This window comes from Megachile rotundata, chromosome 6 (genome assembly GCF_050947335.1).
Source record: "Megachile rotundata isolate GNS110a chromosome 6, iyMegRotu1, whole genome shotgun sequence".
Classification (NCBI taxonomy): Eukaryota; Metazoa; Arthropoda; class Insecta; order Hymenoptera; family Megachilidae; genus Megachile; species Megachile rotundata.
The window spans coordinates 4,856,002-4,963,446 of NC_134988.1; the positions used below are offsets into that span (position 1 = coordinate 4,856,002).

General features: G+C 29.9%; 10 protein-coding genes, 2 long non-coding RNA genes and 1 other non-coding gene across 21 annotated transcripts; 6 read left to right on the forward strand and 7 right to left on the reverse strand.

The window, feature by feature from the left end:
* Positions 1-6,927: 6,927 nt before the first annotated feature.
* Positions 6,928-7,000, reverse strand: TRNAF-GAA (transfer RNA phenylalanine (anticodon GAA)). Its single transcript has one exon. It is a non-coding gene; the product is annotated as a tRNA-Phe (tRNA).
* On the forward strand, positions 6,997-8,957 carry sturkopf (lipid droplet associated hydrolase sturkopf). Of its 2 annotated transcripts, none has more exons than XM_012298299.2 (4): positions 6,997-7,147; positions 7,557-7,876; positions 7,957-8,148; positions 8,220-8,957. In XM_012298299.2, the coding sequence occupies exons 2-4, from the start codon at positions 7,568-7,570 to the stop codon at positions 8,646-8,648; spliced, it is 930 nt and encodes a 309-aa protein (XP_012153689.1). In that variant the 5' UTR covers positions 6,997-7,147; positions 7,557-7,567; the 3' UTR covers positions 8,649-8,957. The 2 variants fall into 2 exon arrangements, with proteins under 2 accessions (XP_012153689.1, XP_012153688.1); XM_012298298.2 differs by lacking the exon at positions 6,997-7,147 and adding an exon at positions 7,170-7,335.
* Positions 8,958-9,450: 493 nt separating this feature from the next.
* On the forward strand, positions 9,451-35,293 carry LOC105661747 (uncharacterized). 4 transcript variants are annotated; one of them, XM_012298309.2, is made up of 5 exons: positions 9,451-9,679; positions 19,641-19,800; positions 27,166-27,290; positions 33,129-33,230; positions 34,556-35,293. In XM_012298309.2, the coding sequence occupies exons 1-5, from the start codon at positions 9,622-9,624 to the stop codon at positions 34,642-34,644; spliced, it is 534 nt and encodes a 177-aa protein (XP_012153699.1). In that variant the 5' UTR covers positions 9,451-9,621; the 3' UTR covers positions 34,645-35,293. The 4 variants fall into 4 exon arrangements, with proteins under 4 accessions (XP_012153699.1, XP_012153700.1, XP_012153703.1 ...); XM_012298310.2 differs by having other exon boundaries at positions 33,132-33,230; XM_012298311.2 differs by lacking the exon at positions 9,451-9,679 and adding an exon at positions 14,779-14,914.
* LOC143264632 (uncharacterized) lies at positions 13,104-14,534 on the reverse strand. The gene is made up of 2 exons (XR_013038456.1): positions 14,308-14,534; positions 13,104-13,256 (listed from the first exon to the last, which is right to left on the reverse strand). It is a non-coding gene; the product is annotated as an uncharacterized LOC143264632 (long non-coding RNA).
* Positions 34,465-44,092, reverse strand: Rich (guanine nucleotide exchange factor subunit Rich). 3 transcript variants are annotated; one of them, XM_012298315.2, is made up of 17 exons: positions 43,644-44,092; positions 42,761-42,868; positions 42,529-42,684; positions 42,134-42,448; positions 41,983-42,074; positions 41,633-41,906; positions 41,410-41,559; positions 41,133-41,333; positions 40,433-40,796; positions 40,156-40,361; positions 39,748-40,089; positions 39,175-39,664; positions 38,804-39,098; positions 38,258-38,730; positions 37,791-38,151; positions 37,443-37,702; positions 34,465-35,929 (listed from the first exon to the last, which is right to left on the reverse strand). In XM_012298315.2, the coding sequence occupies exons 1-17, from the start codon at positions 43,776-43,778 to the stop codon at positions 35,907-35,909; spliced, it is 4,245 nt and encodes a 1,414-aa protein (XP_012153705.1). In that variant the 5' UTR covers positions 43,779-44,092; the 3' UTR covers positions 34,465-35,906. The 3 variants fall into 3 exon arrangements, with proteins under 3 accessions (XP_012153705.1, XP_003700325.1, XP_076388891.1); XM_003700277.3 differs by having other exon boundaries at positions 34,465-37,702; positions 43,644-44,091; XM_076532776.1 differs by having other exon boundaries at positions 34,465-37,702; positions 43,944-44,089.
* Positions 44,093-45,307: 1,215 nt separating this feature from the next.
* Achl (La ribonucleoprotein translational regulator Achilles) lies at positions 45,308-50,777 on the reverse strand. The gene is made up of 3 exons (XM_076532777.1): positions 50,031-50,777; positions 49,643-49,967; positions 45,308-47,701 (listed from the first exon to the last, which is right to left on the reverse strand). The coding sequence occupies exons 1-3, from the start codon at positions 50,775-50,777 to the stop codon at positions 47,148-47,150; spliced, it is 1,626 nt and encodes a 541-aa protein (XP_076388892.1). The 3' UTR covers positions 45,308-47,147.
* Positions 50,778-53,374: 2,597 nt separating this feature from the next.
* Positions 53,375-68,629, forward strand: LOC143264573 (uncharacterized). The gene is made up of 2 exons (XR_013038329.1): positions 53,375-55,089; positions 67,792-68,629. It is a non-coding gene; the product is annotated as an uncharacterized LOC143264573 (long non-coding RNA).
* Positions 68,630-69,513: 884 nt separating this feature from the next.
* Positions 69,514-73,061, reverse strand: Not10 (CCR4-NOT transcription complex subunit 10). Of its 2 annotated transcripts, none has more exons than XM_012298321.2 (10): positions 72,293-73,061; positions 71,876-72,198; positions 71,685-71,791; positions 71,128-71,279; positions 70,850-71,049; positions 70,490-70,781; positions 70,066-70,428; positions 69,883-69,992; positions 69,729-69,807; positions 69,514-69,646 (listed from the first exon to the last, which is right to left on the reverse strand). In XM_012298321.2, the coding sequence occupies exons 1-10, from the start codon at positions 72,699-72,701 to the stop codon at positions 69,591-69,593; spliced, it is 2,091 nt and encodes a 696-aa protein (XP_012153711.2). In that variant the 5' UTR covers positions 72,702-73,061; the 3' UTR covers positions 69,514-69,590. The 2 variants fall into 2 exon arrangements, with proteins under 2 accessions (XP_012153711.2, XP_003700327.1); XM_003700279.3 differs by having other exon boundaries at positions 70,066-70,413; positions 72,293-73,060.
* A 990-nt stretch (positions 73,062-74,051) lies between these two features.
* LOC100884095 (peptidyl-prolyl cis-trans isomerase FKBP8) lies at positions 74,052-76,902 on the reverse strand. 2 transcript variants are annotated; one of them, XM_003700280.3, is made up of 5 exons: positions 76,634-76,902; positions 75,873-76,181; positions 75,528-75,727; positions 75,157-75,458; positions 74,052-75,091 (listed from the first exon to the last, which is right to left on the reverse strand). In XM_003700280.3, the coding sequence occupies exons 1-5, from the start codon at positions 76,661-76,663 to the stop codon at positions 74,778-74,780; spliced, it is 1,155 nt and encodes a 384-aa protein (XP_003700328.1). In that variant the 5' UTR covers positions 76,664-76,902; the 3' UTR covers positions 74,052-74,777. The 2 variants fall into 2 exon arrangements, with proteins under 2 accessions (XP_003700328.1, XP_076389119.1); XM_076533004.1 differs by lacking the exon at positions 76,634-76,902 and adding an exon at positions 76,345-76,480.
* A 1,071-nt stretch (positions 76,903-77,973) lies between these two features.
* Ppib (peptidylprolyl isomerase B (cyclophilin B)) lies at positions 77,974-79,364 on the forward strand. The gene is made up of 4 exons (XM_003700281.3): positions 77,974-78,156; positions 78,461-78,668; positions 78,892-79,076; positions 79,149-79,364. The coding sequence occupies exons 1-4, from the start codon at positions 78,064-78,066 to the stop codon at positions 79,281-79,283; spliced, it is 621 nt and encodes a 206-aa protein (XP_003700329.1). The 5' UTR covers positions 77,974-78,063; the 3' UTR covers positions 79,284-79,364.
* A 5,350-nt stretch (positions 79,365-84,714) lies between these two features.
* Positions 84,715-96,096, forward strand: LOC100879473 (uncharacterized). The gene is made up of 13 exons (XM_076532867.1): positions 84,715-85,020; positions 86,558-86,927; positions 87,240-87,577; positions 87,838-88,071; positions 88,524-88,775; positions 88,922-89,086; positions 89,362-89,669; positions 92,316-92,508; positions 93,356-93,725; positions 94,070-94,407; positions 94,671-94,904; positions 95,357-95,608; positions 95,755-96,096. The coding sequence occupies exons 1-13, from the start codon at positions 84,837-84,839 to the stop codon at positions 95,919-95,921; spliced, it is 3,405 nt and encodes a 1,134-aa protein (XP_076388982.1). The 5' UTR covers positions 84,715-84,836; the 3' UTR covers positions 95,922-96,096.
* A 142-nt stretch (positions 96,097-96,238) lies between these two features.
* On the reverse strand, positions 96,239-100,306 carry LOC100879693 (uncharacterized). The gene is made up of 2 exons (XM_003700242.3): positions 100,217-100,306; positions 96,239-97,558 (listed from the first exon to the last, which is right to left on the reverse strand). Exon 2 carries the CDS (start codon positions 97,515-97,517, stop codon positions 96,354-96,356), a length of 1,164 nt encoding a protein of 387 aa, XP_003700290.3. The 5' UTR covers positions 97,518-97,558; positions 100,217-100,306; the 3' UTR covers positions 96,239-96,353.
* Positions 100,307-101,399: 1,093 nt separating this feature from the next.
* On the forward strand, positions 101,400-106,447 carry LOC100879803 (uncharacterized). The gene is made up of 6 exons (XM_012298323.2): positions 101,400-101,557; positions 101,621-101,679; positions 101,735-101,905; positions 103,259-103,462; positions 104,659-104,945; positions 106,323-106,447. The coding sequence occupies exons 1-6, from the start codon at positions 101,530-101,532 to the stop codon at positions 106,336-106,338; spliced, it is 765 nt and encodes a 254-aa protein (XP_012153713.1). The 5' UTR covers positions 101,400-101,529; the 3' UTR covers positions 106,339-106,447.
* The last annotated feature ends 998 nt before the right edge of the window (positions 106,448-107,445 follow it).

Sequence of the window (107,445 nt, forward strand, 5' to 3'; positions counted from 1 at the left end):
ATAGAAGAAAAATCAAGTTTTGCGGAAACTGTTTTAGATCCCACAATTAAAGCATATATACTTTTTCTTAAATATTCTTTACGTTCTTTAATAATTTCAATGCTTTCTTTCAGTCTTGTAGTATTTTAATACATAAATTATTTGAAAATAGCCGAAAATTAGTTCATCAAATAGGGACAAATTTTATCGAAATTGATACGTTAACAAACATGGAATCTTGTAAATGATATTCAAAATTTAGAAATTGTTTATACAGGTCCGAAATGTAGAATTATTTAAAATCATTAGAAGTAGAATCTGCCCGACAAATTCAAATAAATTGTTTAAATTTTTATATTACTGCAGTTCGAGAGATGCTTGTACGTCTACTTTTACAAGATCCTTTTTTCTAACAATTAAATTTTCTAGATCCGAAAATAGCGTTATATGATGAAGGTAGACGAAAAATTAAAGACTTAACTTTTATCACCAAACGCGTAAGTAATTTTATTAATTTAACAGAATTAGCTTTTGAATGGCGAATTTTACCATCTTCTTTTGACGACGATAATAAAAAAGAATTAACTGTTTTAAGTTTAGATAAAATGTGGAAAAATATTTTAGATTTTACAAATTTCGATGGGGAAAAGATGTTTTCCAAGTTTAAAATCATTAGTTGAGATATTTTGCTTATATGTTTACTTTCAGCTTCTTATTTTATTTTATATTATTTGTGCAATATTCTTTTGGTTCCTTTTGTTATTAGTTATTTTATAATGCTAAGAGAAGCATTGTACCAAATACAAATTGTGATATTATAAGTTATTTTATAAATTAGTATATTACGTTATAAATTATTTATTTACACTGTTATATTATTTTATAAATTGCTTTTTAGTGTTATTAATGATATATCTATGAAACATGTTATTAATGTTGAACATTATGAATGTAATTTTTATTTTATAAATACTGATAAGGTTTTGGCAGTTTTCCTTATCCTAGCAACAAATGTTGGTATTCTTTTATTGATTCTGTCAAATAAAATATTTCATTTTTATATTATATTGTATTTTGCTTACAGTTATTTTAATACCCTTCCTTTCCATCTGCTCCTCAAATATGGAAATATGTAAAATCTAATCTTATCCAACCTATACATTCATATTTCACAACCAAATTATAAAAATTTTTTAAAAATAATGGAGGCTGATTAAGGTACCTCATTTTATTGAAATTTGTACTTTACTGAGACTAAAATCGCCGCGTATGCGCCAATATCTCATCACTGCGTACAAGTGTCACTACAGAAATGTTTGAAAGAGTCCATCAGTCCTAATGTGACCTAATCTAACTCATAACTCAAGAGGCACTTTATATTTTGACACTAAATCTACCGTGGTGTAATATTTAATTTGAAATGAAAGATGAAGTTGAAAATTAAATAAACGGAATAAATTAGTACTCACATTAATTCTTTGTCTCTAATCTAATACAGATTTCAAAAAAGCGCCTTAAGAAATTCTGTAACTTATAGTAAGAAATTTGTGGAGCAGTCATTTGTCCGATTTGCTAGTTCTAGTGTTAACATTATCTCTGTAAGTATTAACCGTAAATGTTATCTAAGTACCTTAATTTAGATAAAACTTTTAAAACTTTGTTATGCAAACTTCTTAAATGCTTTATCCAAATATATGTTTCAAATACTTGTAAATGTTCTTTAAATGTTTAAAATGCTCTTTAAATGTTTTTTATCCACAAAGGTGATATTGAACATTGCATTCAGAAGGCTGGATGTTATCTTTATATCACGAGAAAAGAGCAAACTAACATTGCGATCGCAGCACTGTGCCCCTATGAGGTATGCAACTTGTTCAAAAATTGTGTTCTGCAATGAACGAGTTACACATTTGAAATCGTCATGATACTCATTTTATACAGGGTGTCCCGCAATTAGTGTAGCACCCGAAAAGGGGTAGGTGGGGCGATTATGAACAACTTTTTCCTTTGCCAAAATATTGGTTGAGGCTCCACTTTCGAGTTATTAACAAAAAACACTGACCAATGATATATGTACTACATAAAATATACAATATACAGGGTGTTACCTGTAACGCTGTTCACGATTTTTCTCCCGCTTGCAGCCACCTTACGAAAAAAAGTTTAGAGCAATATTTGGAGGGCATGAAGTGTACAATAGATATTAGTAAAGCAAATTTTGAAAACAGTTTATTCTCTTGGCAAAGTCAAGGTCACCTTAGGCATTTTAAATAGGAACATACATTTTTTTATTCATAGCTTTAGAGGACATCAAGACGAATTCAAAACACATTATATGATATTTTTATTAACATGTTACTCGATTTACAGAAGAGAAATTGTGAAGTAAAAGACTGGAATATTACGTGATGGAAGGCGGCATACATTTTGAACATGTAATTAAATAAGGTGTATTTTTCTTACATTCTAGTCGTGTGTTTTGCATTCAGTAATCTCTTCGGAATCAGATATTAGTTACACTACCAAAGTCAAAAGCTGAGTACTTCACATTTCCTCTTCTGTAAATCGAGTAATATGTTAATAAAAATATCATGTAATATGAGTTTTGAATTTGTCTCTGCCCTCTAAAGCTATGAATAAAAAAAATGTATGTTCCTATTTAAAAAATCCAAGGTGACCTTGACTTTGCGAAGAGAACAAACTGTTTTCAAAATTTGCTTTACTAATATCTATTGTGCATTTCATACCCTGCAAATATTGTTCTAAACTTTTTTTCGTAAGGTGACTGTAAGTGGATAAAAAATCGTGAGTAGCGTTACAAGTAACACCCTAATTCTACTATAATATATGTGTATGTCACAATGTACATGTCTATAACAACATTACTGACATCTATACTACACCTATTATAGTCACCTCCACAATATAACGAAATCGTAAATTAAAGCCTTATCTTGCGACATACGATGTCGAAACTTCCAGCATCTCTGGATTCTGTTTTAGGATTTCGTTTCGATACATCGTATAAAATATATTGACAATCTACGAAACCTATCCTCGTATTCTGGTTGAACTTACAGGTCCTTATCTCCCTTAAACTGCTGTTTCGAAGCCCGGATTTCGTGTACTTCGACTTCTGAAAAGATTTACGACTGCACTGTATTGTGGTAGAAACTGTAACACTGAGAAGGGGATTAATCGTTGGTGCCCTAAGTGTCGATGATCAGACACGCAATATCGCGTGAAGGGACTGTTAATATTGACGCTTGAGTACGTGATATCGCGTGAATGGGCATTTAGTATGAATCAAGCACATTTGATCAAGTTTGATCGAGTTCAACAATTATGTGGATTTATGGCATACCAAAATGACGATTAGTGGTCAAACTCTCTGTAGTACTGCAAATTTTCAAGTTTTGATGTATTCAACTATATTAACTGAAGGTTAAATAATACTCTATACATTTATAAACAAATATTTTTATGTAAGAACTGTAAAAAAATATGAGAAACGTTTTTTCCTTAATATCCGATTCGCAATGATTTACAATGATTTATAGTGATTTAAATGGTACGTATCGTGCGAGGTATGCAGTAAAATATGAATACAACAGTACATTATAATTCGCTCTTTCCTTCGTAGTTCTTTTTTAGAAATTTCAATGTTAATCAAATTGAACCTTGAAATTTTAAATCAAATTTTAAAGATCGTTTTTTATAGTTAATGTTTTATATCTGAATCAAAAAGAATCTTTGCTACGGACGTCCCAACAATTCTGCAGGTCGGCGGCCATTAATCAATGTCTTAACGAATGAAATTTCAGAAATAACAAGTAACTCTATCATTTATAAACATTCTAACTTTTCAAAAATAGAAAACTAAAAATTATTTTAGCACCTCCCTATGAAACAGATTTTCAAACTTTACCTATTTCTAAATATTTCGAGGTTGTATTTTCTTAATTATATTAACATCGTCCATGAACGAAAGAAATGGCACTCAGCTTTTTAAATAAAAAGCTGTATATTTAATTTCACATGAGAACTTGTGTCGACAAATTCAGTACATTCGTGCCTAAATTAAAGGTCGCCATTTCTCGAAAAATAATACAAATATAAAAAATTGATACAGGTAATATTGCTATTTAAATGTACTCTTTCCTTTCCAACTTTTGTGAAATTTGTACTGTACAAAAATACTGATCCGTATTACCGCGAACACCCTGTATAGATACGTATTTAAATTACTACCTGCAAAGTACAGTGCTTAACCTTTACATCCCAAAACTCAGCAAATCTACACAAAGTAGATTTTATTGTAAATCTAATTTTCTTCGTGTGTTCAAAATATTTAAATTGGTTTTGAGACAATTGAACATTTTTATTAAGGACTTTCCAATGTTCATACAATTTAAATCGATAAAATTCTCAAATGCAGAGAATTACCGAGTGGTTACTGTAATACAGTGTGCGTCACACAAGATATAATTGCGGAACATGGAAGGTTTATGCTGTTCTAGTCTTTGTAGTTACACAAGTTTATTAGTAGCTGTTTCAGTAAATAACGAGCCATATCTCTGCAATTATGTTAGAGAAAGTTGTTATACAAGCATTGCACTCTTTTATTATACAACCACATTTCTTGAAGACATCTATAAAAAAATAAACATTTCTTCAACTAATTTTGTGTATCGAGCATGTTCTCTTTTGATGGATATAAATATCAGAAGCTATTTGGAGTTACGCTGTTGCTTCAAAGATCTATACTACTGTTACACAAGAGTAACAGAATGTTTCTGTACCATTGGGAAACAAGAAAAGCTCTCATTCATCGCTCCAGCCTCTACAGTCATACTAGTTTATTGCTAGATATGACTGTTTCGACAAACAGAAATACATCAGCCATATTAAGGCCCTAATACAACCAAGTCGTTTGTCCCAAGTGACTTCTTTCTTCACGGTGTTTGGTCCAATGATCATAGCAGTCAAGGCCCTTATAAAATCAATCAATCAATTCTCCACAATGTGCTGGACTTGCTATGTACGCTCTAAAGTGTAAAATAAGTAATATAACATCTAAATTAACTTTTATGCAAATGCAATAATTGTGTTCAATACTTTGCCCTGAAATGTGGAAGAGTTGTTTATAATTCAAATGTGCCGCATTGAAATACATAATAATCATTGATAGTCCTGTTAATTTTAACAATGACATGTACGACATAAGTTGTGTTAACTAATAGAACTAAAAAATACTACTAGTTCGAGTAGAAAACGATACGGAAAGCAGTCATCCGATTATAAATGTGTGCCGCATGTATCTGATTGAAATACATAATAATCATTGATAGTCCTGTTAATTTTAACGATAATGTACGACGTAATTTGTGTTAACTAATAGAACTAAAAAATACTTTGAGTAGAAAACGATATGGAAAGCAGTCATCCGATTATACTTGACGATGCGTGCGCGTCATCGTCAGTATGGCGTTTCCCTTGTGGCTACCTTGAACTTCCGCCCTGCCCCACGAACCACTCAAACCTCCTCTTGCCGCTCGGTATAGCAGAGTGGTACCGTTTTACCGCGGTTTTTGCTGACAGTGATGCGGTACCACCCGGTACAAGCTGCTTCTGGATGTCGCCCCGCCTACCGACACCATCGCAGTCACGCACGCGCGATCTGCGCATGCGCGCCGAACAAGAGGCAACATGACGCGTATCCAAATTACCTTCCGCCATCTTTCCATGAGCCAGAATCAGTGGTACAACTCAACGGCTCTCTCTTTCTCTCGTTCGTTCGCCTGTACCGTGGGAAATGTGCCAGGGCAGCTACCAAAATGGCGGGTCACCAACTTTGACCGGCTATCGAAATTTAAAACGAATTTTTATAACAAAATGACGCTGCTTTGTTTAAGCTTGCACTTCCGCTCGCTATCCGATGATACTTCACGCTGACTGCGTCGAACGAAAAATTGCCAATCAATCGTGACGTTCGTGTGGTTATGCGTGAACTGGAAATGGTACAAAGTAAACAAGAAATTTCAATCTTTTGAAATCGTTTCATTTTCAAAATGATAAATTAGTTTTATGTAAATAACAGAGTACCATGATATTTATCGAAACGCGGGGTCGCTGTTAGTGTCGGGCAAACGGCCACTTGTCACGTATTTACGCTTTCAAATTTTCAAATCTTTTTACTTACAAACTTCTCAGTATGAATTATCAAATTTAGAAATTAATGAATTTTCAACTTGATTAATTCAGAAACTTCTGAATCAAATATTTCCATATTTAGAAACTTTTTTTTTAAGATATAGAAACTTTTATTTTTAAATTGAAAGGTTTATGAGTTCAGAAAATTTAAAATCAGAGAGTTTAGAAATGTAGGAATTTGTATATTAAAGAACGTAGGTCTTTAAAAATTAAATATGCTCAAATGTATAATTTGCAATTTGTCAAAAATTGCATGTTGCTTCTGCGTTGGCAATTGCTACAGTCTTGTAGCAATGAAACTCATCAGTGGACATTACCAATTTACACAGCGCTAGCAGTATTGAAAATGTAGTGAATTTTTGCTTCGAATTTTACAAACTGTAGCGACTCACCATTGACAAACATTCGTCGTATAATCAACTTTTATTCGATTTTAATGATCGGAATATTTAACGTATTTTATGTGGTATTGAAACCGATTTAAATTATTGCATTTGCATACTTTTGTTAAGCAAATAAGAGCTTGTGAAATATTTGGAACAACAATTAAAATTTTATAGAAAATTGTTATCATACAATATAATTATTCTAATAAAAGATAAAAGAACATAATTTGTAAACTGTATATATATTATTGATTATAACATAATAGTTTGATTAATATTAAACAATAAAAAAATATGCAATAAAAAAAGCAAATCAGATTTAATTCTATGCAATATAAAAATGTAAATCTGCCGAAACCCGGGATCGAACCAGGGACCGTTAGATCTTCAGTCTAACGCTCTCCCAACTGAGCTATTTCGGCACATACCGGAAGATTTTCATACAATGGTAATTCCATAATTTAAAGTTATTGCTGTATTAATTAAAATAAAATTAACAATGATATCGCTTAATAAATGCAAATCATGAATATACAGAATTTTATGTTTGTAGTGACGCATATATATATGTAAGTTAATCTTCCGTTAAAATGCATTATACCGTTGAAATAATTTGGATGTAATGCACGTATGAAGTGACCTCAGTAGTAATACAGCTATTGTTTCTCTACGTTTATTATATTTATTTACTGAGTTAATAAGTATTTGTTTGTTCAGTTTTTGTTATTGAAGCTGTAATTGAGATTCATTGTTATAAGTAAGTTCGTTTTAATTATAGTTTGTTATTCAATAAAATTATTAAACATATTGCACAAATTGTACATGTGTGATATCTTTCTGTGTTAAATATGTAGTGGTATAGAACTAAGAAATTTGATAGTATTGAGCAATATTCGAACCTTATTTAATGGTTAGGAAACTATAAAATTATTTGGGAGACATATTATAATATCAGTATGTCATTAAAATTGGTTACAGTAAAGTACAACATGCAGCGTGCTATGCTAAGATGGAATAGTGTACCTACTCAAGTTATTACAGAGGGTCGCTGGGTAGAAGAAGGTATTTCACAAATTGGGAAAAAAGATGTAGTAGTTGTAATTCCGGGAAACCCTGGTATACCAGAATTTTATGAAGGATTTATAAGAAATTTAAAATTAAGACTCCCAACTGAAGTACCAGTTTGGGTAGTTGGACACGCAGGACATGTACATCCACCAGACAATCTAAGCGTTACAATGCCAAGTACATCAGCTTGGCATACGCATTATGGTTTAATGGCACAGATAGAACATAAGGTTTTTCTTATTTCTTAAATATTAATTTTCTTATTATAATTATAATTCTTATTATAACAATTCATATAATTTCATTGCAGAAAGAGTTTATAAAAAAATACGTTCCAAAAGATGCAAAGTTACATCTTGTTGGACACTCAATAGGATGTTGGATAATTTTAAATATGTTGAAAGACGAATTGATAGCTGAGCAGGTAGTGAAGTGTTACATGTTATTTCCAACTATCGAGCACATGGCCAAAACTCGAAATGGACAGTATTATACTAGCTTTGTAAGTTTTATCAACACTAACCCATTATGGTAGCATAAAATATCAATTACAAGAATGTATTTTCTTTTCAGATGATGAAGATTCAATTTATTTTATTATTTCTTGGTTGGTTGTTAATCTGTCTCCCAATTTTTTTACAAGGTTTCATAATTAATCTGATAAGATTATTTTATGGAATTCCAAAAAGACATAACAAAGCCCTTGGCCTCTTTTGTGATTCTCGTAATTTGAGAAATGTATTTAAAATGGCAAACGAAGAAATGGAAATTGTAAAGGAACGAGATGATGATATAATTGCTAAGTACAATGATAAATTATGGTTCTATTATGGTAATCGTGATGGTTGGGCTCCAGTCACATATTATAATGATTTGAAATCTGCGCATCCTAATATCAATGCGACTCTCTGTAAGCATGGTTATCCTCATACTTTTGTTTTAAAATATGAAAAGGAGGTTGGTCAAATTGTTGGAGATATAATTAATGAAAACATATTATAACGATAGATTATGACTAATTTCTAATTTTTCATATTTTATTAACATTCTGTCATTTACTGTAATGCTTATTATTAATCCTTAATAATTAACATTACTTACAACACCTTTATATAAACAACATGAGTGTAAAAAGAAATATGCAATATTATGCTAATAAATTATGGTAGTTGCATAATAGTATTTAAATTATCTCTATTGTGAAATTTGTAATATAGGTATAAAAAATTACATAAGTTGCACGCACTGCAATTATTAATTGTTTATTGTCTTTACTACTGTATTCAATAAATTGTTAAATATTCAACTTAATTTAGAATTTTTTTGTTACATCAAAATTATACTAGCATAGTTTGTTTAAGTAAATCGATAGAAATAAAAATATTAAACATCATCTTTGTAATTTTCGCAATTTAACGCAATTATAAGAAACCCAAAAGTCAAATTATAAAAATTCTTAAATATACAGATATACAAATTTATGAGTTTACCAACTTACCAAACCAATTTACGAATTTGTTAAATATAATCAAACTTTGTTAAATATTTTACGAGTTCATAAATTACAAAATTTGTTAAGAATTTATTGCAGATAAGTGCATGTTATACTTTTATCAAATTATTATATTTAGTATCTTTTACTATTGTACTAAATTTGACCCAAGTCCATGTCCCGAAGATTGAACATTTCCCTCTGTAAACCTGATTAGTTTTAAATTAACCGCCAAAATTAGAATGAAGCATTCGGGCTTCTTCGGTAATAATCGACAACGTAAACGACAAGAATGACATCTTTTGAGTCATACTAATACTTGCCATTTTAGTCTTCAACTTGCAGCTTTCGGGCTCTGTGAAGGTGTTTGAATAACCGAATTGCTTAGAAACTACATAGTTGTTATTTATATGAACATTTGTTTGATATTCTAATACTCAATATTTCTGAGATTTCTGCTTTGTTATTTCAAAGTCTTCCAAAATGTTGCGTGCTACCACCTTGCTGTCGCTTCTTTGCTTGAATGTGGGGTTATCCTACGGTAAGTGACCACTAATTGTAATTCAATAAATCTCACATTATAATAATAATCAGCATCTGACACAAATATTGATCGCTTGGTTGTAGTTGTTAATTACGAATGAATTGCATTTAATTCCACTTTATTCATCGCCGTTGTTCGCATACACAACAATTTTTGCAATTTGCATTATACTTGCGAACAATAAGTAGTTATAAACTAGTAACAATACTCCTGAAATTTCCGGCTGTTTTCGAGCATTCATTACTTACATACGTCATTGGTTTTCACACGTTTATGGTGTATATAAACAAGTTAGGATTATGTTTACTCGATTCCCTCGTGCTTACCTTTCACAGAGATCATTATAAACATCATGCGTCAGCGGTACTTAGATTTTAGTAATTAATCTTTTTGAGTGCAGAATATATAGGGAAGAATAAATTAATTATAAAATTGATTTTTTCGTTTTATTGTCAGTGTCTGATATTTCGAGAACGCTTTTCTTAAGCATATAACGACAATGTGCAAAAACAACAAAGACGCAGACATTTGAAACAAAGTACATTTATAATTCCATTCTAAAACTTCGTTCTCAGAAACAATTGCTTACAACAATTCTCTTCAAATTTAACGTTGTTAAATGATACACCAACACGAAGTTTTAACATGGCGGATTTTTAATCCGGTTCGGAATTTCTTTTTTATTGTACAAAGGATTCGAATTTTATATTCGAAATATATTATTTAATTCAAAGAACTGTTTTCTTTAGAAATTAACTTATTAAAGGTCCCATTAAAAACAGCATTTGTTTATAAATATCCGGTAATTGTTTTATGGTCAGATAAAACCTGTTTCGTCAAAAACGGATACCGTAAATTGCTGCAATAAAAAGCACCTTTGTTGCAAACTTATGCGTAACTAAATTATCTTTCGTGTAATAAAGTGAATCAGTGCAGATAAAGATAAGATTAAAAATAGTACAAAAGTATTATAACAATGCTCATACTATAAACAAAATTTAAAGTTTAAATTTATTTAAAGACTGTTCGTTTTTTAAGTAACACAACATGAAAGCCATATAGTGAGAGTGCACCATCTATGTGGATATTTATAATCTATCTATAATCATTATTTTTGCCGAAAGCGTTAGCTATAAATTCTTCGAACATGAAGAGTATCAGTAACGTCGATTGTTTTCGCCGAACGCATATCTGAATTTATCAACTATAGTGATGATTTACGTATCATTTGAGTGTATACGTATACAGAGTGGTCATAGATTACTAAGCAACGTTTCTCTCATAAATTGAATGCATATACAAAAAGTGAAAGCTATTTTTAGAATCAACATTCAGTTTATTTTTCAGTTTATGTTAATATTTAATTTACTATTCTGCACACATTGTATTGTAATATTATCTGTGCATCAGTGAAATTATAAATAAATTAATTATTAATATTAATAGTACATATAAATTAAATTTGCAATATTTTTTTTAAAAAATGATGGCGACGTTCATTTTTTTAAATTGAATTGTACATTCTTTCTCGTGGATCAATTTTTCGAAATAGTCTAAAAATATAATCACTGTATAAAAAAATGAATCATTCCTCAGATATTTTAAATACGTTCTGATAAAATTCTTTTGTTTTAAATTTAACATGTCTTCAGTTGATTGATTTTTCTTTTAGAATTAATAATACTCTTTCGCATAAAATATTTCTGCGACTCGATTTACATCAAGGAAAATACGTAAATGTCTTTCGAAGGAAATATCGCGATTATAAGAAATGTGCATATGCTATTTCGTTGGTTATAAATAAGAGTAAGAGTTTTCTATCATGCTTTTCCTTGTATTAGGTTGGGGAATAAGGTCGTAGCGTTTTGATATTTTCTTTTTTTTACAGCGACATTTTGCAGTTTGCAAGGGGTTATAATATTCATTCGATAGAGCTCTTTCTACTCTACAAAACTGTCTTAATCGTTTTTTTCAGTAGTTTCATTCGTTATTACTATTGAGGCTCAGAAATAGAATATCAAGAAGGTAAAAAGCAGCATTTTCGACACCTGCTCTTCTTCGCTTTCCATCGCGGCCAAAAAGCTGCTGAAACAGCCCGGGATATTTGCAATGTATACGGAGAAGATGTCATAGCTGAGTCGACAGCACGGAAATGGTTTGCAAAATTCAAAAATGGCGATTTTAACGTCGGAAACCCGCCCCGCAGCGGAAGACCATCTGAGTTTGACGAAGAGCGTCTCCGAGCACTTGTGAAGCAGGATGGTCCTCAAACTAGTCGTGAATTGGTCGAAAGAATGAACTGTGACCACAAAACTATTCTCGATAATCTCCATTCAATGGGATTTGTCGAAAAATTGGGAGCTTGGGTTTCTCACAAAGTGAACGCTACGAACTTATTGCCCAACCTTAGGTTGAATTTTGCAAACCATTTCCGTGCTGTCGACTCACCTATGACACCTTCTGCGTATACATTGCAAATATCCCGGCCTGTTTCAACAACTTTTCACAAATTTTTGGCCGCGATGGAAAGCGAAGAAGAGCAGGTGTCGAAAATGCTGCTTTTTACCTTCTTGATATTCTATTTCTGAGCCTCAATAGTAATGACGAAAGAATCTACTGAAAAAAACGATTAACACAGTTTTGTAAAGCAGAAAAAGCTCTATCGAATGAATATTATAATCCCTTGCAAATTGCAAAATGTCGCTGTAAAAAAAAAGAAAATGTCAAAACGCTACGAACTTATTCCCCAATCTAATATATGTATATGACCTCACCGTTTAGCGAAAAAGCATTGGTTAGTTGTGTAGTAATATTTTAAACACTGTGTATGAATTAGTTATCCGTGAAGGATTAAACATGAAAAGAATATTTTTTGATTTTTCTATACTTAAGTAGTTGTTTAATATCAATTGATGAAGATTATTTAATAGTATTTGATAAAATACATATTTAACACTAAAACTACCAAAACCGGTCAAATGACCGCTCCACAAGTTTCTTATTATAAGGTACACATTTTGTTAAAATATATTCCTTGAAATCAGAATTGATTTTCATCAAGATAAAGAATAAATGTGTGTACTAATTAATGTTTCGTCGTTTGTTTATTTATTTTTTAACTTCATTTTTAATTTCAATTTAAATACACATTATATGTTGGTAGGTTTAATATTAAACAATTAATTGTTGAAATGTATTTTCAGAAATGCTAGATAGTCAAAGGACATTAAAGAGTATTTATTAGAATATCAAGATTTTGATCCACTGCACTCAATTATAGATTTGATATTTTTTCTATTTTATATTTCTCTTATTTTTAACTCTTCTAATAATAAAAAAAGAATACTTTATTTAAATATTTCTTAAAAATCGTATTAATTGATTTGGAATGTATTAGTGGGGAAAACATTTCATAAATAAATTATTTATTTAATCTCATATTTATATAGAATAAAGTACATAAGATTGGAAGATATGAATTATGTGAAAATATGATGTAATGTGTAAATAAAGACGTGCGAGAGAAAGTGGAAGTATAAACATTGGCGTAACTACAGTAGGCACCAAAGAAAACCTGCGAAAAACAGAGGAAAAAAATGTCATATATTTCATATTAGAAGTTTAGAAATTTTTAGTTACAAACTTTTAAGTTTGAAAATTTCTTTAATTTTCAAATTTACAGAAATTAGAATTTTGAATCTCCAAATTTCTGAAGTTATAAATTTAATAATTTTCAAATTTCCATGTTTCTAGTTTCCATATCATTAAATTTCTATATTTTTAATTTTTTAAATCTCCAGCTTCTAAATTATTAAATTTATAAAATCTCAAATTTACAAATAACCAGTTTCCAAATTATCAAATTTACAAATCTCCACTTCCCAAATTATCAAATTTACAAATTTCTAGTGTCCATAATTATCAAATTTATAAATTCTCAAATCCCTAAATTTCCAGTTCTCAAATTACCAACTTTATAAATTTCCAAATCCCCAATTTCTAAATTTCTATTTTTCAAATTTCTAAATTTCCAAATTTTTGAGTTCTAAATTTCCAAATTTTTTAATTTCAAAAAGTCTCCATTGAATACCTACTTTAGAAATTTTACGTTATTAATATACCTAGGCTCTAAATTCTAGAAACTCTAGCACACAGCAAACAAAAATCCTAGTTACGCCAATGAGTTACGAACGAAAACAAAGAATTAATATAAAGTTCTTTTCTCTTCTACTAAGTCTGAAAATATTAATAAACCATTTACTTATTATCAACAGTTTTTATATTCCCCACATTTCTTTTTTAAACTGATCTCGTACGTTCCACTTATTAAATCTACCAGCGTATAAAGCACACATAACCTAACATTACAAATAGTACAAAAAAATCAATAAACAAACGATAAACCTTAATGTACACACTAATTATCTTGATAGAAGTCGGCAGAGGTTTCAGAAAAAGCATTTGAATAAATGTGATTTAACACTAAATAACTGATTTGAGATTTCATATAATTTTATTAATTAATAATAATTTTGTTGTTTTTGTGAAATCAAGGATTTTCTGTCACATTTTGTAGGGATAGAAAATGATTTTACATTTTAGTCGATGCTACAATATTTACTCACTCACTTTTCCACTTCATTTTCAACTTAACCAGTTAACTGTGGCGATCTATTTGCAAAGAACGCACCAGTGTGTCGCGATAATCAAGCGATGACGAGTTAGCTCTCAAGATTTTATGTAACCATCTCAAATCATTTACACTTTTTATTTGTTTATTTGATTTTGTGTTGACCTCTAAACATTTTAAACATATTACAATTTACGAATATAATTTAGTTTTCGCCAAAATTACAATTTAAATATCAAATTGTAAAAAAAATTTACAGCATGACGGATATAGACGTCATGACACAAAATTCTTCCACATTTCTATGACGGGTATAGTCATCAAACACACATAACTGGTTAAGAGTGCGCATTTAATGGCGGTAGTGGAAAACTTGTGAAAAAGGAAAACTTGCGTATAGGTCAAACGACGTTTTGTAGTTTTAGCGTTAAAATTCTTATGTAAATTATATTTCTTTCAACTGTAACGTAACACGAAACTTCCGTTCAGTTTATCTAACAATGACGCTGCGAGTTCAACGTCGTTCAAGTATAGAAGCGGAAACTGACGCCTATCTGGGACCACTGTTGCGTCTGTACAATTACGCTTGAACTGCAAAATAGGCACGTACTTAAGTACTCAATTGAATTTTCTTATCGATTCCATTTCTGAATCGTGATTCAATCGAGTGTATAGATTGCGAGTTCGAAATATTTTACGTCGCTTCAGAATAAAACAAAAAGTGTAAGAATCCTGTCAATTTAAGGAGGTTATGTATGATAACTACTTGTACTATAAAGTAACTGATTTGAAAAACTTCCTATAAATGATATTTTCTGTTAAACAAAATTAACGTTAAAATGTAACAGAAATAATAGATATTTGTATGTTAATGTTTTAGAGAAAATAAATGTTTCTATTGCTGAATATGTAAAAATATGATCTTTTAAAATTAATTATTTTTTATTATACAATTAGTATAATAAAATATACTTATTAATATACAATAATATTTACTAATATACAAAGATGTTTTATTTTTTAAAATTTTGCTCAAAAATTTTCAAATGTAACTGAGTGAATATGAAATAATTATTAATGGAAATTTTATTTGGTTTGATGCCTCTTTTATTGGCCATTAAGATTCGTTAATTGTATAACTAAAAAATGTATGATTTTAATTATTCTAATGTTGGATATATAAAAACATAATTGCATATAAAGAGTTTTGTAAATTCATGTATTTTAAATGGATAAGATAAAATGAATAAAATATAAGATTAGTATGGTTCTTTGCTGTGGTAGCTAAGAACAGACATACGATCGCAAAGGGCTAATATATTCAAAGTATAATTCAATTCACAAAGTATGAAATATCATTTTCAGTATTGCATTAATTTTTTACTGCATTACAGAAGATAATTTAAAATATTTTTTTTTCTGAAAAAAAAAAACTAGAATGTACTTAGGGATATTTTAACGTAACTGTACTATGGAATGTTGTAAATATTAAAGTACAGTTCGGTTACTATAATATTGGTTAAAACAATCAATAATCTCTTAAATTATTTATTAACTTCTGTGTGTTATATTTTGAAATGTGCAAATCTAGGAATGTAGAGAAATAGAGATGTGGCGAATTAGAAGTTTTAAAAATCTAGAAATTTGGAGATCTAGGGATTTTGAAGACCTAAAAATCTGAGAACGTTGAAATTTAGGGAATTCAGGATTTGTAGACTTATGGATATAGGAATATAGTAATTTAACAGCTTAGAAATTTGGAAATTTAGAGATTTTGAGCCCTACAAATTGGAATTTAGGGATTTGTTAACCCATAAATTTTGAAAATTAGAGATCTCAGGATGAAGAAATCCAAGAGTTTAGATATTTAAAAATCTAGGAATTTTGGGATTTTAAAGTTCGGAAAATTTGAAAAATTTGGAATTTTAAAATATGCGGATTAGAATTTTGAAAACTAGAAAATTTGGAAATATAAAAGTTTAGTCATTTAGAAATTTGGAATTTAGAAAATTAGAAATTTAGAAATTGAATGTTTGAAAATTTGAAAGTTTATGAAGTTGCGAAATTGAAAATTTTTAAAGTTAAAAATTAAAAAATTGTAAAATTTATACATCCACAATTATCCAAAAAAATCGCAAGTTGCACATAAATGTCATACAAGACACTTGTGGATATAAAAAAAATTAGTTGAAAATTGTTGACTTTCAAAAATTGTTTAAAAATATACTATATGTACTAGTACAGTTTTAAGATGAGACACTTTCACCTAACTTCGTAATTCTTTCAAATTTTAATTATAATTAGACTGCAGATATTTATGCTTTTATGACACATAAAATTCTGAAGAGCAAACCATGAGTTGTGTTATATGATATAATTGTAGATATATTAGTAAACTCGGACATATCATAAGTGCATAAACATCAGTAATCTAGTCATATTCTTATAAAAATGAAAGAACGCCTTTAGACACAATGCCTCTATCTACTACACAATTCTGCCTCATTTAAACAATACTTCACAAAAGATCTTTTTCCGGATCCTTCACTTTATAAATTTAGCGAAAGCCGTAAAACTGCTGAGACATTGTTCAAGATATTATTTAGCTCACCATTGAATTACTTGAATGGTTATATGGTATATATTTCTGTTCCCAAACCTTGGGTACCTGCACCATAAGCCATAGGATATTAGACTCTGCCTTGGTGATTAAGGGAAAGAATACTTGCTGAAATACAATTTTGGCGAAGTAGATTCTTAGAATTCTCAGGTAATAAATGCAAGGCACCTTTGAGTCCCTATTGCTCGGACTGATGGTGCATCCTTCCAAGAAGGCAGGTCATTTTTCAATCTTCTAACGGTATCGTGATATTCTACAGTACAGAACTTCGGTTTTATACATAAAGTGTTTTAGATCTGGTGGTATAGTACAGCTTCAAAATACGTAAATCTCTAGAACTGTTACATATATCATGTAGTTATAGCATTGATTGTAGCTGTTGAACGCAAAAAAGAACAGCTAGCGACCGAACGGCCGAATGTAAACAAACAGTAACATATCGGTGAAACAATGCAATGCAAGAATATAACTTTCTCAATTATTTCTTTTTATGAAACTTTTATCAACATATTTGTAACATTTTTCTGATTAAAATGAACACGACATAATTCGGAACATATTGTAATTCTAAACGTTTTGATTATATGGAGTATTTTAGCGTAGTAAGATTCGCGGTAAACGAATAAGCAGTGACACATCGGGTAGCTTCGTTTCTCTTCGGTGCTATTCGGATAATCACGTGATCATCTGACAGTCGAAATCTTAAGACTTCTATGGCCGAAATGTTTAAATGCGCTCGAAAAGGATGGAAGAGGATTACAGTAAAATCTCGGTAGAAGCAAATCTTTTGGGACTGAACTATTGCTTATATTGTATAGTTTCTACATTGACCGAAGTTTGTACATAAAGAACATAAAGAGTTGTACATATTTGAACATAAAAAAAGCAAGACAAGAAGACGGACCGAACGTAACAAACAGTAAAACATTGATGAGACAATACTAGTGCAAGAATAAAAATTTCATTTACTATTTTTCTCTTAATTGTGTTCATAATTGATAAAGTTGTGCGGAAAATAGCATACTCTATACGAACACATTGATTCTTATATTCGTTCAAAAAAAAGAAATAAAAATCAATGTCATTTTTAACACAATACTTACATTGAATTCAGCGGTACTCACGGTTTACCTTGACCTACCAATATGTCTGCGAACCTTGACTACCTTTCATACAGCACCTTGTACTGGACCATTCACTGATAATTTATGTCCTAACAGTCTGTACCAACATCTGATTTAGCGATATAAAAATGTCAGTGGAGATCAAGCAGTCTTAACATTATTATTATTGACAGTTCAAGGTCATTTTGTTTGAACGCATTTCATCAATCATCCTACCGTAAAGGTTACTTCGATAAGGAAATATATATATGTATATTTAAATGTGTGTACTTCTTTTAAATATTTACAATTAAAAAACTGCCATTGGAATTGGTGTTTCTCAACTGTTCTTATTGTGGATTATTCGGTTTCTAAATTTTCAGTTTTACATATATCTAAATTTCTAAATCCTGAAATTTACAATTCTTGAGATTTTCTAATTCTCAAACTAAAATTTTCAATGTACAGCTTTCAAACCCACAGGTTCTGAAACTTCCATATTTGGAATTTATAGATTTTTAAATATTTCAATTTTTTAATTTTTTCATTCCCAAGTTCCTAATATCCTGATTGTAACAATTTTAAATTACGGTGCCTCTAATTTTTTAATTATAACATTTATAAATTCTTAAATCTCAAAGTTCCTATTTTTAGATTACCAAATTTTTCAACTCCTTTCCAGAGTTTCAGTTTTTCAAATGTTTAAATTACTAAACTTTTTGATTCTCAAATTTCAAATTTCCGAATTTGTTAATCCGGAAATTCAGTTTTCAAAAATTCCAATTCAATAATTTTTGAATTCTTAAATTCTCAGATTCTCAAATTTTCAAGTTCTCAATCACACGAATTTCCTAATTATAAATTTTTTAAATTTTTAATCCTCAATTTTCTTAAGTTTATAAATTTTTAAATTTCGAACTTTCAATACCTCAAATTTTCTAATTCCAATTTTACTGTAATCTTAAATTTGGAAGACTTGAAATCTATAAAGTGTCCCAGTTTTCTATCCATAAACTTTACCAAAATATTTCACATGTAAAAAATATATATTATATTAACATAATGTGTAAGCACGTTATTAGAAATTTTTAACAATAGTACAAAATGTTCTTGCACTGCATTATTTTCAATAAGTCAATAAACATTGACTGATGAATAATTACAGGAAGATTGTATAGAATATAAGAAATAATAATAGACAATTTTTTCCTTTGATATTACATACCAATAATTGTCGATTTTTATATTTTTTTTAATAATTTTTAATAATGCATTCAAGAGTCTATGCTCACACAAACATTTTCCATATTTTTATTTGTAGGATATGCTAGTTAAGATATATGGACAAAACTGAAACACCTTGTATATTTCATCGAACAATTCATTGTCATATTTGTATTATAACTTTTAAATCAAGCATTTGAAAACTTATGTTGATTTAACGTTCTTTTTTTATTGTTACATATTGAATATTTTAGTAATGTTTGCTAGTGAAAAAACATTTTACGATTTTATCATAAATTGAAAGTAAATCAACGATTTACACACAATGTCATAATTGATTTGTACTTAAACAGTGTTAACGTTTATTAATTCTGCTTCCAGGAATGCAATGTTCGCTCGGACACAAGAATATCATAACGGAAGTGCTCGATTCGTGTCCAGGATTATTAGACTCCTCAGATAAATCTTTTTGCTGCGTGGACATTGAAAATAACCGAATGTACTGTTGCGATCAAACAGAGTTCCTGGTGAAATCAACATGGTAATATATTATTTATTTATGTTAATTAGTCTACGAATTTTCATACGAATATACAGGCGAAACCGTACAATACCTACCACTCTAAATTCTTTTATCGTAATTTAACCCCTTCCTATGCCATTTATTTAACAGATGCGTCAGTTAAGACTATTCAAGGCTATAACATTAAAACGAACAAAGAAAATTAAAAAGTAACTATTTTATATTCAAGGATCCTTGACAATGTAACTTATAGCTGGACCTAAATTTCAAGTTAAAGAGTATTCAAAATTTGAGTAAGGTTTGTCACATTAGAGCTGTAAGTGCGTCACGAGTGAGACTCGACAAAGCACGAGAAGGGGTTAAACTAATCTCGGTAATAATCAAAGTCGTAGAATACCAGCTACTCTAAATTCCGCTATCATTATTAAAACTAATCTCAGTGACAATCAAAGTACATAGTACAATACCGATTACTTTAAATTCTTTTATTATAACTTGAACCAGTCCAGAAAATCAGATTTAAAAAAAGGTAATTTGTTGGTTAAATAAAAGTTGATGAACGAAAGAAAATGGTTCTTTCTTTGACTTTCGTTAACTTTGACCTTCATATATTCTGTAGGAGACATGTTGTTGATATTATTTTTGTACAGGATTGCGACCTTGAATGATCTGTTCTGCGTAACAAGTAGTTGAAGACTGTTTACATTTTAGCGTATTATGTAGAAAATGAAGAAAGTAGTATGGCTTTTAAAAACTTCCACTTAATTGATTTTGATTTGTACTTTTAAGATCAAATTTTGTTCATTATATTCTGTAGCATTCGTTACTAAAATAAACAGTATAATAAATATTACATATTTAGATGATTTTGAAAAATAATGCTACAACCTGGTCACTGATTTGTTTAGAAAATTTAGTTTTTATGAAGTGTACTTGGGACAATTAAATACAAGTAGTGTAATGTTATTAATATTTATTTTATATAAAAAATATAATTATTTTATAAAGTTTGGCAGCACGAGTACAATCTTATTAATAAAGTTCATTAATAAAAGTAAATGTTAACAGAAATATTTCACAATTACATTCAATGAAATTACATGTATGTGAATGTCAAGTTATCATATTTAGATAGAAATTGAAAATTATAATATAGATTATAAATATATAATAAAGCATGATTGTAATAAAATATTGCAATTATAATAATGTAATTATTTTTATGACATTATACAGAATAGTATTTCATATTGATAAAACTATACTACATTTTAATTTACAAATTGCTAAATTAGATTTCAATAGTGAAATATATAATAAATTCATTTTATACTTTTTATACAAATTCTATTGGGAGAAATTCGTAACATTATAAACATTTAAATGCGTCTGAATAATGTTTAAATATGCAGACATCAAACCCCACTTTTACAAAGGGAAATGTTGTTCAGAATCACGTCTTCTATCACTTATTTTAGGAAGTTACAATAGTTGTAACTTATATTTTTTTGAATTGAGAAAATAAAATATGTAGTTCTGCAAGGTCTTCGCCAAAATTCGCTAATGTTGCACTACAATATAAATCGAGTTACTGCTGATAGTACCTTGTGTTTTGCAGTACTATTTTATTTTCTGAATAAAAAATAAAGTATTTTGGAGTTTCCTTTGATAGCTTTCTCAAGAAAACCAGCTCTATCACGCCGGTGTAATTGGATTTCGTCTCGAACTCAATTTGTAAAGAAAACTAAAAATCGTCACGTGACTGGTGACTCGTTCAGTTTAAACGTAATTAGTTGTTGAAATTTCGAAGTGAATCCCACTACTTCCGTTTAATATAATAATTTATTGACTATTTACACGACATGTCTTTACTACTCATCTTTCAAATCTATTTCTTACCGCCACGTGCCAACCGTCACGAGCCGGCAACTGACTCACGCGTCGTAAATTATCGAAGGTTGCCGAATTGTTCCGATTGACTCGGACGCCTATCAGAGACATACTGTTGTCCTTTTCAACGTTTCTTTTTAATAATATTAGGGGTACCGAAAAGTAATCAAAATTTCTTCGATGACTTCAAAGTTTTTCAATGAAAAATTGAAGGACTTTTTTAAAAAGTGAATCGAACAATTGCCTTTACGCTAACAAAAAGCGTTAGAAAATAATGGAAATTATTTTGTTGATTAGCATTTCAGACTTTTTTAATAAATAAATGTTTTTCGAAAGCAAATAAAATTTTGATTACTTTTCGATACCCCTAATAATATTATAAACATATATATCATATTCGCATGAGCCTGTAGAAACATTTTCTGAAAATAAAATTTTTATAGCCTTTATAGTTAAAGCAGGAAAAAATTCTTACAGTTGAAAATTTGATTCTCTTTTCCAAAATTAAATTATACGCATTGTATAGTGTAATTTGATAACCTACGTCACGTATAAAGTATTCGTGCTCCGAAGAAAACGGTATAAAGCTTCTCATCAGTTAATGCATTAAAGTATAATGATTAAACAATGAGCTATGAGATATCTCTGTATAATAACGGCGATCTCGTCTGAGTTATCAGTCAGTTCTCGGATTGCAATCAAGAACGTCGTTCAGCAAGAAATTAACTGTCAGATGTGATGTGTGAAACATGAAAGCAGCTTTGGATTTCAAGTATGAATACTAAATCAAATTTATTTATAAAATATAGTAAGATATTTTGTTTCATTAATTTTCAAATTGATCAGCTGGTTTAATGACAACCAAAATATTCTGAATTCTGGTAAAATAAATATAAATGAGCGCACAAGTATTGTTTTGATTGAACGTTAAGTACCAATTCGAAAGTGAATATATTACTAATAAATATTGAACGCAAAGGGAAAAAGCAGTTAATATTGACACACTGATAAAATAATTTTAAGAAAAAAAAACACGCCGACTTCGAAATGCACTAAAAAGTATAAAATAATTTCCATTTCCTAATGAAGTAATTTCTATTTCATTCAATCATACAATTACGTAACAGATATGAATCAAACCTATTTACTCGTTAGGTAGTATATTAAATACATTTCAACCTTTTCGGAGGCGGCACAAAATTAAAAATACCTCAGTAAACGTTGCTGCCAATAACCAGTTGATTGTGGTATGGCGTATTGGAAATTAATAAATCCTGAGAAAGAATACGAACCATTATAGATATATCTCGTAATGTACGTAAATGTAACGACTGCATCTTCATTTCGCAACGTTTCTGATATAAATGAAATTGAATCGACTTCGTTCGTATGTGGAAGCCATGGATCTAAGAACCTATAAACGGAGCCCACGACGCGGGAATTACCAAATTTGCGGCAGATGGGCTCTATCTTTATAGTATATGCGGCGATCGAGTCTTTCCGTCGCATACTCTATGAATCTAGATAGACCATAGTTACATTTTATACGCACTAACACCTACTTCGTGGCGTGCTGTCGAGTTATATGTATAGAAAAAAAAATAGCTATACAAGCTTTGCCTATGTTCGGCAAGTCCAAAGATTGACATGTTCAAGAAAATCTTTTAATTTTGCGCCGTCTCCGAAAAAGTTGAAATGTATTTAATATACTACCTAACGAGTAAATAGGTTTCATTCATATCTGTTACGTAATTGTATGATTGAATGAAATAGAAATTACTTCATTAGGAAATAAAAATTATTTTATACTTTTTAGTGCATTTCGAAGTCGGCGTGTTCTTTTTCTTAAAATTATTTTATTTCACGCTTTTTAGTGGAATGGGGAGAACTGTATAGGATACTGTGAGACAGCTCTTCCGGGCTTTTTTTTGTCTGCGTAAATGCCATGAACATAATTAAGTAAAAGTTCATAACAATTTTTCGCTAATATCTCGAAAACTAAAGCTTTCCGTCAATTATGCATAAGGAAAATGTTGTCCAGAATCATGCTCCTGACAACATATTAAAAGGACATTAAAATCGTTCAAAGTTGATTTCAAAAGTTAATAACAATTTTTCGCTAATATCTCGAAAACTAAAGCTTTTCGCGAAATTTGTATATGAACAAAATTGTTCAGAATCATGTCCGTGATAAGATATTAAAAGCGCACTAAAATCGAGAAAAGTTTATTTCAAAAATTGCCGGTTGTCTTGCAATAACAATACTTTGCAATTAAAAAATGGAAAGTTTTTGGATAATGGTACCAATGGGGAGTCAGAACCTACCAGATGCAAAAGGTTTCGTTCCGATTGGTCCGCCCAGCTAGGCGTAATCGAAGAACATACATAGAAAAAAAAAAAAAAAAAAATATACTGATCGAATTGAGTAACCTCCTCCTTTTTCGAAGTCGGTTAAAAACAGAAGTATATTGATCGCTCGGAAATTTCTTTACTTGTGGAACTTGGTTCACATAAAACTTTTTTTATTCTTATTAACTCTTTCACTATAGAATATTAAAATATTGGAATTTAGAAATTTTTGAATCTTGTAATTTACTCTCACAATTTTGAAATTATTTGAAAAATTGGCGACGCACAATGCTTGAGTTTTCAATTTTTGTTTCGCTTATTTTCGAAATATTGATCAACTTGATCAATGACAACCATAATATTATTAACATTGTCAAAATGTCGATAATGAATATAATAATTACACAGATACTGTTTTGATTTGCGTTGTCAAATACCACTTAGGAAGTGAATGCATTGTCAACAAATATTGAAAGTAAAAGGTACAAGCAATTTGTCCATAAACATTGGCAACACCGAAAGCATAAGTATGTTCGCTTGGAAAGCCCTTTAGTTACAGAACTTGGTTTACGCAAAACCTTTTTTATTCTTATTAACTCTTTTACTTTAATCTACATCCATAAATGTATTTCTTATTAAGTCATGTACAAACGTAAGAAAATCATTAATTATCCAGTTAACATATAAACATGAATAGAATAATTTCTTTTGTAAAATTATTTATTTCCAATCAGATATCATTCAACTGTAATATTTATTCATTTTTCTTGTTTTTCAATTTGCATTGCATGCCCGCCATTTTGAAATGTACCGACGCACAATTTAATTTAAAAGTTAATTGTTTGATTAATGCAATTTTCATTTGTAAACCTTATTTCATCTGAATCTACTTAAATAACGAATAAAAGTATATCTAATTAATTTTTCTTGGTTATCATTTGAACATGACTGCCTTTGAGGCTCTACGTTGAATATTACAGTACGAGAAATCCGCCTCCGTAGTTAAAGGTTTTAAGCACTTTGCATAGAATAACTATATTCAAATTACAATTGAATTAAGCAACACTGGACACTTGACAGTTTCTGTTAAATTAGAGGGCCTGGTCCACCTTATTTATAGACCTCATGAATTTCGAAATCCCGAAATTATTCAAACTTTGTACAATTATAAAGTATGCTAAAAGTAATAATTTTATAAAATAAAGAAGTAATTTTCTATTTTAGAGTAAATAATTTTATTTGACTTAAATTTGAATTTAATTATAAACTTCATCTAGATTATAGTTATCACCATAAACGAATTACCAAAATGTTCTTAATCTGATAAGATATGCAGGAAGTGTTGAATTATGTTCTTCTGGATTATGATATCGATATTATATTTACAGTATTGTATTACAGAAAGAAACATCATACTCTTATATGATATAAATCGATCGAATGTGACATAGCACATTTTAAACTTATCTTTGATTAAATGATTAGCATCATTTGTGTCAAAATTTGAAGAGACATAACAAGCAACATGACTCTTCATTTACGGTAAATGATGTACTGATTATAAAAGAATTAAACATTTTTTGGTTAGTAGAGTGCTACGTTAAGATAATTATATTTCTGGTGAAAATGACATGTAAATTATTTGAACAAATTTATTTAATATTTCGTAATTGAAGAAATAATTGTCTATAAAACAATTAAATATTTTTTAGCTAGTGGGGTACCAAATACGAAGTTAATATAATTATACTTCTAGAGAAATTGACGTGTAAATTATTTGAAAAAATGTTATTTAATATTTCCTTAATTGAAGAAATAATTGTCTATGAAACAATTAAACATTTTTTAGCTAGTAGGGTACCAAGTACGAAATTAATATAATTATACTTCTACAGAGAATGACTTGTAAATCATTCGAAAAAAATTTATTTAATATTTCCTAATTGAAAAAATAATTGTCTATAAATAATATTAATTTCAATATTTTTATTTAATATTAGAATATTTTATATACTATCTTGCACTATATTGCCATAGTTTATGTTGGAGACTCGCATTATATTGCCACGTTTCAGGCAAATCCCTTTTAATATAATATAAGGCAATGTACAAAATACTTCTTTGGATTATTGAACGTCAATTTGTCGTTATCTGAAAACTTTGTTTGTAAGTTATAATTAATATGATTCTTTCAGAGATAAGTTCTTTATTTGATTGATTAAGCATATCATATCTTTCTGCGCTTCCTGTTTCAATTTTGAACTCGAGTCACGTTTCGATAATTCATATTTTTATCTACATTTTGTTTTAGCAGATTATAGTAAATGATTTAATTTATATGATCTTTTCTACATTCGAACGATGAGTAAGTTTTTCATTAATTTCATTTTTTATTTTGATTATTCAATTAAAATAATAACACATTTAATATTTATTAATAGCTTAACAGAAATATGATTAAATATTTTTCGTTTATTCTTAAGCTAATAAATAATATTGTAATAATAATTTAATAATTTTATATTATAATAAATAATATTATAATTATAATTTACATTGCTTTCATTAGATTACAAGAATATAAATTCTTTCTGTTTAAACTACGTGTTTTGCTATATCTTAAATAAATAAATAAAATAGTCATTTGTATTTGGCGCTTGTTTATAATGCAATCATAACTTCCTAATTGCGCATACCAATATGCGCAATTGTATACTGAACCTACTTCGTATACCTTCACTATTCATTATTCATTCTATGAAGACGATTTTAGATCTTTTATTTCTTTTAATATTTTTTTTTATTTCGCTAAAATGTAGTAGAAATTTTACCATAGAGTATAGGGAAATTTTGAAATGAATATATTAACACTAAAACTATCAACCAGTCAAAACGACTGGTTTCAGATTTCCCATTTTATGTTTTGTTAAGGTAAAAACTAGTTTTATATGTTACCTGATGCTTTAGTATGTGTTTATTTCCCTTTTTATTTTATTTTTCATTTTTCGATAAACGAGCATTTAATGTCGGTAGTTCTAGTGTTACGTTACTGCTACAAAGATTAGAAACAAATTACGATGATAGAACAAAATTTGGAAGACCGGAAACTGTCACTGATTTAAAATACGTATCATTCTGTTGCAGGCTGCTTCTCACAGTGATTGCCGTGGTAGTGATTATAATTTCACTCTTAGTGTGTTGCGTATCATGTTTGTGCTGTAGTTGCTGTCCATGGTATCGTAGACGTCACCGAGGAACAGTTTATGGAAGTAAGAATATTTTTCTATAATTATGTCTCGTTATTTGACAGAATATTTTCGTGGCTGTCATCGATTTATTTTCTTGCGTTCTTGCATATTACATGTTGAATATTGACACATCAAAAGTCTGGCACAAAAGGATATAAAATAACACACTTTATATTAACTTGATGCTTAAGCTTTTCTAAAAATAACTACGTATTTCGTACAAAACTGGTTATAGTTTCCGTAAGCAATAATCGATTTTGGAATCAGAGTTTCGAATAATCAAGTTTAGAATTTAATTGGGCAATTATTAACAATTAACATGTACTGCGTGATTAAATTTCCATTCATTAAGAACTAAATTGTAATTGTTATTGAGTGACCGTCCAGCGGAGAATTAGAATTCGATTTAATTTAATTATTTCATGTATAGGTATAAATTAATTTTAATCTTTAATTGAGATTTCATCAAATTGATAACTACAATTTAGTTTTTAATTAAGAATTCTTAACTACAATATTCTTGTTGAGAATTCAAATTTAATTTCTTAATTTCGATGGTTAAACTAACTACTACTAATTTTGATTTATAACTAAAACAAGATTTTTTGGAATTATACTGAAGCTGTTTGATACTTAATGAAAATATTTACAGATATTTCTATAAAAGTATCAAGACTTAATTCTCTACAAAAAATACCCATTTGATAATTTACGAAAATGTCAAGTTATTTGTTATGTTACAAAATTGTCGATACTCGTATAATACTTTACAAAGTAACATTTATTTACTATTTGAAATATTTCAATAAAAATAATTTCGAATTTCTATACCAAGATATGAGTATCAATAATTTCATTAAGTAACAAACAAGTTATGGATATCTTCATATAGTATCAAACAGGTATTAATTTAAGATATTTATATTAACTTGGTATCACTTCAACATATATCTAACTGCAATTTCGATATTGACATCTTTCATTCAGTACTTTGATATCGAATTTTTTGCATGTTCAATTTTTATATATCAATATCAATCTAATCATTATAGTCATTCATACATTTATACATTCTGAATTCCAAATATTCGATTCCTGAGGCGACTTCGCCCGACTTTTACCGACTCAATCCGAAGCATGAATCTTTCCGTATATCCTCTATTCTATCGTTTATTTCTTTAAGCGGGATATTTTGTTCATTTTAAATTTATGTCCAATTTAGTTGCTTTAGAAATAGTTAAAATGTAAAGTTACTCACGAAAGTCTTTATACACGCTAAACAGAGTTTGGATGAAACATTTTGACTAATATAAATAATAACTTGTTGGAATAACATATTTATTTGTTAACCTATAAGATAGAAATAGCCTGAACTAAGGTATTTAGAATATATCTCATGTCTCAGAACAATAAAAAAGTACATGCATAAAACACAATATAATTAATAAAAAAAACTCTTACACGTCCATATAGAATTCTATTAAACTTCCCAAATTATCCACAGAAATATTTTTATTTATAAGATTCATTATTTCCCTGTCTTTATTTGTTCAGTATTAGTATAGATTAATAGAGTTTATTAGGAAATAGTTAGTGTTACTTATTACAGTTATTATTTATTTTAGTTAAAATACTACGTATAAGGTTTACAAAGACTTTCATGAATGACTGAATATTGAAAAAATTGATTCTAAATAAAAACTTATGTTGTCGAGTAAAAAGCAGTATCTAATTCCAAGATGTAATTTTTTGTAGGACCACCCATGGCCTGAACCCATTTCACCACATCTTCTAACTTCCTGACATAATGAAACTTATAACTGTGTGTCAGGGCACAAATATTTTTTAAAAATATTAATTCTCAATCTGCTTTTTATATATTATTCTATACATATTCTTCTACACATTTTATATACTATTTTTGCATAGTACCTTACTGCTTCCATTGTTATTATGCATTGTATATTATTATAAGGCAATAACAGTAACAATGTTATAAACATTCATAGTATATACAAGCACATAAACGGTACACTGTTCACTTTTTATAAATCATAACAAACTAAAATGTATGATTCTACAAATTCTATTTAGATATTTTATTATTCAGAAGCTTAATGCGGTCAGTAGATTGACAATATTAGAGTATTTACAATAACAGTATTCAAAGAGAAACAATGTTTCTATAACTCACATGCTTGCCTTTGATCCTTTGCATTTTAAATTTAATTACAAAATAAAATTCTTAAGTAAGCAAAGGATAATCAACATTCGATTATTAATTATTTATATTCTTTTTTATGAAAATTTTTTTATATTATTTGTACTGTGTGTAAGAAACATAGATTGATAAGTTAAAACATTCCAAAAGAAAAAATGTCACTTAATATATTTTGCGTTTAATTAAAAATATAAAGATTTTCAGTATAATATATGTATTTAAATATGCATCTAAATATCTAAAGATAAAGAGTAATGATTGCTTCCTAAATACATGTTGAAATTTTATATTTGTAGATTCATAGTCTATTTTATTGGTATAAATACATGACAGTTATTTATTTTTTTATATGTATTAACATATGCACAGAAAGTATTTTGTTAATTTCGTTTGTGATGTGTTCCATATTAATGAATCAACTACTGATATTTAATAAAATGTAACTTTATATATTTAAGATAGTCATTGTTGTTAACATATGGATAAGCGCTTCCCATTGTAACATTATGTAATAAATATTTTTGTGATCTATCTGGTGTGGACAAACACTTTCCTTCCACCAGCGCATTGAAAGCAGTAGAATTTTATATTTTACAATTCCATTATTACTATTACACATTTTAAAATATATGTATTAAAATAAAATACATATTTCTCTTAAGGAATATTAAAGAAAAATGTTATAACTATTGGATGTAGAAAAGCGAATTTGTAATACATTGAGAGTCACAGTAAAATTAGTTACGTATAATAAGATTATAATAATGATTATTTAGTTTAAGGAAGGTCTGAATTCGATCTTGCTCATATGAACTGTGTACATTATGACATTATTCCAAGAAAGATAATATAACGATGCTAAACGAGAGTGAGGTTCTCAATCCGCATGCGCAAATGGCCACACAAAGAAAATGGACCACAGGCGTCCAAGAAAGCTGTTTCCAATATGAATTAGCACGTTATTTATCGCTTATAAATGAAGAAAATCGTTTTACATCTCGTTAATAATGTAATAATGCCCAGCTAGTGGTCGCAGATTCGGAAGTTAATCGCAACTATATACTGTCTGAACAGGTAGGTGTTCCAAAAATTGCTCTAGCTGTGTCAGGAACGAGAATGAGTCATATTCAAAGTAAATGAAATAGAATGAACAACCATTTGTAACTCTGCTAATTGAAAGTTCTTAACATCTAATTGTTATCTTCATAGTATGAATTTCAATTTAATCTTACACTTAAAAAATGTTAATTATTAGTAAGTACTTATGTCATCATTGATAAAAGATATAGATAATGCGAATCTTGAACGCGCTTCGAGTTCCAAGAATTGGTGAGGATGACTGAGCGATTGCTATACATATGAACAAAATCTGCAACCACTAACCGAGCATTTCGGAAAATAAAAATGAAAGAAGCTAACACAGTGCTGCGTTTACTACTTGGCAAAAGAGGCACGTCTAGGGCCCGCTTGGTTGGAGCTATTTGCTATTATTTTAAAAACTTATAAGAATATTAATAAGCTTACAAATATTGAAATTAGAAAACAAAAATTTGTAATTGTTTAAAATAATTTAATAGCTACTAACTTTTCATTTTTATGAAATTTTTTTTATAATTTCAAGTCATAATAATATAAATTCTGGTTTGTATAAGAAGGACCTATTTTCATTTATATGCGTACGAGAAGTTCTAGATGCGGCCTTACTAATGCTTATTAATCTGCTTTTTTTCGCACACATTGGACTTGCAATATTTTTATATATTTTGTTCGAGGGACTTCATACAAAATGCATACGAGGTATATACAAGATAAATGTAATAAATATTAAAAATTTTATATTTTTTAATTACTATATTGATTAATGTACCTAGCAACTTTTGAATTTATTATTCAGTAATTGATGCTTTTTTTTAAAGAAAATATTCCAGTTGTAATGGCGACAATTTTGTGAACTATTAAAGGAATTGAATTCGTTTTTTATAGTTCACTATTGAAAAGTGATATTCAATTTCTAAAATGTCGATAACGTTCGGTTCTCATCATTAAGTATTTTCGTATCCAATTTTTTAAATATTATCAATTGACAAACTTTCAAATACTTCCAAATAATTTCAAATACTACAAACTTTTAGGTTCATAAACTTTCAAAATTACAAATTCTCAAATTTAGAAATTAAAAAGTTTCTATCTTTACAGATCCAGAAACTTTTCAATTCACAACTTTTCAAATATATTAATTTTTAAAACTAAAAATTTAGGAATTCTCAGAATTAAACATTTTCAAAATCTTTCAAATAATATAAAATACTAGAAATTTTTCATAAATTTTCAAAGTTACAAATTCTCAAATTCAGAAATTAAAGTTTTCAACTTTCCAAATTACAAATTTTTCAATTTACAAATTTACAATTTGTAAAATTGAAGAAATTACAAATTCTCAAATTGTTAAAAAGGTCACCAAAGTCTCAAATTTACAAACCTTTAAGTTTGAAATGGGAAAACCTTTTCCTGTATAGCTAAGTACTACAGGATCAGTTATAACAATATAACAGAAATCAACCACAGTCATTAGTACCCATCAGAGTAAAATGGGTGGGAAATCAGTAAGCCACCTTTTTCTCATAAAAGAGCAATAAACTGAACTGAACTCGTACCCATCACTACCATTTTTTAGGCGGGAAATTTGTTACATTCAAATCTTTGACATATTCCATTTAATTTTTCTTTATAAATAAAATTTATAAAGATTTCAATTTAAAAATTTGATTTCACAAAACCACTTGTGTTATAAATAAAATTTATAAAGATTTCAGTTTAAAAACTTGATTTCACAAAAACGCTTATGTTATATTTCCAAGTAATAAGAAATTCATTATCAACTTTATTTGATATCGTTACGGTACCATAACCTGCTAGCTGAACTTGATAATGTCAATTCAGTAACGTTAGAATTATTTTCTATGATCATAAACCATAGTACAAAACTTTTTACTATAAGATATTAACAAAAATTTTTGAAAAATCATTCTCACTTTTTCTCTACTCAACCAATATCTATCATTCATCGATAAATAAATCGACAAGTAATTTTATTTCCTATATTTTTTCATTTAATTGTTATAAGATTTTATCTGCTATAATAGTATATATACTAAGATTTTTACGATGACATTTAATCATAATGTAAATTAAATTAAATTGTGTAAATGAAAGTATAAAAGAGTACATAATTATCGATAATAATTTCATAACCTCAACTGTTTCATCTCATTCTCGTTTCTGACACATTTCAAAACGAACAAGACGGAATCACGTAACATCTTTCTCTTTTACAAGGTCACAGACTAGTCTTGATATTTTCAAGAGAATACTCTATTATTGTTAACCCTAGAAAGACGTTACGTTGTATAACATATTTTTATTACACAAAATCATTTCTTCGATACTAATTTCGAAATATGTTGAAGTGAAAGTAAATGTTTTAAAAGTTTGGAAGAAAATATTTTCTATTTTGTGGAGTAGCTTCTTAGTATTTTTAGGATTAATTCTATAAATATTATTTCAAATTCCTTTTCTTGAAGTAGTAATATAGTTTGTTGCAAAAATTAAGCCTTTTTTGTCGGTACAATTTGTTCCAGAAGTACAGGTACCCAGTGTCGTACATGTAATTCAATCACCCGCGAGTGTCCCACAACCGACTCAACCTTATCCAAGTACTACGAATGCGACAAGTTCAGCAGGTGATTATTATAAATGTTAATGTTTCGTTATTACTTCATACAGTGTTTTTACTCTTGCAAGGAAACTAATACATATTTTACATACATTTCATAATGCACTGCCGTGAGTACAATCAAGATCGTAGGTAGTCTGCATGATAGACTTCGTTGTGGAAAATAGTTGTATAGGGAAATATGACCCTAAGTCGGTAATTGTTTGATGAATTTTTCAATTTAGAAATGAACCAATTTGGGGTTTGGAAATTTGTGAATTTGAGAATTTATAGATTTTAAAGGGAATTGGAAAGTTTAATAATATGGAAATTTCAAAAACTTCGAATTTCAAAAATCTAGAAACTTGAAAATCTAGAGATTTTGGGATTTTTTAATTTAGGAAATTGAGAATTTTTACTTTTGGAAATTTGAGAATTTGGAAAGGTGGTATAGAAATTTCGAAAATTTGAGATTTGGAAATTTTGAAACTTAGAAATCTAGGAATTTCGGGATTAGGGAATGTTAATTTTTGAAAATTTGTTAATTTAGGAATTTGGAAATGTAAAAATTAGTCATTGGGAATTTGGGTTTTGAAAGTTTGGGAATTTGAGAATTTATGTTTTGAAAATTAGGGAATTTGAGAATTTGGGTTTTGAAAATTTAGGAATTTGAGAATTTAAGTTTTGCATATTTGGGAATTCGAGAATTTGGGTTTTGAAAATTTGGAAATTCGAGAATTTGGTTTTGAAAATTTGGGTTTTGCAAATTTGGGAATTTGAGAATTTAAATTTTGAAAATTTAGGAATTTGAGCTTCTGCAAGTTTGGGAATGTGTAAATTCAAGAATTTGACAATTTGGAAATATGGAAATTTCGAATCTTTAAAACTTGGAAATCTAGGAATTTCAGGTTTTGAAAATTCGTAATTTTTAAATTTAAAAATTAGAGAATTTTTACACTTGGATTTGGGAATTTGGACATCTAAAAACTTTAGTTAAAAATTTTGGTAATTTAAAATTAGAGAACTTAGAAAATTGAGGTTAATGAAATTTTAAAATATAATAATTTTAGAATTTACAAATTTAGAAATATTAAAATTTAAAGGTTTAAGTATTAGAATTTTGGATTTTGAAAACTTGGTAATTTAGTGATTAACAAATTTAGGAATACTCAAATGCAAAAATTCAAATTTTTTTATAAATGTAGGAATTTTAATATTTGAGAATTTGGAAATCCAGGAATGTAAACATTAAAACAAAAGCATTGATCAATATAGTTTATTAAATAATTCACATATAATTATGTTTGATTAGTGAAATTAGAACAAATGTATTAACATTATTATCTTTTTCAGGTATGTCGCAACCGCCACCGTATTCGGAAGTTGTTTACGAAAAACAAGCACCGTACAATCCAAGTTACGTTACTTCAAACCAACCGTAACAATGTTAAATGATATTGATCGTTTAAGAAAGTTCCAATACAATTATACTGTTGTTCTCTTTTTCCTAACGGTGCCTGCATTTTTGAGCTTTCAATAGGAAGTGCGCCCATTAAAAATATACGTCTTCCGTTTGATGTATATTGAAGCACGAAAATATATCTCCATACATCATTTCTTACATAGTGACGAAAAAGGCACATTATGCTCAAATTTTAACTTTATTCAAATTAGAAAATCGTTTTCTATGAATATAAATCAAAGATCGTCATTAGTACTGCTAAAGTATACCTAGAGAAGTAGTACGTTTATACACTTTTTCTATTGTGTGAATTCTTTGGATTTATATAAACTTTTTTTTAAACAGATTTTAATAGAGAACTCGGTTCAACTTTTTACTCGAATTATATACTCAGTGTCAAAATAAAATCGTTGCCATATAGTTTTTATAAAATTAAAACTCTTTTTATATTTGAAAATATGTATAGTGTTCAAAAAAAGTAAACCCGAAACAGTCAATTTACAAAAAGAATCACTATAATATCGATGGTTACAGTATATTACTGAATTTATATACACTTATTGAGTTATATATGAAATTATACATGCTTTTGAATTAGTATAAATAAATATAAGAATGTTGTATCTGAACTCTTCTACTTGTAAAAACCCCTGATATTTTTTTATACGTTATTTAAAAATATGCTGCCACGATGCTGTGCCACTTTTAACAGTTAAGTAAATAAATTTTATAAACCACATGACTTATGGGAAAATATATATTTCTGAATATCTATGTTACAGTATGCATGTATGTATGTATATAAACAGTTTGTTATTACTGTTTCACAATTTTTATATAAATTATTTAATGCAGTAGCAAAACTGCATTTTATGATTGATCGGCTACTGGATGAAAGGAGATTGTGTAATTTTATTAACAGAAAATTTTTTAACATATCTTATATAACATGAAACATTTTTCCTCGATTGTAAAAACTGTGAAACAATTAATCTACAATTATTTTTACTTAGATGTGAGATTTTTTTATCAATTATCCGTTGCCAATAACAGGTTTACATTAATTTTACATTAAATACTTACAAATAATTTTGATTATTGTTGTTTTGACTGTTTGTGATGAGTTAAAAGGGTTTTCAATATTTATGTTTTAAAATTATAATACAGTATTAGTGTCTTCTTTACAATGTATGTATCAATTCGAGTTGGAGAGGACTCAGTAAATACAATTATGATTAGTGATTAATTATAAGATATATTATTGCCTACAGAAAACATAAAATAAATATCATTTCCATCTTTTTATAAATAAAATATTGCATACATCTGTATATTGGTCTATTTCTATTCTTTAGTAAAACTTACACAATTAAAAAATATAATATCATTCTAGTATTATTATTTACTCTAATAAAATTTGAATTTATAAATTAAATACTAAAATTGTTTTTTCAATTTTTCCTAATATAAATCCACTATTTTCCTTTCCCAATTTATTTTATGAAATTTAGTGTCTTCCGTCAGAATGATTAGTTCTTAAACAATACAGACAACCACTAAACTGTACTGCATTTATTTACAATTCGCGTTGAATCGAAGTATCGGTTCTTAATTCGTTCGTTAAAAAATGTATATTATACAAATTACAATTCATTAAACGGTATTCATATTTGTATGTATATTATTTGACACACCAGTTCTTTCAATAGAAAATCAACATCTATAATAATATCAATCATAGAGTTAGATAGAGTTACATCAAGTTTATACAGTAGTTTCTTTTTAATTTGATTATAAAAAATTCAGTTCTTTTTCTATGTAAAAGAAACTTGGATTACAGGACGGTCATTTTGTTTAGCGCACTACACTATTCAAACACGCAATTTTATCAGTGTTAATTTCGCATAACTCTTCTGAAGAATATGATTTATATTGGAACAGATGACAGTTAGTGCAGGTTATTTTTTGTAATATAGTCACAATTCAGTCAATATGATACCGTAATACATAAAATATTGGGGTGCGACATTTTTTTTCATTTTCACCACAAGTAAGTTCAGAATCCGCTAACACCAATTGCATATATGTCAATATTTATTATTTAATACATATTGTCTATAAGTATAGGAAGAAGTGGTATCAGTCACGTATTGCAGTATCATCAAACTGTTTCTTGTTCAGAAATTGCTTGCTCGTTATTAGAATGATTCTAAAAATATTTCAACAATGTTCTTTCTACAATTTTAATAACATATTTACAGGCGTAGAAATTAGGGATGTACGGATAACCGACTTATGAGCTACCCGTTCATCTCTAGTAGAAATGTTTAAAAAATGAGAAATATTAATTTTGTAATATTTGTTTCTTATACCTTAAAATTTTCAAAGATATTACTGTGTACATAATTATGGTACAACGATCAACTAATATATTTGATATCACGATTGAAAATATGAAAATTATCAGTTTCCTTTGTCTCGCGTGTATAATTTATCTCTCTAACAGTGGGGTTTGATTCTACTTACACCTATCTGACGTATTACTTTAAGAGACACTTAATATCAAATAGTAATTTGACAAGTTTCATTTTCAGCTAATAGTATTAAAACGAGTTCCATAAAAAGCTGAAAAATCCTAGAAAAATCTTTGTACCTACTCAACAACAGAATAATACAATATGATATATTTAAATCTCATGAAGACAGCATTGTTTTAGGAGATTACACACGTGGACTGTGAAGTAGAATTTTCCACAGTATTGAGATTGCTATAATTACCTCGGAAAGTCTGTTCGGCATTTAAAGATAATTCGTGTGATCGTTCCTCTTCTAAAGGAGTAGTTGCTGAAGTATGACTAATGGACGAATGTCGCGATCGAGATAAATTTCCTCGTTGATTACTATTAGCAGATGGAGCTGGACTGGGAGAAGGACTTTCTGTTATCTGCTCTTGTTCTTGTTGTTGCTTAGTTATAATTAATCTATTCAACAACGAAATTTGACCCTGAATTCCTGACATGAATGGTCTGTATCCCAAACTGAAATCCAGATATAGTTTTGTTCGTTATTTTACACAGCCCTTATTTCATTCACTCTAAAATAATTATTGTATTTTTTAACACGTACCATTCGGAGTGAGACCATTTGGTTAAAGTAAGAAGACCATCTCTTAAATTAATTACGGAATCAAACGTTTGCATGGGGGCATGTGCAGCTCTAATGATTCTAGCCATAGCAGGTGCATCGCATAAAACTGTTGCTAGTACAGCAGCCCATCCTAAGCAACCACCTTCCAAAAACAATTGTAAGAGATATCTAAGTTGCACTTCTGCACGACTTATCGGTGCACAGGGAGAAGCGTTATGGACTTCTGTTTGTTCCACTGGTTCTGGTGAAACCCAACACACTGTTCCTACTCCAGTTCCAACGATGGATTCAGTATCATCTCTCCAAATAGTACTGCTATCGCTGAGAATACTATTGGCATCTGAAAATATAATAACAGAATAAATCCAAAACCCCTAAGTGAGACAGCGAAATGCTTATTTTTACATTTTCAATTAATGTAATCAATAATATTTTTTAATAAATACCATGCAACATGTTGGTAGTTAATTTTGTTTCAACAGCAGGGAACTGTGTTTCTAAACTTGCGACAGGAGAGACCAATGTAGTGTAAGGTGGTCTTCCACTGGGTAAACTAGTATAACCGCTATCTGGTAAATCAATGGCAAAATGAGATTGCACTTGTTCATCTTCTGGGCTTTCTAGACTGATTGATTTTATGGAACGTAGAGACGTAAGGCTAGATCTTCGATACTTTTGTAAAGTTGGTAGAGATAACACAGGATAAGCAAATGCAAAATCTTCGTGCACTGCTTTCAACGCAGCAATATAATCATCTATCTTTGCCGCTCTATCGCGTTCCCTTCCAAACCACGTAACTAAATGAAAATCTAGTCGAGCAGCAAATCTGCCTAAATCAGCAAGTCTTTTTGCCGAGAGTAATCGACGAGCGTGACGTTGTAGTATTACGTCAATGAAAAATTCTTCAGCCGAACCCTCTCTGCAAAAAATATCTCATTTTAATTATAATAATATTATTTTAATAATTCTGGTAAAAGGTAACTTAAACTTACTTGCTGTCGGGTTTTTCGATTTTAGAAGGGTTTGTGGGTACAGACTTTTTTCGTCTCATAACTACATTTCTAGTTTTTTCTAGCATTGAAGAAGGAGCTATATCTTTGGCCACTGAATCAGATTGTACTTTAGGCGTCACTGTAGTACTGTAACTTCGACTTCGTGAAACTTGCATGGTTCCTAACACTAACGACAAGTCATCTTCGTGAGGTGAAAGCGGTGGTGTTTGAGGAGGTCCTCCCAATTTTGACGTTCCACCCCAAGATGTCCTCGGCGATTCCACATCATTTGGATCTTATGAAGGAGAAAATATATTAAAAAACAGACAAGTAAAAGTGACATGTATATTCAATATATTATTTTATGTTACCAATTGCTCTAAGAAAACGGACGAGATCCTTTGATAATTCCCATCTTCCTTGTTCTAGAGCTGCATCTAATAATAAAGTAGCATGCTGCCGACTAACGGAAGAGGGTTCTAAATTCTGCAAAATTATTAAGTAACTAGCAGCAGTATCAAGCTGCTGACGTTGTAAACAATCTTGCAACAACTTCTTCGGCGGTCCAGCAACAGAAAATAAGTAAGGCCAAAGTGCTATTTCAGTCTTTCTAGCGCACTGCACAACTGCTCTAGCCCACACTCCTGGAAATTCGCGGATGAATTCCACCACAGAAGGCAGCTGAGCATCTGGAATTGGTTCTTTGCTAGTTGCTTCTTCTTCTAGTACCTCATGTAATAAAAGTTCTAACGAATGAGGAAAGTATGGCAGTGCAGAGCATGAACGAGCTATTTCCCAAGCATGATACCCTAAATTACGGTGAATTAGTTGCCGTAATATTTGATGAAGATACACTTGACTCTGAAATTGACACAATATAAATTTTAAATAACTCTAGTGTAAGATGTACTTAAATGATACAAAGAAATTATTGATATACTTACTGTGAGTTCTAACAAACTAAATGGCAATGAAAATGGAGAATTAGTATCTGATGTAAAAAGTACGGTATCATTTTCTGCTCCTAACAAAATAGCATCCTCAAACAGTATAGCTAGGGGATAAATGCGTAAATGAAAAGGCAACATCATTCTCTTGCTCATAAATGTATGTGTTTTCTCTTGATGATTTCTTGGAAACAATGGTAACCAAACACGCATTCCATGAGCACCACAAAATAACCACAACGCTTCTGTTAAATGGGGTTTATCTCTTCTCGACCTCCACGGTACCCAAACATTTTCTACGTAGGAGGCTAATACTGTTGGAGCACTACACGTAAACAGCTGTAAAATATAATGAATATTAAAAATAAATTATTTGTATTAGTAATATAAATATTATTGTCATACCACTTCTGGATTATCAGTGCAGTGTTCACGTTGAACCATAAGAAGACGTCCAGATACATTCAACAAAATACTCTCAGGATGTGGATGACTTCCAGCCGTTTCTGCACGTATAGTAGTTAAAGTGGCACTTACAACACAAGCAGGATGAACACAAAGTCCACTAATATCTACAGTTTGCAATCTCGTTAATTCTACATTTCCTGCATCTAAAATAAAAATATTTTAAGTATGATTTTATGCTTTGTAATGTGCAAATTGACTTCCTTCAATTACTCACCATTATTGCTTTCTAATATCATATCATAAATGCTAATTTGTGCATTAGCACAAAATGTTAAGAGCCTGTCTTTTAGTGTATTGAGCAGTAATACCTGCGATGGCATTCTAACAGTTCTAACATAATTATTATCCAGACGGGTATCACGAGGATATATTCTAACTTCATCTTTATCATCTAATATTGAATAGCTACTGGCTATTAAAAAACCTTTATGCCATAATAATCCTCCGGTAACGATAAAATCTCGCTCTTGAGTTTCATTACCAAACAATTTCCATTTACGCGAAGGCAAAGAATAATGAGCTAATCCTGTCCGTCCGGCTACGGCTATACTCATACCTTCATTATCAATAGCAGTATACTGAAAAAATTTTACAATGCATTATGTTCTATAATACAGTAAGTAGATTTTGTCTACCTACATATAGTACATATATCACAGTGTCTGCAAAACATGATCTTGAAAAAAGTAATAAAGCAAAAGATGACTTAGAGCGGCCTACAGGTCAATTACGGCTTGCGAGGTTAGATCATTTGTGATCATGAATTTATAAAGATAAATTATATCTTTACAAAAAATTAAATAAATGTTATATTATAATTAAAAACTGTTTAGTTAAAAAGATACTAAATTTTATATGTAATATATCTAGGCAAAACTTTGGGAACCTCTGATATACTGTATATATTTACATACTCTTATTGGCCAATTGGAACCACTATACACGCTGGGAATAGGAACAACTAGCCATTGTTTGCAACTTGCAAGTGTTTGTGTAATAGAATCATTAGGAATTTCACTACCAAGATGAAAAGTTGGAGCATTTGTAGAAACTCCACCACCAAGATTTAAATATAATCTGTCTTCACCTTGTAAATACAAATGTCCATGATGACCCTACATACAAAGTCATTGTAAATAATAAATGTATTTAAAACAAAATCATTATCTAGATAATTATTTTTATAATTACCATACAAGGGTTGATAGTTAAAGGACTTTTTACAAAATCTAATTGTATCAAAGATCGCCTTAAACTAGTTTTTTCATTTCCATTTTCTTCTATTAAAGGGTCTGGAGATTCTCTTAACATCCAAAGTTGATAACCTTCTGCAGACCATTCCTATATTATATAAAAGGTGAGACCAAATAAGAAAAATAAAATCAATATTAATAATAATAATAAATTTACTTACCATTGTATGGATATGCAAAGGATTATCACGTGTTAAGTCTACTCTTAAACCATAATCCCATTTTAAACTACAAAGTAAAAGAGCACCAAATGTACTCCATACTGCTAGGCCGCCACCTTCCCAAGCCAATGCAATGGCACAACTATCAGGAGTCCATTTTAAACATCTTACACGGCCTGGTCTTCCCGGATAATCTTTTGAAGATAAACTTAACGTATGTGACATTTCCAAGCCGCCTGTTGTTTCGTCGACATAGTATACTACACCTTCAGAACTAATAATGAAACGTATATTATGTACTTTTATAAATTTATGTATAATACAGATTTTTAAAATATACAAAAGCATACTTTTGTCTTCCAATTGCAATAAGGCGATATTTGTGATTCACAGCTGCGCAAGTGGCATCATCAATGTCTTTAGCCCAAATCCCTTGTACTTGCTAAAACATAATATTGCTATAAATAAGTTATTCACATACATGCAATTAAATTAACATACATTAGGATCAAATTTCAGTGACTGAGCTGTGAGAAATGCTGCTTTGCCAGTATTGAGTACAATTGCAAATCCACCAACTAAGGGAGAATATTCTATGTCGGTGACGTACACATTATTTTCAGTTAGTGGTACAGCTACGGTAGATATTTGTTGATCTATACTAAATGGTATTCTCCTTAAATCGAGAGAGTAATCTCTATTCGTTGTACCATCCCATTTTTGACGTATTACATGGCTGGTTTTTGTAGCTACCATAAGCTCATCACGTATACAAACCAAAGAACTAATACCACCATCTATCCAAACTGACTTTTCCTGAAAAACAGAATTGATACAAAATAAGTAATATTTGTTACAGTCATAAGTACCATTTGTCCTCTGCAAAGTTTACTTACAAATGTTAAAACTAAGGAAGGAATAACTTCTTTTATAAACAATTCAGCACTATCTCTTTTTAAGCTGGTAACTGGAGAATCTCTTTGTTCATAAAGACCTCTTTCTTCTGGACTAGTATCTGACAACCGATAAAATAAGAGGTAGCTATCTGATGTCTGCAAATGTCAATATTAATGTATCTAACCTTTATATATTATGTTATGTTATGATTTAATATATCATTTTTTATACCGCAATAACTAGCATACTGGAATCTGGTCTCCATTGTACCAAAATATTGTCACCGTGCTTTCTTAAGGAGTCTGGAGTTCTTCTGATAAATACAATAGGTACACATGGCTAAAAAGAAAATAAATATTTCTTTTTAAATTTATTTATGTAATAGTATTGGAGTAATAAAGATATTTCATAATATTAGGTTTGCCAAAATGTTCTTTTGGTATGGTACACGTGATATACAGATGGCATTATATCCAATTATAGGCATTTGTATTATTTTGTAAAATATAATCATTAACTTTCATCTGTCTTCTTTAATAAAGCTTATTTTCCTAACTTAAATTTCAATAATTAAATTTTAACACTATTGATTCATAACTTCTGATATCAATATCTTCTATATTTGGTTCTATTCTACAAAGTTTGTTTCATAATTAATTAATTATTTTCTTGCATAAACTTCTACAGAACATGCTGAAATAAATAGATCTTGTTAGCTGACCCGTGTGTTTTTATAAAATTTATAACAGAATAATTTATTGAGCATGAAGTTGCTATTTTACGTAACACATACTCTTAATAAATACATAATACAGTAATCATTGTTCACAACCCGCTCATATTTTATCTAAGCGTAAAAAACCTGGATGGTTATAAAAGGACAGAACTTTCTGGTCAACCTAATATCAAATCAAAATGTTAATATAAAAGTACTAGAATAATATGAAATATTTATAACAGCTAATAAATTCATATTACTAACAGAAATTATTGGAAGCTAATTGTATTACAATATTGAACTATAATTGAATTTGAATGACTAATAATTTTATCAAACAGTAGATAACTAAATATGGAGAATTATTTTTATTTTATTTAAGTTCAGAACACATGCCTTGCAATACCAGATGGTAAGAGAATCTGTTGTCAAAATAGCGAAAAGTATTTTATCTCGATTACAAACAACCGCCGTTATGTTTTCCGGTTCGATTGTGTTTAGAACCCGCGGCCATCCAATCGGGAAAAACATGGTTTCTTCTAAGGATTATCCACTTTTTATGTACACATTCCTATTATATTTAAACTATCTTTGCGTTTCATCCTTTGCTTTAAAGTATCTGTCAAGTAAACACGTCCTAACCTCACCATCTTGTGAAATCATAAAAATATTATACAGTTCGTACTGTACACGAACCACAGTGAAGTCTTTTGAAATCCACGCAGTCCAAACTATAGGAGATGTACTACTTGCACTTTTTAAATAATTTACAATCGTTTACGATGTCATTCGTATTTTTAAACATCGTAACTATTCGTTGATATGTTATGTACATATGATTCTCGAAAGAATTGTATACAAAATGTTAACATAACTACGTGGAAGCATACGTAATATAATATGCAGTTATATGCAGTTTTACCAATGTTGTAACTGCACATACTATATTTCGTTCATCACTGGCGATTTTTTAGTTCCAGATTTCATCGACTGATCAAGCCGAGTTTCTGGTTTGTTGCTTTGTGAAGATTACCTTGTGGTCTCTTCACGCAAACAAAATCATACCATCTTGAAGATAAGTCTTACTGGTTTATGTCTACTGATCGTAGATTTAAACAGCTTCGACATTATGTATGTCAATTTACGGGTGAAGATTTTGGAATATAATGTGACAACCCTCCTCGACGAGATCGTCCGCTACAACACAACGGTCATAAACGTGACTCGAAGACTCGAGCGTTTGGAGACAACATCCATTCATATTGGTTGGGTAATCCTAATTGTTTTACTGACCGTGTGTTTGACGGTAGTCACCGGAGCGTATGTGTACCAAGTCATCGACAAACACCGACATCGACAGGGCCGAGTCTCGTGGCTCGCGATGCACCGATCGACTTGCCGCGTCTCAAAGACCTAAGAGACCTTCTCCAGTTGCATTAACTGGTGAAGATTGGGAATACAGGATTGAGGATATTTAATCAGACGTTGAGTTGGAAGATCCATGCTTAACGTTCCTCAAGCGGCGTGAAAAGGCGAAAGCACTCGTTCATCACTGCATAAATATCGATATAAATTTTATAAAATAATAAAAATTATTCGCTGGCTATACTTTTCAAATTTACACATTGCAAAGTTCTCAAATTTTTTAATTTATAACTTTCAACTCTACAAATTTAAACATTTTCAAACTTTCAAACTTCTAAATTTATATATTAACAAATTTTTAAATTTATTATGTTCATATATTTAGAAGTCTTAAAAATTCAAAATTTATGAATTTCCAACTTTCAAACTTTCAAATTTTTGAATGTAAAAACTAAGAGTTTTGAAATCTTCACATTTTCAGCTTTTCGAAATGTATAAATTCTAAAATGTTTTAGTTTAGAAACTTTCAAATCTACATAAGTATTTTAATAAGTTACTGTATAAATAAACTATGTTTTTAGCAATTGTTTAATTTATACAAAAATGCAGCATATCTCGTTTATATTATTTACACAATGTTTATTAGTAAAGAGTGCTTAAATGAAATAGGATGGTTGAAGTTTAACATGGGCTGGTACAATTGGAAAATATCAATATATTTCTTTACAATGTTTACATAATGTATATTAATGTTTGAGTATCGCGAATGACACACCAGGTGTGTTCAACACATCTTTCAGTGTCTGTTCAACACATCTTTCAGTGTCTGTTCAACACGGACATATACTACTTGCGATTTCGAAGTCTGTACAGTATAAATTACTCCGTTCCATATAAGATCATACATACTACTTGAATGATGAGTTTTCGCTCATCTGCGCATGTTGATCCTGATTGGTTATAACAAACTGAATAACTAAGAGCAACGCGCATGCACATTATAAGCATAGTCGTATATACTTGGTGGACACTCTCATCAATTCTAATTTCTGTTAAACACAATATTTTTTTATTATATCTAAAATTCCTCCAACAAGTTATGATGTGAAATTATTCTAAAAATTGAGTTTAATATCTCTTTCATTTTATATTCTTCCTACATTGTCGCCACTCGTATGCTAATTATATATTTTTGTTGACCGTGTACGTGGTCGAATGAATGAAAAACAAGTGGCAGAAGGGTAGCCAAGATGGCGCGAAACGTTCTAAACTTAGTGGAGCTGCGCAAATTAAGTATGATCTTTCGTAGAACGAAGTATAGTTATTATTCGTCGATATCACAGAACTTCACAATCGAAAACTTTTGTACACCCGGGTGCAATGTAGGCTTCTCCTGATTTTTGGGTAATTCCGTTTTGAATCCCTGAATTTCCAATTATACTAATATGACAATTTTTAAATTATGAAATTTCCAAATTCTTAAATTTCTAAATAGCTAAATTTATGAATTCTTAAATCTATAATTTCACAAATTACTAAACGTTCAAATTTATAAAACTCTAGATCTATAAACTTAACACTTGATAACTGTTTACGATCTTTCATCTGCAGCAAATTTTTTTCAATTTTCTCCAGAAGAAGCCAGACTTGCTCGCTAGTGTACATCTATGTATATACATGGATTTAAAATGTCCTTTGTAAAATTGACGCTTATCACAATTACGTAACATTTAAAATATTATTATTTACATCATTTTAAGTAGAAATCTCTTATGATCAAATAATTAACACGTAAACTAGAAAGAAGATAAATACATTCCTGCGACTGTTTCAAAACATTCAAAATCACTTGATAAAATTAAATACAAACGAATGAAAAACATGTATAATATAAAGACAGTATATGTTCATTAAACTGACAAGGTACCAAATTCTTAATAATAACTGATTACATATTTGAACAGTGAAAATAAATACAACTGCAACATTTAAATTTCTGTGAAAACAACTTGTTTATCAAAATATATGATAACTAAACTTGTAAAAACTGGTCATTTAAAAATTGTGAATTATTGCAATATTACTTCAGTTCATATTTACTGCTATTGTCCTCGATATCATTGTCCTAAGTACACCTCAGTGACGTACTTAGAGAGGGTGCCAAGGAGCCCCAAAGAAACAAATGAAATTAGAATATTTTTCAAAAATCTTTTTCTAATTAAAATTAATTTATTTACCTATTTTGTGTATCTGTTATTTCTACATGGAATTCCACATACATATATGAAGTAATTTAAGGTTTGTAAAAAGTATACCATGTATAGTTTACTCTTTACATAAAGTTTGACAATCTAATGATAAACCTTCCAGGTTTAAATTTTGCACCACTGCGTACCATTTTTGTAAAAAGAATTTTTGAAAAATGGTACTTATAGCCTATTTTATTTCCACCGTTCTACTTGTACATTGTCAGTTCCATAATTAGCGAGAATTGTAATAGAATCTGAAAGAAAGTTTGTCGAGAATAAATAATTTCTAACACGTGGGCTCCATGGGTGGTGCCATGGCATTCATTTTTGGCGGTCGGCCAAACCCACGCGTGCCATCTGGGCCAGATGGCATTCTCGTCACGTTCTCAGGCAAATGCGTTAACGCAATACCGCTGTTACTTCTGGGTCGACAATATCCAGCCTGTTCGGAACCGGAGGAACACAAGGACAGCCTTCTCACACCGATGTCGTAGCCAGAATCTCGACTGCAAGCGGATAACCTCCTTATGAATCCGTAATCGGCGGATCCGCGACGACTAGAATGGTAACAGGCACCGTTGCACTCGGAACCGGAACTCGAACAACACGAGTAACGTCGATTTTCCGGATAATAGTAATTCGCCGGGAAAACTGGGTGGTAGTAACCGGTCTCCGAACCGGAGGAACAGGCTGAGTATCGTCTACCGAAGCTTCCGGTTTCCGAACCGGAACCTGAGCCGGAACAGGATGACAAACGACGGAGGATGAAACCATTTTCTGAACCTGACACCGAACAGGAGGATAATCGGCGAGATAACCATGCATCTGGTGATGGGGGTCCTGTAATAATATTTTGTGATAAGTTAAGAGTCGAGTAGAGATTTTCAAATGGGATAACTTGAGCATTCGTTTGGACTTCATGTTTAATTCTTTAGGGTCAAGTGCGTTTAAAGCTAATTCGTCTTCTGTTTCACTTTTGTGTGGTGGAACATATTTCACACCCCTTAAAAAGTTGACGTTGTTTTTATGTCAAATAATTGATGTGAACATTTTTTCCATTTGTTTATATTTAAAAAACTCTGTGCAGTCTTAGTTTTTATTTTATTTAAAATCGTATGCCTCAAAGAGTTAAAGGAGTCCTATCTAGTGGTCTCTTTAGTGGGCTCCCTGTTTAGTGCGTCCTTGAAAGGACCCTTGAATATTATTCAGTGACCGCCATATTGCTTACATGTGAATGACACTTAAATTTTTGTAAGAATACATTGGTTATATTATACAGGATGTTTCATTTTTATGCCACAAAATGGTGTCAGCATATTTTATTTTAGATTTTAGATTTCTTATTTTAAATTAACAAAATTAATAAGCTGCTTTTGTTGAAATAACGTTTTGTTGAGATGAAAAATAATTGTATAAATTAATTTATGTTTCGTCGCTTATTTATTTACTGTTATGTTTTATTTTTAATTTAGAAGTCTCATTACAAAGTCATATTTCTTAAAATTTCTGTTTAAATTGTCATTATCTTTGTAAATTTAAAATTCATGCCGCTGATAAACTGAATCTATGATCATATGAATTTCATCTTGGTTTTTTTTTACTAAACAAAATATCAAATGAGAAAGCAGTCACTTATAATTTTAATATTTTTGTTATAACTTTCTAATAAAGCATTTCCGATTTCGTGTTTATATAACACTCTCTATTGTTTTAATCGTAGAAAATGCTGAATAAAAATGAAACATCCTGTATATTAAGAATTTTACTTATTTAATCAGAAATTTTCATATATTCATCTTATTTTTTGGAACTTGTCAATGTATCTTTAAGGTTTATAAGGAAAAAATAATTATAATGCGTGGTCCATAGTGACCTTGAAAGAAATGAAAATAGAGCTAAACGGACCGGAAAAGGTTTCATAACATGCATTCACTATGAAGTGTTCAGAAAAGGTTTCGTTAAATCGATGAAGGCGTAATATAGTTTCGAATTGTTCTCTAAATTTAAAAATTAGTAAAGTTAAAGATATGCAAATTTACAATTTTCAAATTTTTAGTGTTTGAAAACTTTTAAAATCCTAAATTTGATAATTTGAACATTCAAAAACATCTAAGTTTATAAATTTGTAAATTCAAAAATTTTTAAACTGTATATCTTAAAACTTGACAATTTTTCAATTTTTCAATTTGTGAAGATAAACATTTCTGAATTTTAAAGTTTGCAAATGTTATACTTTCAAAATTCGAGATCTAAATTTTTCAATTTCTAAGTTCCATAGTTTGACGATTTCAACATGTATTAATTTAAAAATTTCTGAATTTCCACATTCAAAACTCAGCAAATTGTTAAATTTGAGAATTTTTTAATTTATAAGCTAATAAATTTGAGAAATTTTCACATTTAAAAATTTCCATCCGATCAAAAATTTAAGAACGCCCTCATCAATCAGAAACAAAATATCAACCCTCAAAAAAGCAGTCACCTGCGATTTCTATTCGTAACAATGAGATAGCGTCTCTAGCATGATGCCTCTCACTATAGTGACTTAGATTTATATATCCCATTAGATATATGGCTTACATTTATACATCCCATTTAGAGAGTTCCACTTCACGTAGAGTCTAAAGTATAAACTTCTTCAAAAGGCCATATAACAAGATTGCGCTACATAAAAGGATTTATATCTGAATCACATTGATTTTTGCTCCCATCCTCATAAACTCTATCGGCATTTCTGGCAAAATCCACAACTAAAACTGTTAATGTTATATAAAATTGTACCTTGATAATGGTTGCCCGGATAAGGATGATACGCTGGGTACGTATGAATGGGTTTCTTATGTCTGGCTCGTCCATCCTCGTTTTCAGATCCACTGGGTCCACTCGATGAGTTGTAAGTTTCCTCTTTGGCCAATCTCGTCAGGGCACTTTTCTTCGCAGGTTGCTGTTTCTTCTTCTTGTCTCCAGATTGCTGCAGCTCGAACACCTTGGCATCGCCCAAGGACATTTGTAAAGCGGCACGAGCGGCCGCTGAATCCGTGAACTCGACCATGGCGCACTCGTCGCTGGCTGCCAACTCTGGCCTCTTAGCGATCGCCTGTCGCACCTGCTAAGCCAAAAACCATTAATGGATCATGATTCCAAAAATTGTACAAATTGACAACATTACCTCGGCTGGCGCGGGATGTCCAGGTCGAAGGACTCTGATGAGAGCGATTTCCCCACATGGCCTGAAAATCTCAGCGACGGTCTCCACCGATAACTTCTCCACCGGAAGTCTCGCAGCCAGAATCGTCCTCGAGGGGGTGGTCTGATCGAAAGGCGGCAGAGGATCGATTCTCCTCAACTTCGTACCCTGAGGATTCACTTGAAGCTTCTTGGATTTTGCCAAAGCGGCACCGACCACTCTCCAGTCCTTGCTAAGGTGTTTCACTCGCTTGAAACTCGAGATGAGCTTCAGAGACACGTAGCCCTCCTTGTTCCTCTTCACGTGTTTTAACAAGAAAGCGTCCTTAACGATATTCTCGTCGGAGAAGTAAAACTCCACTTGGGCACAAATTTTCTCGGTCAACTCGTCGTTCGGCGGGACAAAATCGTCGGCCTGTGTCGCGGTGCTTGCTGCAACCGTCTCCTGCTTTTGGTCGCTGGTTTCCTCCCGGCAGTCCACTCCTGAGTCGGGATCAGAACTCGGTCGCTGTTCCGTTGCATCGTTCAACTTTCGTTCGCTACCGGTGCTTCCACAGTCTGACAGATCAGCTTCCTCTCCTTTGGATCCTCTTCGGTCGAACGACAGGCTCACGTCGCTGTCCACGGAGGAAATGCTATCCCTCGTGTCGGACTTCTTCATCGGCGGAGGAGAGAAAATCAAACTGCCAACTTGGTCCCTTGATTCCTGCTGAACGTCCGCTTCCTCCATGTTCCTGACGAAAGGTAGAGATCGTGGGCCAAATTAATCCATCAGGGAATTACCACATCGTCTTCGAATTGTCACTGACGTGTGCCGATACCAAATCAAATCTGCGGAGGCAAGCGGGTCTATTAAACCGACGTCGCGCCGAGGATCCCTGGAGAGGGAACACGCGGAGGACGAGCGGTCCTAAAGGAGGGGACCAGTAGGGTTAAATGAGCGATGGAGGGAAAAAACGATCAACAGAGACGATCTTCCCGTTCTCGGTGGGAACGCATGCTCGTTCGTCTCGGAAGGGGAGGACGGTGGGGGAATTGCGCGATGCGTGACAGTTCAGGGAAGAGTGGCCTTCCCGAAGGCGCGTCCACTTCTTTAAATACTTTCGCCCGCGGGTCGCGCATGCGCGATTATCTCATTCGCGGTAAACCTACCCTGAGGTCATGACCTTCCTAAATACCGGTCAAGAATGAAACATCGGGAAGGTAAGAATCGAATCGAAGGGCACTTGGCCAAAACCTTGGATTACCGAAAAGATCGAATTTGAATTAGATTCGAATGGTTCGGAGAATTGGGCCGGAAAATGGTTGGGCGGATTTGAGAGACAACTTTCAAGGTTGTGCAACTTTAACCATCATTTTTCTAAACTTATCTAATGATTTTTAGATTTGTATATATGTACATTGCATTACATATTTGTACATTATATTAATTTCAGTATTTATCACAGTGTTTATCACAAATGAATTTTATTGTCATAGTTTTTGAGGTATTTGTAAGAAATTTGTCGCTGAAGACTAGTGGTAGAGGAAATTTAAACTATATGAAAGAAATGTGAAATTTCTAACAAGAATCTATGAAGTACTATGAGATTGCTTGTTGTTTAATGACAGTATAATTATTTTTTAATAAACTTAGAAGAGCCGTAATCAAGTTTTTTACCGTAAGTGTTTGTTTGCACGGTTTGGTCACGTACAAGAAATGCACGGGTACAGATAAAGTTATCTCTGACAGAAAGGCCGAATTTTGTTAAGTAACAGATATGCAATTTTATCGTTAAATATTAGGGATGTAATTACACCTCATACATTATAAGTAAAAAATGTGAAGAGGAAGCTTTGGTTGTAGATAGATATACAAAATTCAATTCTATAATTTAAAATAATAGTATTACATTTTGAATTTTTCTGCGACAACTCCCATTTTTTCAATTTCTTCATGTTTCTGAATTTTCTTTAATATTCATCGTTCAAATTTACTGAAATATGTAAAAAATGCTGGGAAATATGTTAAAAAGCTTTCAAAGGTTATTTGTGTTTCTTTTTGAAGTTAAAATAATTAGTTGCTACTTTGTATGAAACATTCTTAATTGTTAAGATCTTAAACGTCTCGAAGTGCCAGTTATGTTATTCTGATGAAGTGTGGCCGTTAGGGATTAATAATACTTAATAATACTTGAAAATTTGGATAAAATTATAATTCATATAAAACTTATATAATTCATAATAAATATAAAACTTGTTTTGTTATTATAATGTTATCTAAAAGATACTTGATACTATTATTAAAATTCTTTTTAAGTATATTAAATTCCTTTTATTTCAATTAATGTGAATTAATGAGAATGTTACGAATGTATGTGTTTAGAGAAGATAAATATTGCATTCACGATTTTTATGTTATTTGTCAGAATGACACATATGTTGTGAAATAACAATAACAAATCTTTTATGTAAGAATAACATATAAACTGTATACTTAAGCATAAGAATTCATGAAAAAGATTTTTATTTATTATCAACGTTTTTTTTTGTAAATGTATTAAATTCTATTTATTTTAATTATCAGATTAGTCTATTAACACATATTTGGGAAAATAAGTATTGCATTTATGACTTGTTGCGTTATTTTTCAGAAATAAGTTTGTTACGTTATTTGTCAAGCTTCAAAATCACATATATCGTAGAGACAAGATTAATAATAATAACTTATGTATTACTAAGCAAATAGTAATAATTAATGAATTAAATAGTATAAATAGAAATAAATAATAATAATATTATTATCATGTTACATACATAAAGTAAATAATAATAACACAAAATTATTATTAATAGTATTACCGTTAAAATTTAAGCAAGTTTCATTCTCGTAAATATTTGGTTATAGTAAATTCATATTAAATGTCAACTTCGTGTTAAAGAAGCTTGTTTGTTTAGTTCCCTTACATAATACTACTATAGAAAAAGTAGAGCATGGTTTTTTATTCATGTTCGTAATGATTCACATAAGAGAATAACATCGAACGCATAATAAAAAGTGACTGATCTCTCATTCAAGGGTAATAGTGCTTTGCTCGTGACCTGAAATATAATTACATTTACCTTTTGAAATTGAAATATTGTTTATATCGTGGCTATAACTTGCGAACACTAAACTTGTATTATTAATTACATCTATTAACCCTCGTGATTATACCATTTTGATAACATTTTAAATATAATTAATTAATATTATTAATTGTGGTTAATAATTTAAATAATATTAGTGAATTAAACATTATTTTATTTTAATATTTACATGTTTTTAGATTGTATCTTTCAATATTACAATATCTTAAAAATTACAATATTTTTATTAAAAAATTTGTACAGTTAACTTTAATACATTTAACTGACTAATTAATACAATTAACTGACCATTTAATAATTTCATAGGTTTGTTATTTCAATGTTAGTTATTTAAACGTTATTTCAACGTTAGTTATTTGAGTATTATTTTATTTACTATTTACATAAAAATACTATTTGTACATAAACAATGGTATTTGTGTATTATTTTGTCTACTAAAATCTGCTAAATTAAAACGAGTAAATTAGAACGAGTCTATTACACAAGTTCAGATTATACAGAGTATACCAGTTTTTTAGCGCTAAACATTATCAAAATATTCCATACGCAAAAATAATAAAAATATATTATATTAACGTAAGGTTTTAAACACTTTATTAAAAAGTTATAACAAAAGTACAAAATGACTGCCTTCTTTTACGATGCCACATACAGTATGTCCCAGTTTCGTAAAATTTGACCAAAATATTCCATAAATAAAGATGATACAAAAATGGTATATAAACATAAGATCTTAAATGTTTTATCGAAAAATTACGAATGTACGAAATAACAATGAACGGTTTTTTCCTTCGATATACAGTCTCTGGCCATCGAATTAGGAGCACGTACGAAAATTTCACTTTTATGGCTGTAACATTATGTCATACATGAAAAATTGTCTTAGGCCATGCAAAATTATTACTAAATACGTTGCTAACGATATATACATAGCAACTTGTTACTATCGTGATAGTAAATTGTGCGGGTGATGAGCGATTAAGGGCGGTGCGAGCGTTTACGTTAGGCTCGAGTATCGATAGCGCATCAGGTGAAATATGAATGCCATAGAAAATGTCTGCTTACTCATAAGACTAGTTTACAACTCTCCAACCACATTATCTGAGTTGAAAAGAATTACAGATATTTGGGAAAATAATGAAGATATAAAGCATATGATCAATGCATACGGAGCATGTCCGATACAAGGTGTGACCAAAGCAAAGGGTGGAACTACAAGACATTAACATGTGTTAATAATGCTATGTACAGTAATAGTGTAGCATGTTAGTAGCTAATAAATTATATAATTACAATTTGAAGAGGTCTTTTAATTTTACGGAAAACGTAAGAAATGCTGAAAATTTGTAGTAGTTCTAATTCGATGCCCAGGGACTGTGTACAAGAATAATTGTCGACTTTCTTCTTTTTTTATAACTTCTAACAATGCATTGAAAAGCCTATATTCATATAAACATATTTCCTTTTTATTTGTAGGGTATGCTAGTAAAGTTATATGGACAAAATTGAAACACCCGAATAACATAGCAATTCACTGTCATTTCGTATTTGAGTTATAATTTTTTAACGAAATATTTGAAACCCTACATTGATATAACATTTTTTTCATTCGCGAAGAAAATATATTAGTAAAATTTGACGGTAAAATGTTGGGACACCCTGTATAATATACATATTGACTTATGTAATATAAACTTGCTTCTTATTTTAGAAAATTCATACATTCAAATTATTCTGATCTTGCTTAGTTGGAATTTAACCTACGATACACTATGTACTTCAAGCTTAACAGTAAAACGTTTTACGTTACTTCTATACGAATTTAACATTTTTCTACCGGAAGTTTATTAAACCTGCGGTTTTCTGCGGATCTGTACAACCCGTAATGAAGATTACGAAGATAAAAATACTCGTATGATAAATTTTCGATATTATTGAACTCTGTATTATGTTAACTAAATTCTTTTAAATTTTAACCCAATTCTAATTTACAAATTATTTAGATATAATCGAAACTTGACTAATATAAGCTACTGCCATGAATTTCACTCGTACAATGTCTAACTAAGATACATATGTATACATATGAGATGCACATATGTGTAGATGTGTGTAAGTATTCTACATTATAACTAGAACTTTTTTCTAGAATTTGGTGTGAATTAAATTTCTTACTTTTATAAATAGTATTAATATCAAGTATAATCTGCTGAATGCAGGGAACTTTCAGTTTTTTGAATTTGGCAATTTAGTAATTGAAGAGTGGTAAATTTTTGAAGTTGAACGTTTCGAATTTGACAGTTTGAAATTTGGCAATTTGCAAATTCTAAAATTTAGGAATTTAAAACTTTGGCCATTAACGATATGGAAGTTTTGAAATTTGAGAATTTGAAAATTTAGAATTTAGTAATTAAAAAATTCAAAAGTGAATTTGAGAATTTGGAGTTTGAAAATTGTGGAATGTGGGAATTTAGAACTTTTCAAATTTGCTAATATAAGAATTTGAAATTCAAACATTTCTTAAACTTCGGGAATATAGGAATTTACGATTTTAGAATTTAGAAATCTCGGTACTCGAAATTTAGGAATTGGGAATGGAGGTTGTGAAAAATTTGGGAACTGCCGATTTAGGAAACTAGAAAATTAGAAATTCCAGAATTTGGAAATTGGAAATTTGGGAATTGAGAATTTTGAAATTTTGGCTGTTTAGGAATTTGAACACCTGGGAATACAGAATTTGGAAATCTGGTAATTTCGAAATTTAGAATTTTGCGAATTTCAGAATTTTAAAATTTGCATACTGGAAATTTCATAATTTGGAAGTAGAAAATTAGAAGTAATTACCAACTACATAATTTATAAAATTGGAGATTTGGGGATTTGAGAATTTGATAATTTGGAATTATAGGGAATTAAGGAATTTGGATATTTGGGATTAAGAATTTTGTAATTTTTCAAATTTTTATAATCAGAAACAGGAATTTGATAATTTTTTAATTGGGGGATTTGTAAGTTTCGGAATTTATAAATTTGTAAACTGATAATATAAAGCTAAACAAATTTATAATTTGATAATTTGTAATGAAAATTTGTAAATTTCTTGAATGTAGTATTCAAAATATTGTACGTTCTACGTTCATCACGCCATGTGAAAGTTCACTCATAAATTACACTTATACACATTATTTTTATAAATTGATTATTTAAAATAAAAATTGATTATTTAATTATTTTTATAATTAATTTATTTAAATTTCATAACTTGTTTGCAATGTAAAAAATCTCCAAGAAATTATTATATTTTACAAAATTTCAATAGTTTTACAACTTTAAGTATCACTTATGTATTTTTGATTTCATAGTGTTGTATTTAATATCAAGGTGACTTCAGTAACTATTTTCCATATTTTGTGAGAGCACACTTTATAAAACGACAAAAATTACATATTTCATTAGAGAAAATTGAAAGTAAATACATTTAATTCTAAAATAACACTGATCACCCATACATTACCAAAAAATACTTATTAACTCACAAAATAATACTGTTCATCCATTTTTCTCTAATTTAACACTAAAACTACTAAAGCGGTCAAAGGACCGACTCACAAGTAACATGTAATAAAAGTTACACAGTTAACTTTCGAGATAACTTTCTGCATTGATTAATTTACATGTTGTCGTTCGTTTAATTTCAAATTAAGCGTATACACTTGTAGTTTTAGTGTTAGATTATTTACTTACAAAATAATTTCGTATATCCATTTCAGACTATAATTAATACGTTTATATTTACCATGAAAAGTCTCCACCGACTTCACAAGAAGTTTTCACAAGATGTTTTCAAATTTCAACAATTTTCACCACTATACACTTCTTATTACGAGTCACGATCGTAATGCACAGCACAGTTCAAATATAACAAAAAAAAATCATATTTGCCCCAAATTAAGTGCAAGACCAGCTACAGTTTGTAAATTAAAGATCGCTAAATTCAAAATATATTTAATATCGTAAGTTTTAATTTTTTAACATTGCGACAGTGATTAGTCAGCTGTGACTAAGGCAACCGTGAAAAAATGATAGGCTAAGGGGTTAAAAAAGAAAAGAAAAATGGAAGTAGATGAGCGAACGCGTATTCTTCAGACACTTGGATGTTGTCTGCGTCTCTCACGGAAGCCGAGATGTCGAGACGACTGCTACAGGAAGGAAGGATTTTTTTTATGGCGGTGGTGAACCTCGGTAACCTCGAAGAGGTCCGACAGGCTTATTCACAAACGCTTCGCATTGCATCCGCACGCTGTCAGAATAATAAGATATAGGTCAAGTGCGGCTGGTACCATGTATGGCCATACCTCTAGTGGGGAAGGTTGAAGATACACACGCAGGTTATCGCTGTCGAATTGAAAGGGTTCGCAAAAAAGTATTCATAATCCACATTAATATTACTGTACGACACGTATTACGTCTTGCAACTGAGCCTTGGGGAATTTTGTGTTCAGATTCGGAAATTTACGGATTTATGTAGTTATAAATTATTTAATTTACAAACTTGTAAATTTATAAATTTACAAATTTACAAACTTGGAAACTTACAAACTTACAAACTTATAAATTTATAAATTTGTAAATTTACAAACTTACAAACTTGGAAACTTACAAATTTATGAATTCACAAATCTACAGTTTCATTTTGTACATTCATATTTTTACAGGTCTATAAATCTACGAGTCTACAAAATCTACAAATCTAGAAATTTTTAAATCTACAAATTTACAAGTTTGCAGATTTTTAAATCTATAAATCCAAAAATTTACAGATCTACAGATCTACAGATCTACAGATCTACAGATCTATAGATCTACAAATCTACAAATCTACAAATCCACAAATCTATAAATCTACAAATCCACAAATTTACAAATCTATAAATCCACAAAATTCCACATTTCCAAACTTATAAAACTGCAAAGTTGTAAGTTTAAAAATTCAAAAATCTCAGAAGCTTAAAGTCCATAAATCCTAACATTTAACACTATTCCTACCGCGACCGGTCAAATGACCGTTTTCAAAATTTCGATTAGAATTTCCTGTATAAAGCGTAATTGAAACGCCTTTAAACTTCATGAAACATGCATATAATACTTTTTTCAATATTAATTTCGTTTTTTATTGTTTATTTTTTGAGAAAAATTAGTAGTCTGTCTTACCTACCACGACCGGTCATTTGACCGGTAGAACGATTTATACCTTTTTGTAATAGTATTCTCTCAGAGGCCCAATTCCGAACTTATAAATACGTTACAAACGAAAGGTAATGCAGTTTTAGCATGATATTATCCAAAAAGTGCCTTCCAGGTACTGCTTTACGGCCCTTCGAAGCGTATACATATAGTTTTCGCTCGCCTATCGGTCTCGCGGTATTTATTTGCTTGATTGGTATTCGACGCAGTCAAGAACTTAGGATTTTCTAACACTGTCTCATTTACTATGATTATAAAATAAATAAAATTTTAGCCGAAGGGGACGCCCAAACGTTTTTTGATGAATTGAAATCAATAAACTCTTGCGACGCGAACATAGAACATCAGTACGTCAAAGTCACAAGAAGTATATTCAGCAGTTTTTTATTATTTTGTATTTCTATTCTATTATTATTCTACTTGTATTTTATGTTGTTATAAGTGTTGTTTTATGTGTTATAAGTGTCATTTCCAAAAAACTAGACAAAATCATCAGTACTTCGCCGTAAGTTTCACATTTTATCTTTTATTCATTTCTTTATGTATTTGGATTTACATATATACATTTTAGTTTTTATTTTGAATAAAATTTATTTTCAGTTGAATATTCATGTCCCAAATGTCAAGTTTGAAGAGTGTAAATTCATTATTAGAAAAAATAAATGATATTGATGAAGAATGTACCGAAAATGATCAGGAAATTTTTTATATTGAAAATGACAGTGCAGAAAAACGTAAAACATGTCAAATTAGATATTGCAAAGATAATAAAACCAATAAAATTGGTCTGCAATGTAAAAAGTATGTATATGGAAAATGTACAATCGAGAGGCCTATTTGCAAAAAATGTGGTGAAAACGAATAAAGTACATAGTATATACTTCTAAATAAAAGAAACTATATTTTTATATTATTAAATTGCCTATTATTTTCATCCTATACTAAAAAATATAAGTTGTGCTAAAGACCGGTCATTTGACCGGTCGCGGTAGGAATAGGTATACGTGAAGTGTCGGTAGGAATAGTGTTAAAAAATTCCTAAGTCTTATATTCCCACATTTCTAAAATAATAAATTATCAGCATTCTAAATGATTAAAGTTTAAAAATTACAAAATCAAAAAGTTCAAAATAATCCTATAAAGATAACTATGTAGAATTGCCCTAGCAGGTCTGGTACTAACCTTTTCAATTACGGCGTCCTCATACATATAAGGACATGCTGAATAAATACTCGATGTATCTAAATTCAGTCAATTTTATTGTTTATAAAAATTGTCCTTATATCATCACAACCATAAATTCTATTTCTATTTAATATTCCAAAGATATATTTTATACAACAGAAAAATCGTGATTTAATCCAAAGAAGTGCTTCACGAAGCTATGATCTTCTTCTAGACATAAATAACTCCTAACCGAAAAGGTTAAAATGGCCTCTCTTGAAATATATGTATAATGGCAGCTAGTTTTATGTAAGAATAAAAAGAAAAGCAATTAAGAATAAAAAATAGCTAACAAAATCGATAGTGTTGTGAATAGAATTGGATTAACATTTACGTAAAAGTATTTAAAGCTTTGGTGGATAATTCTTCCAATATGGCTTCTTACATATACATATTGCGCAACTTATCGTTTCAAACCTTCAAAATGTTTTGTCCAAGCAAAATATTTTGTCTAATCTTTGTTAGCCAACTCCTGTATAGTAATATTTTTATAGTAAATGTTTTGTCCAAGCAAAGTATTTTGTTTAATCATTGTTAGCCAACCTCTGTACAGTAATAATTATTATCATTTATGAATCGATTAATAATGATAATTAACAGTTGAATTAACATTTGAATGAATTTGTTATACTCTATATTTCTTTTAAATTTTATTCTAATTATTAGATCCATGTTTGTATAGTTTTTCTTCAAATTTGTTTATCTTTAACCAATGAACATTTTTAAGATAAGTACTATTTTTTCCTGAAAATTTTCCAGTAAATATTTTTCAAATTTTATTTAAATTATTAAATTAATTTTCATATTTTTCTCTTTTTACAAATTTGTTTATTAAAATTTATTCAGTGAGAATTTGTAACACTCATATTTTTAATACTAATACTATATTTTGTGGTTTCTGAAAATTTTCTAGGGAATAATTATTTAATGTTGATAAAATATTTAATTTAGGATTTTAATTGCAATATCAACGTTGAAGGATATTACTTGTATGTTACTTGTTAAACAGATAAATATATAATTATATAAAATATCTGAATCAATAATCTAACTATTATACTTATCATAATTTTTAGATATTTTCATGATAAACTTTGAGCAATTTTGAAACAAAAAAAAAAAACCAGGAAAGCTAGTGAATTTAGTTGCTATCCTTATAGTTTATTAAGTCTCAAAATATTATTAATAATATTTATCAACGATAATTGTAGTATACATATATAATGGAAAAATAAAAATTTTGTAATTATGTACACCAATACTATTTGCTAAGACTATGCAATCTTCTAAAAATCATTATTAATAATTACTATTAACAATGTTTCTAGTATACGTACATATAATATCCAAAAAAAAATAAAGTTTGCGTAAATTGTATTCTCATTAGAACAATAATTATGTACAACAAAACTAGTTTGTAAGTTCATTGAGGTGTTTAATAGCTAATAAAGCAAGTAGAGTGTAAAACTATAAACACAATGAGTACTATTACCACATATTATTATTATTATCAATGGCTGCTCGTACGTAAAATGGGTGGAGATGCTGCTTTAGAAAATTGTTGGCTTTCTTTTTAAAATTGTGTAAAAGGGAACAAACATGTATAAGAAGAAAATTCGTTCAGAAACTTGAAATTCTAATGAAATTCTAAACGAATAATATAAAACATTGTTTACTTGCTTGCTATGTTATCTATAATATCAAGTAGAAATAGGGAGTGCTGCAATTCTGGACAATCTATACGCGAACCACTACTAATTATTATTGTCATTATTATTATTATTATCATTGTTGTTGTTGTTGTTGTTATTATTATCATTTTCATTATTATTATTATTATTACTACTATTGCTATCGTTGTTATTATTATTATTATTATACACTTGGCACACAATGTTATTATCATTATCATACAAATATGCATGGCGGGAGATTTAAACGGGAACCCAATAATTAATCATTGTCTAAAAAAGATGCTGAAAGCAAAGTTATATCATTATAAGTGATACATTCGTGATCATTTGTCATTCTTTTATAAGATTTCTAGGTCATTGTCATTTTTTTTTAAATAGTGCTATATATTTTTTACATAAAGTAATTCTTCTAGGAGAAAATACGAAGGGTTATTTTTTATCTTAAGACAAGTTATTAAATTTGTTTTAAAATTCAATTAAAAAACTTTTACTTTTTTACTTGAGCACAATAATTGTTTTTAATCTGAAACATCGAGGAATCTTTTTTGCTATCAAAATATAGTTAAGCAAAAATGTAAAATAATAGTTTATCAAAATTCTGCTATTACAATATTGTGAAACAAAAATGTAGAATAATATTTTTTTAAATATGAGATTGCAAATTTTTTAATTTTACGTTGGATACATGTTTTGCTGTAGTAACTAAGTCTTGTAAACTTTTATGTACCGATTTTAAAATTGCAAAATTCATAAATTTACGAAATTCCAATCAGAACTTATATAACTGTACTCTTAAATTAAACAAATCCAGAACCTCAAAGTCCTAATTCCAAAAATTTCAAAGTCTTAATTCTCACATATCTAAGATTTCAAACTAGCAAAATTCGAAAACTCCAAAGTCCTACTTCTCAAATTTTAAAAACAACAAATTATCTATGTTAAGTAAATTCTCTATGTCTCAAAATGAAAGAAATTGCGAGGTCTCAAATTCCCAAATTCTCAAAATCCCAAAATTTCCAATTCTTAAATTTCCAATTGTACAAATTCTCCAATTCCCAAATTCTCAAATTCTCAAATTCTCAAATACTCAAATTCCTAAATTCTCCAATTCCCAAATTCCCAAAATCCCAAATTCTCAAATTCTTAAATTTTCAATTGTACAAATTCTCAAAATCCCATACTTTCAAATTCTCAAATTCTCAATTGTACAAATTCTCAAATTTCTAAATTCTCCAATTCCCAAATTCTCAAATTCTCAAATTCTTAAATTTTCAATTGTACAAATTCTCAAAATCCCAAAGTTTCAAATTCTCAAATTCTCAAATTCTCAAATTCTCAAATTCTCAAATTCTCAAATTCTCAAATTCTCAAATTCCTAAATTCTCAAATTCTCAAATTCTCAAATTCTCAAATTTCTAAATTCTCAAATTCCTAAATTCTCAAATTCCTAAATTCTCAAATTCCTAAATTTTCAAATTCCTAAATTCTCAAATTCTAAAATTCTCAAATTCCTAAATTCTCAAATTCCTAAATTCTCAAATTCCTAAATTCTCAAATTCCTAAATTCTCAAATTCCTAAATTCTCAAATTCCTAAATTCTCAAATTCCTAAATTCTCAAATTCCTAAATTCTCCAATTCCCAAATTCCTAAATTCTCCAATTCCCAAATTCTCTAATTTTTAAATTCTCAAATCCTCAAATTCTCAAAATTTCAAGTTCTTAATCTTGTAAATCTACAAAGTCCCAAATTTAACAAATTCAAAAAACTCAAAGTCCGAAATCTCTTAAGTTCTAAAACTTAGAAATTCTAAAATCTTCAAATAGTAAATACCCTAAGTTCCAAATGTCACAAATTTCAAAATTAATAAATTGTACACTCTATTACACCATTTTTTCATTCATTTGCATTTTATGAATTATCTATGTATGAATTTCTAATTCAAGAATTTCATAGAAATGAAAAGAGAACTGAACTTTATTAAATTGTTATAACAAATGTTTTTACTTATTCAACCTAATTTCAGCCAAGAATAAATCCTAAAAACACCACTGTATACATACACAAACAATGATTTCCCAGGAAAATAATGTCATTGACCAAACAACAATACTATTTACCAAAATAAACATAGAATTATTTAGTTCGTTAAAAGAGAAACCAGGACACGAACGCTTATAATCACGGATCTACCGAGGTCTCTAGGAAGGATCTTAGACTTGAAAGGTCTTTTCATTGATGAGTGTGTCCTTGTTGATCTCAATGTTCTTAAACAATTCAACAAGGCCCGATCTTCCTAATAAATTCTGTGTCTAATTTTCTTCACGTTTTGTCGAAGTTCTCGAGACAATAGTACGTTCCTTATCAGAATATCAAAACTTTTAATCAATTCATTAAGAATTAAACGATTAAATTATGAACGACAATTATATTAATTTTAATAGAGAATACAAATTGTAATTGTTAATTTAATAATTTTTTAAATAAATTTTAATTCTTAAAATTGAAATTAAAATTAAAATTAAAATTGATAACGATATTGATACTGATATTGATATTGGTTATTGATATTGGTTGTTGATATTGGTTATTGATATGGGTTATTGATATTGGTTATTGACATTGGTTATTGATGTTGTTTATTGATATTGGTTGTTGATATTGGTTATTGATATTGGTTATTGATATTGGTTGTTGATATTGGTTATTGATATTGGTTGTTGATGTTGGTTATTGATATTGGTTGTTGATGTTGGTTATTAATGTTGGTTATTGATATTCGTTATTGATATTGGTTATTGATATTGGTTATTGATATTGGTTATTGATATTGGTTATTGATATTGGTTATTGATATTGGTTATTGATATTGGTTATTGATATTGGTTATTGATGTTGGTTATTAATGTTGGTTATTGATATTGGTTATTGATATTGATATTAAAATTAGAATTAAAATTAAAATTAAAACTAAAATTATTCACTGTTTTTCAATTGAAGTTCAAATTATAATATGTACTACGATTTATCAAAATGTTAGATATTATTAATACAATCTTCAATTTGAAATTAAATTAAAATTTTAATATTAAGTTCTGTGAAATTGAAATAAGAAATAAATTCTAAACTTTGATTAAACGTAGTGAATTAAAAATTGAAGTCCTATTCACATTTACAGAAAAAGTTATGATTAACGATTGAAAATTATTCATTGATTGAAAATGTTCTCAAATTAACTTAAACTTTTACTTTCTAATTTGAAATAAATATTAAGTTCGAATTATAAATTAAACTACAATTTTTTATTGTGGAGTTATTTAACTAGAAATCAAATTTTAAATACTAAGTAGAAAATTCAGTTACCTGTTCCAATTTAATTGTTTAAACATTTAATTGTTTCGTTAAAAATTAAAGTCTGAAAAAGCATGGCTTTTGATATTATTAAAATTAACAAACTCAAAGGAACATTATTTTTCTCTACATTTGTTCTAATCACATATTGCCAAACATTTAAATTGGTAAATGTGATTTTTTCTTTAATTTCTTTTCATGTAAGTAAATTATAACTACATTTAATTATATGTATAAGTATATATAATCAAAAAGGGCACTTTTTGAGAAACATTCATATTCATAAGAGTTCGTTTCGTTTTGTAATGAAATTAACAGTGGGATGAAGAGTAACGTCAATAACTAGTCTTCGACATTGATTGATTGTTATACCACCATCATGCAAAGTGATGGATGAAAGTGAAATAGCGTGTGTTAGCTATTCCGATCAATCGTAACTGGAAATAAGTGCCCCGAGCTATTCGCCAAACATTCTATTCGCCTCAAGCGAACTTATGTTACCACATTTACTATACATACATTGTTATTCATCGTTTCATACGTAAAATCAACATAGTCAATTTGACACAAAATTAGTTGCTATTTTTTATTATTTTTTGGATTCTAACCTGAGTTTATTATAATCATAAGGTTTGGTCCTTCTTGCTGTGATTTTTGATGATCTGGAAATTTAGCATTTTGGATATTTCAAAATTTGGAAATATGAGAATTGATAAATTTGAAATTTAAAAATTTGAGGATTTGAGAATTTGAAAAATTATACATTTGGAAATTTGGAAATTTGAGAATTTGGGAATTTGGGAATTTGAGAATCTGAAAATTTGAAAATTTTAGAATTTGGAAATTTGGAAAATTATACATTTGGAAATTTGGGAATTTGAGAATTTGGAAATTTGGAAAATTATACATTTGGAAATTTGGGAATTTGAGAATTTGGAAATTTGAAATTTTAGATATTTGAAAATGTAAAGATTTGAGAATTGCTAAATTTGAAATTTGAAAATGTTGTAATCTGAAGAATTAGAATTTTGAGAATTTGAGCATTTGAAAACTTTATGATAAACGAATTAATAACTTAGTGGATTTGGTAATTTGAAAATTTGAGAATTTATAAAATTATAAATTTGAAAATTTGAAATCTAAGAATTTATAAATTTGAAATGCGAAAAGTTCGTCAATCTAAGAATTTGAAATTGTGCAAATTTGAGATCATACAAATTATGGAATTAATGAATTAGTGCATTTAGTCATTTGCAAATTTCATATCAGCCATATTATAGTCTCACTAACAAGGAAGGGCACGCAAGTGTCCCCCTCCGATTTTGATGAAACTTCGTAGGTTTGTTAAGCAGGCAAAAATAACGGACACGTATTTTTTTTTAACGGCTGAGACGCGGGTTTAAGGAGTGAAACGAGCCCTTAAAGTTTCGACCCCTTTTGGCTATCTCGAAAACCATACGAGATACATTAAAACTCCTAATAGAAAAGTTGTATGGTTTCTTACGTACAATAACAGGATGTTAACGAATTTTGCAAAATACAATTTGTTTATAACAAAAAAATTTTTCATAATCTTATTTTACAATTTATTCAAATTTGTATAATGACAAGAAGTGTAGAGAATTTTATTACAAATCCATTGGTATATATATATACGATATTGCCTCCTACAATTCCTCAGATTTTTATTATAAACATTACGCGTGCACGCTCGCGACGCGCCGTACGATACTAAATCGGATCATATCGGACGATATTACACTACCAGCCAACGTCATTTTTAAGCATAAATAAAAAACAATTATATTTGCGTTATACATAACTGTTAATTTTATTAAATTTGTATTACAAAACATTTATTGTTAAAGTAGATAGGTATTTTATGTATATGTCAGTTTTAAAGGTAACGAATAGTTTGATTCAAATTTTTATTAATAGTTTGATGAAAAATTTTTTTGTTATAAACAAATTGTATTTTGCAAAATCCGTTAACATCCTGTTATTATACGCAAGAAACTATACAACTTTCCTATTAGAAGTTTTAATGTATCTCGTATGGTTTTCGAGATAGCCAAAAGGGGTCGAAACTTTAAGGGCTCGTTTCACCCCTTAAACCCGCGTCTCAGCCGATAAAAAAAAATACGTGTCCGTTATTTTTGCCTGCTTAACAAACCTACGAAGTTTCATCAAAATCGGAGGGAGACACTTGCGTGCCTTTCCTTGTAAGTATAACCATAATCTTTTGCGTATAACATTTATTTTATATTATATATTCAAACATTATTTTATATTTATTTTACAATTTAATATTGATTACATTGTAATATACCTAAAAGTACATTATTAAAACGGAAGTGAATACATTTTATTTAAGAAATCATTCTACACTTTAATCATTAAATTTGCATAAAGACATATTTTTCTTTACTTCTTATTTAATAATTACATATAAACCGTGAGGATGTTTATTTAATTTTTAATTTTGTAATTAATAGATCTACCACCTGTAAAACGAATCATAAACGTAGATATACTAGAACCTTCTAGAGGTCACTCGAGAGGGTGACCTTGACACATACACAACGTCAAGGTTATTGCAGATCTCTTAAAGCAATGTTACCCTTTGCTCTAAAACATTTAAAAACTTGAGACAGTAAAAAATTACTTAAAGAATTACATAAATTTTCAATGAATTATATTAACGTATGAATACCTCCATTTTAATACCAAATATACATAAAATATAAGAAAAATGTTAAATCTCAGAAGACCACGAAAACCAGATTATTTTAATCTAGTTATTTACTTTGAAATTTCTTATACAATTATATAATACATTACGCATTTATAATACACATAATACCAGTATAAATATTGACCTAACCTAACCTGCAATAATCAGTTATTTCAAAGACTATTTTATTACAAATTAGAATAAAAATATTTAAATATATATTGAAACATACTTACAACAGACCTAATAATCCCAGATCCATGATACAATTAACAAATTTTAATGGTCGCTGAATTTCTAAAAGAGTAAAGATTACATTTTGTTCTTTTCGTTGCAATTTTACTCTTTCAAAATTGTAATGTGTCCCAGTTGCTTGGGACACCCTGTATAGTTTTCCAGGGCTCGCGACGATTTCCCGCCACTGAGGGCGGCAATTCCCTGAGGCGATTCTTGGTTGTTCGTCGTCTTATTCTACTCACTGGAGACGGGAGCAAAACGCGAACTGGGTCAGGGCAGCGCACCAAATGGTTGGATCAATTTTATTTTAAATTTATCAAGTCCGCTTCGGCTCCATGGACACGTGTGATCAGCTCAGATTTGCAGACGGTGCATACCGATTAAAATGGCACCTTGACTGTGTAAAATACTTCGTTTATTCTTATTTCTTACGTAAACAAACAATCCATCATTATTCGTAACATCTTTTGGTATTTTTGCATAATTCTGTATAAAACACGTGTATATAAAAAGTATTGAAAATGTTATATAGGTCAGAGATATCCAAAGTCTCGACACACTGGTGGAGCTAATTTTGTATGAACTGCATTAAACATTAAAATTTAATAGCGGTAATGGAAAACTTATCTTTACCGAGAAATCGGTAAAGAGAAATGTGTACATATAAAGTAACACTTGAGACTAAAATTCTGGGACTTTATTATTTCAGACTTTTAATTTTTGAAACTTTGGATTTTTCAAAAATAGAAACTTAAAAATTTTTGAATCACTGGACTTTGATAGAGTACTACAAAATGCATTATAAGAGACTATTAATGAAACATCACCCTTTTAGAAAGTGGATCTGAGCTCATAGGTTTGAGAAGCTTTGATAGTTTATAGAAATAAAGTGAATCTGAACATAAAGATCAATGTAACAATTATGTAACTGCAGCAATTGATTCTCCTTAATAAAGCTCAACTAAAAGTACTGTTTCACCGCTATATTAAACCGATTTGTAAAAGGAAATCGTGTAATTATATCACACTCAGGACAAGGCCTGATGTCCTTCTTTTTTTTATCTAAGAAACATTGTAGTTTTCAAACAAATTGTTGATATAACCTTTTTTTTCATTTTAAGTCATCCTTGCTAAACACATTCCTTATTTTGTAACAATAATAATAATTAATATTTGTAACAATTGTAACAATAAGTTTTGTAACAATTAATATAATGAAAAATGCTAGAAATAATTATATGAAGTTATTGCCTTTTTAATTGACTCAAATGTTACCATATTTCTATATAGATAAAATAATTATTTTCTTGCTTTTATTTCTTATTATGTAAAAGAAGGACATAAGTATAAATAAAACAAAATAACAGGTAGAGAACCACTGAAACCGTGTGAGTCAGACAGAGTAAGGTCCAGTATAAGGCCCTGGGGTGATTCGCCTAGACGGCCATGACCATATTACAGGCCAGAGGCCCCCAGTTCTAACCAGTAAACTTACTTCCAGTAACAATTGGCGAAATCATTACCGGCAATTCGCTTACCATAATAAAAGGTAAAAGTTACATACATCCCTGTTTATGTATTTACACTTTCCTGTGGCTATGATATCATATTATTAAAATATTTCTTACAACAAACATACTTTTGCTGCGTATTTTAATTATTAAAAATAATACTTGCATTTTAAAAACTTAACCGCATATTCTTTCGAATAAAAATGTATACAGGTGTATTTAAGAATATAAACTTTCGTATTCTAGATTATTTTTATCATTTTTTATTAATTTATAAAAATTAAACTATTGTTATTTTATGTACAAGGTATACATATTTTATAATACATTCGAGAAATTCATATATTTTGTACATATGTTTATTTACATATGCAGACTTACAATCCACTTACATTTACAACGAAACGTACAAATTTACCGTCAGCGATACTGCGGACAGTGTTGTTTTATTATTGATCTCGAAATGTCTGCATGACCTATTGCACATAAAAAACAAAATCATTTTTATATAATATTCTTTGGACACTATTATTTATAAACAAAAATATTATCAATTACCTAATTGCAGTTCTATGTATAAAGCTAACATTATTACATGTATGGGAACATCACAATCTGGTCCTTTAGACATCCAAACCTGAGAAAATAAATGTTATTAAAACTGTTTATTCGTTTCTGATATTTGCAGAAAAATTACAAGTTTGCCGATTACCTGTTTTAGGGTTTCTCCAGATTTATCGAGTTCGCCGCGAATTGCATAAGCTACAGCTAGGTTATAACGCAATACAGCGATTCCTGTAGGAACGGTCGTCGGATACCACACTGTAAAGTATAAATGACAGTCGTTAAATAATAATCAATACCCCTACACTAGCATTTTAAAAATAATTCTTACTTTTTATGGGTTTTGATACAACCTCATCACCCTTGTCTTTATCTTTATCTTGCGTCTCGGGAAAAGGTACAAAAGTATTCAAATCTTGAATATTTTCTGGTTTTAGGTATTCAATTGCTTCGCTAATTTTGTCCATAAATATCAAACTTTCTGCTGCATAAAGATTTCCAAGCATTCTATATGCACCAGGTAATTTATTAATATTTAGCAATGATTTAGCATGCTCAAGTGCAATGACATAATCACCAAGGCATAAACAAACATAAGCACTTGCAGCCAAGACACTAATTTTTAAATTTAATGCTTCAACAGCTGTAGCTTGTGACATTAAAGTTGAATGTTGAGGACCTGAAACATTTTGTTCTTAATTACTAAATGTGGTAATGTTGCATACTTGTATTTTGTAAGTGCAAATATTTAATACCTAAATTATGACCAGCCGTTAATGATAAAGGTACCGCCTGCGAGTTAGTAATTGTTGTCATTGGTACATTAAGTTCATTGTTATTTGGTAATAAAAATAATGCATTCTTTAGACACAAAGATGCAAATTCTAAAGTTAATTGTGGAATAGCAGAAGGGAAACCTTCTGGATGATATTTTACATCTTTCGAAAGAGAAGAAGCTAAAATAATTTTTCTATAAATTCCAGAACCAACAATTTTTTGTACCAAATCTTTTCTTCGTTTCGGAATATTAAAATCAACCTCATTGGTCTGAAAATGATACGAAAACTGTTTACTTTGTAATACGTAGATAAAATACAAATACAAAATGCACGTACAGGTTTATGACAATAAATACAGCATTCTGCAACCCTTAACCACAGTTTTGGATTATTATGGAGTTTTTGTGCAGCTTCCATGAAACAATCAAATGCGACTGAAGCCTGACCCGCGTGTAATAATGAAACACCTAAACTGTACATTAACTCATAGTGTCGGCTCGCACCAAGCGTATACAGTGGTTGTGTAGATAGAGGATCTAAATGGAAATGATCTCTTCAAACTTTTGATATTCTAAATATTAAACTATAAAAGAATGAGTAGTTTTAAGAATTACCACTATCTTTCATCTGCACACTTTCTAGTGCGCACTCGTTTTCATGTAAAGCCTTTCGTAAGTAAAAACAAGCTAAGTTTGGTTTACCCATAGCAAGATGCAAACAAGCCATGTTATTATAATACAAAACAGCAGAAGACTCTCCACAATTTCTAAACACAATATAAAAGTAACAGAGATGCATTTATTATAATTTATTTAAAATCTTAGTATGTTATTGTATTTAAACAAACAGTGTCTGCAATACCTGCATATACTTTAAAAAGAAGAGATATTATTCTTATATGACAATTTTGCTATTTAACCCTTCTAATTTTACTATTTTAAGATTCTACTATTATATTACTTTATTAATCGTTAACAAGTCCTAGAATTCATTTATGTAAATAGAATAGTAAAATAATAAAATAATAAAACAGTAGAATAGCAGTATAGAACTACAATAAAGTAATAAAACAATAAAATGTTCAAATAAGGATCCATTTATCCTCTTAGAAAAATATGTACATACACACACACACACAGTTTGTCTAAATATATATAAAGATATAACATACTTGAAATCCAAGTTTTCCGATGTTACAGAGTTTAACAATTTGATAGCTTTTTTGTAATTTCCTCTTAAATATTCAAGATTAGCTTTTAAAAAAACAGTGGATATATTCTGTAAATAAAAAAAAATATAAGTAATAAGATATGGCCAAATAAGTTTAAAAAGAATGGATAAAATATAAAAATATTATCTTACTGCAGGTGTACCCAAAGAAACTAAAGTTTTCCATTCCCTCTTACATAATTTCAATTGATGCATCATAAGATATATTCTAGCTTTACATTTTAACAGTTTTATTTTAAATGCATCTACAGCTGTATCAACTTCTTTTTTCTGCTCTTTTTGTTCTTTTATAGATTTTATTATGCCTTCCTTATCAACAGGTGCAATTTTCGAGTTGTCTGTAGATATAAGTTGACTTTCTATGTAATTAATTAAGGACAAAGCTGCATCAGGTTGTTTTATAGCTATATGCAGCTCTATAAGAAGGAGGCATACTTTGTGCGCTAATGATTCTTCTAGAAAAATAAAATAATGTAAGTACATTAAATATGATTAATTTGATCTTTCATAAAGTTCATTATACAATAGATGTTTTATAATTTTACATACCCATAGGTTCTATAAAAGCAAATAGTCTATTCATAATTTGAAGTGCCGAATTATATTGTTTCGTATGAAATAGCAAAACTGCTTGATTATATCGCATAACACATTTCTCAATATCATCTATTGTTTCCGTTGAATCTGTTGTAGACATTTGTCCACATATTGCGTTCAAACTCTTTCTTAATAACTCTGTCTTTTTCAAGTCATTTTTATAACACTCTACTATAACTTTATTATGCATTACTTTAAGATCTTTTGGTCTTAGGGTTTCTAGTTTATTCAAGTAAGATAAACAACTAGCATATGATCCTTTCTGAAATTCATATAGCGCATTTTGAGCTAATTCACGTTCTTGTTCTGTTATGACCACAGGCCCAATATCTTTATTTTGTACTTCAGATGTCTCAGCCATTTTTATTCGTTAAACAATAATATCTATCATGTCATCACACCTTATCTAGATTCTACAATGTTTTCTCACAACAATTTAATATTTAACTATTTTTTAAAACTTCACATTTGACATTTATAGAGGTTATATCAACGTTAAGCCAGTACAAACAAATATTTGTTTCAAAGAAAATTGAAATATAAAAACAGTATTAAGTTATTATTAATTCAAAATTTCTTATTCATTTAAAATACATTTAAGGCTAAAAGATTGGGCTTTTATATTTCTTATTCTTTTGCCAAACATCGCGACAAGTTAAAATTATACTCTCCTCATAAGAGAATATATTTATTGGAGGTCGGAGAACAAGTTTTCGATTCCTTTGCGCATGTTACCTACGATTGGTCCGAACAAGTTTCGTGACCAAGAGCAACGAGCATGCGTACTTTCATGACACTAAATACATATATCCAGTGATTTTTTAATTTTATATACTTTTTGTACATATTCAGGTAAATCTTCAGATTTAGAATTTCAAGATTTGGGAATTTAAGAATTAAAAATTTAGGCATTTAAGAATTTAAAAATCTGAAATGTTGAAAATTTAGAAATTTGGAAGTTTTGAATCCAGAAAATTCTGTTCATATTTTTATCCACCGCATATATAGGGTACGGTGTGAAAAGCTTATAGTAACGGAACAATACTAATTGGTGGAGAGGTCTATTGAAATTAGCTGTATTACGTGAATTAAAATCGTATGAGATACATTTATTTTATACAGGATACTTCATAATATGTGGAATCTATTTCAAAAATGAACGGAGAACATAGAACCAATAAACATAAACATATCTTATTTAACATTCAAAGTTATCGCCATTTTTGTATTTTCATCATTTTCATAGAGGATGTTAAAAAAATATATAATGCTTTGTGTTTTAATCTTTTATACATTTTCAGTGTTCAATTCTCTTGCTAGAAATACTTCATAATTCCCTTACTTGCTATGTATTGAAAGTACATAATAAAATAAATAAAAATGAGTATTATTCAATGTTTACAACATATATGTACAACATACATGTAAATTCAAAAGTGAATATTAAATACTAATAAATTTTGGTGTTAGAAATGTTAATCATGCAGAACAAATTTTGGATCATATTATAGAAAACAATACTTATATACTATACATAGTATACATATAAGTAATAAATTAACTGTATATAATTAATGTAAAATTATACAAAAAAATAATATATATTAGTAAATCTTATTATAATTAATTAAAAATACTGGTTTATCTGTATATTTAGGTCATCCAAAATATTTTTTAAAGGTATTATACACATGAAAATGAAGGCATTGAATATTTTTCAATTCTATTTTATTTCTAAAAATGTTGTTTTGTACATCACTCATGTCCCCTTATAAGTCTTTATATCATAATACATAATCTTACAAATCCTTAAATAATAGATAACGATAAAAATAATTTAATAATATACTTTTTATCCTGTTACTGGTAGTGAGCTAAATAAATATTTAATAACAATGATTATAAAGGTCTTTTTCTTACTTTCTGAATGCACTAAAACTATTCACCTTAAAATACGTGGTATCATTATCGACAAAGTTTTACATTAACCCTCGGAGTATGGCCTATTGTAGCCGGTTCCCAGAGACCCAGTTACCAAAACACGAGGGTTAATAAAATTACACAAAATGTATATTATTATTCATAAGATGTACATCAAAAATTTTTTATTGATTTTGCAGAATTAGGTATACTAATGTTAATAAATTTAAATAAAATTTTATAAACATCCATAATCTTATACAATCAACATTTGAATATTATACATCAATTATTAAATTTTTCATATATAGCATCAAAAAAAAATGTTAATAAAATTTGACTAAAATAATATGTTAAGTAAAATTTGATGCCAATTGATAACTTGTTTCTTTGATTTCTTGTTTTATACTTATTTTTTACGCAAATATAAAATTAATAATATCTAATTATGTATCAATACATTTTGTAATAATTAATTGGAACAAAGGTTTTTATTTTGGCGTATCTTAAACTTTTTTCATGAAACAAATCTATATAAAAGTATACCTATTGTTGCTACAGTTGCTCCTCCAATTAAACTCCATGTAACTTTTGACGAAGTCTTAATTTCATTTTTCCTTTTTGCATCTTTTGATGAAATATTATTATTTTTTTCGTGTGTACCCAACATTTTACGGTACAGATTTTTCTCGTGTTGGGCATCTTTAGCATTTTTTTCTTTCAAAATAGCTAGTTCTGTCTGAATAGCCTTTGTTTCTGGTTCTAATCTTGCCGCTTGAAGCAATGTTTGATATGCTAATGTATGTTCTCCTTTATAATGTAAAATTTTTCCTATAAAAATAAGATGCATTTAATATACAAAGTCTATTATTTTAAGATCTTATTAGTAACTTTACCTTTTCTAAATAATGCTTTTACATTCTGTGGTTGACAACTCAAAACACTTTCTACACTTTTTAAAGCAGCATCATAAGCTTGTGTTTTCATTTGTGCAGCTGCTAAATTATTATATACTTTCATACGGTCTTCTAATAGAGCTTGCAATTCTGCATCAGTAGTGGAATCTTCAATTTCATTTTGATAGGAGCTACGACTTTCTGTTGGTAATAAGAATTCTAGTGCTCTTCGGTAACACTGAATTGCAAGTGTTGGTTCATTACGAGTAAACCACCAATTTCCTCGTTCTCGCTTTTTATTACTTTTAAAAAAGTATTAACATGCATTAACCATATTTTTAAAAATTAGTAACATGTTTATTATTAGTTACCCTATTTCTTTTCTCTGATTGATGCCTAGAGTTTCTATTTCTTCTTCTATCTCAACAGATTTCAGTTCAACTGTATATAAAATAGTAGCATCTGATGGAATGTTTGGTTCCTTTCCAAGCTTGCCGTAAGCAAATCTAGGGTTAACTTCAATTTCTGCAACTTCATCTGTATCCATCAATGCTATTGCCAGATCTAACCCCTATAATCATAGCAGATATCATGAAAATTATTATTTCACTTTTCTTCAGTACTAAAATTCTGTTTTTTCCAATAAAATGTATTTAATATAATTTGTAAGACATGAAGAGAAGCTTGAAAAACTTTTTTATCTTAATATGCAATACCTGAATCACTTCAACATCACCTAATTGAATTTTCAGCTCTTCGTACTCTTCAACTATTGTACCGTCTTGCAACTTTCCAATGATTTTTAAGGTACAAATGTCAGATGTATTTGGTCGTGTTCCATTTTTACCCTTCCTTATAACTTTTTTTCGTAGCTGTCCATTTCCTAAAATATCCATCCATTCTTCAATCGGCTGTTCATTTAAAGCTGCTTTGGTCATTGGATCTTGTGGATCTATATCGAAATTCAACTCCTCTTTAATAAAATCAGCTTGACTTGTCTGCGATTGGACAGGTCCATCTTCCATCTTCAAAAGATTTCAATAAGTTATTAAGCTTCTTTTTAATACAATACAATGCTTAAATTACAATTTAAAATTAAATCACATTCATATATTAACATCATATTAAATTATTAAAAATATAGCTGTAAATAAATTAAAATGGTTAGAAATGTTTATTTGAAAATACCAAATATGTCATGTCTATTAAAAATAAGAATATTGTGTTAGTTATTATAAAAGATATTTAGCAAAAATTATGAAGTAATTGAAATAAAAAATTTTGTATTTTATCTGACATGAACTACACATGTAATGAATATGCAATAGACAGCAGAAAAATGCACACTCATTTGATATATAACGAGAAAAATTTGAAGTAAAACTAAGTATAACTTAATGTTATTGTTTCTTCTTAAATTATAACATAAATGTACATTCAGCTCAAAAGAAAATGATTTTAATTGAAAAATGCATACCATGTTATTTTCAAACGTTTCCACAACCATTAAAAATGGCACGAAATAACACACACAGTATTTTCTATTTATTGTGAAACACGCGATACTAGAGTACTTAGTTTGCCTTATTACTTGAAATAAGTGTTACTGTAATATCGAAAACAATCGATAATCGACTTCTTATCGAATCTCTTGCAATTGATGGTTACGTAAATACGTTCATTTCATTCTTATCGAAACGTAAGTCCCATTTAATCGTTTGATTACACTGTAAAAAATTTATGACCAAAGAAATATTTTTATTGTAATTATATATACGATTAAACTTGGATTAACCTTTACTTCAAATAAATTTTTCCAAAATGTGTAATAAAATTAAGTAACAGAATAATGATTCTTAATATTCAGCGGTATGTTACCTCTACTTCAAATAATTTTTTTGGAACTACTTTTTTCATTGCAAATGAACTACGTTTATCAAACGTTTGTTACTAAATAAAATGAAATAATGATTAATTGTAATAGTTACATTATTGTACATAAGTTTTTTCTTTTAGTATAACATTTAAACATTTAAATATCTTAAATTATAAATAAAATTTGTACAATATTCGTTTTAATTATAACTACAATCTATAAAAATGATTAGATATGAATCAAAATTAAGATATAATCATGCGTGAACGAAACAAATCTACGTATTTTATATTATAATGAAATAAACGTTCATCTTTAAAAATAAAATTTTTCAAAATATTTATAAAGATACGTTCAGATTCAGCGAGCGACTACTTATTTTTTTCCGCTTGGAGAAACTTAACACAAACAAGCCCGGTATTTGTTTATCGAATTTGCTTATCATCGCAACCAAAATGCTCGACATTTAAATAGTCAATATTTCAGGATTCTCAATATTTATTAAGAATATTGCATTGATAACATTTGAATATTGGCATTTATAAATTTGTAGATTTTGAAGTTTGGGAATTTGAAAATTTAGATCTGGTAATTTAGGTATTTGTAGATTCGGTAATTCAAAAATTTGGAATGGCGGAGATTTGACATGTGAAAATTTGATATAAATTCGCTGCATTTTATTTCAGTTTAATAGGTTTAAAATCTATGTTTTTATAATCCAATGTGATTCACAACATTCAGCGGCATTCAATTTTTGTATAACTGTATGATTGTTCGTTAATTGTTACAAAAACAAACTCAAATAAATGTTCTTGACTTTGTTATCTATTCTTGTTCATTTTGTTGAAACGCACCTTTACGCGTGCTATTGAGAAATAAATACGACCAATCGTATAGTCCCACATTTCTAGCTTGTGCGCATGCGCAAGAGATCTAAGTTCCGGCTATGTTCCATTCTGACATAGCACAGTGCAGTCGTTAAGGAGTCTTTGTGTAGTTGGTTTCAATTGAATTAAAATCGGTTTGTCACAATGAAGTCGCTTTTGTTACTAAATTTTTTATTAATCATTTATTGTTCAAGTAGTATCGCTGACGATAAAAAAGGTCCAAAAGTTACAGATAAGGTGAGTAAATGGTTTACGCCGGTATATAGCATTAACAGATGTAATAAAAAAAAATTATTTTTTTCTTAAATACATCAAAGTAAAATTTAATAAAATTAATGTGAAGAGCGATTAAAAAATATATATTACGCTCGTACATAATTTTCTTTGTCTCTTTCACATAAAACGAGCAGTTTTTTAAAATAATTAAATAAAATTAATTAAATTTTAGAATTTATTTAAAATAAAAATAAATTATGAAGAATAATTGAGACTTTATACATTTATCAAATTTTAAAGCAATGAATACATTTCGTTCATATAGGTATGGTTTGACATTAACATAGATGGGAAATATGAGGGTAGAGTTGAAATTGGTCTTTTTGGAAAAACGGTTCCAAAAACAGTTCAGAATTTCATCGAATTAGCCAAAAAACCTCAAGGTGAGGGATATAAAGGAAGCAAATTCCATAGAGTCATTCGGGAGTTCATGATTCAGGGAGGAGATTTTACAAAAGGAGATGGAACTGGAGGTTTGATTTTTATTTTGTTGTAGCTTTTGATATGAATCTTTTAAATTTTATTTCACATTAGTAACTAATAATTATATTAATAAAAACAGTGTAAGAATTTTTTTAACAAATTTTATGATTTATTATTATTGTAACATCATTATGCTATGGTGTTTCAAATATTATAAATGAATTAAATGTGGTTAAATTCTGAATTAATTGTTTTTTAAATTTTATTCTTTAGGACGTAGTATTTATGGAGCTAGGTTTGAGGATGAGAACTTCAAATTGAAGCACTATGGTGCAGGATGGTTGTCCATGGCCAATGCTGGAAAGGACACTAATGGTTCTCAGTTCTTCATTACTGTAAAACAAACTCCATGGCTTGATGGTAGACATGTTGTCTTTGGCAAAGTAATTAAGGGAATGGTATGTTCTATCATCTATATATTTCATAAAATGTTTATCTTGAATTGTTATTATACATAGATAATTTTACAGAATGTAGTAAGAAAAATTGAGAGTGTAAACACTGATACTCGAGATAGACCAACAAAAGATGTTGTAATTGCTGATTGTGGTGCAGAAGTTGTAACAGAACCTTTCAGCGTAACAAAAGAAGATGCAACTGATTAAATATTGTATTCTCTTTTTTATATTAAAAGTCAACCATTTATGATCATTTAGATTAAATGAATAAATTCATTTATTTGGATATATCTATAATTTAATATTTTAAAATTTACTTGAAAACTGCAATATTGAAATGTGTTAAAAATCAATGATCTTCTACCTAATTGCTCAACATATTGTTGCATACAATATTTATGACATGTGTTTTCAATCATATTAAATATGTTGCAAAATTAGGTTTAATTACTTACAAAAATATGAGATTAAAATTTCCATACTGGAATTTGTATTTTAAAATATTAAAAATCGATTCATGTATTTGTAAGTAGACTTTTTATGAACATATAAAAAGCAGAATAAAGAAGCACAAAGTATGTAAGATTGTATCTTACGATCAATTGCTATTTTAGCTTAAGTTTTATAAACATGTATATGCATTTAAAACGTGCAATAATTTTATAAACCTATAATTGCATTTTTTAGCAAATAAAATAAAGTCTTTAGGTAATATACTATCTTCTTGATTTCATTGCCACTTCTATTTATAATATAATTGAAGTATAAGAATGCAATAATATAGTGAAATGTGAATTGTTTAGTAGGTAAGTACATCATGTCATAGAATCTATGTCATGGATAGCTACTTTCTTAGAACAGTATTGCCTTTCACCTTAAAGTTCATGACATTCTCATAGATAAGTTTTCTGTTTGTTTATAAAATGTACGTGTGTCAATAAGTAGATTCGGTTACGATCACGTTTACTTTTATTATACTTCAATAACGAACATATTAAATATTCGCCGAGAAGCTCATGAGCACGAAAATTTCCAAGATTGTAACTTCTAACAATTTAAATTTAAAAATTTTGAAATTCGCAAATTTTCAAATTGTTACTTTTCACATATTTCAAATTTTAAATTTAAAAATTTTTTTATTTACAAATTTTCTAACTTTCGAAATTTCGATATACAAATTTATAATGGGAGGACCTTTTCCTATATTGTTGGTTCCAAGAGTTTGTCGCTTCTATAGCTTTATTCGTGGGAATATAACGGGAGTATTGTGTACATTTAAGAATAAATTTGGCATCCGTGAGGAAAATGGCAGCTAAGGAGAATAGATCCCTACCACCTACAATAACATCCTTGCGTTGGAATGCGGTATGCTAATTTACGAAAGGCATTTTCAAAGTCTACAAATAATAACGTTTTTGTAACTATGTCTTTACTTTTAAAAGAAAGCTGTTTTATTACGTACTATATGTTTTTGAAAAATGATTCTAGATACTAAATCGGAACACAACGGTTATCATAATTGAATTTTACATTGAAATTTACGCGCATAACAGAAGTACCGCGACAATTTAATGTGAAAAGAAGATGCAAAAGGCAGTAGTTTATTTTAAGATAATTAATTTAAAAATTTGACAAAATTTTGAATGCCTCATTACTTGTATTTTAAAATATCGTTATGCGCACTGTCTGCAAATATGGCTACTGTGCATCGTGCGCGAAGAGGACTAACAAAGGTAGAATACGGAGGATCTCTTGAAGATAACTTCGACAGGTTGTATCAAGAGTTGCTTCCTCCGCCGAAAGTCTGATCGGTAAAGCAAGTCTCTTGTCCGCTACAAAACAATACAGCAAGCGCTATCTAGCAGTGAAGTGCTAAACTATTAAAACAAAAATGGCTTTTTTGTAAAATGAAGTATTTTTACTTTGTTGATATTAGCATATCTTTCGGCGAAACTTCGGAATGCCGTTAAGTTCCGATTCTTTCCAAATGCAAATAAACTCTTTTTTGCAAAAGAAGATATCTGTGAGAATGGTCTTTGGCGACTCGGATGAAAAACTTTTACCATTGCAATGTTATTCTCCATATTACCGATGTGACACAGTGCAGTGTGCGAACTATTCTGAATGCATAATCCGCATCTTCGAAGGCAATATATTGCAAGCAGCATTTCATGTTAATAGTATGTAGTACATTAGCAGTACTCAGTATTACTGCCTCTACCAAAAACTACACCAAACTTACGCAGTCAGTATTAGCGTCTAAATAGCATATTGTATGTACATTAACAGTGTTCAGTACAACTACATGAATTTTATTTATTATACATAACATTACTTTCAGAATATGCTAAAAGTTTTTCGCCCACAGTTATCGACACATTCGATTTTATACTGAAATTGAATCTGTAGATAAAGAAGAATTTTAAAATTGCCATATTGATTGGAACTGACCTTACATTACAGAACCCTTAGTGTTTGTAATTAAAAATGAAAATACTGGTGGATATTTTTTATTTGAAACGCTAACAAAGGGGTGAAAGCTAAGAAAGAAACATGAATTTCAATATAAAGAATAATAACTTAACGAACAATTGCTCAAAAATTTAAAATTAGGTCTCTTCGATTGAGGCGCTCCGCGCCTAACCTAACAGTGTTGAGCGAGCGAGTAAATTTCACGCTAAAGCAAAAATAGTCAACCGTGTCATCCGGTTGAATTGGTTGAATGGTGCAAGAGAAAAACGTGGACAAAAAAGTTGAAAACTCAAGCACATAAGCGCGGGCAAATTTAATTTTGCATTAAAGTCTACGGGGATATGGTTTTTCGGTGATTATTCTTCCATGGCATCCGCGAGCAGCGCGCTGGAAGAATATATACGATAATGAGTATGCAAAATCGTTAATTACTCACTTTTTGAGCACAGTCTATGAACTTTTATGATTAAAAAGTGTTCAGTGATTCCCTAACTACTTTCTCATATCACATATGTTCACATTTTTATTGTAAATAATTAGTTATTAATTAATATCTTACGCGAAGTCGGCGAAATACATCGTACGCATGAGCTAATTTGAAATAATTAACACATTTTCTAAACACAATTTATGCACTTTTATTATAAAAGAATGTTCAGCGATTCCTCAGCTATTTTCTCGTATCATATTTGTTCAGATTTTTAATGAAATTAATTAGTTATTGACCAGTAACCAAAGGCCAGCCACGGTGACAAGTGGTATACACGAGGTCATTTTGAATAATTAATTACACGATTTGTGGACATATTTTGTGCACTTTTATGATTGAAGAATGGTCAGAAATGCATTATTTACATGGTTCGATCACAAAAGTCCATAAATAATGTTCGGGTAATGCGTAATTAATTATTTTGTGTGAGCATTGTGATACATACATGAGCCGCCTATGTCAATTCTACTGCGCATGCAAAGTGCAATATTTCGGCACTTTGACGACATAGTATGGTTCCTGAGGCATTTAGAAACAAATTTCTATTAGCGTTTGATGCGTTTTAATGCTTAATAAAGCCAAAAAATCAATTCTTGTAAAATTCGGTCCAAAACGGTACAGGTGGCGCCATCTAGCGGCGAGCGGCAGAACTACGAAAAACTAAAATTTCGATTTTTCTCCGAAATTAGGCAAATTTACGTATTTCTGAGGGTCAGAAAGTGTTATCTGACCTCTCTACAACCTATACAATAATGCTACAAGAGTCTCCTCAGAGTGCTAGAAAATAAAATAAAAAAGTCGGTTAAAACATGGACTAAAACATGGGCGTCCATTTAGCGGTGAAAGTTGGAACTATAAAAATATAAAAATTCGATTTTCTCGAAAATTAGCGAACTTTGAGTACTTCTGAGGGTCAGAAAGTGATATGTGATCGCATTAGAAGCAAAACAAAGCAATAAATGTTTCCTGAAAGCTTTAATAAAGAAAATAAAGAAAATGTCATTTTATGGATATAGAGAGTGTTTTTCTATATTTAAAATAGTCAATTAATTAATACTTTCAAAAATAACTGATTTATTGAAATTGATTTTGAAATATGTCGTTTTGAATTCAGATTTGATTAAGGAATGAATAACGAACGATTTGCTTTTTAAAACACAATTGAACATAAATAAAATTGAATATCAAATACGAATAAAATTCTTCTTTCTCGACGGCTTGAAAATAGAATTCCTCTTGATCGACGACAACTCCGACGATCACCACATTTTCGGTTCAATTGATTTAATGTAACTATTTTTATTAGTTTAATTGATTATAATATGAAATGAATTACGTCGTAGTGCAAGATCAATTAACTTCGAATTGTTTTGACTTCACCAAATTATTGTTAATGTTTAACCATTCTTAGGCTAATCGTAATTACCCTAAGGCTTTTTGTCGCATGATCCGCAATCTCGCGGTGAATGGTGAGAACTAATTAAACTACAGTTTCAAAAGTGTGTAGTTCACCTTACCCGCCAGAGAGATGGCGCCACTTGTTCTATTTTCGTAAAAAAATTCAATTAATAACGATTTTATGGATTAATACGCTATATATTTATTATGCATTTACTAATATTGATTTTTTGCTGTTTGTAATATATCCCGTGAGACTGAAGATGCGGATTACGTGTTCAGAAAAATTCATACACTATATTGTATCCCGTCAATGATATAGGAAATGATATAAAAATGGCAAACAATTTTCTTTCGAGTCGTCAAGAACAATTCTCTCAAATATTTTTCTTTGCAAAACAGAGCTTATGTGCATAATTTGATCGATATAGGAGAATAACGGTTTTCCGAAAATTCACCCATAATTTAAACGCAAAAATTGAATATTTCTTACGCGAAAACGGGAGTCCCCTTTTATTGGCTCCGTCGTGCGTAGCCATGTGACGCACGCGCTGTTCTCAGCGCGCGAATGAATATAAATTTAAAAAACATTATGGAACTTACAAATTTCAGGAACTACGTATTTTTAGATTTTGAGAGTTTGGAACTTTTCAACTTTGATACATTAAAACTTTAAAATTTTGAAACGTCGATACTTTGAATCTTTTGAAACTTTATATTTTGAAACTCTAGAACTTTGAAACTTAGGGATTATCAAACATTTCACAATTTTAAGAATTTGAAAATTTGACACTTTGGAAAATGTGCATTCTGCTAAATAAGTCTCCAGAAAATTTCTGTAGAACCCTTTCATGCAATACTAAATTTAGATATGCTCGATATTTAAGTGAAGTAAAGTCAGTTTAAATTAGTATAAATTAAAGACAATACGATTGTTAATAAATGTTTATGAAGCAGATCTCTGTAACTACAGTTATATAATATGGTGACATTTGATATGTAACAGGTTAATCACCAGGTTCTTATTCAAGAAAATTCATCTTCTGTAAACATTATTTCAACGTATGTTATGTGTACACAAAAAATGTAGGAAAAATGCAAATGTAATGAGACATATGCCGCATGACGTACCGAATGATTATGCAATTTTGGAAAACATGTTGTTATGTTACTGTACATTGGTATTACATGAGTGTTCCATCATTAATGGAATAATCGTGGAAATTAAAATGTAATTCGAGATCATCGCTATATAATGCAAGGAAGAAAAATTTTTTCTCATTATACGATGGTACACTAAGCCATAATGAATCTTTAAGATGCATCTTGCTTTTCCTTATTATTCGCATTTTTTTAAATGAACCTTTAAAATTTTTCATGAGTACTGTTAGTTGTTAACAATGTCGGTGACTACTTGGCTCATACCGGAAATTTTGAGCGCCGTGATTATCGGAACGATTGGATTATATGTTTATTTCAAATTATTCATATTTAATTTCTGGCGCAAGAGGGGTGTGTTTTACGTGGAACCTAGTTTTCCAACTGGAAATATATTGCCACTTGTTCTGGGGACGAGATCTCAAGGTAAATAAAAAATGAAAAATATAATATTTTACTTAGGCGTTAATTTAAGTATATGCAATTTGATTTTTTGCATCGCATTAAATTATCCTGAGGGGATGGTTAAGATATGAATTTATATGGTTAATTTAAAAGTTGCAAAATTTATATGGTTGAGACATAAGTTGCAAATTTATATGGTTAAAGTTGAAGTTGCAAATTTACATAGTTAAAGTAAAAGTTGCAAATTTATATGGTGAAAGTAAAACTTACAAATTTATATAGCTATGGTAAAAGTTATAAATTTATATGTTTAAGGCATAAATTGTAAATTTATATGGTTGAGACAGAAGTCGTAAATTAATATGGTTAAGACAGAAGTCGTAAATTTTTTCAAAAACTAGAATATTTAAAAAAATAGAAACAATACATATAGTGATATATTTGTCACTATATAGCGAAGCCGTGAAACATCTCGATTATGATATAACAGCATTTACTTTTTCTCAGAAATCAAAGTATAGACTCAATTGTGATATAACGAGGTTGTAAGAGGTCAAAATATTATTATGTCACTCTTCACCGTGACATAATAATAACTTGATCACAATACGTCAAAATGGCTTACTTCAAGTTGATTGGTTTTAAAAAATTTTTCGAAGTGAATTTTTAAAAAATTTTATATGGACCTTTGTAAATATAAAAATAGTTGTAATACGTGCTTTACCTTATATTTACCTTCGTATTTCATTTTTTATATAAGGTAAAGTGGGGTAAGTTCGTAAACGGGACAAGTGCGTATACAGGCTATTTTTATTACAATATGAGCGAAATTTCTCCATTTAGTATGTTTGTTTTCTTGTTTTGTTTCACTATATGCCCTTTTATATTTCAGCTAAGAGTACTTGTTTGAAGTATAGAGTACTTGCATAATGCAGTAAAAAACATTTTATAGCAGATTTGTTAATAATTCTGCTCTTGCCCCATTGCACATAAAATAAAGTTTCAAAGTATTTAACTTCAAGTTACGCTCTTACCCCATTTTCGGGGAAAGTGCAGAGTAGTTGACATTTTAAACAATTTCTAATGAAAATCAAAATGCACAAGGAAAATTAAGGTCCTAGTTAATATTAATTAAATAGTAGTAATTGTGCAAAGCGTTCGATATCGACAGCGTTAAATATTTACATAGCAGACTTACGTATGAGTTACGTGCAAAAAATACTTACGTTTAAATATCAACTTTACAAAAACCAGTCTGCACTTACCTCGCTTCACTTTAAAAGTAAAACGTGTTGTATTATGATTATAGCCGGGACTTGAAAGTGTTAAAATTTTGTGGAGACATCTGCTTGAAAGAGTGATAAGCACACCTGCATTCGACAACTAACGTCAAAGAAAAATATTAACAACTAAAATTTTATAAAAATTTCTTTTCTACAAAAAAAAATAGAAAGTTCTTAAAAAAAACATCAAATTAAAAATAGTTTGCTCAATTACTGTTAATGTGCTTACAGTTTAGTTAATTATTGATTATCAATAAGGAAATTGTTATTTTCAGCTGAATTTACCAAAGACATTTACGATGATACCAAAAAGCATCGTGTTACCGGGATATTTATGTTCAACAAACCATTCTTGGTAGTGAACGATCTAGATTTGATTAGAAACGTGTTAACGAAAGATTTTATGAGCTTCCATGATCGTGGTATATTCTGCAACGAGAAAACAGATCCCCTTTCCGGTCATTTGTTTCAATTACCAGGGAAGAAATGGAGAAATTTACGGGTGAAATTAACGCCAACATTTACATCGGGAAAGCTCAAATCAATATTTCCAGTTTTGCAAGAAAGTGGAGACAAGTTGAGTAAATATTTGGACGATAAAGCAAGCGTCAGAGGAGTAATTGATGTGAAAGACGTTTTCGCGATGTAAGTATTATTAGGAAAACATTAACTTAATATAATATTAATATAATATTTAAATATTTAACACACCTAAAATGTTTATTATACTTTTTGCTTGTCAATAATTCTATGCTGAAAGAGTATCAACCCTTAAAATTAGAATCGAGAGTTTAAATGATTGTTTCATTACTATCAGTGGTATGAAAAAAATGTAAAAAGTAAATTGTGCCTTTCTGAATAACAAATTTTATGAATTTTCAAAAATTTGATTTCTTCAAAAAGTAAATTACTTTCAAAATTGATCGTTTATTAGCATCTTCATTTATCTTTCCCTAGGTATTCCGTAGACATCATAATGTCAGCAGCGTTTGGAATAACGTGCGATAGCTTTAAAAATCCGAACAATGAGTTTAATTATTGGGGTAAAAAAGTGTTCGAGCCTAAACCATTCTGGAATGCGGTTGTTATATGGGCTCCGCAGGTGCTGGATCTACTATCTCTGCCCTTCAACGAAAGGGGTGTTACAAACTTTTTTTTAAAAATGTTTGAGGACACAGTTACATATAGAGAGAACAACAACATTGTCAGGAAAGACTTCTTAAACTTGCTGATACAGTTAATGAAGAATGGATACGTTGACCCTGATGAAAAATCGGACGAACCGAATGTCATGAGTAATTATTATTACAAATATTTATTTACTCTTTTGACGTCTTGTTAGACTTGAGGCTTCTCTTAGTTATAGGTAATTAATAGGGAAAGAAGCATTTTTAATTTGGAAGAATTTAAGAACCCAGGGAGATCTCAGGGAGGTCCCAAAAGCACTTAGAAAGAACTCCCGTTCTGTTAACTAAAAGAATCCTAAATTGACTAGAAAGAATTTTTAAATAACTATTTGTGAAAAATTAAATCTAAATTATGATTAATTTTTCAGAAACGACGGAAACTAAATTGACAATGACAGAAGCTGCGGCACAAGCATTTGTCTTTTATTTAGCTGGGTTCGAAACGTCTTCAACGACGGTAACTTTCTGTTTATACGAATTGGCAATGCATCAAGATATACAGGATAAAGTTCGAGAAGAAATCCGGACCGTTTTGAAGAAACACGGTGAATTATCTTACAATGCCGTGAATGACATGCCATATCTTCACAAAGTGGTTTCAGGTTTGTATCTTCTTTCAAACAATTCATCAACAAAATATAAAATATTTTCACAGTGAAAATATCAATTTATTTTAAACGGTATAATCAAGTTCATTTCTACAAATAGAATTGTATACTGTTTTCTTTTATATTATGTGAAAGTAAATTTCAAGACGAATTCAGTGATATATGATACATATATATTTTGTTAATTATATTGTGCTTATAAAGCGTGTAAAAAATGTACAGCGGAAGTCCGAGGAAGATTCTCAGAGTCCGCCATTGAAATAACGTTACGTGTAACATTTGTAGTTTGACTGTACAGCTTTCATATGAATGATTTCTACTGTTTTTTCACTACTCAATTAAACAATAGTCATCAATTTGTGAAGAAAACTTTTCTAAAAATTTTTAAATATATCATCTGAATGAGGTTATATTTGTTATATACTAGGTTTATTTCTATCTTTCAGAAACATTGAGGAAGTATCCTCCAGTAGTTTTCCTAAATCGTATTTGTACAAAAGATATACAAATAGAAACAACTGATTTTCATATACCTACGGGAACTTCCATATTAATACCTGTGTTTGGTATTCATCGGGATCCTGACATATATCCAGATCCTGATAAATTTGATCCAGAAAGATTCTCTGAAGAGAATGTGAAGGCTAGACATCCTTATGCTTATTTACCATTTGGCGAAGGACCGAGGATTTGTATCGGTGAGTTAAAGAAGAACAATAATACCTTTAATTATTATACCAGGCATGCTATTCGTAAGTAATGAATATTTGTTGCAATAGTGATTATTGTGAAACATATATCACAGTTTTATTTAAGTTAAAAGATGTTCCTTATTTTGTTACAGGATTAAGATTTGGTCTGATACAAACAAAAGTTGGGATAATAAGAAGTTTATTGAAAAATAGATTCAAACTTGCACCAAATACACCAACTTCTTTGGAATTCAAAGAAGGGTCTTTAATATTAATGGCAAAAGGAGGTGTAAACTTAACAATCGAACCAGTGGAATAATTGAAGCGTTAGATAATTTTATATAATTGAAAAATTGTTATATTGTCTGTTAATACTGTTGTACTTACTGAAATATGGCAGTGTACTATTAAATGAATTTTTCTAATGAAATTTATTTAAATTTATTCTGTATTAGAAATTCTTGAAAACTTGAAGACTTTTACAAAAAGTACATAAATCTTTACAACTCTACAATTACTTTTTAACTATATCAGAAAGAACAATACTACTATAATAATAACTATAATAGAATAATAATACTAATTTCTTAAGCGAGGATCAGGAAAGGCAAAGAGAAGGTCTACACAGAAAGCCGGGATAATGGAGTGCAGTTTCTTCGAGTGCACCAAGCCCATGAAGCCTGCTGGGTCCACGCAGGCCACCAGCATCATGAAGTGCACTGCCACCACGCAGTCCCTCAGCATCATGAAGCACGCTTGATGCCAAAAGACTGCTGGGTTCATGAAGAGCACTGGGTGCAAGAAGGGCAGATTCACGAAGTGGTCCATGGGATTCCAGCACAGCTGACTCACGATGCAGTGGTTGTTCAGGGAGATGGGGAACGGGGGCTGGTGCCACTGGCTCGTGTGCCAAAAGCGCAGAGTTGCCAGCATGGTCGAGCGACTGCTTGAGTAGTTTCGTAATCCAGACTTACCGCGGAAAGTTGTTCATCGACGGATTCCGCCTTCGCCTTGGCCTGGCCCACCATAGTTGTCTGTGCAGCCAGTTCGGCTTCAACTTCGGCCGCAGTTTGCGCAGCTCTGTTGACCGTGGCCTGGGCAGCGTACAAAGCTGCTGTGATCACTTGTTCTTGACGCAGAGCTTGCTTGACGCTGCTTCTCGCCGCGCTCACGGCTGTTTCAGCCTGTTGCAATTGCAATTTCTCATTGTCCACCGCTGCGTGGGCGTCTTTGGCCTGTTGCTCCAATTCCTGCACCACGATCTGTTTACATATTAGTTACATATTAGTTTGTAGTAGTAGCCTATCATTTTTATTGTTAGTTGCTTCAAACTTGAAAGAAAGTTCTACCAACTTTCTTGTTTTACCCTTTTCCTTAATTAGTTTTACATTATACGAGTGTAATTTTAGAACAAAAGGCACATTTAGGGGGCTTTTAGTATTGTAGTATTCGTAAATGTGTGAAACTGTGAGTACAAGATGCAGGACCTATTTAGATTAAGAGTTTTTCTAATTCTGAATGATTTTATTTTTCGAAATATTTCAGGACTTTATGCTACTTTATTTCTTGCTTCGAAGTTTTCATGTCTCTTCTCTATTTCATTTCTACTACTATATTATTTTGTTATTTAATTGATTTTTAATGCGCCTTTTACTTTCATATCTTGCGTGAATATTATTTCGAGTTTCGAAGTTTTTGGATCGCCTTGCGATTTCATTTCGATTCTCAGGTTCTTTATCTTTTCAAGATTTTATTTTTGGAACTGAGATTTTTAATGTTTCGTTTTTGTCTTCACTACTTTTGTCTGTGACAGGTTTTATTTTCAAGGACATAATTTTTAATGTTTCATGTTTATCTTAATTACTTTTTTATATTACAGGTTTTAATTTTATGTAAGTAATTTATTTATTCATATGTGTCTTAATTGTATTTATATGTTTCAGGTTTTTATTTTAACGATTCATGTTTGTCTTAATTTTATTCGGATGTTTCAGGTTTTTATTTTAATAATTTGTGTTTGTCTTAATTTCGTTCAGATGTTTCAGGTTTTTATTTTAATTCAGTTAATATAGCTATTTTTATTACTTTAATTGACTATAATTTGAAATGAATGATGTCGTAATGCAAGACCAATTAACTTCGAATTGTTTTGACTTCTCCAAATTATTATCAATGTTCAACCATTCTTAGGCTAATCCTAATTACCCTAAGGGTTTTTATCCCATGATCCGCCATCTAGCAGTGAATGGAAAGAACTAATTAAACTACTGTTTCAAAAGTATGTAGTTCACCCTGTTCGCCGGAGAGATGGCGCCACTTTTTTCCCATTTTAGTAAAAATTCAATTAATATCGATTTTGTTGATTAACGTGCTATATATTTATGATGTATTTATTACTATTGATTTTGTGTTGTTTGCAATATATTCCGTTGATCCGAAGATATGGATTACGTGCTACGAAAAATTCACACACTACATTGTATTTCGTCGATGGTATAGGAAATGACATAAAAATAGCAAACAATTTTCTTTCGAGTCATCAAAAACAATTCTCTTACATATCTTCCTTTGCAAAAAAGAGTTGATTTGCATAATTTGAACGGTATTGGAGCATGACCGTTTTCCAAAGATTTACCCATAGTTTAAATGCAAAAATTCAGTATTTCTTACGCGAAAAGGGGATTCCTCTGTTATGGGCTCTGTCGTGCGCAGCCACGTGAGGCATGCGCTCTTCTCAGCGCGCGAATTAATATGAATTTAAAAAACATTATGAAACTTACAAATTTTGGGATCTATGCATTTTTAGATTTTGAGAGTTTGGAACTTTTGAATTTTGAAATTTTGAAACGTCGATACTTTGAATCTTTTGAAACTTTATATTTTAAAACTCTAGAGCTTTGAAACTCAGGGATTATTAAGCGTTTCATAATTTTAAGAATTTGGAAATTTTACACTTTGGAAAATATAGCTTAATTTGTTTCTAGAAAATTTCCGTAGAACCCTTTCATGCAATACTAAATTTAGATATGCTCGATATTTAAGTGAAGTAGAATTAGTTTAAATTAGTATAAATTAAAGACTATACGATTGTTAATAAATATTTATGAAGCAGATCTCTGTAATTACAGTTATATAATATGGTGACATTGGATATGTGACAGGTTAAACACCAGGTTCATATTCAAGAAAGTTCATTTTCAGTAAACATTGTTACAATGTATGTTATGCGTACACAAAAAATGTAGAAAAAATGCAAATGTAATGAGACACGTGCCGCATGATGTACCGAATGATTATGCAATTTTAGAAAAAATGTGATTAAGTTTTTGTATACTGGTATTACATGAATGCTCATCCATTAATGGAATAGTCGTGGAAATTAAAATGTAATTCGAGATCATTGCTATATAATGCAAGGAAGAGAAATTTTTTCTCATTATACGATGGTACACTAAGCCATAATGAATCTTTAAGACGCATCTTGCTTTTTCTTATTATTCGCATTTTTTTAAATGAACCTTTAAAATTTGTCATGAGTGCTGTTAGTTGTTAACGATGTCGGTGACCACTTGGCTCATACCGGAAATTTTGAGCGCCGTGATTATCGGAACGATTGGATTATATGTTTATTTCAAATTATTCATATTTAATTTCTGGCGCAAGAGGGGTGTGTTTTACGTGGAACCTACTTTTCCAACGGGAAATATATTGCCGCTTATTCTGGGGACGCGATCTCAAGGTAAATAAAAAATGAAAAATATAATATTTTACTTAGGTGTTAATTTAAGTGTGTGCTATTTGATTTTTTTCATTGCATTAAATTATCGTGAAAATATGGTTAAGATATGAATTTATATGGTTAATTTAAAAGTTGCAAAATTTATATGGTTGAGACATAAGTTGCAAATTTATAAAGACAAAAGTCGTGAACTTTTTCAGAAACTAGAATATTCAAAAAGTAGAAACAGTACATGTGGTGATATACATATTTGTCACGATATAGCGAAGTCGTGAAACATCTCAGTTATGATATAACAGCATTTACTATATCTTAGAAATCCAAGTGTTGTCTCAATTGCGATGTAACAAGGTTGCAAGAGATCAAAATATTATTATGCCACCCTTCACCGTGACATAACAATAGCTTGATCATAATACGACAAATGGCTTACTTCAAGTTACTTGGTTTGAGTTAAAGAATTCTTTAAAGTGAATTTTTTACATATTTTGTATGAGCTTTTGTAAATATAAAAACAGTTGTAATATTTCGTGCTTTACCTTAAAATTGACCTTTGTACTTCATTTTTTATTTAAAAGTAAACGTGTTAAATTGTGATTATAGCCTGGCTTCATTAATTCAATTTTTGTGGAGTCATCTGCTTAAAAGAATGATAAACACACCTGTATTCGACAACTAACGTCAAAGAAAAATATTAACAACTAAAATTTTATAAAAATATCTTTTCTACAGAAAAAATTAGAAATTTCTTAAAAAAAAATATTAAATTAAAATTTACTGAATTATTGTTAATTTGCTTACAGTTTAGTTAATTATTAATTAATAATAACGAAATTGTTATTTTCAGCTAAATTTACCAAAGACATTTACGATGATACCAAAAAGCATCGTGTTACCGGGATATTTATGTTCAACAAACCATTCTTGGTAGTGAACGATCTAGATTTGATTAGAAACGTGTTAACGAAAAATTTTATGAGTTTCCACGACCGTGGAATATTCTGCAATGAGAAAACAGATCCCCTTTCCGGGAATTTGTTGCAATTACCAGGGAAGAAATGGAGATATTTAAGGGTGAAATTAACGCCAACATTTACATCGGGAAAGCTCAAATCAATATTTCCAGTTTTGCAAGAAAGTGGAGAAAAGTTGAGTAAATATTTGGACGATAAAGCAAGCGTCAGAGGAATAATTGATGTGAAAGACGTATTCGCGATGTAAGTAATAAAGGGAAACTTTAATATAATATAATTTTAATATAAAAAAATAAAAATATAAAAAAACTTTAATACAACTTTAGTATAACTTTAATATTTAAATATTCAACACGCCTAAAATATTTAATACACTTTTTGTTCATTAACCATTCTATGCTGAAAGAGTAACCACCCTTAAAGTTAAAGTTAAGATATATATTTTTTTGATTACTTTGTAAAAAGTAAATTGTGTCTTTCCAAATAACAAATTCTACTGAATTTTCAAAAATTTGATTTGTTCAAAAAATATATTACTTACTTTCAAAATTGATCGTTTATTATCACTCTTCATTTATCTTTTGTAGGTATTCCGTAGACATTATAATGTCAGCAGCGTTTGGAATAACGTGCGATAGCTTTAAAAATCCGAACAATGAGTTTAATTATTGGGGTAAAAAAGTGCTCGAGCCTAAACCGTTTTGGCTTGCGGTTGGTATATGGGCTCCGCAGGTGCTGGATCTACTTTCTCTGCCTTACACCGAAAGGGGTGTTACAAATTTTTTTTTGAAAATGTTTGAGGATATAGTTACTTACAGAGAAAACAACCACATTGTCAGGAAAGACTTCTTAAACTTGCTGATACAGTTAATGAAGAATGGATACGTCGACTCTGATGAAAAATCAGACGAACCGAATGTTATGAGTAATTATTATTACAAATATTTATTTACTCTTTCGACGTCTTGTTAGACTCGAGGCTTCTCCTAGTTATAGGTAATTAATAGGGAAAGAAATATTTTTAATTTAGGGAAATTTAAGGGAGAACCTAGGGAGACCTCAGGAAGATCGCGAAAGCAGTTAGAAAAACTTCCATTTTGTTAACTAAAAGAATCCTAAATTGACTAGAAAGAATTTTTAAATAACTATTTGTGAAAAATTAAATCAAAATTATGATCAATTTTTCAGAAACGACGGAAACTAAATTGACAATAACAGAAGCTGCGGCACAAGCATTTGTTTTTTATGGAGCTGGTTTCGAAACGTCTTCAACGACGGTAACTTTCTGTTTATACGAATTGGCAATGCATCAAGATATACAAGATAGAGTTCGAGAAGAAATCCGGACAGTTTTGAAGAAACACGGTGAATTATCTTACAATGCCGTGAATGACATGCCACATCTACACAAAGTGGTTTCAGGTTTGTATCTTCTTTCAAACAATTCATCAACAAAATATAAAATATTTTCACAGTGAAAATATCAATTTATTTTAAACGGTATAATCTTGTTCATTTCTAAAAATAGAATTGTATACTGTTTTCTTCTATATTATGTGATAGTAAATTTCAAGACGAATTCAGTGATATGTAATACATATATATTTTGTTAATTATATTGTGCTTATAAAGCGTGTAAAAAATGTACAGCGGAAGTCCGAGGGAGATTCTCAGAGTCCGCCATTGAAATAACGTCACGTGTAACATTTGTAGTTTGACTGTACAGCTTTCATATGAATGATTTCTACTGTTTTTTCACTACTCAATTAAACAATAGTCATCATTTTGTGAAGAAAACTTTTCTAAAAATTTTTAAATATATCATCTGAATGAGGTTATATTTGTTATATACAAGGTTTATTTCTATTTTTCAGAAACATTGAGGAAATATCCTCCAGTAGTTTTCCTAAATCGTATTTGTACAAAAGATATACAAATAGAAACAACTGATTTTCATATACCTACGGGAACTTCCATATTAATACCTGTGTTTGGTATTCATCGGGATCCTGACATATATCCAGATCCTGATAAATTTGATCCAGAAAGATTCTCTGAAGAGAATGTGAAGGCTAGACATCCTTATGCTTATTTACCATTTGGCGAAGGACCGAGGATTTGTATCGGTGAGTTAAAAAAGAACAATAATATCTTCAATTATTATACCAGGCATGCTATTCGTAAGTAATGAATATTTGTTGCAATAGCGATTATTGTGAAACATATATCAAAGTTTTATTTAAGTTAAAAGATGTTCCTTATTTTGTTATAGGATTAAGATTTGGTCTGATACAAACAAAAGTTGGGATAATAAGAAGTTTATTGAAAAATAGATTCAAACTTGCACCAAATACACCAACTTCTTTGGAATTCAAAGAAGGGTCTTTAATATTAATGGCAAAAAGAGGTGTAAACTTAAGAATCGAATCAGTGGAGTAATTGAAGCGTTAGATAATTTTATATAATTGAAAAATTGTTATATTGTCTGTTAATACTGTTGTATTTACTGAAATATGGCAGTGTACTATTAAATGAATTTTTCTAATGAAATTTATCTAAATTTATTCTGTATTAGAAATTCTTGAAAACTTGAAGACTTTTACAAAAAGTACATAAAACTTTACAACTCTACAATTACTTTTTAACTATATCACAAAGAACAATACTACTATAATAATAACTATAATAGAACAATAATACTAATTTCTTAAGCGAGGATCAGGAAAGGCAAAGAGAAGGTGTACAAAGAAAGCCTGTACCATTTCAACAATGTTTTATTTCGCAGTCTGATATCTGGAATATAACAATATTACATTACTTCTGAAAAAAGGTAACAACTAGATTCCACTAAAACGTCCAAACTGAAGGAACCTAGTACCGGTACCCTTTGAGGTCCAAACTGTCAGATGGCAAAGCATTGGCTAAGCTCAGCAACTGTGAACGTTGGAGTTCGCTGGGATAATGGAGTGCAGTTTCTTCGAGTGCACCAAGCCCATGAAGCCTGCTGGGTCCACGCAGGCCACCAGCATCATGAAGTGCACTGCCACCACGCAGTCCCTCAGCATCATGAAGCACGCTTGATGCCAAAAGACTGCTGGGTTCATGAAGAGCACTGGATGCAAGAAGGGCAGATTCACGAAGTGGTCCATGGGATTCCAGCACAGCTGACTCACGATGCAGAGGTTGTTCAGGGAGATGGGGAACGGGGGCTGGTGCCACTGGCTCGTGTGCCAAAAGCGCAGAGTTGCCAGCATGGTCGGCCACATGCGCAGCCGCAGCTGCAGCATTGTTTTGCGCAGCCGCAGCCGCGGTGGCGGCTTTTTGAGCGGCTGCTTGTGTAGTTTCGTAGTCCAGACGCACCGCAGAAAGTTGTTCATCGACGGATTCCGCCTTCGCCTTGGCCTGGCCCACCATGGTCGTCTGGGCAGCCAGTTCGGCTTCAGCTTCGGCCGCTGCTTGCGCAGCTCGGTCGGCCGTGGCCTGGGCAGCGTTCAAAGCTGCTGTGATCACTTGTACTTGATGCAGAGCTTGCTTGGCGCTGCTTCTCGCCGCGCTCGCGGCTCTTTCAGCCTGTTGCAGTTGCAATTTCTCATTGTCCACCGCCACGTGGGCGTCTTTGGCCTGTTGCTCCAATCCCTGCACCACGATCTGCTTGCCGGTGAGAGCCGCGGCCGCTGTAGCCGCCGACTGGGCTGCGGCCTGGGCTAATGTATTTTTCGCGACATACGCAGCCTGGCCGGCGGCCGTTTGCTGATTACTCAGCTGCGTGTGAGCCTGTTCGGCCGCGCCTTTCGCGATACTGGCCAAAGGACCTCCAACGCTTAGACCTGGATGTGAAAGCCCGCGGCCATGAGAGAGCGGACCCGGCGCTAGAACGGGAGCAGCCTCTGCGTAGGAAACAGGATCCGCGATTCCTAACTCTGGTTCAGCGGCGTACTCGTATTTGTATTCTGCTTGGCGGGGCTGGGCCTCCTTTTTGCTTGGACCACCGTGCGCCAGACAGACGCAGGCCAGGAATATCACAATCTTGTTCATGGCTTGGGTTTGCACAGTTATTCTTGTGGGTTATCGATCTTCTGTAACAAGGAAATTGCAGACTTTTAATTCGTATTTTGAAGAGTTTTATTTACCTCTGGATGCAGGGTTATTCGTCTGCTATTTCTAGTCTTTGGGACTTGGAGACTTTTAGATTTTCGGACTTTGATATTTTTGGATTTTGGGACTTTAGGATCTTAAAACTTTGGCACTTTTTGGAAACTGTGGATTTTGGCGAATTTTGAAATATTGGAATTATGGGACTTTTGAGATTTAAAGCTATAGGATTTTGGAGCTTTAGGATTATAGGATTCTAAAACTTTTGAACATTGAAACCTTGGAATTTCAAGCTTTGAAACTTCTTGACTTTTGAAATTTTGGAATCTAGAAATATTGTAACTTCGGTAATTTGTTTCATATCTGGAGACCTTGGGACTTTGAGATCTTAGGGTTTGGACTCCGCAACCTTGTGGTTTTGAAATAGTGCGTCACGACTGAAAAATGGTCGTTGTAAAAGTGGCTTTCAGAAATTTTGAAAGGTTTTAAGCCTTGAACATATAGTCACTTAGGTAAAAATGTACAAATGCAGAAACACAATGCTAGGTCAATATAAGCACATACTAGGACAAAAGTATCCTGCAATGGCACACAAAGGTTAAAAGACAGAATTGCGTTGTAGTTATACAATGGTAGGAAAATGGCGAAGGACAGAGCTATGTGGGTGACTCCTACAGCTTTTTTCTGCAAATTCCTTCGCTGCATATTTGGAATTGAAAGTAGGTAATAGACATAATAGGTGGAGTATGCTTGCGTCTTTTCGTGCATTCCTGTTTCAAATGTACCTTTCACATTTTAGTCCGTATTAGTCATAGAATATAAATAAGGTTATGCAGCAGGGTTAGGTCTACTATATTATTCAAATGAAAATTCTTACAAAATTTATTAGCAATAAATTGGTCGGTATTATCTGGTTGAATTTTTAATGAATGGTTATTACTCTAATTGCTAAGGAACTATCATTCGTGATCTTTCAGAGATACTGCAAGATCACATTCTTGCAGATTATTAATGACGCACGTCTCCCTCCATTTCGGTGCAACTCTGTCGCAATTTTGCGGCTCAAAACTAAATTTCCAGTTCCGTCGCGGTCTGAAAAGCAATGCGTGCATATAAACACGCAATTATGTCGATGTATGTAGATATTCGTTGCGTGTGACTCTGCAATATGACGCGGCCATGTTTGTCCGATCAGAAAACGTCTCTTAAACGTTTCTTTCAGCCATCATCATTTCATTATTTCATCATAAATAATCACAATTTTTAACATTCAATATTCCTATGAGGGTAACATTTGTGTTAAAATAATTAAAAATTTTTATTGGTATTCAAGCTATGCGTGTTTGATGAAATTGTAGCTTTTTTAATTTTGTATTGAAGAAGAAATTGTGTGGAATTGTTTTGTATTTCCAAAAAATCATGAACTTTATAATTAATAAGAAGACTATAATTAAGTAGAAATAAAATACAAAATGGTTGACAGTCGCCTCAAGAATGTAATTAAAAACAGAAACAAGTATTAAATTTTATGTTTTATTTGTATGAATGAGTATAACAAAGGATGTATTCTTTTCAACAATTAATTGTGTTAAGAAAGTAGCATAATTAGCTGGAAACAAAAGGTGTAGATGGTTTAGATGACCTTGATTGTCACATTTATGTTTAACAGACACGGTGAATCATAATGTATGCAATGTGTAAATGAAAGTATACTGAAACATAATCCTTTGTAGTCGAATACTTTAGTATCGAATATAAATCTTGGCGTAAATGAATAATACCTTTTTACATGCACTCGTTACTTTGCACACTCACAATCCTAATTATAAATTAAACAAATAAAATTATAGAATTTACAGCAATTACCATTATAGAATAAATAAAGCTGTTTATTTAAATAAATATTTAACTACTGTTATTAATAAACAGTTATATAATTTGGTAATGTTTATAATATTTTAGTGAAAATTAACTATAATAGAAAACAATAAAAAGCATTAATTTATTAAACTTTCTATTATAAATCAGCTTGAATTTGACTAGTTGAAATTGATGTGTTAATTATAGAACTTGATATTAATAAAGAATTTTCATTTATTTAATTACTTATGTATACAATTTATCCAAACAAGTCATTTATATTTATAATAAATAGAATTTTATTTTTAATACGCTTTTAATTTGATTAAACCATTAGATAAGGATTAGATGATTAAAAGCGTAACTAGAGGAAATAATAACCAGAAAAATATTTCTGTTTTTCCAAAAATAATTTCCAAAAAAACAAACTTCTTCCACAACAACAAAACTCGTGAATTCCGTCATAAAAATATGAATAATAATGTTTAATAAAGCGAGATTATGTATAAAATTCAGCCGTACATTTTGGTACAAACGGTAGTTAAAATGTTAATAAACAAAATTTATTAATTAGTTTTTATTATTTATGATTTATATGTCAACTAGATACGTTAATATAAAAGAATAAAGTAGTATAAAAAAAAAAACAAAATTATTTCATATTATAGTGTGAATAATTGGGAATGTTTAAAATATTATTTTTCGGTGAAATATTTTTAGGCGGTCGTTAATCACGAAAGGGAATTATAAACGATTTATTGTTGCAAATTGTTAGTACTCACGTAGAGTGGAACCAGTCGGGCGTTTAAGGGACCAGTGTTCTTCAGGCTCGAGAAAACAACTAACTGATACCACTTACCTGATCATCGAAGCTCTTATAGGTCTGTATTCTAACGAAACGATAGTATAGTTGTTACGGAGGGGTTGGGGATACTGAGAATAACGACTAACTTGCTGTCTCTAATTTTTTTGGTGAGTTTCGGATTAAACATAATAAATTCACTGAAGAATTAATTTTATTGACAAATACATAATATATTAATTTTTTTACGGAAATTACAATTCTATCATTTTTATAAGGTAACAATTGTGTAATTTAAAAATTGTATTATTAAAAAGTTAATAATTATGCAATTTAGTAATTATAATTATAGTAAGTTAATAATTGTACAACTTAATAAATGTGCAAATTAATAATTGCAATTATAATAACTCAATAATTGTGCAATTAAGTAAATGTATTTATAATAAGTTAATGATTGCACAATTTAATAATTGCAGTTGTAATACGTCAATAATTGTGCAATTAAGTAATTGTATTTATAGTAAGTTAATAATTGTGCAATTTAATAATTGCAATTATAAGAAGTTAATAATTGTGCAATTAAGTAACTGTATTTATAATAAGTCAATAATTGTGCAATTAAGTAATTGTATTTATAATAAGTTAATAATTGCACAATTTAATAATTGTGATTGTAATAAGTTAATGATTGTGCAATTTAATAATTGCAATAATTACTTTTTAGTAAATGTAACTATAATAAGTTAATAATTGCATTCAATAATTGTAATAATTGCGATTTAATAAATATAACGATAATAAATCAATAACTATAATCATTGTATTAAAAAATTGTAACAATTGTATTTAATAACTGTAATAATTACGGCTTAATACTTTTAATGAATTGCAATTAATTAACAATTGTAAATTTAATAATTTTAATAAACCCCCCAAAACAAGTAGCACTATTAATCTCTTAACTGCCACATAACCACATTACAGTTTCAAATAAATACATTAATTATTCATCATAATTTATAATTAACTAAATTAATTATCATAAATAATAATTAATTATTACAAATAATGATTAACTACATTTCTTGAAATACGATAATAGTATAAAAATTTTAAACAACACTGTATAATTTTACACTCTCGATTCGATACAACCGCGTTTCACTCGTTTCTTTTGTCAATGTGTGTCTACGCATCGTATTAATTAAAAATTATATTCTACCCTCATTAACTCTATGATGATTTATACGAATTACAACCCCGCATTGACCTAAATCGTATAATATCAGAATGTATATTTTTTACATTCTATACATCGGTGAGTATTTATTAAGAAACTTACTAAATTCTCTTTCGTTCTAACCAAATTTTTTTCCTGCAGCATTATTGACCTTCGAAAGTTTTGACTGTGGAAGAGTTCATAAAGTTCCAGTTACTTTAGTAAGTTTAATCGATTATTGATTAACGAGGTATCATAATCGTGACGCTTTCGTAGAATCAAAGAGAAGTGCGATACGTCGACGGTCCAAATTGTGCTAACGGCGGATCTAGTGGTAATCACAAGAAACCTGGTGAAAAAAGTAGTGTGTTAGCACAGAAAGCTGCGCAAGAAGCTAAAGCGGCCTCTGAGGCTCAGAATATTGCTGGACAGCAAGCTGCTCGTCAAGTACTCATCGCATTTTTTAATTATAAATATAAAAACGTCAGATCAGATTGCGAGGATGTTCGGGTTCCCCCTAAATGTTGTGTGCAAAACATAATTTATACGTTAAAAGGAATTTCTATAGCGTAAAAAATTTGTTCACGAGTTGGATTTTGGTGTTTTATCTTTTTGACATGGAAATTGGAGACTTTGGAATTTTGAGAATTTTGTAATTTAAAAATTTCCAATTTTATAACTTTGCAATCTTAGATTTTCGGAATTTTGGGGATTTGGGGATTTGGGGATTTGGGGATTTGGGGATTTGGGGATTTGGGGATTTGGGGATTTGGGGATTTGGGGATTTAGGAATTTGGTGATTTAAGGATTTAGGGATTTAGGGATTTGAGAATTTGGAAATTTAGGGATTTAGGGATTTGGAGATTTGGTGATTTAGGGATTTAGGGATTTAGGGATTTTGGGATTTTAGGATTTTGGGATTTGGGGATTTGGGGATTTAGAGATTTGGGAATTTGACGATTTTTGTATTTGGGGTTTAGAGATTTTAGGATTTGGAAATTTGAGAATTTAGAGATTGGAGGATTAATAGATTTGGGGATTTGGGGATTTGGGGATTTGAGAATTTAGGGATTTAGGGATTTGGGGATTGAGGAATTTAGAGATTTAGGGTTTTGGACATTTGGAGATTAAGGAATTTAGGGATTTGGAGATTTAGGAATCTAGGGATTTGAGGATTTGGGGATTTGGGGATTTGGGGGTTTGGGGATTTGGGAATTTAGGGATTTAGGGATTTGGGGATTTGGGGATTTGGGGATTTGGAGATTTAGGAATTTAAGAATGTAGGGACTCAGGTATATAGGAATTTGAGAATATAGAAATTGAAAAATTAGGTAATTTGAAAATCTAGTATTTTGAAAGTTCGTAGCCTTAAAAATTTGGGACTTTGTAAGTTTGAGAGCTTTTTAATCTTAAGATTTAAGAATTTTTGAATTATGTAGTCGCGGAATTGGGGGATTTATGAATTTCAGGATATAGAATTTGAGAATATAGAGATTTGAAAATTAGATAATTTGAAAATGAAAGATTCTGTCATTTTGACATCTTAAACATTTTTAATTGTAGAACTTTGAAAAATAATTCTACATATCAATATATCTAATAAATACAAATAAAAATTTACAAAAAATTACCATTTTGGAAAGTGTGCCCACATAATAGTTTGAGAACCTTTATCTGTTACACAAAATGGGGGAAGTCCCATGTCCCTGACTATCTCTTCGATATTGAAGTACAACAAATCTTAAAATATTCTATGTATTCTACAAATGATATAAATAATGTAAACATACAATTTAACAGGTAAAAACGCAACTTGCCGAAAAGGCAGTGCAGGCTGCGAAAGCTGCACAGGATGTACTAACAAGAAAGAAATTAATAGTGGAGCAATTACAAGAAGAAGTGAGAGAGGCTCAATCGGTAGTTCAAGAAGAATCCTCGTCTTTACAACAAGAACAATCTAACCTGAATGCTGCTATGCAAGCTGCGAGGCAGTCTCAAGATCAGGTGACATTATTCAATTGAATCAGTAGAAGTAGAACAAAAAACTGTTCTCGTTACGCCGATTCAGGCACTTTTACTTTTCTAACATGTATATTGTATTATTCACACACTTTTTGCGTTTTCTTATGAACTATCGACATTAAAAACCTAGTTAATTCAATATCGAAAATGAAATACCTTGTTGGTATGTTACAGGTTACCTTTGATGAAAATTGTATAATATTTATTTGTTTAATTAATTAATGACGCGTGTGTTTATTCTTTCATTTTATTTGTTTATTTATTTACTTATTTCTTAATTTAGTTACTTATTTATTCACTTATTTGGCCATTCATTATTTGTTTTTTTACTTATTCGCTCATTTATTATTTGTTCAGTCATTTACTACTTTATTTACATATTTTACCATTTACTTATTTACCTATATGTTCAATCATTTATTTAATGTGCAGAGATATTTTTGTCAATGTCACAACATAATCAGTTTATTTTTCTTTCATTGTAACATTTGTTACAAAATTTTAATATTGTACCAAACCTCTTTATCAGAGGTCCTCTTAAAGTACTAGGTTGGTACTACACGTAACCTAACCTAATGTATACGTAACCTAACATACAACTCTGAAAAATCTCTCAAACAAAATTATTTGAAAGAAGTATATTAACTTAATTTCCTTTAGCAATATTTAAAAATTTATATTAACAACATTCTCTAAAAAAAAATGCAATATTTTGTACTAAATTATATATATCATTACTTTCATATTTTTACGAGAGTTCCACAAAAGCAATTGAATAATCCTTTCAAGTAATTTATTAAAACATTCATGCAAAACTGCAAAATACTTTACACTAATAATATTTTAATTAAAAGAAAAAAAATTTAACCTAACCTATTTTTAAGGGATTCCCCAAACGATCTGCCAATTTTAATAAATTCAATTGTTTACAATAGTAAAAGTGGTCGATAATTTTAAAAGGAAGGTAAAATTCTAACAATCGAATAAGTTCGATAGAATAAATATATATGCAAATACTTTCATAGAAACTGAGTTCCTTTATGAATCATTATGTTATTTCTGTACGTAACGTCCTTACGAGCTATCCGGCACCATTCTCAACGTTCGAAGGAAAAATACACAACACTCGTCGAAGTCGATTACCTTACTTTTCTTTCTCCTCTGATTTATTTGTACAGTTAAAGACGCTAACGCACGCCGTGCAAACGGCCAAAGCGAATGCTGCGAACGCTCAAGCTGCCGCAAATGGAGCACAAAAATCTATGAGGGACAAAGAGGATTTGGTGGAAGCAGCCAAAAGACGGGTCGAAGAACTGTCGAATCAGCTGAGAATGGCTAGACAGGAACTTGCCAATACCAATAGAGCGGCTGCTAAAGCGAGCGCCGCTGCCACAGAGGCGAAAGCCAATGCCAATAGAAACAAAAGACGACTGGAGAATATTCGGAGAACTAGACACATGAAACGGTGATTTTATACATATTATAAACTGTTATTTTTTACCTTTCTTTTTTGGATTTGTAATTTTAGGGTTACTTGTAACGATAATTATATGATATTGCATTTTAGGTTGATTTGGAGATGTGTTTGGAGATGATTTCCAAACTTTAGGATTACTAAACTTTAAATTTTCAAAGTTCCAAAATTCTGAATCTTTAAATTTTAGAATTTCTTACTTTCCAAATTTTTAAGTTGCTCAGACTCTAAATTTTTAATTTTCAAAACTTCTAAACCCTCAAATCTCCAAATCTCCAAATTTTGAAATTTCCAAATTTCCAAACTTCCAAGTTTCCAAATTTTCAAATTTCCAAATTTCCAAATTTCCGAATTTCCAAATTTCCGAATTTCCGAATTTCCAAGTTTCCAAGTTTCCAAGTTTCCAAATTTCCAAATTTCCAAATTTTCAAATTTCCAAATTTCCAAATTTTCAAATTTTCAAATTTTCAAATTTCTAAATTACTAAATTACTAAATTACTAAATTACTAAATTACTAAATTACTAAATTACTAAATTACTAAATTACTAAATTACTAAATTACTAAATTACTAAATTACTAAATTACTAAATTACTAAATTACTAAATTACTAAATTACTAAATTACTAAATTATTAAATTACTAAATTACTAAATTGCTAAATTTCCAAATTTCCAAATTTCCAAATTTCCAAACTTCCGAATTTCCGAATTTCCGAATTTCCAAGTTTCCAAGTTTCAAAATTTTCAAATTTCCAAATTTCCGAATTTCCACATTTCCGAATTTCCAAGTTTCCAAATTTCCAAATTTCCAAATTTTCAAATTTTCAAATTTTCAAATTTTCAAATTTCTGAATTACTAAATTACTAAATTATTAAGTTACTAAATTTCCAAATTTCCAAATTTCCAAATTTTCAAATTTTTTAATTTTCAAATTTCCAATTCTCCAAATTTCTAAATTTCTAAATGTCTAAATTTCTTAACCATTAAATTTTTTAATTTCTGTTTTCCAATTTTAAATCTACAAATTTACCAATCCATAAATAAGTTACTTGCAATTAATATACATACATTATCAGTAAATTATTATCAATATGACCGGTATTTCAATGTTATTAGTAAATATTGATATCTCTAGAACATCAACAGTATACATTAATCCCGAACTCTCCATTTTGTATATCAAGTGGCCATTTTGAAACCCACAAATAGCACCCACATATCATCTTAAAATTTAAAGCTTGATAACGGTGTCTACATAAACGTTTTATCACTATTAATGATAAAAAACAATCTCCCAAACATTATAATCAAATAAAACTTACTCATACAAACATAATAATTACATTAATTTATATATTTTACAGATGCGTGCATAATTGAGAGAGGATCAGTGAGAAGAAGAATATAAATATTATATTGTACTTACTAAATAGATGTAAATCAATTGATAGCGATACTAATATATATGCAGATTTGAGCAGCAGACATACAGGGTGTTTCCCGACAGTTTCTTTTATTTTCTACTTCCTAGCAAAGGGTCATTACGTCAATAATCTTTTATCGGTGGGCGCTTTCAGTCACGTTCACTGACATTTACATGGAAACCGTGACTTACCAATACTAAGGCGTCGTTATGCTTCAGCGAACTGAGTCCTTTCTAGATCAAAATGCAATGACGCACTTGCACGGTGATCGTACAAAACTGACTAGCCATTTTCAATGCAGAAAAAAATTATGTGTTCATTGATCGTGATTCTTTGCCATTTGAAACGTATAACTTGCATATCAATAAATTGACTTCGCACATTTCTCATTTTTTTAAATAATATAATAGCTATGTACTATTGTGTGCACTTTGTACTAACGATAGAAAGATTGTTTTATTATTTACATAAATAAATTGTTGTAAGAATTATCGTGCATTCGGAACAGAATATTTTTAAGGCGAAAATAAAATGTGCACCATTATTTTTCTTTTGATTGGTTCTTCTATAATGGAAATGCACAATATTTTATTCTTTTCTAGGAGATTCTTTAGAACATTTTAAATAAAAAGGTGTTATGGTACAATGCTGTCAAAGTGAATGATTCGAGAGACATTTGAAGTTTTCACATAATGTTTTTTAAATTCATATTAATTCGCGCGCTGAGAACAGCGCATGCGTCACCTGGCTGCGCACAACGGAGTCAATAACAGAGGAATCCCCTTTTTGCGTCAGAAATACTCAATTTTTAATCGACTTCGAAAAAGGAGGAGGTTACTCAATTCGATTAGTATATATATATATATTTTTTTCTATGTATGTTCGCCGATTACGCCTAGCTGGATGGACCGATCGGAATGAAACCTTTTGCATCTGGTAGGTTCTGACTCCTCATTAGTACCATTACCAAAATATTTTTCATTTTTTAATTGCAAAGTATTGTTATTGCAAAAAAACCGGCAACTTTTGAAATAAACTTTTCTCGATTTTAGTGCGCTTTTAA

Coding starts and splice junctions, on each gene's coding strand:
- sturkopf (XM_012298299.2), top strand. CDS start 7,568: ATGCAGCGTGCTATGCTAAGATGGAATAGTGTACCTACTCAAGTTATT. Junction 7,877..7,956: donor TGGCACAGATAGAACATAAG/GTTTTTCTTATT, acceptor ATTTCATTGCAG/AAAGAGTTTATAAAAAAATA. Junction 8,149..8,219: donor GACAGTATTATACTAGCTTT/GTAAGTTTTATC, acceptor TTTTCTTTTCAG/ATGATGAAGATTCAATTTAT.
- LOC105661747 (XM_012298309.2), top strand. CDS start 9,622: ATGTTGCGTGCTACCACCTTGCTGTCGCTTCTTTGCTTGAATGTGGGG. Junction 9,680..19,640: donor GAATGTGGGGTTATCCTACG/GTAAGTGACCAC, acceptor TTCTGCTTCCAG/GAATGCAATGTTCGCTCGGA. Junction 27,291..33,128: donor CCGAGGAACAGTTTATGGAA/GTAAGAATATTT, acceptor AATTTGTTCCAG/AAGTACAGGTACCCAGTGTC.
- Rich (XM_003700277.3), bottom strand. CDS start 43,778: ATGTTTTTCCCGATTGGATGGCCGCGGGTTCTAAACACAATCGAACCG. Junction 41,907..41,982: donor ATTGCAATTGGAAGACAAAA/GTATGCTTTTGT, acceptor TTTCATTATTAG/TTCTGAAGGTGTAGTATACT. Junction 40,797..41,132: donor GTTCCAATTGGCCAATAAGA/GTATGTAAATAT, acceptor AAATTTTTTCAG/TATACTGCTATTGATAATGA.
- Achl (XM_076532777.1), bottom strand. CDS start 50,777: ATGGAGGAAGCGGACGTTCAGCAGGAATCAAGGGACCAAGTTGGCAGT. Junction 49,968..50,030: donor GACATCCCGCGCCAGCCGAG/GTAATGTTGTCA, acceptor TTGGCTTAGCAG/GTGCGACAGGCGATCGCTAA. Junction 47,702..49,642: donor TCCGGGCAACCATTATCAAG/GTACAATTTTAT, acceptor ATATTATTACAG/GACCCCCATCACCAGATGCA.
- Not10 (XM_012298321.2), bottom strand. CDS start 72,701: ATGGCTGAGACATCTGAAGTACAAAATAAAGATATTGGGCCTGTGGTC. Junction 70,429..70,489: donor AACGGCTGGTCATAATTTAG/GTATTAAATATT, acceptor TTAGTAATTAAG/AACAAAATGTTTCAGGTCCT. Junction 69,647..69,728: donor ATACATAGAACTGCAATTAG/GTAATTGATAAT, acceptor TATGTGCAATAG/GTCATGCAGACATTTCGAGA.
- LOC100884095 (XM_003700280.3), bottom strand. CDS start 76,663: ATGGTTGTGGAAACGTTTGAAAATAACATG. Junction 75,728..75,872: donor GTGATGTTGAAGTGATTCAG/GTATTGCATATT, acceptor CTATGATTATAG/GGGTTAGATCTGGCAATAGC. Junction 75,092..75,156: donor AAAAGCATTATTTAGAAAAG/GTAAAGTTACTA, acceptor TTATTTTTATAG/GAAAAATTTTACATTATAAA.
- Ppib (XM_003700281.3), top strand. CDS start 78,064: ATGAAGTCGCTTTTGTTACTAAATTTTTTATTAATCATTTATTGTTCA. Junction 78,157..78,460: donor GTCCAAAAGTTACAGATAAG/GTGAGTAAATGG, acceptor TCGTTCATATAG/GTATGGTTTGACATTAACAT. Junction 78,669..78,891: donor AAAAGGAGATGGAACTGGAG/GTTTGATTTTTA, acceptor TTTATTCTTTAG/GACGTAGTATTTATGGAGCT.
- LOC100879473 (XM_076532867.1), top strand. CDS start 84,837: ATGTCGGTGACTACTTGGCTCATACCGGAAATTTTGAGCGCCGTGATT. Junction 88,072..88,523: donor TCTTCACAAAGTGGTTTCAG/GTTTGTATCTTC, acceptor TCTATCTTTCAG/AAACATTGAGGAAGTATCCT. Junction 95,609..95,754: donor AGGACCGAGGATTTGTATCG/GTGAGTTAAAAA, acceptor ATTTTGTTATAG/GATTAAGATTTGGTCTGATA.
- LOC100879693 (XM_003700242.3), bottom strand. CDS start 97,517: ATGAACAAGATTGTGATATTCCTGGCCTGCGTCTGTCTGGCGCACGGT.
- LOC100879803 (XM_012298323.2), top strand. CDS start 101,530: ATGTATATTTTTTACATTCTATACATCG. Junction 101,680..101,734: donor ATAAAGTTCCAGTTACTTTA/GTAAGTTTAATC, acceptor ACGCTTTCGTAG/AATCAAAGAGAAGTGCGATA. Junction 103,463..104,658: donor CGAGGCAGTCTCAAGATCAG/GTGACATTATTC, acceptor TTATTTGTACAG/TTAAAGACGCTAACGCACGC.